Below are 144,179 nucleotides of genomic sequence, written 5' to 3'. Positions count from 1 at the left end.
TAATGTTGGGATCACTGTTAATCCAGGATATTACTTACTTTTGTGCCATTAGGATTAAGTCAGACTGGAGTTCCTTTTATTTTTTTAATGTGTGCTAAATGTTGTTGCTCTCAGACAAATCCTAATGGACAAGCCATAAGGGGTGAGTGCCAGTGCCCTCACCAGTGCAATTACTAATGGAAAAGATTGGAGAGCTGAATGGGATCAAGAAGCAATGTGTGAAAGTGGAAGAGAGGATTTTGAAAACAACACATTATTTCAGCATTAGTCATCAATATGCATAATTTAGAGCTAATCAATAGTGGTAATTACAACTCCTTACTGATCTAACCATTATCAGATGGTAATATTATATAAATATCCATGTTATTGAAATGGATTGCCATTATTATTCACAGCTGTATTAATTTTTATAGTGACATAATGGTCAAAAACCTTTTCATCCATGCGTGGCATATTCAAATTTTAGTTTTGGTACAAAGAGATCTGCTCCATCCATCTTAACATAATTCATCTGCTGATGAATTTTCTGATTACTTAACCCTAAAGAATTATTCCCCCAAAACTGCCATTTCCTCTCCTCTAGTCACAATCTGCATTCCAGAATAGCAGGACAAGCACTGGGAAGTGTCAAGCATTTATAATTTGACTTCAGTGAAAGTTACAGATGCTCGATACTTTTCAGGTCATGAACCACCGTCTGCTTCTCCAGCTCCTGGAACACTAATGCTGTCCATTGTAATTTCAGCTCACTTTCAAATCATGGTCTTGATTGTCAATTGCTGGAGTTAATGGCTGTCTTGCCATTCATCCCACATGGGCAAGAGAGAGCTGCATGCAAAGTATATCAGAGATTTATTTTGCATTATTTCATTGAGTATTCTGTAAGAGAATTAAGGAATAGCAGAACAGATTTTATACACAAGTCATAAAATTAATTTGCCAATAGCATGGGGCTGCACTTCATGTTCAGCTCAGAGTGACTCAGAAAAACTCGTGGTAAGATTTGGTTAGGCTTTGCCCCAAGGTCAAGGATCCAGGCAAAAAACAAAGTGTTAATTTACCAACAAAACAAAAGGAAATACTTCTGAAAATAAATACTTAGTTGGATTATTCAGTAAAACTATCCATTAAAAAAAATGACATAAAAATCAGATTAAAATCTGAAAAGAGATAAATACATAAAGAAAATTTTCCATGGCTCACATATGGCCATGTGTTTCTGTGCCTAGAGATTAGATGGTGTTTTGAAGAGGGTCACATGAATTTCAAATATTTATCTCTAGGGTGCACAGTATTTCTAATAAGTGTTTTTTAGGCAAAAATACAAAGCTGCACTGATGTTTCAGCAAGGGTAAGATCTGATGCACCACTGTTTCCCAGCTGATCTATGCAAACATAGATCACACAGCAGCTCTGAAACTTCCCAAGTGGGCTGACCATACAAGGAGTGGAGCCTGTGAGTCCCCCTGTGAATGAAGAGCCACTGAACACATTGTGGCTGCACAGAATTGCACAAAATCTTCTAACTCCACTGAAACTGAAGTTTCATGCAAAAAAAAAAGATGTGACACAGAAAATGCTGACATCTGGTAGCCATAAACCACTGTGCTCTGCAAAGCAGAGATATGAAGCAGAAGGAGAAAGGTAAATTAAATGTCTTGCATGATGTTACAAATGAAAAATAGTTCCATTAGAAGTTGAGCATTAAAGAAATCTCAGCACTGAGGTGACAGTGTACTACTGTCAAAGCCACTGCAAGTTCACAGCTCTCTATTTATTGTATTTTTGGAAGGATTTTGATCTTGAGAGATCTTCATCACTTATAAATGAACTAGTCATTAGTAGCCTTTTATGTATCTCCAGAGAGCTATCACAGCTCTCATTAACCGCTGTATCTAAACAACTGAAATCTCCTGTTGCAGTGGCACGTGTTCTCAAGTCTGAATCCTTACCCACTACCATGTCCTATCTCACAGAAGCAGAATAAAACCTGAATAAATTAGGGTAAACCACAAAACTTTCAGCTCTGCCTCAGTGAGTGTTTAGGACGTATACAAGATATATTGAATTTAACCGTTCAGACTCAAAGACTCCTTCAAGAAAATAAAGCAAAAAGTAAAGGACCAACACAAATTTTTCTTCTGAACTGACAGAACTGGGTTTTTTTCACCAATTTTGTGGTCTAGTTTATATCAGTCATTTGCTAGCTATGGATGTGATCATTTAGGTCAGAAAAGAGAATACAATAAGAAAAGTTTTATACAAAACCAGTGTGGACAACTATGGAATTCTATCAAAATAATCAGCTGTGTTTCTTGTTTGCTCTTTGCCATGGTTTCCTAGATGAAAAAAAAAAAATCCAGAAATGAGTTTTCAGCTAATTCTCAGTTGCCACATTGCTCTTTGCCCTAAAGAGTGTGAAAACATTACATGTACTTAGTAAATGAAATAATTTTGCTTCTCTCAATCTTACTATTATCCTTGATTTTAGTTAGAAATTTAAACCATATCCATACTGAGTTAGAGAACAGATCCAGCCTGCTGGGTTCTGTCTGCCACAGTGGCCAGTAGCTGCTGTTTATAGAGGGGTATAAAATCAGACTAAGATCCAACAGTGTTTTCCCTCACACACATTCCCAGTTTCCAGAAAAAATATAATGTGTTGCTTCATACTCATCTTTTTGCCCAATTCTTTCCCTTCCTGCTAACTTGAAGGATTTTATGAAGCACTATAACTGCACAATCACTGTCCTCTTTTATGGGCACAGACAACATTTCCCCCCACCCCCCTCTTTTATTACATTTATAGTCTTTGCCTGCCAAGATACTTTTATGGCGGTGGAAATGATTGCCTCCCTCTTGATAAAGCCTGGAGTATCCCTTGGTGCTCCATATAACTTGTCACAGTGCTCTCAACAACAGCTCCTGGTGTGTTCCTGAGCCACTGACACTTGTCCCAGCTCCCCTGATGCGCTGCCTGACATGGCAGAGAATATTCTGCTTTACAGCATCTCCCACACAGGGCTCTGCACTTCTCTTGCTTTCCTCGCTTGTCTCAACTCCTGGGCTTTTGCCTTTGGAGACAATGAAAATTTATAGCTTTGCTTTGCACAGTAACTACACAAACAATTTAAAGGAAAACATTTCCTTTGCTGCCTCACATTTCTGTTGAGAGTGTTGCGAGCAGGGTATATCCCCAACCCTTTTATTTAATGTAGCTGGAAACCAGGCAAGTTCACCTCACAGTATCTTGCACAGAGCAGCCTGCATTGTTGCAAACTCTTGGCTTTCCATTCAGCACAGCCTTGTTGCCTGGTTCATCTGCATTTCCAGCTCACAGAGGATTACAAGTGTACTTTCTGTACTGAAATGTGGGACCTAAAGGCAATAAAAGACGAGGGAATGGTATAAAATTGATTCTTCTTCAGAGATCTAAATGGGAAAGAATTATTGAAGATACTTTTAGGACCCCTTGCTGAATCATCAAACTATTTTGCAGTGGTAATTGAGACAGCATATAAATACTGCATAGATATCTCTTCAGGCCCTCTTCATGGAGCAGTTGTATTCCATTAAAGTGCTTTTCTTGTACAGGTTAATCTCTCAAAATAAAAGTGGAAAATACAGCAACAAAACAAGATGATATTTTCACTACTCAATAAACCCCTCTTCCCTTGTCTGTAAATAAATGATTCCCAGAGGCACCCTCTCCAGGGCTCCTGAAAACTCAAAAGGGCAAGGAAAGGAACTAAAAAATATCACACACTGCTGCTCATAGTGTTTATTAAAACAAACAAACAAACAAACAAACAAACCAACCAGCACATCAAAGGCTGTCTTGCTTTATCCTGCATTTACATGGTATGAAAGTTAAATCAGATTTGGATCCAGTCTGCCTGTGGGAGAGTACTCGTTGTACCCCCCTTGATTGACATAAAGGTGAAAACAACATTCCCACTGATGTGAAGCAGGAAAGCTGAGGGTTTTTTGAAAATGAGAATGACAAATCAGGCTTAATGATCAGGACAAATCCTAAGTGTGAAGAAGGCATAGAATAAGTGCATTATCACCCATTGTAAGTTTTTGCACATCCCTAATTTTCCTTTTTTCTTGTACTGTGATTTTTTTTCCCAGTTCCAGAGCTATATCTACAGCAACTGAACAGCGTCTGATTTATTTTGGACACTAAGACAGTGTAACTACCAGTGACAAAAATACATTCTCATTGCAGCTGCACACATAGGAAAGTATTTCAACCCCCAGAGTTGGATTGATTTTACATTATAAGTAAAATTATAAACATCTCTCCCAAAGGAAGTGAAATCCTGAAGTTTAATGGCTAGATTCCAGTAACTGGGTGCTTAGACAAATTGCTTTTATTCATAATATATCTAACTATATATACTATCTGTCATTCTGTTTTGACATGTTTGTCCCTCTCTTCCTGTCCCAAACTGGTGTACTGCATATTTTTCCAGACAACTGTTTCCTGCTCAAGAAGTTCTTCATGGGCCTTGTATTTCCTCTCAAAAACGGTGTTTGAAGGAGTTCATAAAATGCTTTGGGATATTTGAGGGATGAGAGGAACTATATAAATCTTAGTTCTTATTAAAAGAGCACTGAATGAGTTGTCTAGAGTATGTGGTTTGGATCTTTATTGTAAATCATAGAAACCTGCATTTCTGGTCTGCTTTACTGTAGATGAAACAAGTGTTGGATGACACCTTGTATTTCACCAGCTGCTTTCCTGCAATTTTTCAAAGAAAGTAACACAATATATGGTCCACCTGCTGTGAGAACATCTGAAATACCACAGACAGTAAAAAACCTCTGAGTAAAGCTCTTCCAGAGAGTGTTTTGTTGATATGCTTTATGGTATATACATATACCTTACATATAACATATACATAACATATACCTTACTCAGTTTTCAGACAGTATGTCTAGTTTCCCATGAAAAAGAACTATGCTTATAACACTATTAAATATTTTATGTGAATGAGAATTCAATGAATATTTTTAAATGTTGTTTTCCTTTTGTTTTAAGCTTCTGGATTTTTTTAAATTTTCATTTAAGTTTCCACAAAGGATCAATCAGACCATTATGAACTCATTGCTATCAAATACAAATTTTTGTCCTGAAAGAGTCCTAACAAAGGACTAATTTTTTATCCTTCACCTATGTAAATAAATTGTCAGATGTTGGTGGAACTAATTACAAGAGCATTTCTTTCTGCTTTCATCAGAACTTCAAGGCCTGATTGAAGCATGGTCAATACACACCACTGTCTTCCAATAATATTTTTGTTTCAGATCTTGATTTTAAAAGTTGTGTCCTCTTTGAAGAGTGTGAAGGAACTTTACAGGAATTAATTCCTGTAGTGACCTGGAAGGGGGCTGCAGCCAGTTGCAGCAAGGCTTGGTGACTCATCTGATAGATCCTCCTCAGCCACATTTTCATAACCCACACAATTCTCATCATTAAATTCAGCTCAATTCCCTACAAGCACTCTGTGCCTTTGATTTATACCCACAAAGCAGACACTAATTGTGCTGTATGTACACAGTGGAATGGGACTTTAAGGGATAGGTTTTTAGTAACTCTTATGACACCTTTCTAGTTAGTGCAGTGTAGCAGGATCCTTTTTAAGATTGCTTTGTTTAATTATTTAAGAGCCATTATGGTAACTGGATATACTCTAACTGTAATTTATTAACTCATACACTTGAATTATCCAAGTCTCGACATCCACTTCACAGAATTACAGAGGAACTAGAATAAGATAATGGTATTGAAATGCTACAGAATATTCCCTCTGCTGAGAAGTAGAGAAGCTCTCTTATCTCTCATAGCAAAGGGGTTCATAAGCTTTTTCAAACTATGTACTAACAGTACAAGGATCATTTTATACTAGCAGCAGATGTTCATATAGGCACTATTAAGAAAATGTGTGCATTTTCTATATATGCATGTGTATGTTTAAGTAAATACACACATGAATGTATACATAGATAAGTCTTCAATCTAGTACTGTGATTTGCTTCCCTTTTTTTGTGTAAAGATGATAGTATATAAATCTGTTCATTCTCCTTTCTCTGCTCTTCTGAATATGCTTCTTCATGCTCTGATCCTTGTACCTTTCCACCTTTTGCTTTCTTCTTGTCTACACATTTTATCTATGTCTGGGTGTTGTGATAGAAGTTTTCCTTACTCACTGTAAGGTGAGTGGAGTCACCATCCCTGGATGTGTTTAAAAAAAGCAATTGGTGCCATGGTTTAGTTGAGGTGTTGGGGCATGGGTTGGACTCAATGATCTTTAGGGTCTCTTCCAACCTAGTCATTCTGTGAATTCTGTGAATTCTGTGAGTTCTGTGAATTCTGTGTAAACACTGCCCATCCACCTGCATCCTCCTCACCACTGTCCTCTGTGCACACTGCTTGTCTGCCTTCTGCCTGCCTGTGTGGGACATTTTCCTTTTCCTCTGGAAAATGACAGCTCTGGGAGCAGCACCTTGAGAGTGCTCCCATAGAGTGTCTGCTCTTGCCAGCAGCAGCTGCATTTTCTTCTTGCCATTTGGGCACTTTTTAGCAGAGCAGTCATTTGCAGAAAGAATGGAGCACATGGAGCAGCAGCCCAAGGAAAAAACATTTAGACTAAATCATGTGATCAGCCAGCCCCCAGAAAGCCAAAGCAGCTACTCAGAGACCAGCTCAGTGTCATAAATTAATTGGGAATTGCTTAGAAAGGAAAATTTTCAGCACTCTGGATTCTTATTTACATCAGTCTCTTCAACAGAATATTGCTTTTGTTTCAGCATGAATCTTTCCTAAGCTGAGATGCTTCCCACAATTCTGCTGTGTTCCAGACAACAGGTCATAAACATCAGGAACGTGAAGCAGAGCAATTATTAGCCCTGTATGCTGGGCTGCAGCATCCCTGCTGCTCAAATATACTGGAATAGGACAGAAAACTGATAACAGTAATTCTACAGAGCTTTTGAGCCAGGAGAAGAAGAGGATTGTGAACAATTACTGCCTTGGAGGCTCAGATGTTCAAAAGCAAAAAAGGGGGAAAACTCATAATTTACCTGGACTGACCACTTTTGCAATAAAAAAGGAATTTTCTCTAAATTAAGAGCCTGTCAAAACAGAAAAGTTAAGACAGGCATGCCTGAGAAAGATGATTAACAGGTACAGAATGCTTTCCTGTGTAATCACTAATGCACAGTATCCCTCTTACACTTAACCTTTATGTGCTACCAAAGGACAGCACCAAGATTGTCCTTCCAGCACATGCCTGTTACTGAAAGCTTTTAATATCCTACTTCCATCTCCATCAAAGCCAAGACATCAGGCACACAGAAAGATTTAACCACTTATTAAACAGAGATACCATGTCAGGCAATATGTTCTTTTCTACAGGGCACTACTGAATTGAATGTGCAAGAGAGACAAAGTGTCTAACAAAGAGAAAGCAGCTTCAGGACAAAAATTGTCTCTTCTCTCCCAAGAAACTCAGCTAGCAAGGAAATCTCACAGAGTACAAAGCAGAGCAAGCCGATGACAGCAGACGAGGCAATGGAAAATCACAGAAATAAAGGTGTGGAAAAAGACTTGTGGACATGAAACATTTTGTTTTGGTTTGGGTTTTTTGTTTGTTTGGTGGTTTTTGTTTGTTTGTTTAGTTGCATTTTTTTAGGTTTTTTTAGTTTTCTTTTGTAGTTTTTTAATATTGCATCAATAGCAAATGAAAACTTCAAAGAATCATAGCTTTATAGAACAGTTTGGGTTGGAAGAGACCTTAAAGACCATCCAATTCCAACTCCTCTGCCATGGGTAGGGATGCCACACACTAAATCAGGTTGCTTAGGGCCTCATCCAAACAGGCTTGAACCTCATAGAAAGTTCCTTGTTGGATCCAACTTGGGATTTAATTGCTCTGATTACCTGGCTCAAGATGAAGTTGACTCTCCCTTCCTCTTTTTCTGCAATGTGGACTGGACTTGGAAACCCAGGTCTCACTGTCACGTTTCACACAACCATTGCCCAAACACGGTGCACACCAGACAGAACACAGCTGAAAACCAGGCCTGAGGCAGTTACTGCCATCACAAAACCACAGAATATCCTGGGCTGGAGGAGACCAACAAGGATTATTGAGTCCAACTCCTGGCCTTGCACAGGACACCCCAAGAGTCACACCACATGCCTGAGTGCATTTTCCAAGTACTCATGGAGCTCTGTCAGGTTGGTGCTGAGACCACTTCCCTGGAGAGCCTGTTCAGTGCCCAACCACCCTCTGGGGGCAGAACCTCTTCCTAATATTTAACCTAAACCTCCCCTGGCACAGCTTCAGGCCATTCCCATTCCCTGTCACTGTTCACCTGAGAGAAGAGATCTGTCTCTGCCCTTCTTTTTGCCCTTGTGAGGAAGTTGTGACTGCAATGAGGTTTCCCCTCAGTCTCCTCAAGGCTGAACAAACCAAGTGACTTCAGTCAGTGCTTGTATGGATTCCCCTCAAGGCAAACCATCTTTGCAGCCCTCCTCTGGACACTCTTCAACAGCTTTTTGTCGTTATATGCTTAAGAACATGAAATAAATACCATTATATAACAACAGGTATGTAACACTGTGGGGAAGCTGCCATCAGGGATGGTTCCAGTGAAAGAAAACACAACAAAGAGCTCTCCCCTGGCATTATTCACACATCTTTACTGCACAGCATAGATGCATCACACATACTGACACAGAAAGGTCAGAATGAGCCTGTATCCAGCTTAACTACCCCACAGCCTCAGCATATTGCCACCTGCACAATCTTGGGACACCAAACAGTGCAAACAGCTCAGGACTCCTACATTCCTATGCTGAAAATCTCTGAAACTGCTGCTGGTACAGATTCACACTACCTCACATTTGTTTCCTGTCTTTAAAGCTGTGGCTAAATCCATAATTACCAGTTGATGCATAGTCATGAGTCATACAGACAAAAGGCAATTCCAGGCTCTTCAGGTTCTGAAACCAACCTGACATATGCTTCAACCTACAACATCTCACCTCTGCAAACCTCTGCTAATTGGAGGACACAGGGGTTTGGCCATATTTTTGGACAGAATTCGACCCAGAAAAAATAAAAAAACAGCCAATAATGTATGGGTTCATGGCAACCATGAGTTTTAGACTTCCATGTTCAAAATGATTACCTGAAATATCTCCCTGAACTTTTATAGGGCCTGGAGCATTGAGAGGCACTTTCTCATGGTCATATGAGATCTCAGGTGCAGTACTAAGGTGAAAAAGAAAACATCAAAGAAACCACCAAAGCTACACCCCCAAAGTGAAATACTCTTTCATTTCAATGGAAAACTAAAATATTAATATAAAAAAATCAGAATAAATTATCTTGTTTAGTTCACTTTCAAAAAAAGGGATTTTTTTCAGTCAGCAAAAGAGCCATTTAATTATGCTTTGCAATTCACATACAATTGAATAAAATCATGTAAAAAAAGGCATAACTGCCTCAACTCATTATGCACTATTGTTTGAATGAAAGCAGCTTGCCCTCATAGCCTCTTCACAGTGACTTTCCACGAATCATCTCTCAGAGGGCTGAGGGACTGAGTGGGCTTTGTGCAGACAGGTCAAGTGGACCTTTGTGCTCTTGGAGAGTCATAAACAACACAAAAATCTAGTGCAAGCAATTAAGCTGAAGGATACAGACTCATTAAATCATTTCCACCAAATGATGAGAAGTTTCCAGCAATCAGATTGCTCAGGATGCTGCTAAAGGAATTGCTCTGGATGCAAATTTGACTTGAGGAACAGAATGCTTTGTGCATCTTCTTTCAGAATCTTGCCAAGGCAAGAATGAGAAGAAAAACAGTGCATTGAAGTTTCCAGTCTGAGCCTCAATTACTGCAACTGTAGTAAAATAATCCTGTGAAAAATTCATAAAAAAGCATCCTGCAAACGCAGGTAGGGAGGTGCCTGCAGCTTGCTGAACACAATAAAAGGAGGGCACTTGCGTGCCTTTTGCATTCAAAATACAAAAGAAACAATACGATTTATAGCCGAAAATCGGCTGTAAAATGTGAGGGCGTCGGGGATGAATGAGAGAGGGAGCCACCGGGAGGCACTATTGCCTCTCAGCAAGGGCGCGATCGGAGCGCTCCTGCTGCCTCGGCCGCAGCCAAACAGCCCCGTGTGCAAGTCAAAATACAATTATTTACAGGGGCATTTGTACCTGCCTTCAATGGTGCTGACAATCTTTGCAATGAAAATGATGTGCGACTTCTGCTAGTCACCAGAGTGCGGGTTTTTTAGGTTCGTTTGTTTGTTTTATTTTACAGCATCATCCAACTTAATCCTGAATAAAAAAGAGGGCTGTCATAAACAAACTAAAACCTTCAGGGATTATGAACGAACTTCCTTATAAATTAGAAATCTAGAAATGTCTGTAGAATGAATACTTACCTTTCAAAACTGCAAATTGCTATGCAAAAAAGGAAAATGAAAGCAATGATAATATGACTCTCCTTTCAGTTGGAAAAAAACTCCTTTAATTTTGCGTTTTATTAATTTTATTCTGTATCAGCCACTTCGATTTTAATCTCAGAAAAAAAAAAACAAAGCAGAGTAGTGTACAGATGAAAAATCAGAAACCACAGAAGCCTGAGACATCCTGCTCTTATACTGACATTCATCAGAATAAAAGTCCACAAAATCCAACTTATTTTTCCTTCCAGCTACAACTAAATAAAATCTTATTTTTCATGTAATTAACAATTCTTCGGTAATTTGAAGAATATTGTACATTTTTTAAAACTCTGCATTCAAATATTGCGAAGTAACTTCATAAAAAGATTTGACTTTCACTTATGAAGTATCATAGTCAGAGAATTGTTTACCTAGTATTCTTCTTATGCATTTACTGTCTTTTTAAATTTTTCCATAGAAAAATACAGTTTATTTAGGATTTTTGTAATTTTATCATGAAAATTGCACATGAAAAATTCAATTAAAAAAAATACTTTATGATGTCTATTGACTCATATGTGCAAGAGCTTAATTCCTGAAGCAGATCACACATATAACATTTTCCTTTTCTGCTGTTGTCCACAATATTTCAGATGTAAGATATTTCCCCATTTTCATCTCAAGGAAGAAACACAACTTTAATTATTGATAAATATGACATCAGCTGCCTTGACTGCCCAACAACAATTAACACAGAAAGATTAGCTGATAGCATTAAGTATAGAAATACAATGCAAAGAACCCAAAGTGAACAATTTTAAGGCACATTATACTTTGAATTATTTCATTCACCACACAGAACTCATTCAGAGAAACACAATGCACATCTCAATTGAAACTGCTCCTTAGGGCAGAGGTTTAATGTCAAAGTGAGTCTGGTAGGTTATTCCATGGCAATTTCAGGTCTTGTCTGGCAAATTTGCCTCTGCCAAGAGTGTGTGCTCAGGCAGCTGGAAACAGCTGGCTTAAATTCACTTCTACTCAAAGCTAGAAGATTAAAAATCAGCTCCAGGTTTGATAGCCGTGCTCCTGCAAGAGTTTCACCTGTGATGATGGTTATAAGCAGAAACTGGAGTCAATGACTCAAAATAGTTTTGCTTTTATGGCACAGCCACACACCTGGCTTGTGCTCTGCTGAGTGACAACACAGCAGAGTTAGCCCAGGTCAGATAATGATGGGCACCAGAAAAACGTGGTTTGCTCCATGGGTGCCAACTGAAAGCTCATTGCTGCTTTGGACAATTTTCTGTGCCTTGGGTCTTCATCTCCAAAAGATTAATTCTCTCATTATCACAGTATTGTACAGATAATTCAATTTATGACTGCCATGCTCTTCAATAATGTTGTAATGAGGCTCATATAAAAAACTTCAGAGAGGTCCTCAGAGCTATCCTCTATATAAGCTGGACAAGCAGAAATTGCTTGCCTCAGGCACAAGATAACCAACAGCTTCAAGAAGAGCTAAAATATCTGCTTATTTCAGGTACTTACTTAGTTCTTAATGCTGGACAAAGGAAACAAAGAGTAATCATTTAGTTCTACTCCAGAGAGAGAGAGAAATTGCTGAGTTCAACAATATATTCACTGAAGAATGGTGAATAGGAACAGGCATTGGAACAGGCTGCCCAGAGAAATGGTGGAATCATCATCCCTGGAAGTGCTAAGAAAACATTTAGATGTGGCACTTGGGGACATGGTTTAGTGCTGGACCTGGCAGTGCTGGGTTAATTGTTGAACTTGATGCTCTCAGAGGACTTTTCCAACCTTCAGAATTCTGTAAATCTAGGGTAATATTCTGCCTGTTTTCTTCTACCTTTATCAAAAAACTTGTCAAATTACAGTGAAATTAAATGTGGGATTCAGATCCACTTATCCTTATGGGAGATTTCAACTTCCTAGACAAAAATTGGGAATATCATCCTGCTGTGACAAACTGACAGATCTTGAAAATTCTTGAAGTTTGTAGGAGATAACTTCTTGTCTCATCTACTCAGTGAGCCAGCCAGGAATGATGCCCTCCTAGATCTGCTGTTTGTGAAAAAAGAAGGATTCATGTGGGATGTGATGGTAAGTGGCTGCCTTGGCCACAGAGGCAACATGGCTGTGTTTAAAATTTTCAATGCAATAAGAAAAAGGAACAGGAGGGTCGCTACCCTGGACTTCAGGAGAGCAAACTTAAAGCTCTTCATGAGCTATTTATCCTGGGAATCTGCTTTTAAGGACTTGGAAACCCTCAAGAACTGATCAGTCTTTAAGAAAACCTTTTGGAAGCAGAGGATCCAGCAATTTAACTGTGTCTTAAGTGGGAAAGAAATCCAGCTTGGCTGAACAGGGGACTCCTAGTGGGGCTCAGGAGAGAAAACAAACTGCATGATCTGGTAAGTGAGCTCAGGCTTTTCAGGAAGAATACAGAGTTTTGGATACCGTCCATCACAGCATCTTCTGGAGAAGTTGTCCAGCTATGGAAAGATCAGATACAAGGAACACTGGGTGAAGAATTGGCTGAAGGACAGAGCTCCAAAGGCTCTCACCAATGGTGTTCCTCTGGGGTTGTTTCTAGGGCCAGTCCTGTTCAATATATTTATCAACAATCTGGATGCAGGAGTAGGATGCACCATTAGCAAGTTTGCTGAGGATACCAAACTGGGAGGTATGGTTTGCTTTTTTGAGACACAAAAGGTCTTACAGAGGGAACTAGGCAGATAGGGTAATTGGGTAATGATTAACTGGATGAAATTTAAAAGCTGAAACTCTGGATTCTGCACCTAGGGTGGAGTAATGCCCAGAAAAAATCTAAATAGGGAGAGCAGTGGCTGTAGATCAGCCCTGCAGACAAGGATCAGCTCTCCAGGAGCCAAGAGTGGCCCTGGCAGCCCAGAGGATAAATCCCATCCCAATGGTTTAATGATTAAACCATTAAACACAGAATGAGCAGCAGGGAAAAGAGAGGATTATCCTGCTGTGCTCAGGGCTGGGATCACCAGGTGAGGATGTGAAGGTTCATGACTGTGTCCAGAGGGTAACAAAGATGGTGATGGGGCTGGAAGTGATGTCCTGTGAGGAGCACCTGAGGGCACTGGGCTTGTCTGGTTTGGAGGAGGCTCAGGGGTGACCTCATTGATCTCTGACAGCTTCCTGAGGGGGGAAAGGGGAGAGGGAGGTGCTGAGCTCTTCTCCTTGGGATCCAGTGATGGAACATGTTGGAATGGTTCAAAACTGTGCCTGGGAGGCTTAGACTGGACATTAGGAAGAATTTCTTTACTGAGAGGGTGGTCAAACAGTGGAAAAGTCTTCTTAGATGTAGTCGTTGCTCCAGGCTTGTCAGTGTTTAAGGGGTATTTGGGCAATGCCCTTAAAACACTTTAACTTTTGGTCATCTCTGAACTGGTCAGGCAGTTGGATTAGAGGGTCTTGTAAGTCCCCTCCAACAGAAATAGTCCATTTTGGTTAGTTCTATTCTTGTGATTCACAGACAGTGATTAAAAATCAGCTCTGTCCCCTCACTGTGCTGAGAGTCCCCACGAGTTTGCTCAGGAACCTGTGATGACCTCTGTGGGTGTTTTCATTCCTGTGCTAATGAGAGTTAACAATATTGCAGAATCCATTTTAAAAGCTGCCATTTCCAACGCTGATGTCAGAGGTAACCTGCAGGTAGGAAATAGTTTAATTTGTTTTATTAAACAATTTATTTGTTCACTTAGCCTAAGTCTTCTGGGGTTACAGGTAGCCAGAACAGCAGCAGTTTCTTGAACCAGTTGCACCCAGAACATCATCAGAGAGCATTTAGAAGGTTATATTTCCAAAGTTGTTACTACAAATTAAGCCATTCTGGGCAGATAGTTCCAGAAAAATCTAAAATTTGACCTAATGTCACTCACAATACTTCATTATTTGGAAGATTAATTTGTACAGGACTGAGGATTCTTTGTCCTTTTTCTTTTTTTCTTTTTTTCCTAAAGGATGATATTGTTTCTACAAGCTAGTGGGAGTAGAAAGCTATAAACAACTGCTGATGGGTTGTGAACTGAATAGAATAGTCATCATAATTAATAACTTAGTAATATTCACTACAATGTCATGACCTGGCAGAAACTTTCATCTATAATTAATTATAGTCCTCATTTTGGATAGGCTTTTTTTTTCTCTTTTTTTTTTTTTTTTTTGTAGAAAAAGGAATGACAGTATTTGTGCTTATCTAGCTAACTGCTAACATGAGTCTAATTTCATTGAGAGCGAAATTTTGGGTTTGATTTTTAATATAAACACATTTGCATAAGCCCTGAAAATTCCCTTAAAACTAACTAAAGATTTTCTTGCTTTTACAAAGGTAGAAAATTAGCATTTTTTCATATAAAAGTAAGTGAAGAAAATATGCACTTGCATACACTTCTTGTCTGGAAATTCCTGCCCATTTTTTCCAAGTAGATAATGTACTTGTTAGAGCTAAAAGACAGGCTTGGAGGACATTTGTTTTCAAATTTACTCCATGGAGACTTCCAGGATTTATATGCTTTTACAAGGGAAAGGGCAAAACAAAAACAATGTTGAAAACTAGGTTATATAAATAGAACATGCACCTAGTTATGTACTATAAATCATGCACATGAGTATTTTTAACAGGGGAAGGAGACACAAGAACAATGAAGAAATATAGATATTCCTAAACTCTGAGGTGATGATATTCTGTTCTGAACACACCAGAAATGCTCATAGACATTTAGCTTTCTTCTCAAAGAGAGCTGATAAATGAGGGAAGGCCTCCCAAGGTGTTCCCTTAGGTTCCCTAAGTTTAACAAAATCAAAAGTACTCTTCAGTAAATGCTTTTTTCCTCATCTTTCCTCAAATAAAATGAATTATGCACAAAGATTGTTTATTTCAATTTGGATGCTCTGGAATTTCTGTTGTAATAAACAGGACTCGGAGGACTTCCCTGTAAATACTTTTACTTTTTATTTATGTCATTTTTATAAACAAAACCACTTATCTCAACCCGAACATCTTATGTCTCCCCCCAAAAAAACCCACAAACCCAAATATTATTAGGTTAGAGACACTGAGATATGCTTAAGTTGCTGCCTCTCTGCATCTTTCCATCCACAGAACAAATGGAACAGGAAAGTTTACCTTCCTGCAGGATTGATAGTGAGATTTTTTTACATTCATTATATACTTAGAAAATGGATTCTCTGGCTGTTTAAGTTAATTTTATAACTAAATTGGCTGTAGGATTTAGGAATAGTCATGCACAATTAAAGAGAAAAGTGCAAATAAAAAAAACAACCTGAGGGTATTTTTTTATGGTAACTCCATTCTTTACACAAATATGATGCTTTTTTTTTGCCTGGTTTTTTTTTTTTTTTTTTAAACAGATGTAATCCTGTCTTCTTTCCCTCACAGCCCAAAGCATCAGCTCTGTCAGGATCCAGAAAATATGTAGAGCAGTGCCTAAGATTCAGACACCCAGTCTGGAAGATGTCTTCTGAGAACAGTCAGGAGACATACTCAGAAGGACAAAAGCTGCCAAAATAAATTTGTAACTTTTTTCTTTATAAAATCTGAGCTGCAGCAGTATCTGTCATTATATTAGCCCAGTAGCTGCAATATTTACCCAGAAACTGTTGAGAACTAACTTGTATGCTTTGGGAAGATTTTCCTCTCTTGGAAAGCTACCCTAGTCAGCAATTCACTCTTTCACATCCATTCTCCCCTTGCCATATGAATCTTTCCTCCTTTTCAACACAGGCAAACACTTTGAATGTACCCACAGGCTCCTGTGTTTTGCATTCAGTAGACATTGGATTTAAACAAGAAATAATCTTGAGGGCAAGTTAAGACTCCAGGACTCCACACTCTAAATTCAAGGCATTAAGCACTGGTGTCAAAGGATTTCTGATTGAGTGTTAAACCCAGCAGGATATTTTGCACAAGAGCATCACAATGATTTTAGTACAATTTTTTTCCCATTTTTTAGATTAGACATCATCCTTCACAACTGGCTTTGTCTCTGGAGTCTCAGAAGGTTATCTAGGATGCCCTTAACAGAACTCTGTATGGTGCCTAAATTGCAAAAAGGACAGAAAAAATGACTCAGAGTTTTCCACTGGAGACTGCTGAGGTACCAGCAGTGCCCCAGTGAATTTGATTGTCTCCTCAAGGGAGCTAGTTCTTCCTGGAGCATTGCAGAGAAGGCATATGGTAGGTTCTGGCTTCCATTTCTTGGGACCAGGCACCTAAAAAAAAACATTGCAAAAAATCACTGCAGTCCTTTATCCATCTGTCTTTGGTGTGCTGGTGTGAGACAATTTCACTCCAAGTTGTTCATTCTGATGGAGTCCTACTTAACTGAAGTACTGCCATAGAAAATAGCTGAGCAGATCAGCTCTTCCTGGATAACTTTGCTCACTGAAGCAGATGATAGTCATCCACAGACTTCCCCAGTCTTGAGAAAAGCAGGAAGACACAGAAGCTTCATTTCAGCTAAAATTTTGGTGGCTCTCTGTTCCCATTATAACTGTACTCATTAGAGTCTATCATAAGAGTCCATCACATATGTTTGAAGTTAAACAACTACACAATCTTTTGCACAACAAGGTCACAGCTATTACCAGTTTTGCTGGTATTTATTTTTTATCTGCTGTCATCCTAGTTTGTTTCTAAGAGGCTACCAAAGAACTGTAATGTCCTTAAACACCATTCAGACATGAAAAGCTTGGTGGAGAACTTCAATTCCTACAGGAAAAAAAATATGGCTAAGCCACAGAGGAACAAGTAAACAAGTATTTACATTTTTTAGACATTTTTGAAATCACTAGCCTTACAGAGTAGACTTAATCTGTGAGAACAAATCATCTTATGATAGATGTCTGTGGGGTTAACATCAAGGAAACATCGTGTTGCCATTGGATACAACTCAGCCATTTAGAGGAGAATAATTATTGTCTGAAATCAATATATTTGTGTCCTTCACTAAGATGAGAAATCCCAATCATTCCAACCATTTTTGTCTGTAAAAGGAGATGGTGTTTTTCAGGGACTTTCCATAAGCTACAAAGAAATTCTCCATGGATGGGAAAGGGTTCAATTCAGCTGTGTAAGCAGAAGCATCTAGTGCTGCTAAATGTTAAAGTGTAGACAGATAGACAGACACACAGATACATAGATAGACAGATGATAGATAGATAGATAGATAGATAGATAGATAGATAGATAGATAGATGTGTGTGTGTGTATATATATATACATTTATATATTTGCACCTTAGGGAGCACATATAAATCATATGAATATATTCCATAAAGCTGGAGGTCAGGTGTGCTATTCCAGATTTGTCATGTCACATCAGACACGTGTTTGGTCCCTGCCTCCCTGCCAAGTGAATACTGTTTCACCTTTATGCTAAAAGAGAGCTCAGTCCTTGCTGTGCACTCAGTGCTGAAGCACAGGTGGTGACCTCACTGCCCACCTTTACTGATGGTCAGTAATTCAAACAAAGAAGCCAGAACTACACCCATGATTGTCAGCAATTCTCACTTGCCCTCTATTCTCCCTCCTTCACCTTTATGTGCTAAGATGTTAGCTAGAGGTAATCATTTTTCATATACAAAATTTAAACTATACATTTTTATTTCTCAGACACAGCTCATGCAAAACCTCATTTAGAAATTAATGTCTTGATTTAAACATCCATTACTAGGCTCAGATTGACAGCAAAAAGAATTCACTGAGAATTTCTAAAAAAAAAAAAATGTCACACAGTTCTGGAGACCTTGTTAGAAAATGTAAGAGATTGTTGTTTCACAAAGTAAATAGCAAGTCTCATTTTCCTAGAAATTCTACTCTGTTAAGATTCAACACACTAAAATTGTTCTCCAGTGGTAGAGCAACACCTGCCTGCAGGGGAGCATTGCAGGAAACTGACTTACACATTGTACTAAAACCACACCCTGCAGACAACAGAGGGGTGTAAACAAAAGCTGCATCACCTCACTGAATATTGAAATAATGGAATAAAACCGAGGATTCCAACTACTACTACCAAAAAAAAAGGAAAAACCAAAACCCATCAAAACCCCCAGAAACACCACCTATTTTAAACAAGAGCTCAACAGATGATTTATTGCATGTTGCTCTCAGACCCTATTATGACGGAAAGAATGAAACCCAAACCAAATGGTCCTACATGATGTTAATAAAAAAATCTTCTTTGCAGAAAGAAATCAAAACACAGGCTCTAAACCCACCAGATAACCCTGACCAAATGGACCACAAACAAGGCTATGGATCCTTGTTGCACTGTAAGGCTCCCTTGCTTGTCACACTCTTTAACTGTAAGACACAGTTTTACAACACACTACCAACTCTTCATCTCCTTTTTCCCAGGGTGTTAATAAGACTTAATTAGCAAAATAACCATCAACAGTAGAACTACATTTCCCAGAGTGGTCTTCTTTTTGCAAAGCAGTTATTTTTCAATACCTGTCCAGATCCATAAAACAGAGAACTTTCTTCTTGAACCTGTGTCAGGGAATGGATTCTAAGACCCAATTGAATCAGTCAATACAATTGGTATTGTAGAGCTGTTCTCAATTCAGGGTTTTCAGGTATTTGTAAATGAAGACAAAAGATTAGGTTCCTACAGGGACCCTATCTTGTCCCAGCTTACTCCACTGTTGCATCTGTACACTGCTTTATATTATAACTACTTCATAACAAAATTTACAAGAGGAATAAAATTTTCTAAGAATTTCCTCAGCTCGGGAAGTGTTAAATGCCATGTGGCACGGGAAACATCTAGGGCTACATTGTGAGCTTTTTGGGGGTGCCTTAAATTTTTTTAAACACACAAAAAGGGTTTTTTAATATGAGATAGTATTATTTTTCACATTTTTAATGCATATTAACATTTATTTCTTCCAAAATTTCTGATATTGGTGCTGATGCCCTTTTTTGGTGGGTTGGTTCTGAGACACTGCAGAAGCAGAAATTAATTCAAAACTTCAGGGCTTCTTTTTTCTCAATTTGGATAAAGAAATACAATATAAAAAGCAATAGATGTGTGTGAGGCCTTAGGGTTTTGTGGGTTTTAAGGGTGGACGTTGATAGCTTTTTTTAAATCAGGTTAGAAATAATTCCAGTAAAGACTCCTGCAGTGTCAGCAGATCTGGATAAAAGTAATCAGTACAAAATGATGTATAGGTTTCTTTTCTTTAATTAAAAAACCCATACCAAACCAAACAAAGCCCCAAAAGAAAACAGAAGTTGAGAGTTCAATGTAAATAAGGAAAAGCTAGCTGCTGCTGCCACAAATGAGTGGTTTAGGTTGCTTAAAGAATCACCAGCAAGGGATCAGCAAAAACAGGTTTGATATCAATTTACAAAAGCATGGCAAAGTTTGGTGGCAAGATTCACTCTACTACTTACTATATAAATAAAGCTCACAAATAAAAAATGGCTGAGGAGTAACCTGTGAAGAGTTTTGCTGAACAGATGAGTAAGGAGGGAAAAAAGTAAGGGATGGAATGGATAACAGAGATCCTCCTGTTGATTCTCAAAGTTCAGAGTGGATGCCCTTGCCAAACTTAGCCTCAGACTGGATCAGCAGTTTAGGTCTAAAGGATTTAGCATAATGAGACTACAGAAAATATTTTCCACATATAGTGAGGGGTACTATAGTGGCAGGTAAATTTAGGCTTTTATCTTTAGTTTGACATAAAAAAGGGTAACCGGGCACTTCTAGGTTTGAAAAATATCACATAATTGTTCACAATCTTTAGGTTGGGTGAACATTACCAAGCAAGATACAGGATGCATAAAATCACACCTGAACAAGTGGGATAAACTTTATCGTCTTATGGCTTCAGGGCAGAAGCTCAGGTCCTGCAGTGAGCTCTGTCCTGGTGCACTTGCAGCCCCCCATGCTTTACATCGAAGGAGGTCTGAAAGTGAAGGACAGGCTGTTGCTGGGGGCATTGTATCCAAGTTTTGTCATGGCAGTTCAGCAGGCATTAGTGTTCCCTGGACTCTTTCATTGGGCAAACTGTTGGATCAGATGACCTTGTGGGGTCTTTTTCACTCCCCTTTTCTTTGGTTCTGTATCATGCAGCTCCCTGTAAGATTGTGCTGTTTGTGCTGTCAAGAAAAAAATATTCATGTTGATATTTTTCCTGCACATGAAAGACAAAAGCATCTGGCAAAGCAATGTTTTATAAAGCTGCACTTGACCACTAACCTGTTGTGTTAAGGACATTTGAATAGTCTTCCATATTGAAAAACCAGCAAGACTTTTAACACTGCTGTAGATAAATACCATAATCTTGAAATGAAAGCATATGTTTCTTTCACACATTCCCACTTCTATGCTTTTATTTGTCCCAGCCTACCTGAAGTGTTTTTACTGAAATTAGATCTGTTACTAGTGTAAAATTATAGCTGTTCTATTTCTGTGATATAAAAAAAAAAGAAATAGAAATGTATCTGGTTATACTTAGCATTGGATATTTTTAGTATTGTTTCCTAATCTTGCTGTGGAAATCTAATGCAATGCAGAACATAAGAGATCACATTATTATACTTATAGCTACAATATAAGCAATCAGAAATAAAAAAAACCCCTCACAAACCCAAACAATAATGGATATTAAAAATCTAATTATTTGTGTCGTTTAGAGAATAGTATTTGTTTTATCATACAACCATGAATATGGCACATTTGTGTAACACATTCTGTTTATTGGAAAACAAATCCAAGATGAGATAATTTTAACTGCATATGGTATCATGGGAACAGGAGATTTGTGGCAAAATACCATGAAAAAAAATCACGGTAATGAATGAAAAAATCAGTAACTGATAAACTTACAGCAAGGGACCCATTTGTCCTTTAGGATTGTTATACTAATTTTTGGGACTTGCTGGAGCAGCAAAGTAGAGATTTTAGGATGAAGGCATCAATTACCAAATACTAATGCTATAAAGATATCATTCCCTTCTCAAGGTAATTTCAAACACCCATTCATACCCTACTTTTCAAGCACTGCACTTTTACTTGAACTCTGTAAGAGGTAAAACTCTTCAAAAGTCAATAAAACTTAACAGTTTCCTTATGAAAACAAAAGTGGTTTCCTTGGGAAATATTATGTTCTAATCCTCCACTAATTTGAAAAAAGATAATAAAATATCTAGAGGCTCCTAAATAAGACCCAGGATTGAGATATTAGACTACTGAGGTATTATTTTTAAGGAAGTGTGTGCTTGGATACATTTTAAGCCTTAATAAGAACTTCTTACCTGAGTTTACATTTGTGGCTGTTCACTGCCAAAATAAGGCAGTGCATGAATAAAATTCAAACTATGGATTTTTAGTAACTTATTTTGACAAACATTTATTTCTCAATATGTCACATAACTGCATTAAGTCAGAATCCCAAATTAATAGGGGAAATGATGGGGAGGGAAATGAGGGAAGGACACTGCATCTAATGAAAATATGCCAGCAGGAAAGCAAAGATATATTTTTGCCTTAACATTTCACTTTATACATTGATCTATAATGAAATAGTCCTGCTATAATTAAATTGTCCTGCTTCTTACTTTCCCTCATTTTGCAAAAACTTAATAAATAGATGGAAGTGCTGCGATACTTGGGAATGTATGGTCAGGACTATTTTCTTTCCATTTGAGTTCTAAATTAAAAATCTGAAATCAGGCCATTATCACCCATTGAATTCTCAGGCACAGTTTATAGAAAGAGGTGTTTGGGGGTTTTGTTGGGTTTTTGTTCATTTTGTTTTGTTTTCCTAGTGACTACTATTTCTCTTCTCACAGCCACGTTTCCTTTAACATCTCCCAAAACAACAGCTCTCCCAGCTCCTCTTGCTGTTATCTTGCAGTGCCAGCTCTTGTTGGAGTGTCCTGTGTAGGGCCAGGAGTTGGGCTCAATGATCCCTTTGGGTCCCTTCCAACTCTGAATATTCTGTGATTCTATCATTCTATCTACTGTCTAAAGCTAAAGAAGTACTAACTTAAATACATAGTTTGCTTACTGCAAAAATTTAAAATAAATTTAAGTAAGTAAACATTTGATTTCAAAATATAGGACCAAAACACAATGATTAGAAGTTTCAATAGAAATTAATCTAAACTTATGTGACAGATTTAAGGAACAGATTTCTTGTGAGATAAAATTCATAAATATAGCAGGTGACAAAACTCTGCCTTGCTATCCAAGATATTTTTTAAAATTATTAGCATTTACCAATGTATACGCAGCTGAAATATTTTTAAAAACAATTGTTTTGCATATATCTTCTACCTGGCTTTGTGATATTAAAAAATTAAGCAATGAGATACATATGCAACAGTCATAACAACATTGTGGAGATGGTATTGATGGGTAGTTTGAAAAAGCTGAATTTAGAAAACATTAGACCTATTTAGAAACATTTAGACCTATTTTGTGTTATAAGTGCAAATGGCACTATTTGGAGCCAGACATAAAAACACAACATCCTTCTCAGGAGCTGCTGGTGAGCTGAGCAAACCTCTGATGGCAAAGACTGACGATTGTCTCTGTTCTTTAACTCTTTGCATCACAGAAGATAGCAAGGACAGGATGCTGAGAACATTTTGCATTGTTTGATCCTTCCACTGTGTCCTGGCAGAATGGGTGCATGTGTAAAATCCACGTTTCACAGACTGATCTGCATGTGTGTTTTGAGTGGGAGCTGAGTCTTGCTGTCTTACATGGTGAGTTCCTCTGTCACATGTTGCCTTGTAGAACGTACAGAAGGAGAATGGTTCCATTTCCAAACAGAAAATGCTTTATGTCTTTTTTTGTTTGTTTTCTCCCCCCCCCCCCCCCCCCATTTTGCTTCTTTTGGGGGTCTCCTACAGCTGCTGCTTTGCTTCACAATCTCACTTCAAGTATGCAAGGTCATTTAAAAGCAGCATTACTTTTGTACCCACTTTGGTCTCAACATAGTCTGCAGAGTTACTGGCTCACCCTCTGACTTTTTAAAAAAGATTTTTTTTATTCCAGAAGAAGAGTGGACATTTTACTGCTAACCCTCCTCCCTCTTAAGAGAAGCTTAAGAAATGCTTTTTCTAAGACTGCTTTACTATTACTGTGTAGAGTTAAAGTTTAAAAGTAAATACAATAAACCACCATCACCAAATGGCCTCTATTATATAATAACTTTAGTTTACTCTGACTCTCTGAGGATCTGAGCAGTCTGAACAGTGTTATTTTCTGATATATTATCAGAAGAAAAGAAACTGTGGTTTTCATGCACAATAATGAAAGAAATAGGCCATGGGTAAATCAGAAATGAAATATTGCAGAAAATAGTGGTATATAGAAGATATTAAGGCAGCAGATTTATTTCAGAGTTGGAGTAGCTAATATTCTTCACCTTGGTTCCAGTCAGTAACAAGGAAAAAGGCACTTTGATATTTTCAAAGCTCAAGTTTCCAGTAAACTCATGCAAGCAGACAGGAAAACACATATTACAATTTTGAATTGAGTTCTGTTTCTTTTTCAAGAAAACATCACCATACAAAGATAAATGTTGGGAGCCACATCACAGTCTTACCAAGACAACAGATAACTTATGGCTGATGAAGCCTTGGCAGTTAGGAAAGACAGTCTGTGAGAGACAAGCTTTTAATGGATTGAATATAAGAAGAAAAAATTAGCCACAAACAATTTCACTCTGTAAAAAGCTGTCCTAAGAACAAAAGAGAACATTCATTAGCACACAACACAATGTGCTAAAAGATGTGAAAGCAGGAAGAGGACAGGTATAACAGAGATAAGGGTGTACTGGATTTGGCATCACCCACGTTCAGAGCAATAAAAGAGCTATGTGGGAGGACCAGATGCATCAAGGTTTGTAATACACATTGATTGTCCCAGCACCAGAGAAGGCAGACACAAAGTGCTCAAAGCAAACCACTTTTGTAAGTGCACTAGGCAGGAATATAGGAAATTAAAGAGTGCAAAATTTTGCAAAAGCTCCTAGCAGAGGAATTTAGCAACAGTACAACATTCCTTTATAGTTACAGTGCAAGATCAAGAAAGGATTACTAAAAAAGCATTTATATTCAAATATGACACAAGAGAAAAAGACTATCTAGAAAAAGTTTTCTTGCCATGTTAATGTTAATATCTGTTGCATCATTAGAACTATAGGAAATGTGTATTAGCAAGTACATAATAGAAAATGCCAAAAATCTAGATTTTTAACAAATACCTGTACAAAACAAATAATGTGCTGTAAAATCATTGCACCTTATTCAAAGCAAGATTAGAAAAGACCCTTTTAATATTACAAAATGCTTCAGAGCAGAGTATACAAAGTTCCTCAAGATGCCTACAGGCACATCATATGACCAAGACACAGGTGTGTGCAACTCCAGGACTACACTGCTCCACAGGACTACACTGCAGCTCCACTGCTACAGCTGCCATTAGCAAAATATCCAGAGGAAAGAAAAAATCCTTCAGATCATGGCACACTCGAATATAATGACAAAGGTGGTGAACTCACTGCAATGTATTGACTCAATTACTGCACTAGAAATCAGAGAGACTGCTCTGATACAGTGTGTTAGACCTAGAGAGAAAGTAGAATGATAAAAATTATCTGCTCTAGATGATGTAATTGTTTTTCTCTACAGGTCTCATCCATTCTGTGTACTGTGTTCTACCTTAACTTGGCTGATTACTTGATCAGGTCCAAAAAAAAAAAAAACAACCTAAACTTTGAATTATGAGGCAAAACGTATAAAAAGAGAAAGATGTAAATTTTTAGAGAAAAGCTTTTGAAAACAATTTGTATGGGGTGTTTTGATATGACAGCACTCTTATCGGTTTTTTCATATTTTGAAACACATGCAAGTTAAAAAAAAAAAAGGAAAAAGCCACAGTAATATTGGAGAAAGGAGTGCCATGGTGCTTTCATCACGCCTAATAGAAATTGGCAAGTAACAGACTGCAATATTAAGGAAGCCAGAACCCACTTAGCAACATGCTAGTCAGAACTGTGGTGAGTCACATCAATCACTAAATGTGGTATTTGTGACAAACCATTTATCCAAACAGACCCTGCTTCTACAGGTCTTCAGCTGTGTGCTCTTTAGTGAGTTGAAGTCTCAAATAAACAATGATTCTGTAACAATCTGTTGTGGTTTGAGATTTAAATCAGGAACTCAGGAGTTAATCAGAGGCAAAGACTACATTAGTGGCATGTAAAGTCTGCCACAGAATTGGAAATTCTGTCACCCCAGCAGGGTGAGAGCCTGTGGGTGCAGTGCCTTCTGTATCTGAGTGAGGGTGCTGCAACACACCCCCCTTGATCAGGTGCCTAGTAGTAGATCTCAACCACAAGGTTGATTTTGCCTAAATTACTGCCCACTCTGTTTGGTTCCTCTCTGCCCACTCTGTTTGGTTCCTCTCCTGTGACAAGTGTTCCATCCATTCAATGGTCACACCAAGCTGCCACTGACTGCTGGGTTCAAATCCCACAAAGCCGACCCTGTCCTGGGCTGCATCCACACCATGTGGGCAGCACAGAGAGAGGTGATTCTGCCCCTCTGCTCTGCTCTGGTGAGACCCCTCCTGCAGTGCTGCACTCAGATCTGGGGTCCTCAGGACAGGGAAGACTGGATCTATTGCAGCAGGTCCTGAGGAGGCCACCAAGATGGTCAGAGGTCTGGAACACCTTCCCTGCGAAGACAAGGCTGAGTGAGTTGGGACAGTTCGGCCTGCAGAGGAGATGGCCCTGGGGAAACCTTAGAGCTGCATTTTGGCACTTCAAGGGGGCTTATAAGAAAGATCAGAACAAACATTTTAGCAGGAGCTGCTGTGATAGGACAAGGGGTAATGGTTTTTAAGCAAAAGTTAGTAGACTCAGACTAGATTTAAAGAAATTCTTTACAATGAGCATGGTGAAACACTAGACCAGGCTGCCCAGAGAGGTGAGAGATGCACCATCCCTGACAACATTCAAGGTCAGTTTTGATGGGGCTCTGAGCAACCTGATGTAGTTGAAGATGTCTCTACTCATTGTAGGAGCAGAGTTGGACTAGATGACCTTTCCAACCCAGAGCATTCAATGATTCCATGGAAATGACAAATATTTAGTTGTACTTGCAATAGTTGGAACAAAGACTTTGGTGAAATTACTGGTTGTAATCACTGCTTGTTATGTTGATCCAACAAATAAAGAAAACATACATGGATTAATTTGTATGGAATCCATATTTCAGAGAGAGGACACTGCTCAGTTTCTGCCTCTTTACACATGGTCCCCTCACAGCCTGCTGGTACAAGAAAGTGAATCTCACTCCTGAGAGTGAAGATACCAACACATCCTAATGCTTCTAGCACATATGAGTATTAATTTTGGCACCTACAATTTTAGCTTATAGATAGACACACTGTCAGGTCAGATAACTGGTGCTGAAAAGGCAGCAATGAATATTAGTCTGACATGGTTCCTGACTGATGTCCACCTACCAAACTAACTTCCTGAGACTACCACATGCATTAAACAGCAAAGTAGATGTGTACTGTTAGAGAGAAAACACGTTTCAGTCATGAGTTTTAGAAGTTTGGACTCATGGATTTTCAATATTCATGAATCCTACAGCTAATGCTTACTGGGCAGCTCCTTGAGCAAGGCTGCTTTGCAGGCTCTGCATAGATTTCAGCAGTAAAAAAGCAATCAATCCTTAAGAAGATGGTGTTTCCTGCCTTTCCTGGACAGTAAAAGTGATGCTCAGCAGGCTTTTCCCAGCTAACCACATCCTGGGCTGCTTTCTAGGGCCCAAGGCTTGTAATTTCCCATCCTGTCTGGCCTTGTCTTACTTTATTGCATCCTAGTGAACTTCATTGGAGAAAACAATATCCTGCATTTGTTATGTGTAGGTTTGAGTTTAAACAATAGGGTACAATATGGATAATTTTATAATTCCTATATTATTACAGACCTGGAGAGAACCAAGTCTTCAGACTTCCAGTAAGTCTTTCTTTGTTGGAAGCCAGAGGGAATTGGTATAATATGGGAAGAAATACTGTGGTTTCTTGAAACAACAAATGTTTAATCAGTTACCAGGGAGAATAAGACTCTTTCCAAGAAAGGTGCATTGTTTTTTACACAATTTGTAACAGCTACCTTTCTGTCTGAGGCCCTGCATGCTTTAGTACAACTTTAAGTACATTTAGGCTTAACTGGAAAAATAAGGATTGTTTTGCTCCAGGTCACTCAATAAAGATTACACTCCTACATATTGTTCTGTGTCAAGAGTTGTATGTGCCTGCCTGCTTCACAACAGATGGCTGCATTTCAGTACTTTTATATAGAAGACGTATATGGAAGGTTGAAAAAAACATTCATTTTAATTCAAATTCTTCCAGCTGCTTGTATGCTTTAGTTCTATCCATTGAGCTTGATGTCATGCAAAAGAAGTTTTTAAATAGAACTTTGCAAATTTGCTCCTGTTCATTTTGTATCAAGATTTATTTGGAATGGTTGTACAGAGAGTATAAATCAAGTATATTTCATGTTGTAACATACCAGACATTGTTTCATGGGACATTGAAATCTGTGAAATGCAACATGGAATAAGACACCTTAAAATATAGTCTTTTGGTTATCAAAGTGAAAGAGCACTTACAGTTCTGAGAAGGGAGCCTTAACCTCTGCTTCCAAGCTTTGAATGAGCATTTCTCATGCTGGTTTACTTTTCAGAGCTTTTTTCTCTCCCTGTATTGCAGGGACATGAGTAAGATATATCGCAGAATTTTTTTTTTTCCCCCATAAAATACAGAAGTAAACATTTGGTTATTCAATTCACAGACATATGAGTATTTTTTCATGGCCTTTTAAGTCTAGATCATCAAAGTCCCTTATTGGCTTACCCCGTAAACACTGATTAAAAATGCTACTTTATGGCTTTGGCTTCAGTGATTTAGTAATTTTCCTCTGCTCTGCCCTTGTGCTCTGTAACAGAGCAGAGCTGCTCTGGCTTCCTCCGGGCTTTTGTCACCCAAGATTCATTGATGAGACACCTAAGGACTAATAAGGGAGCGATGTAAAGCCTCAAAGCTAAAGAACAGAGCGAATCACCGCCAAGAACAAATGCATCCTCTGAAAAAGGTCTTTTTAAGGTCCTAAAAGTCTTGCAAGCGTCTTTTAAACTTTGCTTCTCTTTCCTGGTTTAGAACAGGGTGAACCCCAAACCCACTTAGAGCCGCACATCTGAGCATCAGAAATACAGTTTTTTGACTGGTATTTATGAAGTGATTTGTATTACTAGAGGCAAAATCACAGAACGCTGGATAGAGAATACGCTGTTTGTGAGGGGGGAAAAAGAAAAGAAAATAAAATCGCGTTTGCACTACTTTCAACACAAGGTCTGCCTTTCTCCGTAAATGTGACAGGGACGGAAAGGACGCCGTCCTGGATCCCCGACCCCTTTCACAGATCCTACGGCCCTGGAGAGGGTCTCGAAGAGGACTCGTGTGTGGGAAGGGTCGCTGTGGGGGTCTGAGGGGCTCAGTGAGTCCCGCAAGTGCAGACATTGCCCTAAGCTCAGCCCGCTCCCGCCCAGCTCGCGGTGCGGAGCGACTCTGGGAGCGCCCCTCAGCACCGTCCCCTCACCGACCGCGGGGAGGCGGGGCCAGAAGCAGCGACCAATGAGAAGCGGCGGCTAGTCTCTGACTGACAGGCCACGCCATCCAATAGCAGCCTTCACTTGAGCAAGGCGGGGACACTGGGGGAGCTCTGCTATCCCCGCCCATTGGAAGGGGCTAGGGCGGGGCATGGCCCCTGGGCGGGGCTAAAGGCCTCAGGGGGGCGTGGTCTAAGGCGGTATATAAAGCTGGTGCGGCGCGTTTTCGGCGTTCAGTGGGCGCAGTGTGGCTGACGGTGCTGTTTGTGGTGCTCGTCTGTGCGCAGCGCCTGCCGCCGCCTGTCTCTTTTATTGTGTGCGCGGCTCTCGTCTTGCCTGGGTCAGCGGCTCCCGGGGCGCGCCTCTTTCCCTTCTTTTCCCTTGTGCGCTTCTGCAGAGCGATTTGTCCGCGCCCCTTGTTCGCTGAGGGGGGGCGTCCCCCCAGCCCGCGCCCCTTTTCTCCCCCCTCCTGGCCGGGGGCTTGCGGCGCTTCCTTCTGGATGCGTCCCCGCAGCCCCGGGCGGGAGGCGGCCAGGGGGAAGCGCTGCCTCCGAGGATTTACTGCTGCCTGGGACTCGGACCCGCTCCTTCCCCGCGGGCGCACCCGGCGCCCCGGCTCCGCTGCCGCTCCGGGCCGCCGCCGCTGCTGCCATGGACGAGAAGTACCTGCCCGAGCTGATGGCGGAGAAGGACTCGCTGGACCCGTCCTTCACCCACGCCTTGCGGCTGGTCAACCAAGGTGAGGGGCGGCGGGGCGGAGCGGGGCTCCTTGTCCCGCCGTGGGGACGGGCCGGAGTGAGCGGCGGATGCTCAGCCCGAGGTTCTCCTTCCCTTATCGGACGGCCTGGAGGGGTTTGTTGTGTTGAGGTTCTCGGTGCGGGGCTCACCCTTGCTTGGCACCGCTTGGGGGGTGTGTTGTGTTCAGGCTGTCGGTGTTTGCCGGCTCCGGGCGCCTTTCCCTTCCCCGGCCGGGCAGCATCGCCCCGGCAGCCGCGCTCGCTGGGTGCCCGCCCGCATTGTGCCCCTCGTCCCTCCGTGTGTTCTCTGCCGTCGCTCGCTGCTCGAGTTGGAGATTACTCCGAGTTGAATGGCTGTGTCTGCTGTGCTCTGCTCGGGCTGCATGTCAATTAAAACCCCAGAAGGTTTTCCTATTTTACCCCGTCTGTGAACAATGAGCAGCCGATTGTTTACATGTGTGTGAGCCTTCGGAAGAACGAGCCTGCTGCCGATGGCCTTTCCTAGAAACTTTGGGCTCTGCTACATTTTAATAACCCTTTATAAAAACACAAAGCATATTTTGTTTTGCAATTATATAACTCCAGATAATACATTACTCCCACCCCTTCTGCATCTGTCAAGTCAGATGTGCTTTAAAGTGCTAGCTTTTTGTTTCAGTGATGCAGTACTGACTGGAAAAGTCATTCTGTGTGAATTAAAGTATGATTTAATGTACATTTGGACATACTGTATAATTGGCAGGCGACTTTCAAGTACAGCTCTGGAGAGACAAATGCTTGCTCTAGTGCTTAGGATGCTCAAGTGAAATAAACTATGAACTGATCCTCTAACACACCAAACATAGTGATAGCCAGAATGATTTTGGCTTTAATTGCAATGTTTACAAAGCTGTGCTTGGTGTGCTTTGCATTCTGTAGTAGGAACAAGTTTAAGTTGATGTGGGTTCTTCTAATATGTTGTAGGTTTTGCTGTGTAGTAGATGTAAATGCCTGTCTCAGAATCAGAAGGAGAATTGCTGTTGTCTGAAACACTCTGGAATTAGGGGTAGCTGTCACAGTTTAAGCTGTAGAATGCATATGCTAAGTGAATTGAAGGTCCATGTCCATGGGTGGATGGAATATTGCATATTTTTCCAAACTCTGAATCTGTAAAAATGTCCCTGTTGATTGTGGGAAAAGGAGAATTATGTTAAAAAAGCAGTTATTTGCTGTAAATGAAAAAACTTGTAAAAATTAAACTTGATGGCTATAAATTATTGTAGTCCCTTTCCAGGTAGTGAAGAATCTTTTTCCATGTGCAAATTAATCCAGAGAGTTACAGAGCCATGTGATTTACTATTTTGTAAACAGTGTTAAAGAAGGTAAATCTGTCTTTTTGACTGAGTTTGTGATATTTCTTGAGGTTCTCATTGAAATGATAAATTGCATGATGGAAACTTTTGCTTTTCATTATGGTATCTGCATGCATATATTCAGGTCCAGAAAAAGAACCTATATTTTCAGTGTAAAAATGTAGATGTATGTGCACCCAACCTCTGTAATCTAGTAGGTGTCTTGATTTTTTTGTTTACTTTGAAAGTCAAGTCTTGGATTGGATTATATCTGAAGTGTTTCACACATTAGAGGTGGAGAAAAGAAAGATTGAAGGTGACTAATCAACTGGTTAGCTCCAGTTTAAAATGGAAATTTGTATAATATCTATGAATAATAGTTTAATTGTAGAATCCCCAAAGAGCCAGATCAGATGAAGTCCCTGTATAATACAGGTGGGAAATATGATTTCAGGAGGGGATGTTTTACTAACCCATCCTGCCATGACACTAACTTTATCAGGGGTTGGTTTTTTCTCAATAATTCTATGCACTTAAATGAATGACAATTATTAGTGCAAATGTATAAGTAATGGTTGTGGCTTGGGTTTTGTATGCCAGATCTACTGAGTATTTTCTATATTAGTTCATGTGGAAGCAAATGAAATAGCTTGCCTAGTTTTTTTTAACTGGGTTTGTTTATCTTTTAAGTTTAGAATGAAATAGGTTTCTAAGCTTGGCTTCTTTTGGGTATCTGTGAGAGAATGTCTTAGCAAAGGTTTTAAGTGCTTTAAATAACCAGCTTAATTATGTAATAGCATTTTGGTGTCTTAGTGGCATTAAATTTGCTGTCTGTATTTACTTAAACTGAAATACTGTACATCAGCTGGCTTTCTTCGGAAACTCAAGAGTAATTTGTAAGAGTTGTGTGGATGAAGTAGAATCCTTTTGAGATGCTGAAGTAATTGAGGTGTGTTTGCTGCTTACACAAAAGAGTCACATGGCTAACAAATTTCCAGTCATGTTGAAATTTGGTTTCTAGGGAAAATCCTGGGTCTAGACTTCTGAAATGTGGTAATTATAGTTTTCAAATGGAAGTGGATGAATTTGCATATTATGCTTATAATTACGCATTATAAGTTTTGTACACACAAATTACATAATTTTAAATTTAAAAAGTGAAGCTTGACCTGCTTCAAGTTCCTGAGTAACATTTCAGTTAAAAAAGAACAATGTGGAAATAACTAAGATGCTGTAAGAATATTTTCGTGGGCAGTATTATTAATCTGTCGTTCTGAATTAAGATATGAGAGGAGTTTCTCTGCCTTGAAATACTGTTTGGAAAGAACTAAAATCAAATATTAGTATCCTTCAATGTTCCTGCATAGTAAGTCCTGATTTTTCTTGTTGAGATCTCTGTTCAAGGATTTGATGCTCTGTTTCTTTGAGACAGAAAAACAATACTTACTGCTTAAATTTTGTTTTAAACAGTCACTGAAACATTTAACTGCTGCTTAAATTGTAGAACAGTGGGAATCTTTTCCAGGAGACTAGACTTTATCCCTTGTTCTAATTAAGAAGATGCATTTGTATACTTGAACATTAAGCCATCCTAAAAAGAGGAATTTTTTTTGCCCATAAATCCTTAAGTATGTTATAGATTAGAAATGGACTTATTTGCACATGTGGTAAGATGACCATGCTAATAGGATTAATTTGCAGCTGGTATCGGACACTGGGAACTGGAATTTTGTCCAGTTATTAGTTTATAGTAAATGAGGAACCTGGGGAAAGATGAGCTTCTATGAAGAAACAAGAGCTTAGTACATTTGTGTTTTCCTATTTCCAACTCTCATGGGCTCATCTTTATGCGAAATCTGAAAAATATTTGTCTGTGAGAGTGATGGTAGTTCTGAAATCCAGTCTTATTTCAAAGGCTGTCTTTGCAGCTGTGGTTGTTTGTAAATGTTGGTAAATGTGCAAGTGTAGTGTTGATTCTCAAAACTTGGTTCATGAGTGATGCTCTAAAAATACTCAAAGATCTGAGACAGAAAAGTTACTTTACCTTCTTTCACGTTTATTTATAGTAGTGATTCAAGACGAGCAGTTAGTGAATGTTGAATGAAGTATGTGAAACTGCAGATGGAAGAGGCAAACTGTAAATAAAACATGGTGATACCAGACACATTTCCAACAGGGGAGACGTGAAAATGGGTGCTTGGCAGTTGTTTGGTTTGTGTGGATAATTGAATGTGTACATAATGAAAGTTAGAGTTGCTTCCATTGCTGAAAGACAACTCTCTTGTGCAGACTGGACCTCTGCAATATTTCCTTATGAGCTCATTTTAGCTGTTTTGACACTTGTAGTACCTGAATTTGGCAAGGCTTCCTTTAGAATGTCGATGAGCTGATGTTCAGGAATACCAAGCCTTGCTATCAGTAGATGGCTGTATGTGCTAACTGTGTTGAATGGCTTCCCTGAGCCACGTGGCTAGTGGTGATCAGCAGGGAATTGCTGTCTCTTGTCAGATTTTGCTTGGAATTCAGTAATCAGAGCTGTACCTCCCTGAATATCAGGGAGAATGGAGTGTGAGGGAGTGTACTTGCTTTCTGCTTTGTGATGGATATTAGTGGTCGAACTTTTTTTTTTTTCAGCAGAGATAGTTTTGTAAAAATGGTTGAAGTAGGAGCTTAACAATAAAGGTTCCATATATATTACTGATTTTTGTTGTGGTTTAAGCTCAGCTTGGTTAGTAGGTACTGTGCAGCCACTCATTGCTTTTCTCCCAGTGGAATCAGGGAATTGAAAAAAGGTACAACTTGTGGGTTTAATGACTGAAATAAAGTAAAATATAATCATTATACTGGAAATTCAAAAGAGGACTAAAACCCAAGAGAAACAAGTAAAGCCTAATACAGTTGTTCCCCATCTGCTGACTGATACCCAGGCTGTCCCTGAGCAGCAATCAGTGGCTCTGAGTCAACTCCCCCCAGTTTATGTACTGGACATCCATCCTGTGCTGTTGAATGTTCCTTTGTCCAGTTCAGGTCACCTCTCCTGGCCGTGCTCCCTCTGGGCTTCTTGTGCACCTGCTGCCCAGCAGAGCGTGAGACACTGCAAAGTCCTTGATTTAGAGTAAGCACTAGTTAGCAACAACCAAAACATCCCTGTGTTGTCAGCTCCTACTGAGTCTGAATCACAGCACTGTACCAGGCTCTAGGAAGAAAATGAACTCTATCCCAGCCAAAACCAGGGCAACTTTCCATAAATCTAAGTATGCAAGGGGATTTGTGCTTTTCTTTAGTTTATCAAAAATAAATGTGATTGTGGAGTGACATAGCTGTGTTGTAACATAAGTAATGACACTGAAGCATCCACTTTCCTGTGTGGACAAGTTTTGTGGCATGGCACAGACACATGGTGCTGCTCATTCAGTCACTAATGGTGTTGAATCACCATCAGTGTAACCCCAAACTCTCCTTTTTGTTGCTATAGTATCAATCACAGAAACAATGCTTGTTTCAAGTGTCCTATTCTCTGAGGATTTCAGAGCACTTCATGAAGGTTATAGGTATTTTGAAAATGAGATATGGCTGGAGAAAGTTGACTGTGTTTTAAAATTACTTGGAGCATCGTATGAAATGTAGTAAGTTTTGTGCTCCCCAGATTTTTTCTCAGACTGCTGGTCACTTTTAGTTGCTATTCTTAGACGTTAACCAGAAATAAACTCTTGTGGTTTTAGTCTGATTACTAGAAGACAAGAGTCTAAGCAAAACATTTGGGTGGAATTGGATATTTCCCAGGCCAAGTGTGATGAGAAATTAAAGTGTCAATAATAGGAATGGATATGATGTAATGGTTGCACCATCAAACTAGGGAAGGCTGACTTGGCTTTTATTTCTGTTTTCTTAAAGCAGCATGAGAAGTAGGAACTCTTGGAGGGCAGAAGGGATATTTCAGGGTCTGTCTCTCGTCTCAGCCATCTGTATCTGGTAAAATTTCAGAAGTTCACATTTTTTTTGTGTTTGCTCTTTGCTTTTACTACAGTGAAACTGTATTGGAGCAGTCAGAGGGCTTCCTAAAAGTTAGATTTCAATCTTGCTCTCTTAAAAGTCTGCGGAAGTGGTTTCAGATTTTCCAGTCATGTTAACAGGGCTTCTGCAAAATGCAGCTGAAGACAATCATACTTTCTTCACCCCTGGGCCTGTCTGTTCTGAAGCCTGACTGAGCCTAGAGCCGCTCACTGCAGTCGCAGTTAGTGTAATGCTGACTCCTAATTCACTTGCACACTCACTTTGGCAGTCAATGAGAGAGATTGAATTTAAAGGTTTCAAATGCAGCCTGACATGGTTTGTCACTTTCAATCCTTTTTGACACCAGCCATGCAAATTAAAGCTGTAACCTTCTGAGTACTTATTTACTGGGGAAATCAGGAAGAAGGTCACAGCACTGTTCCTCTGGCCTGAGGCTTCTTTGACTTATCTTGCATATACTTAAATTTTATATATGTAACTTTTCTGCCCTCTGACTTCAAGTATAATTAAGAAACAAAAGAATTTATGATGCACTTTTGTTTGAAAGAATCAAGTATCAAAGTTCAGAGTTGAGAAGAGTCTGTAAAGTATTCAGTGTGGTGCTGCATGACTTTTTAATTAGCAAGGTTCAGTAAAAAGCATGTTTAAATAGATTAACTGGTAACTGACACGCCTAATATTTTATGGTGAATTAACGGACTGTTCTTAGCTGAACTCTGCAGGAATCTTGCAGGCTTAATGTTTACATTATTAATACTGTTTTTCAAACAGAAGATAACAAAGGACAGGGCTTCTCTACTGGGCATGTGGAATATCTTGATAAAGTGGAGTTGTCTACCTCTGAGTCCTGGGAAGGCAAGTCTCACCCATGCCATGGGAGCTGTTTGGTAGGGGTGGTGATAGTTCTGGGAATTATTTTAGAGCCATATATTTCTAGCCAAGTATGATTTTTTTTCCCCAAGTGTAATAGTAGCTAGAAAATTAATATCTTTATGGCCTTAAGCTAAGGCCATAAGGGCATATGGACTCAGGAATTTAATTTTCTTGTGACATTCTACTTACAGAAGTCCATATGTCTTAATCTTTGAGGAAATCATGGAAAAGTACAATGCTTTGCAAGTTTGAGAAGGTCTGTAGGCCTCTTGCTAGTCTGATGGGTGTGTGAAAGGGATCTTTGACTTGTGCTTTGAGAGCCTGGCTGCCTTCAGGAGTGAATAAAGGTGCAAAGAGGCTCTGAAAACCAATGGTGAAATGTCTGGCCAAGAAGTACAAATGAAAAAATGCACAGTGCTTTAGCAATAGATGATTAACTCTTAAAGCAGATATAAGGACCAGTAGATTTTGTGTGCCTTGACATCTTTGCCTCAGAATGAGTTGCATTTATGGATATTTGATCCCTGCTAAATTGTTAAGCTCTTTGAACTGTCAATGACTTGGGCTGTACAGTAGCTGTAGGTTGGCTGTTTATGCCAAGGAGCAAATTAAAGAGCAGTAACTGGAGAGGTGCCTTGAAGAGGCATTGTTAGACTGACTGATGTATTTTTGTACCTCCACAGCTGAGCAGTGCATGTTTTATGCTTTGTGTGTTTATCCTATCTTAAAATTTTCCTTTGCTTAAACTTGCCTTTGTCATATTTATCACTTATGGTTCTTTTATGTTGTGTTGTTGTTTTTCAGCATTTTTCCTTATTGTCAAGGCAAACTTATTAAGAAACTAGGCAGTTAAATGGATTTCCTCTCTATTCTCCATCTCTGGCTGCTATTTGCTGGATGCCTTTCATGTCTTATTTTGATGTGTTTATCAGACTTTTGGCTGCAGGTAGCAACTCAACTTCAACAAAGTTGCAAGGCAGCAAAAAATGTCAGATTAATTCTTGTAGATGGTAAATCTTTCACTTTTTTGGCTTGTATAGGTGTTCTTTTATAGATCTTTATTTTCTAGGAAGAATTTGTTGACAAAGTAATTGGAAACCTAAAAGATTAGAAATCATTTCAGTAAACCCATTGTACTTGATCCAACAAAATTTGTTATAGCAACTGCTGCTGTGCTGATATTGGTATAATATAGTGACAGTGAAAACCTGAAGTTGCAAATCCTTTGAGGATTTACTGATTTTATTTGGCTTTAATAATCCATCAGGATTGTTCAAAAGGAACAGTCTGAGTTAGATGCCTTTATGTGGACAAGACAAAGAAATAGGAAAATGTCTTAAGTACTGTGTGCAGTTTCAGACCCCACCATATAAATCACAATATAGGAAAGATATAAAGCTATTAAAGGGTGTTCAGAGGAGATGAAGATGAATGGTCTGGAGGAGAAGCCATCTGAGATGTGGCTGAGGTCGCTTGGTCTGTTCAGCCTGGAGAAGAAGGGGCTGAGGGGAGACCTCATTGCAGTCTGCAACATCCACATGAGGGGAAAAGGAGGGGCTGGCACTGATCTCTGGGGGTGGCAGTGGCAGGACCTGAGGGAAGGGCCTGAAACTGTGTCAGGGGAGGTTTAGGTTGGATATTGAGAAAATGTTCTTCACCCAGAGGAAAGCTGGGCACTGAAAGAGTTTCCCCAGGGAAGTGGTCACAGCACCAAGCCTGACAGAGCTCAAGAAATATTTGAACTTTCAGCCACGTGGTGGGATTCTTGAGCTGCTCTTGTGCAGGGCCAGGAGTTGGACTTCAGGCCTTGTGGGTCCCTTCCAAGTCAGGATATTCTATGATTCTGTAAATTGCTTCTCCTCTCACTGCTGCTGCATTTGTTGAAGGCTTAGAGAAGAAATGTGTCTGTAGCCTTTTATTGCCTCAAACCATTCAGTAACACTACTCTGGGAAGCAGATGTGTTTGAAAGCAAAATGTTTTAGAGGTTGTCAGCCAATTTTTCCTACTGCTTTGGGATAAAAATGATTATTTTCAGATGTAGATATGGAAGGACTGCTTCTAATGTGGTCATTCTTCCTTTCATGTGTCCTTTTCTGTGTGCTGGTAGTGGACAAAGGTTTTATTACTGGTTCATTTTGATCCATGTCCTAATTAACTAGAGGTGGTCAATACCAATCCTGATGTTTCCATGGGAAGAGTTTCTGCTCCCTGCAGTATTTGAGGGTTAAGGAGATTTTTGTTGCTTTTGTTCTGCTGTTAAGCAGAAATGTTGTGGTGCCCTCTATGCTGACTTCAGTGATACAGCTCCATGGGGTAAAGCAGTGAAGTAAAAAAATCACCCTTTCCTTCTCTGTCCACCTCCAGGCTGCTGCTAAATGATAAATTTCACTTCTGTTAAAGGGAAAGGCACTATGGTTTTCATGTCTCTTTGGTTATTTGACTTTTATGGTGTTTAACTCTACCCCATCTCCCCTCCTGAGCTTGAAGGAAAGCAGATTTTTCTCAGCTATAGAAGCACAGTTTGAATATGATGTTCTTGATCCATTTGTAGAGCCATGAAAGTTCAGTGAGCATTTTGTCACTTTATTAAGTATCCAACTGCTTCATGACTACTTCCAGCCTATTATTTTAGGCTCAAGAAGTCCCAATTTTGAAGAAACTTGCTCACAGATCAGTTTTCTGCCTTCCTTTAAAGGATTCCCCAAAGTCTTTGTGGTAGTTGGAGATGTTTCTCAGAGGAAAAGTGTTTGTTCTTAATGATTAGTTCAGTTTCTCCATTAAAAGCCTGGTGTGCCTGGAGGAGCTAAGCTGTTTCACAGCAGATGGGCTGCGGTGATACCTTTAGCCCTTGTTAACACTTGCTCCCTATGTAGAGTTATCCCAGTAATATCCCAGGCTGGATAGTCTGCAAGGTGAAATGCAGCACCTTGGTATAGATCTTAAACACTGCAAAAGGCTCTTGTGGTCCAATTTGTCTTGTGTTAAGCAGATTAGTCTTAAAGATTCTTTTTGCTTATCATATACCCTTGACCTTTTTATTACACCATGCATCCATGGTCTGGAAAAATGATTAGGTTTTTATTGGCCTACTGTATAAAAGCATACAAGGAAAGATTTATCATGTTTTTAAGGCTTGCTGTATCTGTTCTTTAGACCTTTTTGTTTCTGCAGGCCCCTGAGTCTTCACACAATCCTGTTAATACCATGTGAAGCAAATGCTGGGAATGATGTAAGTGTAGTCATAAAGTGCTTGTGAGGGATGTGGTGGTTTTGGCTAGCGAAATTTTTTTTTTTCTAGATGCCAGTGTGGGGTTGTTTTGGATTTGTGATGAAAACAGTGTTGATAACACAGGGATGTTTTCATTACTGCTTAGCAGAGCTTGCACAGAGGCCCTTTCTGCTCATTCAAGGCCTTTTCTGCTCGTCACCCCACCAGCGAGGAGGCTGGGGGGGAATGAAGAATGCGGTAAGACACAGCTGGGACAGCTGACCCCACTGACCCAAGGGATGTTCCAGACCATATGGCATCGTGCCCAGCTTATAAAGCTGGGGGGAAGAAGGAAGAGAGGAAGTTTGGAGTGATGCTGTTTGTTTTCCCCAGTCACCGTTACATGTGATGGAGCCCTCCTTTCCTGGGAATGCCTGAGCACATGCCTGGCCATGGAGAGGGGTGGATGAGTTGTTTTGCTTTGCTCATCTGCATGGATTTTACTTTACCTACTATTAAACTGTCTTTATCTCGACCCACAAAGTCTATTAATTTTACCCTTGCAATTTTCTCCCACATCCTCTTGGGGGGAAGGGAGCACCTATGTGGGGCTTAGCTGCCAACTGGGGCTAAACCATGAGAGAGGATTAATGACCTCTGAAGAATTTTTCCAGCTTTATATGATCTGTTAATTTTAGGGTCTTGGGCGATTATGAACTATTAATATGACCACACTTTGGAAAGAGCGGAAGCATTCCACACTGGGTTTTCCTACAGCATTCTAATGCAACACCTTAGATGTAGTGATGCAGAGCTATTGATGGTGCAGCTTTTGCAGAACGATTTTTGAATGCATCTTTGCCATGCAACTGTTATGATTAGGGCACTAGTTACTAGAGACGGTATTGTGTGTGTTTCATTTTCGGGGGAGCCGTTTCGCGAGGGTTTTAGAGCGTTTCGGGAATTATTTCTGGAGCGGTGCCAGGAGGGGGCGACAGCGGCCCGGCCCTGCGGGGCTGTGGGATCGGGTGTGATACTCGGGAGAGCCGGGATCGGGGCTGTGGGATCGGGTGGGATCCTCGGGAGAGCCGGGATTGGGTGTGATTCGCCGGGAGAGGTGTGATCGGGTGTGATCCCTCGGGAGAGCCGGGATCGCGGCTGTGGGATCGGGTGTGATCCCTCGGGAGAGGCGGGATTGGGATCAGGTGTGAGGCCCCCGGGAGGGTCGAGGGGAGCCGGGCTCGGGTGCCAGCCCCTCCAGAGAGCCGGGATCGGGGCTGTGGGATCGGCTGTGATCCCCAGGAGAGCCGGGATCAGGGCTGTGGGATCGGCTGTGATCCCCGAGAGAGCCGGGATCTGGGCTGTAGGAACGGGTGTGATCCCTGGAAGAGCCGGGATTGGGGCTGTACAAATGGGTCTGATCCCCCGGGAAAGTCGGGATCGGGTCTGATTCCCAGGAGAGCAGGGATCTGGGCTGTACAAACGGGTCTGATTCTCGGGAGAGCCGTGGTCGGGGCTGTGGAATCGGATGTGATCCCCCGTGAGAGGCAGGATCAGAACTCCCGGAGCGGGAGAGGCGGGACTGGGGCTCCCGGGATCGGGTGTCATCCCCCTGGGGGAGCTGGGCTCGGGTGTCCGCCCCTCCGGAGAGCGGGGATCGAGGCTGTACGAACGGGTCTGATCCCCCGTGAGAGCCGGCATCGGGGCTGTTGGGATCAGGCGTGATCCCCGGGAGAGCCGGGGTCGGGGCTGTGGGATCGGACGTGATCCCCCGGGAGAGGCAGGATCGGAATTCCCGGGGTCGGGCATCAGCCTACCAGGAGAGGCGGGACTGGGGCTCCCGGGATCGGGTGTGAGCCCCTCAGGAGGGCCGGGCTTGGGTATCATTCCCCCGGGGGAGTCGGGCTCGGGTATCAACCCTTCGGGAGAGCGGGGATCGGGGCTGTAGGAGCGGGTGTGATCCCTGGGAGAGGCGGGATTGGGATCGGGTGCCAGCCCCTCGGGAGAACGGGGTCGGGGCCAGGCGGTGCCGGTGCCATCGGCGTTGGCCTGTGGCAGCAGCTCCCACAGCCAGATGTGTCCTGTCTGTCCCCAAGGCGCAGGTGTGTCCCTGTCCTGCTGTAACCCCAGCCCCCGCGAGGGAATGGGGGCGGGAATCGGAAGAGTAAAAGCTACAAAACTCTGGGTGAAGAGAGGATACTTGGATAGGCAAGGTACAGGCTGCACACGCAAGCAGATGAAAACAAGGAATCCATTCTCCACTTCCCATGAGCTGGCAGGTGTTCAGCCATCTCCAGGAACACAGGATTCCATCACACCTAACTGTGGCTCCAGGAGACCAACGCTTCCACCTGGAAAATCCTCCCCCTTCCTTATTCCTCCCACTCCAGATGTTCACCACTTCCTTCTGCCCCTCATCTTTTCTGCCCCCCATCTCAACCCATGCATTCTTTAAAGCCATGCTCTTCCTATGCTCAGGCTCCATCATTCACAGCCTAAGTGGCGAACAAGATATCTGAAAAATAGGAGGGCCCCAAAAAATACTACCCACAACCACTGCATGCCTTACCATTGGCAACCTCACCCTAATAGGAGCACCACTTCTAGCGGGGTTCTACTCAAAAGACCAAATCGTCAAAAGCCCAAACACATCCTAACTAAACACCTGAGCCCTTCTCCTAACCCTACTAGCCACATCTTTGAGGATGACACCATATCATACATGGGGATGGTTTTAAACTGAAGAAGGAGAAATTTGGATTATATATTAGGAGGAAATTCTTCTCTGTGTGCTGAGGCACTGGCACAGGTTGCCCAGAGAAGCTGTGGAAGCCCCATCCCTTGCAGTGTTCCAGGTCAGGTTGGATGGGGCTCTGAGCGGCCTGGTCTAGGGGAAGGCATTCCTGCCCATGGCAGGGGGTATGGAACTAGATGATATTTAAGGTCACTTCCACCCTAAACCCTTCTATGACCTGGTAGCTTTGACCTGTGTTGTTTTCTTCATGTATGCTTAACTGTGAAGACTGCTGTCATTCAATTTGAAAAATCTTGAATAAAATTTTAGAAGGAACTTTCCCAGACTTCTGAATTTGAAGTTCTTAGAATATTCCTTTTTTATCAGCTGATTAAATGGAGAGTACGGGGAAATTACCATAATGGTATTTATAAATTATTTATTTATAGATGCACTTATATAGTTTGGAGCTCTGAAATAATAGGCCTTGTTTGAAACCCTAAGTAATAGTTCACATAGTTCAGTATAACATTAATTAAAAACGCTGGTGTGTATTTCATTGCCACATAAGTGGCAAGTAGCTGGCTGTGGGATCAGGTCTATTAAGAACTGGAAGTGAATTATCCTTTAGATTAATGCCCTGATAGTGGAAAATGGATGCGATTTGCTTTCTGAACTTTTTGGTTATAGTTTAGACTTCACTGGTGAGCATTGTGCTAACTTAATGTATTTTCTGCCTCTGAGTAGGTTGTAGGTCCTGAAGGTACCAATCCCTTATTTCTGTTCCTGTGTTCAAAGCAATGACCAAAGCTTCCAACGACTGCCTGGGCTAGGAGGCTGCTTGCTGTGATGCCTTGCATGAGGCTGATGCTGAGTATTTATTTAGTTACTCTAGGCAATAGCTAAAGTACTCAACTTGCTGGATAGCCTCCTGCTTGGTCATTTTTTCTGGGGAAAGCAGTAAAATGGATAGGAAATAACTAAATCAAAAGTACTTTTTCTCCCATTTGGATGAAGTACAAGGTAAAACTGTAGGTTTAATTCTTTACCGTTCTTTCAGACTATTTTGCTGAACTTTGTATTATTGCACTGGAGTAGTAGTAACTGGCTGGAGCTCAATGCTGTAGCTTGTATTTCAGTAAGTGTTTTGGCTGTGACTTCATTATTTCTAAGTCTGTGCAAATGATGCTAATCCCATAGGTATGTCTTGTCAGCATCTGTATGAGGTATTTTTTGGCTTCTCATTTGGAAAGGTTTCATTGCTGCTATCAAAGCTGAGATTTGAAGCTTTTCTGCAGAGTCATTGGAAAAGGGCTGAGTGGAGGGAATGCAGAAAGCAAATGTAGTTCCTTTATTCAGGTTTGGTACCTTAAACATGGCTGTGCATACTGTTAGTAATGGATGTCAAGCTGTGCTGTAATAAAACAAATGTTAGCATTATTTTTCTTTCATTTTATTGATGACTAATCAGCTGTTTAAGCTGTATCAATAATAGTCAATCAACTTTTTGTAATAACACCTTTTCCCCTTACAGTACTTCATCCTCAAAACAGCCATCCTGACATGGGAGAAATTTTACATGTACCTAATTGAAATCCTAACAGAATAGTGAATGTAATTTCAATTTAAGCCACAAAATGAAGAAATAAGAGCAGATGGCCCCTTCAGAAAAATAGATTAAACAGAATAGATATTCCTGGCCAGCTACATAGTTAATCTCATGCTTCTTGTTAAGGTGTATTGCCAATACATGGTTATTATGCAAGGATAAAGTAAAAGCTGTATGAATTTAGTGATAAAAGCTTTCCTTCATTTCCAGCTCTTTCTGATAATTTAGTGTAATGTTCGTATTTTTAAAGTTACAGTTAGAGCAAGTATGAGTAGTAATCTATTAAATTAGTTGTGTCTTGCTTTAGAAAGGGATCCTGCAAAAAGAGCAGCTCTGGGAATTTAGTTCCATTTATGATCTATGAAAATTCATGGTAGCATTTCCGGTATTTTCTGACTCTGTGACACACTGATGATTGAGTCTTTAAACCAACATGTCAGATTTGGTAGAGGGATTTGTGAGTTTTTCTCTCCTGTTGGCACAAGGAAGAGTTTCTATTCCCTGTGGTTAAATGTTCTTTTCAGAGTGGACAGTCAGATTTTTGAGTTCAGTGAAGCACCTTTATTTCTTGGGTGTATGCAAAATAACACATTCCAGCCTCTTTAGGTGCTTATTCTGTATTTGACTGGACATGGCATTCCTGCACTTGCTCTAAGGTCAAGGGGGAAGTGAGATTTGAGACTTAGTAACACATGACCTTTTCTCTAGGAAAACCAGGTGTGAACAAGTACCCATTGCAACTGTTTGAATTTCTTCCCAAATGCTCTTTTTTCTTTGTTTCTCTCAAGTAGCAAGGAGCAATAGAAGTCTACCCATGAATTGGTTATTGCTGTCTCAGCTGTTCTTCGTCTTTTAGGTACTCCAAATTTCTTAAACAGTTGTATTTTCTTAAAATTCGTTCTCTTTGTCCTCTGCCACATCTAGAAAATAACTTCATTCTGTACTTTCGGAAAATGGAGCATCAACATTTTCTTTCCCATATAAAAGCAATTTAAGCATCACTGAATCAAGAAGTAATGGCACCTCAGGTAGTTTGCGTTGGCACTTTTCTTATTGTTTCTTGGCAGACAGAAGTGATGAAGGAGCAGAAACTTGAATATATGGGGCTGTGAAGGCAGGTGGGGGACAGGCAGGGCAGGTGTCTGGTTAGAAGGAGCTTCTGCAGGTTCCCAGCATGACTGTTAAAAATATGACTGGTTTTGTTTCTGCTGTCTCACCTTGATTGTAGGTGAACTTCCCTGGCTGTGAATTGTTCTACTGCACTTAAAGGTGTCAGCTGTTTTGTGCCTGTGACATTTTGTAGTAGTTGATTTTCAGTGTATAATCTGTAGAAATGTACTGAAATATGGTATTTAAACTATTGAATATAGGAATTGCTCCCCTAAGAACCCACGTGCTCATCACTGGGAAAAAGTGTTCAGTGAAAGTTTGCATTTTGAAATTAGCTGGATGAAAACCAAAACAGTAACGTGTCTGAAGTTGATTTATCAAATAATTGTGTGACATAATTTGGCTGCAGTAAAACTCAGGCATCACATTTTAGATTTCTATATAAACATTTGATTTTAAACTGTCTTCAAAACAAACCATTAAGACAAATGAATTTGCAATGCCTTCACTGCTGAGTAGTTGCACAGAGCATGCAGTTTTCCTGATTCTTACAGTTATACCATAACCACGTCTGTTGGAAAGAAGCTTAGACCTTTAAAAATACTTTTTACTGAAGAAAGATGCTTTTTGTAAACAAATTTACTAGGTCAAAATATAACTTAACCAGAACTAATTGCTTAGTTACATTTAAGGTAAACATGAAGATAATTTCTTTAGAGAAAGATTTTGAGTCAGAGCTGTTTCTTACCACAAGTAAACCCACACCATAAGTGCTACTAAAACTGTAGTGTGTTTTAGCTTTGTAAGGTGTGTTTCAGCAAAAGCTTACTGGCATAAGTTGGTAGTTAATTCAGATATTTTAGGTATAAAACATGGTTTGTTTCAGTTTTTCTTAAATTTGGAAAGATGCATAATGTACTGTTAGGTCAATGCTAGAAATACTAGTTTAAGAAAAAAAACCCCTTTTCTTCATAGATGCCGTGAAAGTTGGAAGATTGCCTTCCTCAGGGAAGGTGCTGCATGGACAGGCACACGGTCCTACAGAGGCAGAGATTTATCTGAAGCTGTAGATGTGGCTGCTTTCCTGCAAAGACTGGTCCATTGAAAGATCTTTGGTCCTTTCCTTAAGATTTGCAGCTGGATTGAGTCTCTAAGATGGGCTTTCAAGTTTTATAACACTTCTAGGGAAGTCTGATCTTGTTCTACAATTCTGCAAAGTGGTTCTACTAATTTCATGAAAATAAGTTTAGTAGCATAATATTTGGGAAAAAATTGAATGTGGTAGCAATATGCATTATTCTGTGTAATATGTCTTCATACACAGAAAATAATTTGGATTTGCCTGCTATTGAGCACGTGGAAGGGATTGTAATTAATGTTATCCCTCTGCTAGTTAATTTTTAACTTAGATGTTTGAAGTTTTTAACATCCAATCTATGTTGAAGCTCATACAAAAAATTACCACGCAAATTTCTTTAAGCTGCACTTTCCCATAGGACAGTAGATGTGCAAGCTGCTTTTTCCTGCCAAGTTACATTACTGCAGCCCAGGACTGTAATGGGTGACAAAAAATAAAAGTACTGTCTACAATAATTTTGTCAAAAGTGGTTCTTTACCTCTTTTATCTGCTGGCAGTGGAAGTCACGGCCTTCTGAAGGAATCATGAAATGGTTTGGGTTAGAAGGACCTTAAAGGTCATCTGGTTCCAATCCCCCCTGCCATGGGCAAGGACACCTTCCACAAACAAGGACCAGCTTGTTTAAAGCCCATCTAACCTGGCTTTGAGGTTGGAGGATTAGGGTTGTGTTAACCTAATCCAGGATGGTGTGTTGGAATTAGCCCCTTCTCTTTCACATGTGTCAACTACAGTCCATAGGTTTGTTTCTTACATCTGTGGGTAAAAATGCACAAATTCTTTAGGATGCTTTTTGGCTGTTAACCTTTTTCATAAATATTATGAAAGCATTTTTAAAAATTGTGATTTTTTTGTTGTTGTTTTGCAGAGTAAAATACACAGCTCATCTATTTTATGAACCATGGCATACACCTGTTTTTGTGGTTTTGTGATCTTTCTATACAAGATTACTTTTTCACAGTTTACTTGCACATGAATAGTTTGTGCTTTAGTAAACAAAGTTTCAGATGTGGAATTTCTCAGGATTCTGAGAAATTTACATCAAAGGAGCAGAAAGCTTGTGTGAAAATCAGCAAAATAAAAAAATTATGAACAGTAGGTTGAAACAAGAGATTATACAGGAAGATTACTCCAGCCTATACTGCTTTCAATGGTTCATCTTTTAGAGGCTCTAAGCAGTGATTGCCTTCACTTTCTGAGTTCACTCAATCACTGCAATGCCACAGAATATATAGATGTTTTTTATCAATTCTGTAGTAAGATTGAGGTTATACTTGTTGGTAGAGCTTATGAGGATCAGTGGGTGTGAATTTAAGTCATAGCAGTGTCTGGTACTAACTCTGAATTTCACTGAATTAAGTATAAGAATTTAAAAACACAATAGATATACTTGCAATAGCTTTATCTCTGTTCCTTTCCCTAACTCTGTGTGAAATATGGACAGTGACAAGTTTTTATTGGACAAAAAATGCATTTTGGACAATATTGCATTCTGGGAAGCAGTGGGAGGAGCTGCATGCTGTGTGCACTTTCAGCCATGGACACTGGAGAGGGAAAACAATGGACTGCTGTACCCTGGGTCTGTCCATATCTGTTTCTCTGGACTGTTTTAGCATTTCTATGATGAATGAATAACATTGATTTCTACCATGCTCTCAGGTAAAAAATCATGGCTTTCTATGTTCCAGTATGTCATGAGAAATAAATCTTGGGCTAGGGTGAGGATTTATTCAAACTAGTATTTTCTTTTTAATTACTAAAGATGGAACAAATCTTTCCGCCAAAAGATTATTTCAGAACTCTTCAGCAAAACAGCAGAAATCTTGCTAAAACATGCATGAGAGGAAGGATCACCACTTCCACAGCGCTGGCAGTGCTGTTCTGGTGCAGCCCAGGTGCTGGTGGCCTTTGCAAGTGCATTTTCCTGGCTGGTGCTCATCTTGTTTGAACTTCAGGTCCTCTTCTGCAAAGCTGCTTCTGGTGTTTGGTTTCCAGGCTTGGGGTTCTCTTGCATGAGGTTATTCCTCCACAGACACAGGAGTTTGCACTTTTCTTTGAGCTGCACACGACTGCTGCCCATTCCTCCAGCTTTTCCAGGCACTCTTGAGTGTCATCACAACCCTCTGGTGTTTGGATCATTCCTGGTTTTCTGTTGTGTAAAGCTGCTGAAACTGCACTCTGTGGCATCATCCAGGTCACTGATGTTGATGTTAAATTTCATTGACCCTCAGAGCTCACCACTGATGTCTGGCCTGGTAGTGGTGCCCCTGACAGAGTCCTTTGAGCCAGGCAGGTCAGTTTGCACTTTTCAGTCTGCCTCATGTCTCTGTCCTGTGCCTCATCAGTCCACATGAGGATGGGGTGTGGGAAGCTTATCAACAGCCCTACTACAGATGGGGTGGACACATCAGCTCTTGTCTCATCTCACGTTGTTCGTAGTGCTGTTTAGTGCGTGTGACTTCCTTGCTCTAAGTTTGTGCAAACTGCTCTCATCTTGACCTTCTGTGTTTGGAAATGGTTTTCAAGAACTGTTTGCTACATCACCTTCCAAGAGATCAATGTGAGACGTACCTTGCTGTGGTGTCCCAGATCCTCCTCCCTGCTCCTGAAGACAGGACTGCTTTGCCTCAGTTATCGGTGACATTCCCTGATGACCATCACCTTACCAAACAGTGGCCTGTTGATGGCATCAGCCAGATCCCTCAGTATTTGGGCATGTTTCCTGAAACTTCTGCTGTAGTGATGGTTTCAAGTGAATTGTGACTTACAGAAGCTGTAAGTTGGGTTTTATTGATATTTATCAGTGGGATATAAAACATTCCTGAATTAAGGATTGCCAGAGTGTGAGGCTCTATCCTGGCCTTCTGCCATTGGGATGGAGGCTCTGGTAAAGCTCTAGTTGCCTAAAAATGATTTTTAGAGAAGTAGAAGATAACACTTCTTGGTCTTGCTGATGGCTATGGCTACATAAATCTTGCATAATGCTAAGTAAACAGCTGTACACTTATTTATGCAAGTATCAGTTATACAAAACACAGGGATGTGTTTTGTTAGCATAGCTACCTTCTAGTATTAAATATGGTTTGTTTCAATCTGCTGGCAGATTCTTAGACTGTAGACTTTGCCAGTGCCTTAAAGTGTGGTTTTAATAGTGCTCAAGTCTATTTATTTTAAGGGTCAACAACTGGATGTGCTATGGCTACTGCCTCACCTTGGCAATAGTTTAAAATGTGATATTTGCATATGGAGAGCTGCAGGTTGTGTCCATTCTTCAGCTGAGATCTGATTTACACCTTTTCTTGTGAAAGTTGTCAGAGGAGTCACAGAAAGTTTGTAGTGCTCTGCAGTGCTATCTACATGATGAGGAAGGAAGATTATAGGCCCTTCTTGATGTCTCACCAAAATGTCAAGTGAAATCTTGTGTAAGAGCTACCTGGCTGTGTTCATATACTGGAATGAAAAAGGTGAAACAGCTGCTTGTAAGGACTCTTGATACAGAATATAATTTCATTTTGCCTGAGTCCTATGCACCAAGTAGTGCTAAGATGCTCTGTACATTGGATTTTATTTTTAAGTTTCAGAACAAATGAGTTGACTTTTTCTAGTTAGTGATTGCCTGACTTTGCTAATTTAGAAATATTCATGCTTAAAGAAAGATCTGCAGTAGGCAAATGTACAGTAGGTACAGTGGGTAAATCATAGATTTTAACATTTTGTTACAAGTTATCTTCACAATGAGATAAATAATTTTCAGTGGAGTAGGTTGAGGATATGAGACTGATGTCTACATCTGCATCTTATTTTCTTCCTGAGCAAGATTGATTAAACATCTGTTAATACCTTATACATGATTTTGACAGTTCCTACTGTGGTACTTCCTCCCTTACTGCTAATATTAATCAGCTCAAACAGATTTTAGTGGAGTCATTTTTGATGTGAAGGTAATAGATGTTCATTTAGATTTGAATTGCTTAAATAAAAAAGCACATTCAAAATATTTGTCATATTGGTGACTGAAATGTATTTTCAGATCAGTGCAGATAGTAGTACCTAGACTGTAAAATAGAACTTATAATGCCTGTGAATGCAATTTAAATAAAGATTGGTTTGAATCCTTCAACAGGGATATGATTATTAATTTGAGGATTCTGAATGCTGTAGACATCATTCTGGCATGAACTGCTTATTTTATTGTAAATTGAAATTAGATTAATTGTCAGTTGCTTTTACAAAATTAAGATGGCATATGAAAGACAGTTATTTGGAATTCAACTATTGTAATAATGAGCATTAGTTGAAACAAATTAGTGTGGTTTTTTTTTATGCACAATTCACACTCATAATGCATTACTTTCTCTGCCAGTTCAGAATTAGGACCTATTATGGATGCAAAACTTGCAGTTTTTGAAAGGACTTTTTAAAGGATTAAAATGTTGGCTGAGGAGAATATGAATTTTCTGAGGCTCTTAAAGGAATGGGGGTGGGTACATTAATAGAAAAACAGCATTAAAAATTGAAAACCCTGTTGCATTTTTTATTTGTGTTTTAGACCCATTCAGGATGAGTTTAAATGTTGCCATTCCACATATATTAGTTTCCTTATTTTAAATATTTTGAAGCTATTTTTGTTCGGTTTTCCCTCTTTCCCTAGTTTTCCCTTTTTTAATTTTTTTTATGAAGACACACTAATTAGTATTTACTTTGGAAACAGAGAGTAGAAAAAGGGATATTTGTCTAAGCATTTACTCATATCAGCAACTAGACATTGTTTTTCTGGGGTATTGGGATGCCATATACAGTTGAAATTGGGAAATTCTGCATTTTTTGTGTGTCTACACAGAGAAACTGCTTTGAAGCAAACTGAACTATACTAGACATGTTTTGAGATACTCAAAAGTAGGAGGCTAAAGTTGCATCTTCTGTTTAGTGCAGAAATTGGGAAGGTTGTGCAGCTTCATGCTGGTCAAGAGGACAGGGAATGAGCAGTGGGTCTCTTAGAGGCTGTTGTAAGGAAGTCTGTGAGGTTTATTTCAGCAAGCTTTTTGGAATGTATTAAAGCCTTGGTGTGGTGATTCTGGTTCAAGTTGGTGCTGTGCAGTGCTGTTTTCAGCTCAAAAGATGAGAAATATTGGTTGGAGAGGTGCTGATTCAAAGAACTTTGAATCATCCTCTACTAGGACAGGGAATAAAGAAGTCCAGGGTAAAAGATATGTAATCTAAAGCACAATCAAGACCATTTTACTACAACAATAATGAGATTAAGATATCATCAATTTAATCAAACTTAGAATTGTAATTGGGTTCACCATCTTGTGTACTTTGGATTTACAGAACTCCTGGAAGGCAATTAGTCTCTGTGGGCAATTAGTCAGCATCCAGCACAGCAGATTTCTATGACTTGGCTTCATTGGGAAAGTTTTCATTTTATTCTTTTGTATGAATAAGTATTCTTAAAATATGTCTTCTTGGATAAATGATGGGGTTTGCCACAGTGAAAATTTCCAAATAAACCGTATGGAATGCTGATATTGTCAGTTTTTTGTCCATTAAGGATTTTTTTTTTCTCTGAAATTCCCCTACAACTGACTTGTAGTCCCCTTTTCCTCTGGGAGCTTGTCTCTTACCAAAGCTTGACTGTGTTTTTTAAAGGGGTCTTCATAAAATGCAAACTACTAAGTTAAGGTCTGTTTTTTGTGGTGCCATCACTTTGATTTGTTTCTGATGTGAAAGCAAAAGGAATCATGCTGCCAGGGGAAATGGCCCTCGAGCTCAGTGTTCTGTCTCCATCAATGGGCAAAAGCAGTGAGCTTTCAAGAGCTAAAAGGACAGGGGAAATATGTAAAGATACTTAGCCTTCAGTTTGACTTAAGAGCTTTCTGAATTGAGGAGGGTGTGACTTTTCTAAGTCAACTGTGAAGCTGTGAGAATTCACTGAGAAATATATTGCTGTTGGGCTATGCTTCAGTAGTTGTACAACATGCTTGATTGAGTCAGTCTAAATTTTGATGTTTCCTTTTCTTAGATACAAGGCAATAAAATTGCCCAAATAAAGCAAAATCTATTGCTTCTATTGTATGATGTTAGTAATTTGCAAACCCACTTGATTTAGGAGTATTTTTAAAGGATAATGTAATTCTTAGAATATTTTCACTTTCAAAATGAACGTGGAAACTATTTCTAGTGCAATTGCAGTGCAGTTCCATCAATGCCCTGTTCTCTTAAGCTGTGATCATGTGGATAACCTTGAATGAGCCTTGCATTTTTCACATTTTCTTCCATCCAAAGCAGATATATTTGGATATAATGGTGTGCTTGATAAGACATCTGAATGTCAGGAATTAAAGTAGAAAGTTTCTTAAGGATTTGCAGGCAAATTGACCTGGTTCCTGTTTCTCCTGATCTTGTGTAAAGGAAATATTGCCTTAAGGACAAATGCAGTAAACATTTCTGTTTACTTTGAGGTTGACATTAGTTCTTACATCTATTATATTGATTTACTACAGACAAATAGGGCATCACTTTGCTCAGCATTAAATACAAGTATTTATATTGGCTTAGCTGAGGGAGCTGGAATCCTGGATTGTACTTCTGCCCCAGGAAGATTAATTCTAATTGAAGAATAATATGAAACAATTCTACTTCATCATTATCTGATGTATTTACCACTGTTGTTTGGTGAATTAAATGAGGACTAATCATTGCTTAGATCTCTGCTATGATTGAATCTAAAGAAAAAAATCCATCCATGCAGTTGTTACTGCATGCAGTTAAATTCCTGTTGCATTAGCTGCATCCTTGGTCTGAGAACATGAGATTTTAATCTCTGGCATTATGGGAAGCTTTAATCACATGTTTATTTACTTCTTGTGATCTAGGAAATGGCATTGCTTCATATAGCAAAGCAATGCAGAACGTAATCTAAGGATTAAGAAAAGGCAAATCTTCCTATCCATTTGACCTTGACAATCTGATTGGATTTCCTGTGTGATCTGGCATGATTTTCCCCTAATTATCTAAAGCTTGATGTATGTGAATGATATTTCAAGAGCTGTGCAGATATGGGTAAAATTCCAATGTTTAGCTGTATTTCCTGTTCATCTTAGATTTGAAGTGCAAAGAAATAAAAAACAGTAAAATCTGAGATAAAATGTGATCAGTGGACTGGACTTTGTTCATATAAAACAAAGTCTTTTACAACAGCAATGAAGAGGAAGAAAGTCTTAAATCAGTTTGATTAACATTAGACCATAGCAGGAAAAAATTACTTAATCTTACTTTGTACTGCTTTGGCAATGGGCTATAGCTGTTTGTTAGTAAAGTAATTTGTCTTTAAAACAAACAGGGAAAATTGTGATCCCTTTTGCTGAGAGCTGATTTGCAGCCTCTTAATGGGTTTCAGTCACTTCTTCAAGCAAAAAAGAAGTTGTTTAAACAGTACAAGTAAAAGAATAAAGGGTTTTTGCTTAAAATGGTCAATAAAGTGTGTAGATACTTGGCTTAGGAAAACTGATTTTTGGAGTAAGTAATGTGTTTCTTTTAATAATTACTTTAGTGACTTGAAGTTCAGTATCTACCAGAGCAAGAAGAGAATGGTCTTTTTATGTTTTTTATCAGCTCAAAGTAGTCCCATATTATGAACATATTTAGCATTAATCACATTGTTGCAACCAAGTCCTTCAAAAACCAATTCAAATAACTTTTCTGAGCTCAAGTATTTAGGAAATACAATTAGCACTGTATTGATCTCTTAAGCGATTTATGCAGCTGGCTCAGCTGAAGAATGTTACTGAGGTAGAACTCTGTGCTTAACTCTTCAACTGCATTTTAAGTGCATCTGAGGTGTCTGAAACAGCTCATTTCCAGGTGTAATATTTTTTGGCAATTTCTAGGAAGTTCCTTAAGCCACTGCTGATTCATAAAGTTGTGATTCTCACTTTCAGGTGGGCAGGGGGATTGCAGTGTATGCCATGCTGTGCATTTGGGGATAACAGCATATGACTCAACATGAGAAAACAAATTTTTAGCATTACCAGTTAATAAAAATTTGGTGGGCTTTGATGCTGAAGGTACTTTTATTTTGTAAGTTTAGATTCTTCAGGAAAAAGTCCTTTACTGTAACAGTGATTACAGTGACTGAAAACTCGTAAGTGTCTTACATCAGGCTGGGATCAGTTGAACTGCCTGGGAGGTCTTGGTGCATTTCTCTGTCACAAAAAAAAAAAAAAAAAAAAAAAAAAGCAGCAAAATGCATTTATTTAATTTAATATTTGGTGGAGTTTACCTGTGCTTTTCTGACTTAGAAAAACTTTAATCCTAACATTTAAAATCAATATTAAATCAAATCATATCAAGTTTTGTTGCAACTGCATTTGCCTCAATCATTACAAATGGATGTATTTTTATTGCAGTTTTAATAATCAGCATTTCATGGTGTAAAATATTTCTAAAGATTAACAAATTTCTGGTCAGTTTTAAGCTTTGAATGTTTATACTAACAGAGTAATACCAACAGCAGCCTTAAAATTTAGTGTTGTGTTTCTACTTGTGTAACATAAAAGCCTCTAAGTACCTAATCTTGTTTTTCAAGAGAAATCAAAGAGCTTTGTCACTGCTGCCCTTGTTATATGAGGAAAGAGCAGTGTTACAGGTATATCTGCATTTGAATGCTGTGACAGTATTATGGTTTTACATCTGAATCTGATCTTTTGAAACTTTGACTTCTAAATGGTACCAGTCACCTGATTCCTGAAACACTAATCAATCACACTATAAAATTTTTAGTCTTAATTTCACCTGGAAATGAGTTCCAAATGAAATTGATGTAACTTTATATTTGTTTAATTGCCCATAATTCCCTATTCGGTAATGTGGCATTTCCAAATTTCCATTTTTACCTAAATTTGGAATATTGAAATATTCTTGAATATTGAATATTCTTCAGTAGTTGTTAGCTGGTGGGATAATGGTGCTGGAGACTTTTTTTTTATTGAGCATGATGTAACAAAGGACATGCTGGAGTAAGGTTGCTTTGATAGGGCTTCTCCAGAATTTTTACATTGTTACAATCCATAGGAATCAAAACTTCATAGAGACTTGACAAGAAGTTTTAAAAGTACAGCTGGGGAATTCTTTTCCTTCAAGAAGCCTTCAGATAGTCTGAGGCTGGCTTGACTTCCTTAGTTTTCAGGACTGAACAGTAACTTGGATAAATTGTTTATTTCCTGTTTTGTGTTAGTGAAGTTAGAGCTTGCATGGAAGATAAGTCTCAGTTATTAGAAAAGACGTTGGCATCTTAATTCTGTAGTGGTAAATTGAAATGGACTGGTATTATAAAACAAATCTGCTAATAATGCATGGATTTTTTCCACAGTTAGAAATTTGTTGGTTTGTTCTGCTTTTCATTGGACCTAATTTCAAACCAGACTGTCTTTGAAGGTGTACTAAAGGCTGGTTTCTCCTATATTTTTGATTGGATTCTTTGTGTTCAGGTTTTCATTAGTCTCCTCTCAGCCTAATATCACATTCCCATTAGAGAAACTGCAGGGTCTTGATGAATGTCCTTAATTTCTAGTGGTCCAGTAGAGTAGAAGGGTGTTTCTTGTTGTAACAGATGAACTGTGGAGATGCTTGTGGAGGACAAGTGCTAGATTCCCACAGCAGAGCTTCTCTGGCACTTGTGAAATGGGTTGGGTTTTGGTGTGTGCTAACATCTTTAATGCTGCAGCATGATGGACCCAACCCAGCAGAACTGCTTCACTTCATCTCCCTGTGTGCTCCTCATGAATCCTCTCTAATGAAATGAAATCTGCAGCTTTTCATTAGCACACTGGAGAGTCAATATTTGGAGAAAAGTATAATCAAGAGTCAGTTTTGTGTGTGCCTCTGGAATGAATTGAGTCATGCAAGCCAGGGTTTGAACTTGTAAATCCCATTCCTAATAATGTCATTGTTGGTATAACACTAATCTCGGATTTTTGGGTATGATCTATGTGCCTCAATTACATTTCTGAAATTCTAAAAGATTAATTTGACATTTGTTCCTCAGTCCACTGTAGAAAGCCGCCATTAAAACTGATTCTTTATAGAAGAGGAACAAAATTGTTGAATATTAAACTATGCTATGTTTTTTAATTTATACATGCTCAAAGGTATCTAGGAATAGTTTTCACTAATTGAGCCATATAAAAAATGTATCCTAAGTGTTAAATGACTACAGTATTTGCAATGCTAATTCAAGGTGCTGGTATAAACATGAATATACAAAAAAGGGAAACATGCTTTATCCTGTTGGCCTTGTATAACCAATTACATGTATTGATTGCACAATATGTCATAAGTATGCCCTACAGTATTAGCTTTGAAATGTATTTATACTGAATATGAAGATTCTTGGCTTTGTTGCATTAAACTAAATTGTTGCATTAAACTAAAAAAATAACTTTTTTCTTTAACAGAAATTGAAAAATTCCAAAAAGGGGAAGGAAAGGAAGAAGAAAAGTATATTGATGTAGTCATCAATAAGAATATGAAGTTGGGACAAAAAGTTCTGATTCCAGTAAAACAATTCCCTAAGGTAAGCCCAGTTTTCATATTTGATAAATATTAGTTCTTATAAAAGATATTTCACTAGTATCTTAACTATTCTTTAATGTAACATTTGAAACTATTACCTTACTTCTACTAAGGTAGAAGTGATTCTACCTTAGAGCTCCTACATTCTTCATTTGTTGGAATAAATGTGCAGGAAAGGGGTGGTGGTCACATAAAATAGTATGTTGAGAGCAATAATTGAGCCATGTTTTTGGGATAGCAGGATCCTCTTCTTCTGAATATCAAGAGGAAAAACAAGTTTTGAAGTTGAATCTGATGCCAGACTTTGAAACTTTCTTATTGTAGCTGGAAGTGCAGCTTAAAATGCACCATTAAGGAACTAATTGTGAAAATTTTCTTCTCATCCTCTTAAGTTTCAGCCATTGTTATTCTTGAATGAATTATAGCTTGACTGCTAAATTATGCAGTCTGTTCTGGAGGGGTAGAGACTGCTGCATTAATATCTTTGCCCTCCATGAATTCTTAACACTTCTTTACTGCCAAGTATTATCCTGCACTAAAATATTGCTGCCTGGAAGCATTTGTGCAACATTCAGTAGGCTGTGGAACTTTATTATTTTGGTGCTGCTTAGAATTTTAAGGTTAATGTTATGACAATCAGATTAGCATTTTTTAAAATTTGTTTGAAATGGCTTTTTCTTCCTACTAGAAATTTCAAGACTATCTGTTCATGGAGGGGAAAAAAGTCACCATTCCTCCCTTCTGTTTAGGAAAACCTTTTAATTGTTTGGGTTTTTTTCTGCACAGTATCAGTGTTTTTCTCACAGGCCTGTGCAGGATAACTTGCAGGGATTTCTTTCCTGCTGTTCAAAATTTCATTAAATATTTTTTGAGTGAGTGCAAGGCTGCACATCATGTGGGCACCTCTTTGGAACTCTGACTAAAGTCATATTTATGGCTAAGTAGAGCTATATACAAGCATGCAAAAACATGAGGATGGGAAGGTGAAATACATGAACCCCTTATTCCATGGTCAGTGTTTGCAAACAGGATGTTTTTCTTCTAAATGTTGAATGTAGATACTTGAGCTCAGGGGCAAGAGAGGCAAACTGGCCATTAAAAAGGGAAACACTGCCTGCTGAAAGATACTTCTGCTTCTTTATCTAGTGTCAACTTTCCTTATAGGACTAAACACAGACATTATTTAGGATAGCTAGTAGGAAAACCTTTGCCATATTTTGAATGGCTAGAGATGCTCTGCTGTTTGATTCTGACCCATAAAGACACTGAGCTGGAATAAAGCCTGCTGTGTGCTATGGAAAGAACCCTGAACTTATATCCAGGCAGGTCCAGAGGTGCAAAATAAAGCAGCTGTGCAGAACAGACATGTCATGTGAGTTCCTGCATCTCTACTAGGACTGCTCCACAGAAAGGAAAATATCTCTATTCACATAAATCTGTCTTCTGCCTGAGTGAATAAAATCCTAGATACTTAATATTTAAGAATAATTTTACCCCAATATTTGGGAGTTCAACTTCTCTCAGAAATTTCCATTTTATTGCATGTAAATGGATATTTGATGAAGGTTACTCATTAAAGATTCTGTAGAGTCAAAATGAACTAAAATTTCTCGCTGTATAGGGAGTATCAGTTCAGAATTATGATAGGTACTCCTGATACCTCTGAAAAGCACCTGCCCTAAACCACAGCAAGTCACTGCAATTTGCTGTCACTTGGTATTAGAACCAGACTTGTGGTTTTATTTTTGAGATTGAATAAATTATGATACATTGTATGAAATGACATAACATGGCAAACTAAGAATCTTATTCTGGTATACTGTAGTCTGCAGTAAGTGACATGAGTTTTAGATGCCTGAACATGGGAGAACAAAATCTTTTTGCATCCATAAACTTTTGAAGTGCTAATCCTATTTCTATTTTATGTGTTCAGAGGAGGGATCAGAAGTTAGAGATGCTTTGTCAAGATTTGTGTGATGGATATGGGGTTCCAATCATCCTGGTTGCCCTGAACTCTATGTAGAGTGCATGTGTTGGATATTTATCCATGTTGGCTGATTGGTGACAGCCAAGGTGGCTTCACTAAGGACAAGCTGTGCGTGACAAAACTGGTAAACTCCTTTGGCAGGGTTGGTAGATAATTATTCCTTGGTTTACATTTGCCAGGGATAACTCTGGGAAAGAAAGATGCCTCTGCTGTTTGTTTATATTGATATTTAATTAATCGTATCATAATTTTTTGTTATAAAAGACGTCTGTGAATCAAAACAACCCATCAGTGCCCTGCCCCCAAGCAAGACAACTTGCTAGACCTGAAATGTATATTACATTGCCTTTTCCTTCTTTAAAACTTTTCTGTAACTCTGATTCCTTGAATAAATCATAATAGCCTCAGCACAGGTCAGGCAGTGCAGGCTCTGATCAGATCAGCCTGGCATGGTAATGCCTGCTCACATTTCCTGTCCTGTCACATCCATTCTCATGAGCCCATGGCTGGGTCCTGTGCAATTACCTCTGACAGCCCTGCAAGGTGACAGGTTAAGTGCAGCCGAAGCTCTTCAACTAAAGTGCAGAGCAGCTGGGTTTCTGTTGGAAAAGAAACTGGTAGACCTCACATTCAAAAGTGTATATTGCACTTTTTTGGGCATCTTTGCTCCCCCTGAAAAATTATGAGTTTTTGGTCTTTTGCTTAGTGCACAAATAGTTGAGTGTTCCCGGTGATGTGGTTGATTGGCCTCCTGCCTAAGAGCTCTTGGTTCTTTCTGTGATGCTCTGTAATTAAATACTTTAGCTGGGAACCTTTGTCTTACTCAACCCTTGGCAGTGTTAGTTAACATGCTTAATCTTATGCTACAGATAGTTGGTCTAAATGGGTTTTTTTCATACCTGGGCCTTAATAGAAGGAGATGGAATAACCAAGACAACCTGAATTGTCTGTGCTATGAAATAACTCAAGATGATTAGTCCCAGGAGTTATGTTCAGTTTCTCCTTGATGCTGAATTACTATTTGAATAAATTTCCTTGTGTTATTTACAGACTCCTGTAAAATTAGTCCCTGATTTACTGTGTCTTGATATGGTGACAGATAGCTGGTCTTACCTGGTAAGACAAAACCTTGTGGAAACTCCTCTATTGATTGCAGGCCTAGTCACATCTTTTCAAAATATGGTTGTGCAGGGTCTTAGAGTTTTTGGTTTGGTTCAACTCTGCAGGTGCCTCCAAGAGGCCTGAAGAGCTGTGATACAGAAATTAATCTGAGGTATTTAGGGGAAGCTTGAATAAGCTTTGGTAATGCTGTCTGCAGTCCTGTTATAACTGGCACATCTACTATAAGGAAGGATTAGCCAGGTTGGGCTTTTGTGCAGCCTTATAGGAAAAGAACCAACTTTTTGAGGTAGAACTGATTTCAAAATCAAATTACCTGTAGAAAGGAGTCCATGTGCATGCTGGGTGTTGAAACTGCAGGTAGTGGAATGAGATCTTGTTAGCTCAGGGCTCTGAGGTTAGAGTGACTTGCTCTTTGAGCTGGTGAATTCCTCAACTGACTCTGGGTTGTGCGTGAGAATGTGATGCTTAAACCTGTATTTCTGTTGTGTTTCATGCTTGAAAATCTTCAAACTTGCACAGACTTAAAGGCACACAAAATGAGCTAGCCACTCAAGGAAGGTCCTGATGCTGTTGTGGAGGGACTCTGGATCTGTCCCAGCTCTGCTATGAAGAGCCATCACATGTGGAAGGTGTTTTAGAGCTTTGTTGTGTACTTGTGAGGCAGGAACGTGTTACCCCTCCCATACATTTAATGAATACGCATTGTGAAGTAGTTTTGTCTCAGAATCTGATTTTGCTTTGACAGTTTGCTGAACTTGGGTGTTCTGAATTAATGGAAAAAATAGCTTCCATGGGTGGTAAATGGAATCATGATGGCTTTCCATGAGATGGATCAAAACTGTAGGGAATAATTATTTCCATTTTGACATGCTACCATTTTAAAAATTGCCCATAGATCTACACTTAAATACTGGGTAAATCTCAGAAGTTAGGAAGAAATGGTCTGTTTTTCCCCAAAGTGATACTTTAAATGTATTTTCTCAAAAGTTACTGACTTGTGGAACTGGTATCCATTTAAGCCTTTTAGCTCAACTTTTAAAGTGAAAATACCTGTTCTAAAATATCACTGTCATATACAATATATCTGTCATTGTTATGTAAAGTCATTGAGAGATTAATATTTTAATCACATGACTAGTTAGAAAGCAATTTTTCATAATAGCTCATTTCTTGAAGCAGAAATGAGAAAATGTCATTGCATAACCAGAAGTAATGTGGAGAAATAAGCATCAATAGTAATCACAGAGAAAACTTTTGAGCAGCTTTATAGCAAAATTGACCAAGCTTTCTGCTATGAATAAATGTTTAAAGACCTATTATTATGTTGCATGAAGCAGAGTAGTTTGTGATGTAACATTGATGCTTGAAGCACTTACCTTTCTATAAAAACTTTATCTTTCTGAGATGAATAGGAAAAACCTTGAAGCTTGCCTTGTTTCAGGTCATTCCAGGGGAAAGTGCTCTGAATCTTAACTTTTTTTTTTTTCTAGTGACCCTGTCACAGAGAAACCATTGCAGAAAACTAATATATGAAGAAAGCTTTCCATGGTTTTAATAACAATGGAGTGCTTAAAGCTTTACAGGAAAGCATTTGGTCAAGCATTTATACTTTCACTAAGTGTTTTAAGCTGGATGAACCATTCTTAGCAGACTTGCCTTGGTTGGGGATAAACAAGGATTACTTTTTCTATTATATCCCCTTTTCTGTAATATATACATTTAAAAATGTGGTAACACTGGCATTAGATTTTTTTTTGTTGTTGTTATAATTCATATAGTAGATCAAATGGTTCTGAAGAGAATTGTTTCCTCCCAGGTCTGTTTATCAGAGTCTTGGTATTGGTTTTGCAAAGATATCTGTAATTTTGCTTGAGATACCATATTTGCCAAATCCTTCAGAGCTGGTCTAGAAGCAAATTTGCGTTGAGGACTTCATCTCCTCTTTTATATGCCATTGTCCATAGTTTACTGGAACTTACCTTCTACATTAGAAGCTGTCTTAGGGCAGAGACAATTCCTAATTTGACAAAGGTGATCCAGAGTAGAGTGACATTTATGGTGGTCTCTTAAGAATTCATCTGTCCTGTAGAACTGAAAACTTCACCAGCTTGCACTGGAGTACAGTGTGACTGCTTTTATACAATGTTAAGCTGATGTTGGTGAAGGTGAGGACAATTTTTGGTATTTACAGCAGTTTGGAGGTGATTGTGCTGTTTGAGAGGGTGAGTAAAGAGGGGAGTCTGGAATGTCTGATTCTGATCCAGCACTAGTGAATGTGGCTGGTTTGACTCGGGCAGAGCAGCTCAGATGCCTGTTTGTTACTATCCACTGTACCTAATTCAGAGATAGTTTATAAGCTTGAGTTCAGTAATAAACCTGAATTTGTTCTTTGTTCTTGTGCTCTTGGGGCAAATAAACCCTAAATGTGAAAGGAACATGGATAGCAACTTGTATGTGAGAACTCTTGTGTAAGAGCTTACCTGGATCTGCCAGGCTGACTTGCTTCTGTAACACCAGCATATAAATGGGATTTGTTAATTTTGTAAGTGGCATTTCTTTTCCTGTGTGCTGGATTTGTACCTTTAGGTTTGAGATATTCTATTATATGATTGAAAGCAGTGTATAAGTAATAGTAGTAACTTAGTGACTGATACTTTGAGTGTTTCTGTATCTATAAAATATCTCAAAATAAACCTTTGATCACATATTCCAATTTGATGTAAAAGGGAGATAAACCAATGGTTTGAACAAAATGTTCAGAGTAAATAATCTGTTTTCTACTGTAAAGATTCCTTCAATATCATAAATGGGTTTTATTTATGGAATAAGCAACTGAAGTGTTCCAAAGCCTCTCAGTTTTGTTATGTGGGAGCAAAAATGCTTTGTGAGTGTGTTTCAAGCCATATTTTACTAACCTTTGTTTGTGCTTTTAAGCTACACCTAGAAGCATTGTGCTTTTAAATTAGCAGAATTTCAGACTTGCAACACAAGTTTCTTATGCTTCAGACTTGTCAAATCAGATATTTGGAGCCTTGGTGCTCAGGAAAGAATAGTTCGGTGGATCTCAGGATGCAGACAATACATTTTCATGTTCATTAAATGTGTCTAGAACATGTCATCTGTGCAGTCCTTGGATAGCTTCTGTAGTCTCTGACTTTGGCACTAGAGATTTCATGGTTTTTAAAAGATGACAACTTTTGGAGGTATTAAAGTTTGGTATGTCAAGTTTTAGATTTACACAACATTAAACTACTTGGTTTTAGCTGAAAGAATATAGCTGCAGTAAAGAGTAAGTGTTTATTTTTGTTCCCAGTAGCTTAAAAGGCTGTTATAAGTAGACATAAGTAATCTTAAGTGATGCTTGAAAAACTGAGGTGGTGTTCCTCTACATGAAAGCTTTACTTTCAGCTGAACTGTGAGCTTCCTTTAAGGAAACTCTTGCTAAGGAGTAATTGACATCTTAAGGTTCAAATTTGTTACAAATTGTTTCAATTGGTTTGCTTTCCTTAGTTATAGCTTCAGAAACAGTAAAATCAGAAGTCCAGGTTAAGGGAATCTCTAGAGAACATCTGTGCCATCAGATGTTCAACCTTCTATTGAAATAATGATTGTAAATTAAATTGCACAGGACCCCATCAGTGGCCTCCTGAATATTCTCAGCAAGGGAAATTTTTGCCTGTATCTGTTCAGTCTTTCTGATTAATATTTTTATTTACTATATCTTAGGACCTATATGAAAAAAATGGACAACTCTAAAAAAAAAATTTAAAGAAATTTCCTGAGAATTTTTTGATGTGACCTGATAATTTCAGAAAAGGCTGGTTCATGCAAGCTTAAATTTAATAAGCGCTTTAAACTTCAGTGATCTGTAAGCCATTTTCTCAATAGTATTGTGTCAGGTCTACATTGGGAATTGCATTTTCAACTAATAGGGGGAATAAACTTATATTTCCATATTTAGTTGACCTTTAATGCTTGTTTTCCTTTTTGTCTAAAGCTGAAAGAAATGAACTGGAGCTGTAGACTTTGTGCATTGTAGGGTGAGTGGAGCTGGACCTTTGTTCCATCATTTCAGTGTAGCAGCAAGAGATTTGTGACTGCCATTGCCCCATTGTTAGGTCCTTTCAAGTAACTCCAGGTGAACAGGGAGATCAGTGCGGCCCATCTGGGCTCTTCAGTGATGTGGTAGTAGAGGAACAAGCAAAGAACTTACAAACTGTTTCATAAATTTGAGGCCATAAGGCTTAAGCTCGTTTGCTGTTCAGCATCAGTATATTTTATTTCTGCCTAAAACTATCTTTTTAACATGATTGCATCACTTCAGGTGTTGAGTGCTTCAACCTTCTTATCTGTTGCAACCACTTTTCTAGCATTGGTTATCAGGGCAAAGGGGGAACAATACCTTCTTTAACCTTCCTTTTCTGGTTGGACATCTGGAGAAGCCCTTCTGTTGCTTTGTGTCTTTTGCCAGATTCAGTTTCAGCTGTGCTTGGGCCTTCCTCACCTCAACTCTACACAACCAGACTTCATCTCTATACTCTGCCCAGGTCACCTGTCTTAACTTCCCACTGTCTGTGTATTTATTTCTTGCCCTTTAGTTTGACCAGCCTGTCCCTGCTCAGCCATGCAGGTCTCTTGCCTGAATTCTTGCTGCTGGGAATCACTAACTCTTGTGTTCAATAGAAGACTTCCCTAAAGATCTGCCAGCTCTGTTCCACTCCCTCATCCCTGAGGGCACTCTCTCAGGGCATCCCACTGACTAGCTCCCCAAAGAGCTGGAAGTTTGCTTCCCTAAAATTCATGATCCCAACTTTACTCCTAACCCAATCCACATCCAATGCACTCCAATCCTGGTGTGCCCATTGAGCTCATTTGCCTTGGTGACCAGCAGATCCCATTATGCCTCCCCTCTGGTAGCTCTGTCTGTAACCTGGGTCAGGAAATTGTCCCATGTGCATTCCAGGAGTCTCCAGGGTTGCCTGGGGCTCACCTTGCCTCTTTTCCAGAAGGTGTTGGGGTGTGGGAGTTGGGTCAGGAAATTGTCCCACATGCATTCCAGGAGTCTCCAGAGTTGCCTGCAGCTTTTCCAGCAGCTGTTGGGGTGGTTGGAGTCCCTCAGCAGGACAGAAGCCTTGGGCACGATGCCTCCAATGTTAGCTGGAGCAAGGGGGCTTTATCAAGGCTCCTCTTGACCTGGCAGCCTGTATTGGACACCAAGTTGTCCTTGAGTTCAGATACTTCTGTGTTGCTGGAGCCACTGACATTCTATTAATTGTACTATGTGATTGTACTTAATATTTTTTAATTTTTGATCTAATCATTTGCACCTATGATCAAAAGCTGTTTCAGCAAAATATCCCTTTTATTTACTCATTGCTCATTAATTTACAATTAAAAATCCAATGAAGTTAATGTATTGGTTTTTTGTTTGTTTGCTTTCTTACAGTTCAACTTTGTGGGAAAACTTTTGGGTCCACGTGGTAATTCTCTAAAGCGTTTACAGGAAGAAACACTGACAAAAATGTCTATTTTGGGAAAAGGTTCCATGAGGGACAAGACAAAGGTAAGGCCTGACTATATCAGTGGAGTTTTGATACTTAACCTTAAACTTCTGAGGAGGGGAACAAACCTTGTAACGAAAATTGGAACAAATAAAAAGCATAGGAGATCCTAATCTTGATTATTGGTTAATGTCTCTTTTTGGCCCGTCAAGCCAAGATTCCACGTGCAGTGGAATCAAGCCAATAGATGTCACATAGAGGAAGGCGGAGAATTTTATGGGAGCTAAATTGCTGTCAAAGAGGGATACTGGAATGGGAACAAGTTGTGGCTTTTGTGTTGATCTTCATGGGAAATGAAAAAAAAACAACCAACCACCTGAAATGCATAATGTGTTCCCAAGGTTGTGAGATGTAGCCAGTGAGTAAATGAGCTTATTTTCATTTGTGTGCTGTTATAAGAGGTTTAGTGTGTAGTATTTTCATAGAACCACAGAATGTCCCGAGCTAGAAGGTGCCCACATTGATCATCGAAGTCCAACTTCTGTCTTTGCAAGTAATGGAGAAAGAAATGGAATCATTGCCAAGTCTTGTTACAGAACTAAAATAAAATACAATAATAAAGTGAACTTAGCAAAAAAAGCAGAGTGATCTTACAAGTTTGGTGATGGGAATGATCTTAAAAAAACCTGCATTGAAATTCTGTGTGTTTTGTTGAAGGTGCTGATTGAAATGCTTTTTTACCAGATCCTATGCAGCAAATGGTGACTCTTCCATTGCTTATTGCTTTTATCAACTTGATTGATAAACACAGAAAGGAAGTTTCTTAGCACTCTGTTTTCTGCACAAACTAACTGCACAGTGATTTTTTTTCCTCTTTAGGAGAAAAGGACAGGTAACATGTGGTTCAAGTATATACTAAAAACCAGTATATGGGGAACTCAACTGGCTTCCAGGGCTGGTGACTTATATGTTTTGAGTAACTGTGCCTAAAGTATTTAACTGAGAAGCAGTTCCTATTAAAACTAAATATTTGATCTGTGATGTTTATATTATGTTACTTGCTATTTTTATGATCTCTCTTTTTTATTGACAAAATAATGATTTTGCTGACAGAGTCTAATCCTGCTGAGTGACCTCTTAATATTCTTGGTCTGAGTGCTCTGACAGTGATCTAGACTGGTTTTTTTGGTTATTTTTCCTGTTTTAAACATCTTCATAGTTAAACACAAATCATGTTGATAGGAATGTTATTCATGAGGAGCAGAAATGGATTGTCACATATAAACTTCAACCCATAATTAGGGGTGTGCAGGGGAGATTTCAACTATGATTGCAATTTACAATTTTAGTAATCTTAAGGGTGAAGTGCTTACCTGGTGCTTGCCAAATACAGGAAGCTGCAGGGGAGTGTTAGCTTTTTAGACAACAGGACTGCTAATTATTTGATATAATGTTATCATTGTATCTTAGGACCTATATGAAAAAAATGGACAACTGTAATAAATACTTTTTTTTTAAATGAGAAAGTAGTTTTAGGGCTGGTTTCATCCCTTTGGACTAGTCAAGTACACACAGGCAAGGGGCAGCCTGAAAAATGCAATTGCTGCCCTTTTGGTGTGTGAATCTTTTGCATGTGAATGTCAGTATTTGAGAACTGAGCTCTGCTTTACTCCGTTGAACTCAGCTTTGCAGTCATTGAAGTGGGTTGGGTGAAGGAAGATGAAAGAAATAAGCTTGCTACTGAAATAGCAAGTGAACTCTTTTTGCTAATGTTCTCTTCCCTCATTTCATATGCTGTTAACTTTATGTCCAAATAGCACAGTTCTGTGAAGGATGCACTCATTGGATAGAAACTGCAGTGTGAACAGCACAGTAATGCTGAGATTGAAATAATATTGGTAAAAGAAGCTTGCTCTTGTGGAATATTAGATCAAACCCGTTTCTGTAGACTTTACTTTCAAGAAAAAAGTGTCTTCTTAATAAAACTGGTGCACCTGGGAAAACTCTTGGAAGCATTCCTCCTTGTGCTGCAGTTTCTGTCTGTGAGCAGAAGCTGTTGGCTCTTACTTTGTGTTACTTTTTTATTTGCAGACATCTGAACATGAGTGAACAGTATTTGCAAATTCCTCTGGAGAAACTTCAACACTTGCATTACAATGTTTCAAATGAGAAAGTGTAAAAACAATCTTTTTCTTATCTCCTAGGAGGAAGAGTTGAGAAAAAGTGGAGAGGCAAAGTATTTTCACCTAAATGATGACCTACATGTTTTAATTGAAGTATTTGCTCCACCTGCAGAAGCATATGCCAGAATGGGACATGCATTGGAAGAAATCAAGAAGTTCCTCATCCCTGTTAGTATTTTTTTTTAATGAGAATTCTGGTAGTCTTGAGTGAGAACTGTTATCTCTAAAATTGAGCAAGCTGGTCGAGCAAAGGTGTCTCTGTCCATTGCAGGGGGTTGGAAATAGATGATGTTTAAGGTCCCTTCCAACCCAAACTGTTCTGTGGTTCTAAACAGTGCACAACATTGGTCAGGTCATGTTGCTTGATTTCCTTTGTGAAAGAAATGATGATTGTCAAATACTTTGCATTTTGATACAGGCAGTTCACTGGGTGAATCTGTAACTGTCCACACAAATCTCATTACTTGACCTACAGTAAAAGAGAAACTTATTCTTGCCTAATTAGTCATATGCAAAGTATCACAGACTACAAATAATTGTAAAAGTCTGTAAAATGTGTGCCTTTAATGTTTTCTTTGTAAATATGAAGCATCAGTTTAAGAATTAATACATTTGAAGTTTTAGTATTTCTCTCACCTGTAATCCTGGTTTAGTATTGAGTGCTGAGAATCAATACAGGTTTATCTTGTATCTTCATTTTTATCACCATACTAGTGATACATGAGCTATACTTGTTCTCTGATGTATACTTCAGCTTCCATTGTATGGGTGTATAAAATGACATCTGGTTTCCAGTACAATTTTGTACTCCAGGTTTAGGATATATCCAGTTAATGGGTTTCTAATGTCTTCTATTAGAAGATAACTTCATCTTCTCCTCATGTAAGAAGCAACCTTACTTCTTTTCAATCTTAAACTGCTTGAAAAAATCCAGCCTCTCTGAGGAAGTTCTGGGGCACTTGAGGTGATGTTTCTCTGTGTGAAGTTCCCACCTGTTTTAGCTCTTAAAGGAACATTTCTTCAGTCTCTATTGGTGATCAAAGGAATAGTATAGAAAGCAAAGCGTTCTCAAGGTGCATTGACTTCTGTTTATTTTTACTGCTGAAAATGTTACCCAAGTGTTAGTGTTTATTTGTGTTAGATCTGGGAATTGTGGGGACCTGGCCAAGGAAAGCTTCCTGAGGCATGTGCGTGAGTGACAACAGCTTGGAAATGTCTGAGTGGAGCCAGAGTGGCTGTATTGGGGACCAGCTGGGGTTGTCTCTTGTACAGTTGGTGCTGGTGACTTAACAGCTCCCGTGTGTATTTTGGGAATTATAGTTTGTGCCAAACCTAGTCCACATCTGTGTAACCACCCAGAGAGTGGCTGGGCATCAGAACAGGCTCCCCAGGGAAATGGCCACAGCACCAAGCCTGACAGAGTTCAAGAAATGGACAGTGCTCTCAGGCAATGGTGGGATTCTAGAGGTGTCCTGTGCAGGGCCAGGATTTGGACTTAAATGATTCCTCTTGGTCCTTTCCAACTTAAGCTCTTTTATGAAACTAAGTCTCCAGGTGACTGGAGCTGTGTGCTCCTGGAGTGTTTCTTCTGACTTGTTTTTGTCTGAATGAAGCGAGTTCATGTGCCCCAGTACTGCACTGTGATATGAACCAAAGGATGATAAATGACAATTGTCAGTAAGTTCAGTAGGAATATGTCCTGATGTGAAATAACCTTATGTAGATGCACTTTAGGACAGTTAAAAAGCAAAGATGTCCTGGGTGTTATGTTCTCATCTTATAAAAAATCAAGCTTCACATTGTACATTTGTCTGCAGGTTCCAAATTACTTTTTGCTGGATGCATATGAAAAGAGGTGAATGAGCATACTGCTGTTCAGATATCCTAACACATCAGACAGGGGATACTCTACAGAATATTTGTAGGAATGCTGGGCTGTCATAATGTCAAAGGTTTCTCTATTTACATGGTTTCATTATTTAATGGTGTGGAGAGATAAGGAGAATTAAATTATTGTTTATTCTAGACAGCAAACAGCTGCCTTTTTTAGATAGAAATATGTTTGATTTGATTAATGCTTCTTGCACGTGCTGGAAGAACGGATATGCCTGATCCTCATGTCCCCTTCATCAGAGGTCTTATTTTTCTTCATTGAGCTTGATTTCCCTAATGTTGCCATAAATGAAGTAAGCTTATCAAAACCTGGTCATTAGTGTGTTAAGCCAGTAGAATTACAGACTGATAATGACCAATCCATTGACTGGTGCTTATACACTTTTCCATCTTTATTTTTTGATCATTGCATCTTTATTATACTGAGCTGAACTGATGCTACATAATCTTTCCTGAACTGTGGGATCAAGCCAACACTGTCTTAATTTCCCTTTGGCTTTTCAAATGTAAGCTTATCAGAATTGCTCTAAATGCCTTATTCTCTTTCACCTGCCCCCCCTTGCAGCAGCCACTGAAGGAATAAGGAGCAGCTTTTGCTTCTCTAGAACAGCTGTTTGGTTCACTGCTGCCAAATGCAATTTGGGTTGCGGGGTTTTTTTTTTTGGGCTTTTTTTTTGGGTTTTTTTGTTTGTTTTTTTTTCCTTCAAGATCTGTTGAAGCTTTCTTAAGAAATTACCTGTTTTATTTCAGGGAAGATGTCCTGCTATGAGTATATATGATTATGATCATAATTTGCACTCTCCTTACAATGTAGGCTCACTCTGACTTCTTACAGTTTTAGATGCTAGACCCAATTTATGAATATGGTTACTGTTCATTTTTCAGATCAGTGCTGAACATAACATTGTGTTTGGTGCTAGAATGCAGAATACAGAATATCCTTGTGGTAGCTGACTATAGCAAAAATGCCTCAGTCTCTCTTATTGGATCTTTGGATCCATGGGCAAGCATCCTTGCATTGAAATTTAACCTCAAGCAGCTGCAGTGGTGTAATTTCATTTACACTATTGACATTACTCAACCCAAAACATAAAAGTTGGTTTTGAGGGTATTTTTGGCTGTGGTTATGTTGCCTTGAGTCTTGCCTTTCTTCTGCAGTTGGAATTGGGACTTCTTTTAGTATATGGTTTTACCTTCCTTTAAATTAGCCAGACCCTTTAGTTCTTCCCTTTATTCTGGCCAGACTCTTTGATCAGCACTCTTGTTTGAGTATTAGGTTGGTGGGTGTTGTCCTTGATACTGGATATCTCAGAATTACTTCTGTCAGGTCAAAAAGCCAGATCCTTTCAACGTCACCTGCCCCTGTATTATACCAGGGTTTCAGTGCCAGCCTGGATGGAGCCCTGAGCATCCTGGTCTAGTGAAAGGTGTCTCTGCCTATGGCTGGAGAGTTGGAATGAAATGATCTTTAAGGCCCTTTCCATCCCAAACTATTCTGTGTTTCTATGGCTATGGCAGTTTTGGCCATTAGAACTTAGCCTGTTTTGCTTAATTTTTGAGAAGTGGCAGTCATTTGTTTTCTGACAGATACAGCCCTAATTACCCTTTGCCTTTGGTTACCAGAGATTGTTTTCCTTGTCTTTAATGCCAAGTATAGAAATGTCTTTGAGAGAACAATCTATGCCAGTTATATGACAATGTGAACAGCATTCACAACCTTTTCCTGTAGCCTGTCCTACCTTCTGCATATTTGATTTGTAAGATGTGGTGATGAAATAGCTTTTAATGGCATTTTGAAGAGTCTGGTGGCCTTTGGAAGCTCTCACAGACTTTTCCTTAAGTAAGCTGGCAAGTAACTGTGAGGTGTAAAAAGGTGGCTGGAAACCAGATAATTATTGATTGCTCACTGTCAGGATAAAGATCTACTTGAATGCTTTGCAAAGCTACAAAGGGTTTTGTAGGCACCTGTCCTAACATGATATAAATAAATATCTTTGCTAATGGTTTAAATGATAAATTGAAATAAGGTCTTAAGCTAGAGTGATCCTAAAGAACTGCTGCCAATGTGTTGATCTGGCTGGGTGAAAATCATGGATAAAATTTTAAAGAAGGTTTAGTTAGATCATATACGTGTGGGGACTGGTGGGATGAAAATCTCTTGCATGGATCTTGGTGTAAATGCACCCTCCATGGTTGGATAAGACTGTAGTTAATCAGGGTAGGCAGTTTATTCATAAAGTGAGAGTACATCTGTTCAGTTGAAATTCAGCAGCAACATTTGACTGAAATTCAAGTACTGCCACTGCCTAAGCTGTTCAGAGGAGGAATGCAGTCGAAAGGGTTTCCATGTCTATCTTCTAGGTGAGGAAAAGATTGTCTACTTAATTTGACTTGAAGTGCACTGTTTCCAGCAGTGAGTATTCATAAATTGACCGTCTGCTACTTTTAATTGAGGAATCCATTTCAGAGTCTAATGGATTAACACTGCAGCTTATCGTGGCTGCCTTGTACTGCCCCTTCACTCTGCACCCTCCTGCTGCCTCTGGCATCTGTGATAAGGGCTGTGTTTTCTGTTCTGTGCTGTGCACAGTGGAGCCCTTCTCTGTGACCTAAGGCTGCTGCTGTGTCTGGTAATGTGCTGCAGGAAAGTGAGAAAGCATCAGGGAGAAAAGAAAAAGGGACCCAACACACACAGTGGCAACCTGAGCACATCTTTGCTAGGAGATTAAATTAATTGAGTAAAAAATGATCAAAGGTATTTTTCCAGGGGCACAGTTCTGAAAAAGATGTTTTGTGAAGAAATTATAAAGGGCATCTGATACAGGCTGCCAGAACTTTGATACTGCATGTTGGTGGTACAGTATTGTGGTGTTTTGTTCTATACAGGACATAGAATTTTGCATTTGTAGCCAGCTTGGATCCAGCAACAAATTAAAAATACAAAGTGGGTTTCTGTACAGTAACTGGCCAGAAGAGTGTTCAGTTTCCTGTTTTTAGTCTTCTCCTTGTGATGGATTAGTTATGTATTGGGTCCTGGCCATTTAATAATGGACTCTGTTTCTCAAAAGCTTCAATTATGCCATTTGAAACAGTTATTTCAGTCTTTTAGACCTTTTTCATATTTTCTGTTTTGTTTCTGCTGCTAAATTGAGGATGATCTCAGGTGGGCAGTTGGGAGTTAAATTTCAGAACCCATTTAAGGCAATTTGGACAAAATGCTGTTATGGTGCTTCTTTTTTTAACACCAGTAAGTTCCTTCAGCAATGGCATATAAAGGACAGCTTTTTTATTTCTATTTATAGAAGTCTAGGAGAAGCAGAATGCTTCAAGGATAATTGAGAGATTTGAATTCATAGAAGTTTTAATCTCCTTTCAATGCAGGGTTATATTTCAGAGTCTTTAAGACTGCCTGACAATCTTTTGGTCCTTGTCTAATGTAATAAACTCAGATTTGCAGTGAGATGCAGATTCTTTGTTTTGTCATTGAGTTGCAAAACGGGTGGTGTTAAAACAAACCCTCCTTCATGAAATGGGAGGATTTGCAGAAGAGCTGTTGTACCACAAGTATCCCTTTGTTCCTATGGGAACACCTATTAATATTTTGATTCTCAGCTAGTACAGATGCACCTTGGGTAAAATAGTTATCTTTAATTCACCTTTATGGCTGCATTCTGCTTGCCTCACTTTAAGTGGAGGAGAAATGATAGAAAAACACTTGTATCTCCAGAGTTCAGAGCTGGGTCTGTTTTATTCCTGTGTGCTCTGCTTGTTTCGGAGGTTGACTCAAGGTCCCTGAAAACTGTGCTTGAGAAGTACCATATTAATTCTGTCTGTAAAAACATGAGCTTTCCTTTTGCTAGACCTTGAGAGTAGGGGATTTGTGCAGACAGAAATAAGCCATATGTCCTTGGCATTTTTACCATTGCATATTATAGAATTTAATTTTTTGAGCTCTTCTTATTAGATAACAGTGTGTGTGTATTGAATGAATTCCTGTGTTCATTCTCTAACACCTGACTTTAAAAGTGTAGATTCCTAATCTATTCCTTCATTTTTATGTGTTGTTCTCAACAGTGTATTTATTCTCTACTCTTTTGCTCTCTCTCTATTCTCTTTTTCCTGCTTTTAGCACACAGTCATTCTACAGCTGGAGCTACAAACTAGATCTCAATTCAGAATATGGGATCTTGATTTTTTTTTCTGCTTTCCTCCTATCTCTGCATCCTTTTAACTTCGCAATTTTAATTGGTAAAGCCACATAAAATATATGCAAATGGAAGAAAAACATGCCCGAGCAAAAAATGGAAGAATTATGTAGAATTATTGTGTACAATTCTCTAATAATGTTTGGACTGAATATTATTCCTATCTTATTATCTAAATTAAACTTTTTCTGTGGAATGTTCAGCTTTTTAAGAGGAGACTTTCAGGAGCAGTATTTCCTGAGAGTGTTGGGTAAACAATTAGATTTTTTTTCTCACTCTGTCTCTCCCTTCTTTTAGGACTACAATGATGAAATCAGACAGGCACAGCTTCAAGAATTAACATATTTAAATGGTGGCTCAGAAACTGCAGAAGTTCCAGTTGTCCGTGGAAAAGCATCGATTCGAGCGAGAGGAGTGCCTGTTCCTGCTTTGTCCAGGTATTTGGAATTTCATTGGAATCTATGCATTTAAAGCTTCTCCCTTCAAACACAATTTCTCCCCCAAGTACAACATGAAGGATTCCCAAAAGAAGAGCAAAAGATTGGCGAAACAACCTTCATTTATTGAATGGAAGTTTAATTCATTTGGACCGAATTAACAGTGCTCTTGTGGAACTTGAATACTGCCTTTGTAAAGAAGCAGTGCACAGCATAGGAGATGTTCAGTCCTACTGTGAGCACCTTGATTTCTAAGTTGATTTCAACCTAAGTTGCTCCTTTGGTGCAGTCTGTGTTTGGGCCCCATGGAGCTGACAGCAGTAAATCTCTTACCTTGACTGATGTGAATTTCAGGCAGTATCTCCAATTTACAGAATGTTTTTCTTTTTTTATGGTACTACCAAGTTTTCATAGTCATGATGAAACGATCCAGAAGTGGTCTGTAGTTAGAATTTGGATTTTCTTGTTTGAGTGGCACTTTGTGAAAAGTGGCTTTTGTTTGATTTAGGAGTAGGAAAAGTCCACTGCTTTTGCTTTTTTTCTTTGTCACAGGAGATGTATTGCTTTTACTCCAGCATTCCCCATCTTCACTGCAGTACTGGTATGGCAGTTGAAACTCCTTCAAAGTCTCAAGTGTGAAAACAAAACCTAAATAAAGTTCATAACTGTTTATGTTACAGAATACAGGGATTGTGGTTGCAGCACCTAAATGTGACTGTTAATTGTGGTGATCTTTTCTTCTGTTTTGTGTACAGTTCTTGTCAATGCACCTTGAAACTTGCATTTCTGAATGCAAACTGATTTCTTGTTTCAATGCATTTCTCCTTAACTAATTTCTTAATAATACCCTGAAGCATTTTACCTCAGAGGATGAAGCATGTTAGAAGAAGCAGCACTAAGGAAATATTCTATTTATATAGATCATTTTAGTTACATGTATCCTGAAATGATTCAAATGCAATGCAGAATGAGTCTTAATTTAAAGAAATTATTTTTATTGTGGGTTGTGTGCTGGGAGAAAAAATTCTCTCAATTATCAAATTGTTGTTCTTGTATTTTATAATATCGTGTAAATATATATATACTGCTTTTCTTGATTTTAATGTTCTGAGTAATGTTAATTATATACCAAGACTCACCCCTTGATATTGTAATCAGTCATACAAGAGTTCTTTCAAATTGGAGACCTCATTTGGTCTTGGAGGGAGTTTTATTGGGTGTTTTTTATTGTTGTTGTTGTTTTGTTGTTGTTGTTGTTGTTGTTTTGTTTGTTTTTTGGGGTTTTTTAGGGGGGATTTGTTGTTGGTTTTTTTTCATTTTTTTTTTTAAATAGCTGTTTGTAACTTTGCCACAGATGCCTATAATGGTTTTGCTACAGACTCTCAGTATGGACATATTTGCAGCACTATTTAAAGTTTATTTAATTTTCCATGTCCTTCAGGTAATATTTCTGGGATACAGAAGCTATTCTTTGGTTGTTTCCTATCACCAAAGCTTGATGACTAATTTACATTGTTAGTACCTAGTATGTGCATATGTCAGTCGTTTTTTAGAGTACTACATTTCTAACATCACAAGTTCTGTCCTCTGGATTTTCATAAATGTTTTTTTCAAATCTGCATTTTATGCAAGAGATGCACTGTTACAGAGCTTACTTTGAATCCTTCAAAGTTGATCTGCAACTATTGAAGGTTCTTCAGGGTAAATTTAAATGCCATTAGTGTTTGATTTGGAGATGACAGTAAAAGATTGTGGTTTTGTCATCACCATTTTCCACATAAAGGAAAGTTAAAGTGTGTCTGTTTGGCTTGTCCTTACTTCAAGGCTTGTCTTAAACTCCACGACACTTTTCTCTCAAATTGAAGTGCTCTGTTAACATATTCCTTAAGTGAAGTTCAATTCTGTTGCTACTGAGATTCTGCAGCCATTGAGCTAAGGATCTCAAACTCAGTTATAAAGCTCTGATTCTTTTTTAGCAGAAATGGATTTCAATGAATAATACTTTTGTTGAAGCAAAGCTTTAAAGGCTTTGTATCAGAGTTGGATAAAACAGTTTCAATAGGCAGCATCTCTGAGATATCCAGGAGAAGTTGAAGCAAAGCCTCAGAAGACTTGCAAAATGAAGTTTAAAACCTTGATTCTAACCTTTCTTTGTAATCTGCAGAATGGTGTTATGATACCAGCCTTTATACATGAAACATCCTGTTGAGTGTGTTTAAGTTCCTGCTTTTGAAACCTTTATTACTCCTGAATAGTTTCAGTTTTTTAAAAAAAAATACAAATTTATGCCTTTTTTGCTCCTTATCAGACATGTGAGAATTGGATATAATGCATCTTATTAAATCTATTTTTGGCTCCATAACAAAATTTTATTTTGTCGAAAACAGTACATTTGTATTTACGTACAAAAATTCTAGTTCATATACAGACATTCCTGTATGTGGTAAGTAATTTCCTAATGCTTGTGGATTGGAAACTCTGTTCTTTTTTCTAGATTGTTCCAGATTTTCTTGACTACAATTTTATGACTCTAGAGCCAAGTAAGGTTTTGTGGGTGGCTGGACGGAATTTGTTCTGGAAGAGCTGTGTGTGTATTGCAGGCTTTACATTCAGGAATGTTCTTTTCTCATCACTGATCTCAGAGGATACAGCTGATTCCTATAGATATTTCCTTTCTCCCCACCTTGCCCCAAGTTTGTGTCCCTAATACTGTAAAAGATGACCTTCAGATGTAATCACAGCACTTCTATTTTCTGTAGTGTTCATGCTGAGCACTTTAACTATGTTGACATAACCCCTCTTCTGTTCAGCAAGAAGGGAAAGTGGTGAAAGTCTGGTTTTTATTCCTTTGTTTTTATTATGATCTTAAATACTTTTCTGGAGGCAACTGTATAAAATGATCATACCAGTTGCTTTTTAATTTATTGTGATAGCAATCTTAGAAGGATTCATGGTGTTTAATGTGATGCTGTTAAGGTGTGAAACCAGAAAATGTAACTCTTTAGGACTCAATGTTTCTTTAGTGTGTGCATTCCCATCCTGAATCAGGGCTTTATAAATGATAGCAACCAAAATGTGAATTTTGATTTCTGATTAACCAAAGACTTAAAATACATATTAAAATACATATTAACATTCTAGTGGAAGGTGTCCCTGCCCATGGAAACTGTGTTGGAGTTTGATGATCATTAAGGTTTCTTCCAACCCAAACCTTCCTATGACTCTACACATGTTAATGTACACCTCCAAGGAGGTTTTGCAACTAAAGCAACATTTCTCTGTAGAACTTCACACTATTTTAAGAAAAAAAATAAGATTCAAGAATCACTCATTTGTGACTCCAACTGAGATGTTTTAGAAAAGCAAAATTCTAGAGGATGATAGTAATAAGTCTAAGAATTTGGCTTAAAGTTCCTTGATACCTTGGGGTGGCATGGGGGGAACCATTTCATGTCACTTATGGCTAGAAAAGAGTGCTAGAATCACAGAATGGTTTGGCTTGGGTGGGACCCCTAAAGACCATGCCATTTCAGCCCCTGCCATGGGCAGGACAACTTCCCCTAGACCAGGCTGCTCTAAATCCCACCCTGGCCTTGAACACTTCCAGAATTGGGGCATCTGCAACTTCTCTGAGCAACCTGTGCCAGTGTTGTCTCACCACCCTCATCATAAATTTCTTCCTTATGTCCAATCTCAACCTGCCCTCTTCCATTGAAAGCAGTTGTTCCTCATGCTGTCGGTAGGGACCCTGATAAAATTACTCTCTTTTTCTTGTAAGCAGCTCCACTTAGTTATTGAAAGCCCACAGTAAAGTGGAGCAGGCTGACTCCACACCTCAGATTAAGAGAGATTGTATTTGAAAACAATAGTCTTATTAAAGAAATGGCAGATTTCTGATTTATACTTTCAAGAGGGTGTGGAGGGTTTTTTTACTTTTCCATTTATTATTCATATTTCAGTCTGTGCATGGCTGGGATCCTAATAGTTGAATGACTGTCACTGTCTGGAGGAAAATAAAACTTCTGCAGACGTTTTGAGTTAGAACTTGCTGTCTCATATATTAGAAGTAAGATGAGCTGTGAATTGCTGCTGCAGTGTGTTCACAACTTCCAGCTGCTTTCCTGCCACGTCTGGAATGAATTGGTTTCTTTTTTTGAAGAATCACTTCTTTTCTTGAGAACATGTAGGTAGTGAAGGGCAAAAGATTCTGTAGCACAAAATAAAAACTGTTTTGAAATATAAATGTGAAATAAATCTTGTGTAAGAGTGTTAACTCAATGATGGCTCTATTTTTTGTTGTTGTTGTTTTTTTCTTCAAGAAGGATGAAAAGTCAGGAATCTGAGTTCTGAGTTGTGTCTGGTTATCAGTGTTTTAGTATTTTAAAATGTCAGCACCAAAATAACAGGTCTGTTATTTTTCAGATGTCTAATATAAAACAAATATATTTACTGTTTGAGGAACACTGAATGTAGCTGTCTGTGCTCAAATGAAGATAATATATCAACATCTGGTAACCAAATTTGTTACATCTATTTATTGAACAGTGTAAATCCCTGCAGATATATAGAACTATGAATGATAAAATTAAGGAATTTCAAGTGTTTCCTCATTGAATAATGTAGTTTTTGAGAACTGTCCTAAATTTTGCGAGTATTTTTATTTTAAACTTATTTTTCCATTTAATGTTTCTGGGGGGACAAAGCAGAAAGGATCTTCATACCATTAACTATTCCAATTTTTTGTTTCACTAAAAGTGAAGGAAAGCTATCAACTGACTCTAGTTGAGGTTTCATGATCAGAATAATTTTACTAACTCAGCCATCCAGTGATGGGCTAAACTGGAAATAAAAATCAGTGTGATTCTAGAGCAGAGAGAGTGCTAAATGAAATGATGGAAGTGGCTGTTGCTGGGGGCAGCTGGAGATGAGTGTAAGTGAGATGCTGTGCCTGCTGCTGTGGGCAAGGGCAGTAAGTTAGTTTGCTGGAAATAAATCCTAGAAACACTGTGGGACTACTAGAAAGTAGAAATGTCAAATATTATTGCTAACAAAGGCCAAAGAGGAAGTGTATAAGTTGGTAAAATACTATTTCAGTGGGAATCAATGATTAGATTAGTACTTTTAAATTCCTTCTGAGCATTCACAAATGTTTTGACTCTAACATTGTGTAGCATAGTTCTAAGTGGCATTAGATTTTGGTGTTAGATTTTCTTGAAAATGCTTTTACTTACACAATAAGTTCAGGATTCATGCAATGAGATCTTAATCACAAAATTCAATACTTTAGTAATGTTCTAAGTGGACACAGTAAGGTAGACTTTGCATTTGCACATTTTTAGACATTAACCATCATCTATCATTACTCCACAGTGTTTACAAATCACATTAACACCTTCTGACACTTTTATTTAGAGGCTTTTTCTTCCCTTCTTTAGTGTGTTTATAGTTTTATAGAAATTGTGCTTCACTTTGTATTTTATTTTTCCTCATACACTGAATTGCAAGTGTAAGTAATGAAATAATGTAATGAGAGGAGAGTTAGATTCCAGCAAAAACAGCTCTCATGATGGTATCTTCAAGGGATGATGTGGTATGTGAGTTACATTAGATTATTCCTCTCATTTTTTCATGAAATAAAAGCTATTAAATGATTTACTGGGATTTGCTTTAGTTAGTCTAGTCCATGATACCCAGATATAGAAGCCTTTTTTTGATGCGGAGCCTACAAGATAATTACCCAGCTTTAGGAGTAAAATTATTCAGAATTTAACAATCTAAATTACTTGTGTGTTTAATGGAGAAGGGTTAACCTCTTCACTGGATCCACCAGTGCCAGATTAATAAATTCAGGAAAGTCAAACCCAAAGTGATTATTAAGATGAAACAAATATTTCCAATTGTCTTGAAGCAGTAATAATCTGGCAATACAATGTTTCTTTGAGAGCAGGGCACAATGGACTCAAGTGTATAGGTGAGCATTTTGTTGCTGAAGCCTTTTTGGAAGTGACAATAACAGCACCTGGCTAGGCAACAGGAATTGCTAAACTGCCAAAAATTAAATTGTTTTTACTGCCAATAATTAAATACTAGTGTGTGTTTGATAGGAATTGCAGTTAATAGATACTTAAAGTTTTTCTCAAAAACAAAGCAAAAAAAAATTAAAATGCTAGAGTCCCCTGTGATGCTCCAGTACTTGTTTACTGCAGTATCAGACTCTGAGGGGTTATTGGCAAGGATCTTTTTATTTCACCTTTCCTGAAAATAAGACACTTTAACCTTGTTCCAAAGTATTTGCACAATCAGAGTTCTCAAAATGTTTGGGGACAGATCTGTGGAGTTTCAGTGCTTATTTGTGCATGCAACAAATCATGGACTCAGCACTGTAAGAAATTTTTATTGGTTCTTACTCAAAAGGGGTTCTTATTGAGGACACTCAAGAGATTTCTTACAGGGACAGAGGTGACACCATGGTAGAGAGGAGAGAAAATAAGGACAAAAAATACCTTTCTTATATTTTAGAAAGTGAGCTGGTAGTCAAGGCTGACAATGGGCTGACAAACCATCTTTGATAATGTGTAACTTGTTACAAAGGTTTTATAAAGGAAATAAAACTAATCAGCAGTCTGGTAGCAAGGACGAGGGGAATTAGTGGCAGCTGAAATTTGGCTTGCAGAAGGATGTCCTTGGGCAAAGAAGCAAACAGTGGAAGTGGTCTAGGAGCCATGAGAAGTTTGATTTGATGGTAAGGTATCTCTGGATGTGATAAAACAGAGCTAGGATAAAATATGTAACATAATTGTTCTAATTATTAGCAGTTGCACAAAGATTCTTTTATTTGTAGATAGTGTAGAGGGGAAAGAGTGGAGAACAGACCCTGTGTGCAGTTTCTTCAGAGACTTTGGAAGCAGATGGATACCCCTCGAAAGTAGTTGATTAGGAGTTGAAAAGTCCAGGACAGAAGGAAATTTCAAAATCAGCTTCATTCAGTTTTATTCAGTCCTAGGTGTCTGGAGGAGCTCAGCACCTCCTGTTCCACTGCTCCCCTTGAGGAAGGTGTAGATTGTGCTGGGGGCACCCCTCAGCCTTCTCCATTCCTCTGATGCTTCTGTTGGACCCATCAGATAAGTCTCAGTTGTCATTGGTGATATGGAGTGCCTTAATCTACTTAATTGTTCTTGGTATGTGAGGAGTTCTAGACTGCTCGTCATCTTTGATACAGTTCCTGATGCACTTCCAGTTATTTTATGTTTGGGTTTTTTTAATTAGGAAATAAGCTGATTTAGGAAACAAATCTGTGAATACACACAGTTGAGTAGTGAAGTTTTGTGTGTACTCTTATGTTTTCTAAAATTGTTTTTTTTTAGTGTCCTGACCTCTGGACCAATCTTAGTTCTTGATGTTCTGTAGGCAGTTATAGTGCAGAACCTATTGATTTGTGTAATGGTAGGATATATAAATTTATATGTGTGTAGGTCTTATCCCCTCCTGTAAGTTGGATTTTTTTAGCAATTTTCTTTTCTAAAACATTCAGGTTGAGATTCAGCTACAAACTGGAGCAGGCATCTGAACCTCTGCTGCAGTTTATTGAAAAACAGTGCATGTATTTTTATTTGTTCTGTAATTTGTCTCTAAAACATTGGCAGCACTATCCAGTGGATTACTGTAAGAACAGCTCTACCATGAGGAACTTGTTCAGTTATTCTTGATTGTGTAGCAAAACCTTAATGTGCATGTGCATGTAGACATTCATATAAATTAATTGATCTGCTCTGGTGATTGAGGCTTGCTCTGAGAGGTTTTCTGATTCTGGGACAATTGAAGGACTTCAGTTATCTTGGACCTGCTTTTCTGAGTATTTTGTTTTGTTAGTATTCTTCCTTTGAGGTTAGAGTTGGGTTCAGCCTTCCAAGTGATACCTTTTTTAAAACCTGTTCTAGCTTTACTGAGCTCCTATTGCCCTTTCTCAAGTGCTCTCTTTTTTGATAATTGTTGTGTATTTGCTCTGACTTCCCACAGAATTGCTGTCTCCCAATATGATATATGCACATTTTACTCTTTTAAGCTTTTTAAACATAATTTGTGTAGCTGCCCTTTTCAAACTAAACAATACCTGAACAGATCTCTGTTTTTTTGCAAAGGTGTGCAAAGGTTCCTGTTCAAGTGGTTCCTCTATATTTTGAGTCAGTTCATTGTAAATATCTGTCAAGCTTCTTTAGTTCTCCTAAAACGTTTTTTTAAAAAAACAATTCTTAAATTAAAAGGATTTACAAAATTTTATACAAGTTAAAAGAAATAGTTTACAGTTTCCAAAAATTTCTTCTTAGCGTCATAACCTGATACAACTCAAATCCGTGTGGTGCTGATTGAACTCTCCTGTCACTGAGTTTTCTGTCTTGGTGCTTTTCCAGTCTCCTCCAGCCTGGTGCAGTAACATGAGAGCCATACAGCTCAGGTTAAGAGGTCCTGTAGGAGGAATGAACAAAGTTCTGAAAAGTTAAGATCATAAATGATCTCATAATACAAGAGAAATATTATTTCCCACTCATCACCATTTCAATCCTAGTAACTGGGTTTTTTTGAAATGCAGAAAAGACCTCATCACATGGATCTGGTTTTCTAATTACTTCTCAAGAATAAATCTATGATTGCTTGAAAAACTGGACCTTTTTTCTTCCCTTAAATGTTTTTCCATGTTTTTCAGCCTATTTCTTTTCCTGCTTTCACTTGCACCCTGCCTGAAGGATGCTGTCATGATTATGCCTAATGATTCTTCAATCTTTTTACTGACCTTTTTTTTTTTTTTTTGACTTGATATTGACTATATTCTATGCCACTAGGTTCATTTCCTTTTCTCTGGCTTCTCCTGGAAAGTATCACATTTGTTATTGCTTTATATTACTTTAGCAGGCTGTGTCTGGAAACTTCACTGCTCACCCTTGCCCCTACTACAATGAAGTCAAATAAGCAGCTGGTACCCTGTTCTGAGGGGGCATTCTACAGATTAGCTGAAACCAAGCAATAAGGACAGTTTTAAATCATTTACTCTCCAAGCTTATTTAAAATACTTTGTGACTGTGTTTTGATCAGTAATAAAATTAATAAAATCTATGCTGATTGTATCTTTACATTTTTTACATTCCTCATTCAGTGATGCAGTTTTTGAAATACTACTTATTTGTGGGAAAATGATTGTATTGTTTTCTGATTCATTTATTGATGTGAGATTGTATGATTTGTATAAAATGGGATAGAAAATCATAAGGCCAAATCTGGATCTTTGTCATACTGTTCAAGTTAGAAATTTCTACTGAAATAAGGACATTTTTACTCAATTACTGGGCTTGAGATTGATTAGATAATGGCTTGGTAGGTAGAAAGATAGGGTAGAGCTTGTGCCTTGTTTCCTTCTATGTATCTGTTAGTGTATGATAAGGGTCTGACTTCTTTGGAACAATTCTATTTCCAACAGCAGTCATTCAGACTCAATTATAGCTCATGGGTTGAAATTATCTCCTTAAAAAGGAGATGACTATTAGCAATGTTTTAGATTTCTTGTTTAAAAGGGTAATTGATGAAAATTTCTCACAGATTGTATCTCTAAGTCTCTGCCTTTACTACAGGGAGGTAGGAGGAAAAGCCACTTCTAAATGGATGAAATGTTTTTTGAAAACTGGTTCAACTGAGATCTCTTATTTTTCATCCATATGTTAAGTGTCCAAAGTAATGGAATGCAAGTTAGTGCCTATCATGCTTTCAGAATTTTTAGACTATACATACTGTTATTTAGTGTTCTTAAATACATATAGGACATCAGATTATATCCTATAATCACTCTGCACATTTTATTACATTTGGATGTTTCCTGAAACATGGAAATCTGTTCAGAAGCAGAAGAAAATGTATTTTTTGTGATGCATTCAGTGTCTCACAACCAGTGTGATTTTTGGGTTGTGTTTCAGAAGCTTTCATGGGATCAGAAGGGAGTGGCACAGATTCCTCTGTGCAGGGTTTGAGTGTGATATTGCCTGACACCTTCAAACAAAGCTGTTACTCTGTGCTTGTGATTTCACATACTAGAAATCAAATTCCAGTGAAGTTGACTGATTCCAGCATATTTTTTGGGTATGTCTGAGTGTGTGAGAATGACTCAAGTCAGTGCAAGGTTCATCACTGAGTCCCATGTCTAGTTTGAATCTTCCAGCATTTTTTGCGTAACGCACGTAATCGGATTTAAGCCTACAGAGAAAGGACAAACTCTAAATCTCTTGTTGACTTTTTCTGGTTGTAGCAAAGCAGAACTGCCATGATGTTGGGGGGGAGGTGTTGGAAGGGAGGCCCTGGGTATGGTGTCTAATGGTCAGCGATCCGTGTGTTTGCAGGGGCCGTGGGGGAGTGCCTCCGCCACCAGCAGGAGTGCCCAGAGGGGCACCAGCTCCCCGGGGAGTCCCTCCCAGCAGAGGACCCGTCAGTCGGAGCCGGGGACTTCTGGCACCCAGAGCACGAGGAGTTCCTCCCCCGGCAGGGTACCGGCCCCTGCCGCCGCCCCCGGCGCAGGAGACCTACGGGGAATACGTAAGTGGAGCTGTGGGTGTGCTGAGCGTGGAGCCTGGGTCGTTCTGGAGAGGGCAGATCCCTTCAGAACTCTGTACAGTTAGCACCTAAGTGCTGACCCAACATCTCTGACAAATGTGGTCATCTCTCTTTATCATTTCAGGCTTGAACTGCTTAATTAAAAAAAAAAAAAAATTGGGTTATATGTATGCACCATCATAAAGACATTTACAGTACATTTGGCAAAATAGTTATGTGCCTCTTAAATGTTTAATGTTAGGTTTCTGCTTTCCAAAAAATTTGGAAAATCGCGATTATTGTAGACTTCTAATTCTCAACTAAAACAGAATAATATTCTAATCTTCCTTCCTAAGCCTATCTTTGTGGTCATATAGTAGTTTAATGGTCAGACATGTAAAATATTTTTATGAAAGCTTCAGAACTAATCCTAAAATTTTAACAATGCATCTCAATAAGCCATACATATTCATCCTGATTTTATTGTATTAAACATTAGAATCATATCAAAATAATTTTTATGTTGTATATGACAAAATTATGCAGTTTTGAATTGTTAAGGAAAACTTAAATTGAACTTACAGAGCAGTAAGATAGAGAAAAAATATCATTAAGGCAAAACTATAGTGATAAAAATGAATTTAGTCTTATAGGAAAATAATACCTTCAAGGACAATGCTTTTAATACTAAAGGTTTTAGTGTGCCCTCTTTACAGCCGAGTGTTTCTGGACTTCATTGTTTAGACTAGCAAAAAAGGAGATTCTGTGTACCTGAAAATTTGCTATTTAGATATTTTTTGCTTTCCTCTAATCCTTTCTTTCACCTACCTTCACCTCTCTTCTTCCAAAGATCCCCACCAAAACCGTCCAAATAAATACCAGGTTTTTTTCCTTTTGGCAGAAAACCAGTTTTCTGTATAACACTTGTAGATCTATAAGGGAAGAAGTTCAATGTTGTTAATGTAAGCATTTATGCATATAACTGAAAAAAATCAGAAGAAGTTAATGTAGTTCATTAATTTTGAGGAAATATACTTTAACAACATGCCTAAATTTTCCCTGGCTATACTTGACTAGTCAAAGTGGGTACTGCTAATAAGTGGTTTTCTAACAATGCCTTCCAAGGAATCAATCCTCATTGTACACCTGTTTCCAGGACATACATTCTAGAACACGTAGAGAGATGGTAGAATAGAAACCTCTTTGAGTAACTTCATATTTCTTTATGATTTGCTGTTTATAGAATGTGTCTATAGAAGGGGTGTGGAAGTAACAGCTGCTTGCCTCAGTATCCTGAAGTATGCTTCACTTCTGGGAGAATAATTAGAAAATAGCACTGTACAGAAAAATAGTGCTGCGCTAAATAACTTCTAAAAAGAATTTTCTTTAGAACTGGATCCCTTATCTACCAAAAAAGATACCTTAGCAGGGATAGATATAGTTAGATAGATATAGTACTTAAAGCTGTAGTTGAAAAAGCAGTCCTAGATGGTCTATATTTTCTTTAGAAGAACGTTTAGCAGGGACATAAGCCATTGGTGTGTTGCATGTTCAGTATTAAATTTGATGCTTGGTATTTTTACCTGTCCATTTGCAGGACATTATCTAAGTGCCTTATCTCTGTCTTTTACAGGTTAAGGGAGCATGGTATGAGTCTTTAGTAGTGTTTCTGTGCCTTCTTTACTGATTCCTGCTTAGTTATATCTAATACTGAAGCATTAGTTTGCCAACCTGAGCAGAATAAGGTCTTGTTGATTGGGAAGTGTATGTAGAATGAGAACATCAGAAACATTGGGGGATACCATAAACTATTTTAAGCACCATCAAAGCTTTGGAGACTGAGATATCCAGAGAGGTTAGAGAGAAACCTTTAGAAGTGTATTGGGTTTTTGTGGCCAGGTTTTGGTAGCAGAGGGCTGCAGGGGTGGTTTCTGTGAGATGCTTTTGGAAGCTGCTGCTGTGCCCAGCCAGCTCCAAGGTGGTCCTGCTGATGGCCAAGCCAAAGCCCAATGGTGGTACTACCTCTGGGATAATGTATTAAAGGGAAGGAAAAAAATCCTAGTCTGGAGCAGTCTGTTCCCGAAGGACTTCACCCCATGCAAGGTTCCTACTCTGCAGCAGTTCATGACGAGCTGCAGCCCAGGGGAAGGGCTCACATTGGAGAAGTTTGTGTTGGACTGTCCCTGTGGGAGGGATCTGATGTTGGAGCTGGTGAAGAGTGGGAGATGTCCTGTCCCTGAGGAGGAGCAAGCAGGTGTGGTGAGTTCACCACAGCCCCCGCTCCCATCCCCTGCAGTGCTGTGAGGGAACGAGTAGAGAATTTTGGAGTGAAGTTGACATGGGGAAAGAAGGGAAGGGTGCAGGGGAAGATGTTGCTCAATTGAGTTTTAATTTCTCATCATCCTACTCTGATTTCATTGGTAATGAGCTAATTTACCCCAACTGGATCTGTTTTGCCTGTGACAGTAACTGGTGAGTGATCTTGAGCCATGAGGCTTTTATGTCCACCTGAGGAGGGGAGTGACAGAGTGGCTTTGGTGGGCACCTGGTGTCCAGTCAGGGTCAACCCACCACAAGAAGACTTTCTATTGAAGATTGGAAAGTCCTGAGGATTCATGAAGCTCTTGATTCCCTTAGGCTTACAAGCCTTTGCTTTGTACTCCTTGAACAAATGTGAAACTGTGCAAGTCCAGGAAGAAGCAAACTGCGTGTGGAAGGAAGCTTTGAACCATTCACTCCTGTAACTGAATATTTAAAGGTGATTTAGGGTTTCAGTATGTAAAGTCCTTGTCCATTTCCTCTGTTGAGTGCTATTAAATCTACCTTGTTACAGACAATGAATTACAGCTCCCTTTTTCCTTCAATCCTTTGCTAAATCTGTGTAGTCCTTGAAACCAGTGAATTTTTAACATCTGTGATGAACTCAGTTTTGCCTCTTGCTTATCCTGATATCTCTTCTTCCTCTACTTGATTAAGTACCTGGTTTTTTATAAATAGTTATCTTCAAAATGGGAAAGAGAATGCCTGTTTCATTCTGAAAAACTGGAAGGGTTACTTCTGGAGGCAGTATTTCGCATGGGAAAGATATCACAGGCAAAAAGTCATTAATTTGAGATGCATTTTAATGTAAGATCAAGAAAACTGTGAACATTGCTGACCTTTGTTTAGAGCACACAGGGAAGTGTTCCAGAATCTTGCCCATTACAGAAGGCTCTGCTCAGAGTGAGTTGCCCCTGCCTTCTGTCAGCTTTCTGGGGTCTGTGCATTGGTGGCCTTTAAATGCTTTGGCTTTCTCTGCAGAAGTCACACAACGTACAGCAATAGTAGCACGTCTTTCCAGTTCAGTATAAGCAGTTTTCCCACTCCACTGTTGCCAGTCTCACTTATGTATGAGCCTCAGCTGCAGGACTCATTCCTCCTGAGACCCCACCACACTGTTAGTACCATGATGAAGCTCTTGAAGCCACTAAATGACAGTTTCTTATCATTTCCTCTGAAGACTGACTCCTTAATAGCTGTAGCATCAGCCTGTATAGGAAAAATTCCATCCTCTACAGCCAGCCAGCTTTATAACTCACTGCTCTGGTTGCTGTGATAAACTTTCTCTGACGACTAGCAGGACTCTCATTTTTCTTTCCTCAGCTGCTTAGGTCAGGAGAAAACATTTTGTGACGTGTGAAGCGTGGCCAGGATTATTTTTGTAACAGTTGGATGAGGGAAACCATACTAGGTGGATGCAACATTTGTTGAAGAACTTACAGATGGTTTCATGAACATTTTTCTCTTAATTAAATGAGATTTTTTTTTTCTACTCATTGAACTATACTGTGCAATAGAGAAAAAAATATTTTTATGGATTTTTAAGCTGACGACTTATTCCATTACGATAAGAAATAGAAACTGTATTTAAGTACTAGCTGGAAATTTTAAGCTTTTCTACAATTTTCCAAGAAGCAGGAAATTAGTAGCAGTGTAAGGTCAATTCCTTAGCAAATGTTGAGTCAAGCATGGGTTAGAGCAGAACTGCTCAGTCTCAGTTACTGCCTCATCACATTTGTTGCTCTTGGCCTCGTCCTGCTGTTGTCTTCTTCTCAGCTTCCAACCTCTGAGGCTTTTTTCCAAATTAGCAACACAGCAGTGGGACTGAAGCTTTTTAAGACTAGATTTTTTATTTGATTCTGTTTTCATTTTACAAAGGCAAATATTTTGCAAATATTCTACCAGTCTTTCAATTCTGTACTTTGCATGAATATATTTGTGATGATGCTGTGTCAAGGCCTGTTTTGGCTGCTTAATTGTGGTAAATGCGAAGTGAGTTTTATCTGAGTTCATAATCACATTTTTAGGCGTTAAGAACTTAAACCATGGATTTAAAACCTGTTGCCCTGGCAGTTAAAAAATAACTCATCAGTCCAGCATGTTTTGGCCAAGACTTGCTTCAACACTACTTTGGAAGACTGTCAGATCTGAATATTCATCCCTGTTCTGGAGAAAATTTGTGGCAGAGCTTTATTTCTGGTTTTGGCCAATTTATATATGTTTCCTTGTGTTCAGAAAAGGGTTAACTCAGGGACAGAGTTTTCGTATGCCCTGACCAAATGTGTAATTTCTAGCAGCTAAAGCTCCAATGACATTGCTTTCTGTATTAAGAAATGGAGCCAAGATAGAATGTCTACCAGTAAGAGACCAAGGGAGCCTTTCTAATGTTAAGTAAATTGTAACTTAAAAAAGAACTCTGTGAATTATTTCTAATCAGATTTCAAAAGTATTTTAACATGGATACAGATACAGGCCACTCAAAAGGATGTACAGAACAGTTGGATACAAAATAGTTACTGATAGCAACAAACTTCAAAACCTACTCTTTAAAATCTACATTTAGTTATTTCTTCTTTCTGCAAAACCGTAAAGGTTAGGGATTTTTTTATAAGATTTATAGTTCCTGAAGTATTCATTTGTGGATATTTCCAGAAATACATTGCTTTACTGATGAACAAAGCACATCTCAGACTCAAGATTGTAGTTCTCACACTAGGTCTGTGTTGTGAGACTGTAATTAGCACTGAATGTGTACTGTGAAGTACGTCTGTATTACAGATATTACAATACTATGAGTGCTTTTCCTGTTTCCCATGAGAAATGGGGAAGACCCAAAACATTACCATAGCCTGCTGTCTAACAAAATCTCACCCAAAATAATGAGCAGATGGTGTGTTGTTCTGTCTCTCTTTATAAGTAAAATCTCAGTATTTTTTTTGGTACTGGGAGGCCTGTGGATCAAATTCGTGTTACAGGTATTCTTATTCCCTTGGGTCTCTCTGGAGATGATGTGCTGCCCACCAGGATACTGTCCCAGCATACACAGCACTTTCTGTCCTTTTGGTTTGGCAGGAAATTCTAAAAATTTGGTAAGCCTTAGGGAATGTTGATTCACAAATAATATTTGTCTGCATGGCTAAGAAATTAATTTCATGATCCAGTCAGTATTACAAAATATGAATGTAGGTGTCGATTAGATAAAAGAATAATTGCAGTCTTACTGTTTACAGGGGAAAGCCCATTACATTGAAAAACCTATATCCTGTTATTTAGTTCACTTCCTTAGAAAACCACTGCAAATTCTGTTTTAATCTCCATCCTTAAGCTTGAATTCTCTGTCTCCCTATTGAGATCATAATTAATTTAGATTCTGAAAAACTGAAAATTAGGATTAATGTGGAAGCAATTTCTTGGAGTTATTAATTCACTGCTGATTTTGAGTGGTGAACTGTTTTTAAAGTAGAGTTTTCTCATTAACATTCACTTCCTATTTGGGGTTAAAGAAGGTAAGATCTGTAGGGAAAAAAAAAGATAAAAATCTCTGTATGCCATATAAAAAAACCCCTTTTTTTTAAATTTACAAATGAAGGCTTCTTGAAGTTGAGGTAGTAAAATATTAGTGAAAGTAAGGGCTAGTCCAGATGGCATAAGACTTTGAAAAGAATTTAAATTCTATAATGGAGTTCAAGTATAATTTCAGTGTCACTTTGTAAGATTTGCACCATGTTTTAATTTACCTTGTTCTTGTGAATGTTGATAGCTTCCTGATGATGTGCAGCATTTTAAATCAGTGAGTTTATCTGCTTAGTTGTTTGAATGTGAAGCTTTTTGTTTGGGTTCCTGGAAAGAGCTTGAATTAGATTCAATCTCTAAGAAGCAGAGAAATTATCTTTTGTTCATGCTGTCCCTCTTCCCCTTTGTGGATAATGTTGTGGTTTCCATTTAGGTATTGTGCCATTTTCTAAGCAGTGTGTTTGCTGAGTTCTGGCTTTTTAGAAGTGCTAACACTATTCTTAAATTCAGGGAGAATTTGTGTGAGACTTTTGAAAAGCAAGTTCATAACATGAAAACATTATTTCTTGGCTTTTTCTTTCCAATACAATGTTCTTTTTCATAGTAAATAGGACAAACAAGAAGCAATAAAGGGGGGAGGGAGGGGAAGGTTTTGTATTTTAAGCCCTTCAAATAACTGCTTTATTTAATTTCAAATCTTGTATCTTCTCTGAGGTTTTCAGGATGAGATCGAGAATGCAAAATGTTTCCATTTTCCCAGGAACTGGGGTGACATGGCTGTGGAAAAAGTGGAATGCTTTGGAGAAAAGGCTGAACAGCTTTTCCTCTTGCCAAACTCAGTATTCACCTATAAAGTTCCCATAAAATTCCTTTCTAAGTATTTTAGTTTAAGCTGCTTATCTGAAACTTGGTATTATTGAATGAGTCCTCCTGATTCTGGCACTGCTCCCTGCTGTTGTGTATAGAGAACCAGACTTGTTTTGGTCTGATAGTAATTTGGTTTAAATGTTGCTGTCTATATTCATTAGCAACTCCTCAGGGTTTTTTTTCAGGTGCATGAAAAACAATCCACTCCTGCATCTCTCGTTCTATGAAAACCTTATTTGTTCTGGTTGGATATGCACTAGGCTCCTTCTGGATGAAAACAGATGAAAATCTCCAAAACAAGAGCTTACAGTCTGTGCATGTTTGCTGCTAATGTCCTTGATGTTGGTTCTCAGACTTAAGATGGTTGTAGCTACCCATATTTGCTCTGATTTCCTCATATTTTCTGTTGATTAAATGTGGGGGGAGATGTTATTCCCGTGTAACAAAATGCCTGTTCCTTCCCTTTACAGTTCTAATTTGCCAAAAGGAGTTCATTGCACTGATGTTGTGTTTTCTTCTTCAAGTTAATCTCTGCATGAACTTTTTTTTTCCTTTAATTTGATAGTTTTTATCTAAAATAAATATGTGGATGTGCTCCTCTAGTGTTATGGGATGGTATAGTAGTGTAAGTATTAATTTCAGAGAATGATGAGGAAAAGAAACAGTGTAAAAAGAAAACATTTTAGCTATAGTGGTAGTGTCCTTATTTTTTTCCCTTGGATGGATTTCCTTAGATGGGAACAGCTAGAAAATTGATTTCTTATTGATTTCATGATCTTTTTTCCCAGCTCTGCAAATGGCCTTTGTTAAAAGCCACTTTTACCCTCTTCCTTCTTTCTGTTTCTCGGTCTTGTTCTTTGAAACATTGTTCATTTTTCTTAAAGAGGTTCCAAACAGTAGTCAGTCATTGTCACTGCCAACAGATTCCAATTTAAAACCAGCATTTCCTATTCTCCACTTGCAAGAGTTTGTTCAGAGTACTATTTTAATTAAAAAGCACTGATGAGCAAGGCTTAGCATGATTTATAATGTTTTGTGGAGTGCAGGGGTTGTGGCAAAGATTGCTTTTATCATTTTTTGACCCATGATAGTAACTTAATATATTCAAATGGTGCATATTTACACATTGCCTTTGATTCTATTAATGAATAATGTCTGTTCTTTACACGGAGCAATTACAGCTACCAGTGCTGCTCTTTGGATTTATTGCACCTGTGGGCACCATCACTGAGACCACTGCAGGCAGAAGCTCTCTTTAAATGGAAACACTTATAGGTTGGCTTAATAAAGGACTTTATTATTAAGCTCTGAGATTTTAAAGAGTAACTCCATATTCTTTTCAGATGATCTTTGTTGTAACTCCAGCTTTTTTGTTACTTTGGGGGAAGATTCTTAAGCCTGAAGTCGAGGCAGTTGCTCTTGATACCTTCCTGGTGGATACTTCAAATGTTCGGTGATAAATACCTGCAGTTTAAAAGGACTTCAGTATTTTCAGCTCTTTTTTCCCCACATTTCTGTTCAGCATACTTGCTGCCTTTTGATCAGACTAATCTGATAAGAGTTAAGTTTTCTGGGTTATCCTGAAAAGCAGAATAATGAATAACAATGGAAAGGCTTCTGTTCATGGCATGAAGACATGATCTGGTGTGGGCTTTTGGGTTTTGAAGTGGGAGATGGAATATGGGTTCACCAGTAAACTTTCTGATATCTGAGTACATTTAGGAAAAGCTATTCATAGACAGATGCAGTGTGAATAGAGAGGGAAGTCCATTGTGTTACATTTCATAGATTGAAGGAATACAGACACTGTCATCCATGTGAAGAATAATGGCTTTAAATATGAAAGTGAATGCTTTTATAAGTACCTGAAAGATGCCCAAAAATCAGCAGAAAAAATGTAATGAGAAGGTTCTTATGAAAGTATAATTCTTTTGTTATTACATAGAAAGAAATCTGTATAGCAATGCTTGGGCTTAGTAGAATGTACTTAGTACAAAGGTGTACTTCAGTACAGGCTTTCTGTGTGTAAATTCAGTTCTGTCCATTTTTATTATATATGTGTAAAAATGATAGTTATTCTCATTTAAGTTAGCATGGTATTTTATAGCACTGAAATATGCCAGATGGCCAGGGATATTTCATCTAAATACTAAATAAAGTTAAAGAAAACATTCACTGAAGCGACTAGGGGTCTGATTCAGAAAGAAAATACTAAAGTAGCATGAATTTAATTTAAAATTCAAAAAATTCTGTCGCTGTTGACCTTGTTTGTAACCTCCTGAAAGAGGAAGTTTTCAAATACTGCATGACTAAGAGCAAATACTGTCAGACCTAGTTCAGGGAAAGCTCTGAAACATATTTCAGCTGCTCCTGCCTAATTGCTACTTCAAAGGAATTATGCAGAGCAAACATATTTTGGAATTTGAATATCTTATTTCTTAACAGACCAAGCTATTGAGAGCAAACCCATTTTATTTTTGGATCATGTTGCACATATTTATCTTGTTTTTAGTGTAAACTTTGGGGTTTATAGCTGTAAATATTAGGGAAAAATTCTTTCCTGTGAGGGTGGTGAGGCTCTGGCACAGACTGCCCAGCAAAGCTGTGGCTGCCCCATCCCTGTAAGTGTTCAAGGCCAGGTTGGATGGGGCTCTCAGCAACCTGGTCTAGTCTGGACACATGGAAGGTGTCCCCGTCCACAACAGAGGATGGGACAAAATGATAATTAATGTCCCTTCCAATCCAAACCATTCAGTGATTCTATGAAATACATCAATAAAAGATAATAGATCTATTTAAGTAGATTACTATAATCTCAAAAGCCCAGGCTGACAATTTTAATTCTGACAGGAGTCCCACATATAAACCACAAACCAGATATCTTTCCATACAAGGCTTCTAAGAACCACCATCAGCAATATCATAGTGCAGGGCTTAATTTCAGCAGTTGTCAGGTTATTAACACATGGAGTGGTGAACAGTGATGAATCCTGGGCAAAACTTCTCTTGAAGACAAGTGCTAATTAAAGAAATAGTGCAGTCTGATACAGAATGGACTTCCCCCAAATTTTCCTTCTGTTCTGCTGAACATCTTATGAAGGATCTTCTCTATCCAAATTTATTTTGTTCTTCTGTTTTCAAGAAGTCATAGAAACACCATAACTTCAAAACAGTCTCTTGCCATCTTTCTTTCATGATCCATTTTTTCAGTGAAATACCTAATATAAATATGAATGAGAGGACTGATTGCTCAACAGGTCTCTAATGATTCCTTAGGCGCAAAGCTTTCCTTACACATTAAAAGGTTAATTTCAGTCCTCCACTGTTATTTGTTGACATTGCTGGATGTGCCCAGTTTGAACTTTGGAAGGGATGTGGAAGGGATTTGGAAGTTTTAAGGATGGCTAGTTCACATTTGGGAGAGTCTATGAGAGGAGACCAAATGTCATGTAAATGTTCTGGAACAGAGCAAAGAAATTGGCTCAGGCAGCTTCTGCTGTTGGTCAGGATCTGTATTGTTAACAGATGTCTGTGTATTGCATCAATAAGTAATAAAATGCCTGTTTGGAATAACTGCCAGGAGGCAGTGGGGTTGAGGTTTAGTCTGTGGCTTATCAAGAAGAGCCTTATCTGATGGGCAAAAAAATCCTAAGAGTCTATTTTAATTTTTAGTTTCAGGGCAGTGAATTACTGAAAGACAAAATACATTTCCTTTTTTGAGTGACTATTTATTCATGGATCCCCATGCAACTGACAGTTGAAAGAATCCTAGTTTCTTCTTCCAAACCACTAAATAAACTCACTCAACTGTGCTGGCAAATGTTCACAGACACCGTTCTCCTAATCACTGCTGGGAAACAATCATGTGCACTGATCTAGCAGTGCTGAAGCCCTATTGATAGGCAGGTTGCCTGTTTTCCAAAGAAGCAATTTCAAATGGCTGGAAAACTTGCTAAACACTCATAGGAAATTAGGTTTTCTGTCAGTTGTTTTGAGGATGTCACTGCCTTCTGCTGTAGCAAGCTGTCAGATTCCCATCATTGGAAATGTTTTCTACCAGAGTTAGACAATCCATCATTTGTCGTTCCTACCTAAATTGATTGATACTGATTGTTGGTTTTGTTCTCTGTCACTGCTGAAAGATCCTTAAACATTCCATTTGTTAAAATGTTGGTTCTTTCATGAGGCTTTATCCTTTAATTGCCAGGGCTGGATGCACACTTATTCAGAAAACACCATTTATATATATATGTATGTGTATATATATGTATATGTAGGTATAGATATACATATATATAAAAATATATATGTGTATACATATAAAATATATGTATATATATTTCTGTATATATGTATATGAAGAATGATCCCCCAGTCTTCAACGTGTCTTCTCATTAGTTCATTCTTATCTGGCAACATACTCCTAAATATCCACTGAGGTTTTTGGCATATTTAGACAGGATTTAGATATTAGGATATCCTAGGAATCCGTGCAGTTGATGTGCCATTTCTGCTTTTCCTGTGTTTAACTCACTTAGGTGTATTAATTGGACAAAACAGTAAATTGATGACAGTTCTTCAGATTTGTATAGCTCATTCTTTGTGAAAACACATAATCACTGTCACTTGTTTTTATCTTAAACTTCTGTATGGCTGGGGTCAGTAGTTTCTTCAAATTGGGGTTGAAATACAATACTGTTTTGAGAAGAGTGTTACATTGTGTACTTAAATAGTGTGACTAATATGGAGAGAAGTAAGAAATCCTTACTTATAGTTTCTTGTTCAGTGCTAAACTCCCACAAGTTGAAGTGTTTTCAGAGGGCATTCAGAGTAGTAAAATTATCATTCTTGCTAGTCTTATCTCTAGGGAAGTTCTTTCCTATCCAAAGTTACACAGAACTGAATTTATTGTCCAGAAATAAGTCAGCTACCTAAATCAATTGTAAAATATTTATTTAGATGTTTTGACTCCTGAGATGCTTCCCGGAGCTTTCTTGAAGATCAGTAGCTCACTCAAACTCAAGAACATGGAGACATGAAATGCTTGTACTGTCATCTGCACAAGCCAGTGTTAACTAAAAAGCAAATCTTCCCAAGGCACATTGCCAATAGCTTAAAATACCTTTAAAGAAATGATGATCTAAGATGTATAGGTAGGAGGGATCTCAGTATTCAGATTTTCCATTTCATGTTGTTCAAATGTTATACATATATTTCAGGAGAGTGTTGTCTTTGACATATAGAACTGGGTTACTGCTGTGTTTCTGGAGAGTGCTTGAAGTTAATATTGCATCTTTTGTGTCATTTCAGGAGTATGATGATGGCTATGGAGCTGCTTATGATGAACAAAGCTATGATTCCTATGATAACAGCTATAGCACTCAAGCACAAAGGTAAGTCCCAAATCAACTGTAACTGCATTTGAAAAATTCTGTGGTTGGCCAGTTAATTTTACTTAGAGTTTTCCAATTTCATCATAAACAGCAAAAATTTTATTAAAAGATTTTAAAAATAACCTCCAGGTTACTTGTCTTTAATATTACATAAGTACAAAAGTTAAATTTGTGAGAGGCTGAAAAGAAACAGAATTGAGAACTTGTACCAGTTTTAGTGATGCCAAATCCTAAATCAAAGTTTTCAAAAGTTCCAAAAATTCAGGGAAATTTAGTTCAGATTTGTAGTGGGAGGAAGGAGTGGATAAGGAAGGGGAGAGGAAAAAAAAAATACAACTTTATAGAAGGTATTAACTTTTCTGAAACACAACTGGATAAATTTTCTTACTACTTTTGCAAAGTTATATTCAAGTATTTTACCTGTATTTGACTGTAAAAAAATACACCTGTCAGTTTGCTTTACTCCTCTGGAACTCCTTGTGACAAATTTGAATCTCTTGCCATTTGTTTTCCTTCTCCCACTTCATTGTCAGTACTATTTTTAACCATTTTGATTTTTTTTTTTTAATTTTGCTTTCTTAAAGGAGTCATTATTTTGCAACTCCATGAATAACAATATGACTCAACAATGGGAAACATGCTGTGAAGTAAAACTACTTCTTTTATGTGGTTTGAACTTCATGGCAAAAATCTCATTACAAATATAGCAGCTTGGATGATCATCTCCACTTCTGGAAACAGAACTTCTGTCCACATTTTACTGAGCTGTAATTTATTTTCATTCCTTTTCTCTCAGACCAAGCATTCATAATTTGCTCAGTAGTAGATGTTTTAATGTTTTTGACAATGTCCTGAAATTCTATGGCAAAGTTATGACTTGCCTCTGAGGTAGGGTTACTGAGGTTCCTGTTGATGAATCCCTTGCAGTGAATTAAACTGAAAAATGTATTTGATGCAGAGTTCTTTTACCTTCTGCTAAATATGTAAAATTTACAATGCAGCTTTATCTGAAATAGTACAGAATTGTTCATAGCAAAGTTGAGAACAAAGCTGTTTACACAAGGCATCTGCTCTGCTGTAGTGTTGTCACACCCAGTTTCAGTTTTGTTGTGTAAATGAATATTTTTCTGTGCTTAACAGCTTGGTCAATGTGAAAAAGCATAGTGGAAAGTTCAAGTGCCATTATTGTTGAAAGCTACAATAATGAAATTACCTTTGTGTCTGATACTTGGCTCCTACAGACTCTAAGCTTGATAAAAATATGACTTAAGAAACGTGCAGCGTAGAAACTTCAAAATACGAGACTCTGTAGAGTGTTACATTTTGAGAACAGTTGCTGGTAATGGATTTTTTTTTCCCCAAAAGACAATTGCCAAAGTAGTCCTCAGTTTTCATGTTGGCAATTCTGTTCTGCCTTCTTGCTTGTGCTGTAGGTAAATGGGTTTATTGCACACAAACATTTGGACTTCATTACAAAGTCATTTGCCTGATTCAAAATTAAACATTACTTGGGTTTGATTTCTTTTTTTCCCCACATTAAGAAGGTTTTCACTGAGATTTTCTTCCTTTGAACTAAAATTAGGAAAAAAGCAAATCTCCCAAGGAATGAAATTGCTCTTGTAAACGAGTAATAGATAAGAAGAGTATATATAATATTCTTAGATACGTTTGCATGTGCTTGGCTGTCTAGAAGGAGATACTTCATAAAATGGTTGCTTTACTTTGTATTTTGCCTGTAGTTTCACAAAATACATATTGTTAGATTATAACAAATTTGTTACCTTCTTAATGATTATTTGACATTTATTCCCTTATTTTATTTAGTGCTCTGTGGAAAAAGAAAACAAGAAATTTTTCACTTGCACTTTTCTCACAGGATATCCACACTCATTTTCTGGCATATTTTCTGGCTTGGCAGAAAGATTTTTAGGATAGTATTGGCAGGCAAAAAATAACAACTATAAACAGCTATCTGAGCCACCTAGACCAGCATTCCTATCTTTATTCTGAAAATCAAATAGTAGCCCATATTGCAAAATATCCTTCTGTAAACAAAATGAGATACTTATCATATTTAAGAGCATTACAATGCCCTTACTATGAAGGAAATTAGGCAAAGTGTATTGTTTTCATAGTTTAGCCTTATTTATTCTTGATTTTTTGCCCTCATAAAAAATTGAAAGAGACTGCATTTGCACATGGAGAGCAGTGATGTGTTTAAAATGCATAATTTGGTGACCAGCATGTGGAAATAACTTACCCTTTCTTTTTCTAAGTTGAAAATAGTTTGAATAGTATTTCTAGTATTTCTTCTGATACTGATTCCTCTAGAAATACTGTGATATTATTGATGCTGTGTATTAAAGAGGAAATCTGAGAAATAGGTAGTAAACTGAAAATGAGTTGTCTCATTAAATTACTTGCAGTGGTTTTTAGTACATGACTAAGTTTGAGTGCAGGAACAGGGCTTAATGCTCACAAGTGTATAGTGATGATATTTGATATGGCAGTAACAGCTAAAATTTTCATTTTTGTTTTAAATATTTGGCTTATTTAGTGATTCCTCTGTTAAAGATAGAAACTTGCAATAGAATCTAAAATATATTTAGGAATTTTGGAGGTCTCTAAGAGGTTGCTCAACAGCAAATCTTTTGCTCTAAGTGCACAGGAGTGCATTCTCCCAATTCAGTCTTCAGCACCACACAGTGTGACTCTCCTTTATTGCTCTTTTAATCTGGACATTTCAAGTGTATTTCCCATAAATGGCCAAATCTGAGCTGGATTAGGTTGAATGACATGTTTAGATATGAAGAATAGGAAACTGTGTATTTCTGTGGGCATTAAGGTAGTTGAGACTTTGTTCTGTAAATAACGTATTCCATTCTATGTACTACTTTCTTGCTGACACCAAATCATGAGTGGTTAGAAGTTTAATGGTATTTTATTTGACATTGTGTGAATCCTTCCTTGTGCCTGGCAAGCTGAAGTTTAAGTTAAAATCTGCCACAGCACTAACAAGAGAGAGAAACATGAGGATTTTGAGTTATCTATCTTAATGCCCTGTAATCCTATAAAAAAAATGTTGTTTTCCTTTAGAACATTTTATTATCCACTGTTGCTTGTTCATGGAACAAAGCCCCAAATAGTGCTTCAGGATGTCCTTTAACAGAATTATTTTTTATGGTGGAAAAGACTTAAAACATCCCTTGAAGCTGTACTGTGTTTTACTAGATATCTAATTGATTTTTAGAAGATTAAATTACATGTATAGTTTTTTGCAGAGGGATTGTTAGATAATTTTATCACTATAAACTGGGATGTTTAATAAACTGGATTGTTTAGTCTTGTTATAAAAACCTAGAACAATCTAAATTTTTTTTTAAAAAATTTCACTTTCTGAAAATCAGAGTAGCAAATTCTTCATAGAATCATAGAATAGTTTGAGTTGGAAAGGACCTCAAAGATCTTTTAGTTCCAACTCTCTGCCATGGGCAGGAATAACATCCAGTAGACCAGGGTGCTCCAAGCTCCATCCAGCCTGGTCTTGAACACTTCTAGGGGTGGAGCATTCCCAAATTCTCCAGACAGCCTCTGCCAGTGCCTCACCCACCCTCACAGTAAAGAATTTCATTCTAGTAGCTAATCTAGATCTCTCCTGTTTTAGTTTAAAGCCATATCCTCTTCTCCTATCACTTCATGCCCCAATATGCAGTGAGTCTTAAAGGTTACATGATGTGCAGTCAAGGGCATGTTATGTAATCAGGAATTCCTTCATAAAATTTATCCTTCATACATATTTATTAATTTCATATGTGCAGTTGTGTGCCAAAAGCCTTGCCAGGATCTTGTGGTAAAATATGAATTAGAGTTGTGAAAGCCAAACTTGTGACTCCTGGTGCTGATATTCGCCTATGTCAGACACATGTAGATTTGTCACTAGCATGTATGCATGCTTACACAACTTAGCTCACTCTTAAAGGACTTCCCAAGCCTGTCTAGAACTGTAATTATTTACTTGGATTTATTGCAAAAAGTTGGGGGTGCTTTAATGGCCTGGTGTTCATGCTAGACCAATTTTATTATGAAATTTCAGCTTATAGTATTGTGGAGAGATCAAGAGGATTTAGTTGAATCTTCATTTAAAACTGTAGTTTAGACATTTTCAGCATGAAAAAAACCTAGTTATTTTAAATCTCTGAAATAGGCTTCAAATTGAGCCAAAGTGCTTTTGGTCCCTCGGTGACTCTGTACACGATCTGCACAAGTGTTTGCCAGGACAATAAGGAAATGCGAGGCAAAGGGAAATGGATGCTAATAAATCAATTGTCTCTGTCAGCTCCCTGTTTAATGTTCTCTAGAATACATAAGATTTATCACTGAGGAATTGTAGAATAATGGTGGTGTATGGAAACAAAGTCCACCAGGGAGATGTACTACATCATTTGGATTTAGGGCTGCCATCTGCTTAATGGCATTGAGATGACTACAGAGGTACTTATGATCAACCATTCATAGCAGTGACAGATGCTGCAGAGAGTTAACATGCCAGGCAATGAGGTTTGGTGCTGAAATCCAGATTATGTGGCAAGGTTGCTGAGAAAGGGGGGGCTGGGTTTCTTACCTCTCCAGTAGCATTAGAGGGTTTACTGTGTGATTTTAGGTTTACTGTCAAGAGATGATGGCTAATACAGTTACTGTAGTCCAAAAAAGAATTTGGACAAACCCCATCTGTCTGCTTCATGCACTCAGAAGTTTCAAAGAACTTCTTTAGGCTTGTTTGCTAGCATTTAAAATGGGATAGTTTTCCTAGAAAAAAAGGAGAAGGTTTTTCTAGATTTATTTTCAGCCTACAACAGAGATCAGAAGCCTAAACTATAAGAGGAACACTCTGTGTACCTGTGTCCCACTGTCTGGTGAGGGACAAGAATGAATCATTTATGTATCAATGTCATTTTGTGTTTAATTATAATTCATAATTTTAAAAGTATTTTAGATCTTCATTCGAGGTGATCTCACCTTCACTCTGTTGCAGAATTTAATCTATGCACACACATAAAAATGGGACTTGGAGAAATTGCTGGATTTGTTTACAGTTTTCTGCAGTTGTTGTGTGGTTTCCACATTTACCTAATACTGCTGTAGATTTCTCTTGGCAGCAACCATTTTGCCATTGACTTAAACACTGTTTCTCAACTGCTCTTTGTGCATATCTAGAAATAATTACTATCACTTCCAATCATTCCAAAATGTGATAAATTCAAATCCCTGCAAGTTGCCTGTGAGCCTGGAGCCAGACAGTTAACCTAATCTGAGCTGAGGGAACTGGCAAATTCTTTTTAGTATACCTGAGTTTATTCAGTGCCACTAAATCATTCTGTGGTTATTGCTGATGTGTTGGGAAGTAAGAATTACACACTGCAGCTTTGTTAGATCATTTACTTAAATGCCTTTATGGTAAGCCCTAGGCATGATAAAGTCTATCATAAGGTGTGATGAATTATATAATTGTTCAGGTTGGAAAAGACCTCCAAGATCAAATAAAATTGTCAACCCAGCACCACCATGTTTACCACCAAACTATGTCCCAGGTGCCACATCCACACTTCTTTTAAGATTTTCACTCTTTCTTGGGCAGCATGTTTCAGTGCCTGACCACCCTTTCAGTGAAGGAATTCTTCCCAATATCCAGTGTTTCTTACATGGCAGAAGACCTTTCCACTTCAGGGAGTTGTAGGGAGTGATAAGATTCCCCCTGAGCCTCCTTTATCATCCATTACCTTATTTACCATTTATTTCAAGAGTGACTGATTCAAGACAGAAAATTTCTCTGTAATAGGGAAGACTTTGCACAAAAACCCTGTGGTGTGAGAGGTTTGAGGAATTTTGTGTTTGGTGGCCTATGGTAGTTACCTAACAATGGAGAAACTGGATGTTGGGTTGGGTGAAAAGGACTTAGAAAAACACCTTGAAATCCAGCAGTGGCCATTGTTCACCTGATGCTTGAAGAATACAGCTAAATTGGTTTGCTAAAATCCTTCAAATCTCTAAGTAGTGCTTTTTATATTATTCCAGAGGCACTTTAGTTGCAAGAGAAGCTGATTCCTGGTATGTAGCTCTTGGAAATACCCTCCTCATTTCCCACTAGGAGCTCAAATTTTCAGGTGTTTTTTGAAACTATGCTTAGTAGTCATACAAAAGATGATGGCATTCCTGTTTAATAGGAGGATTTCTTGAAGAGCTGAGCATATGGATTTGAAATTGGCTTATGGAGATGTTGCTATTGGTATTTGAAAGTTAATTGCTAACAGTTTGTTTGTGATGCTCAGTGTTTTAAATTTACATTGTTGAGTTTGTCAGCAATCATGCATTTCCAGGATGTATAAATATGCATTATATGCAAATGAGTGTCTGTTACTGTAGTTTTCCAAGATGTAATTCTCTCCATTTTAATGCTTGTAGCTGTTTGTATTTCATGCTTTGACTTATAAATCAAATTAGTCTGCAGGAGTTTGATTTCTGGGGATTGTGCAAAGGGTTGGCATTCTGTGTTGCTGTTGTTTATGAACACCTGGTATGTACCAGAGTGTACTAGAGGTTATAATTCTGTAAAATAAAGCCTTAAAGCATTAGCATAAATAAGCTAATGTAGCTTTTGAATGAAAATCCTGGCATGTAGTTTCCTGCTTAATTTTTGCTCTTACATTATTGAAAGAGATTATTTACTGCAGTTTTTCAGATCTAATTTTTCAGGTTTAGATAGATGTTTTCCTTTCCTTCACATGTTAAGATGTGACACGGTAAACTATTCAGAAGTGCCTTAGTAGCATAGATAGTTTTAATTATGAATCTAGTGTATTTTAATTTTTCTTAAATTGATTTACAGAAATCTGGTCTGAAATGTCAGTAAAAAGGAATATGACTAAGATGATTCAGCTGTCGTGATGGGAAAAACACAAGCGTGTCTCATGGTGCACTCATAAAACTGGAAAAGATTTTTTGAATCCTCATAGTGATATTGGTAGATGGCTTCACTGTTTAATAAATGCTAGGATTACTCTTCATTTGTACTAATTATAAAAAATAAAATTCATTTGGTTTTTTCCTGATTTTGCCATTAAATTTAAATGTGTCTGTGCCTCCTTATTTAGGAAACAAGTAAAAATGCATTTGGAAATAAATTTAGAAAACTTCTAGAAAATCTAATATGCAGGTGATAAAGTAGTAAAAAAACCCCAGTAACATCAAATTACAAGTATTGAGGAATCAAGAAAAGGCATTATTTAATAAAACTGTATTAATTTTGCATGATTGGTTTAATTTTACTTGGGTGATTTTACAGCATCTTAAACTTGATGGTTGAATTCCACAATTAAATAGGATTAGTAGTTGGTAGGATTTTGAATTTTTTCCTTGACTGATTACAGAAGTGAAAACATGAGGAAGGGAAAGGTCAAAGTGCATCTTCCAAATCAAAAATAGGAAAAAAAAAAAACATTTACAGGGAATATTTTGGAACCTGAAGTGCTGCATTGTACCCATTAGTGTAACTAGTGGAACCAGTCATAGCTAAAAAAAATCTTAATTAAAGAAAGGCTTCAAATTAACTACAGTTTGTTTTAAAAATAAGGTTCTTTAAGCTTGGAGGATGGAGGTAACAAAGACAAAGGGAGAATACCCAGTTGCCAGGCATCAGCAGGATGCTGTAGAAATGTGCTGGATATATGGGCTTTGGAGACAGAACACGGATAATCAATCTTACAAATTAAAGTTATTCATTTAGAAAGGACTTCTCAAACACCTCACATTCTAATTAACTTCCCAGCAGTTTGATTAAGAGATACAAACATGAGGAAAAGAGACTACATATTCTCTCCAGACTAGAGAAAGGACATCTTAAATTTACATTTGCAGACTAGAGAATGACATATAGATGCATAGATATAGATATAGATATAGATATAGATATATATATATAGGGAAGACTTTCTTTTTTCCCTGGTGTGGAGTGGAGAAGGAGCTTCCCTGCCCTGGAAACTCACACTTGGAAGCCAGTGCCTATTAGCTGAATGAGAATTCAGGCTGCATCAGCTCAGAACATATTTTTGTCACAGACGTGTTTTTGTAGATGAAAATTTGACACTGTTTTGCTGGTTGACAGTCAACACACTTTGGCTGCTTGCTAGCAGTAATTGAAAGTTGCAGTTTTCTCTCTGAGTACCCTGTTGTATTCAATTTGCTTTTCAAGGGAAGAAAAATTTTCCTTCTTTCTGTTGGTAAGGAAATACCTACTTAATTGGGCAACTAAAAATTGGAGATGGTTACAGGAAAACTTTATAATGGTCTTAATTGTTTGTCCTTGTATTTTATTTCAGTGGAAGTACTGAGGGCTATGAATTGTGCTTTTAAGCATGATTTTGATATAGTTCAGGTATAGATGATGAAAACTAATGTATTACTAAACATCATAACCACATTTATCTTTGTGTAATTGTATCATGAGTGCTGTATGTAAAGCACCCGAAACATGAGTATGGATAGAAGTAGTGAGGCCAGGAAATGAGTCCTTGCACTTAAATGGATTGAATTGTCCTTGGGAGGATGAGTCCTGCCTTGCTGTACTTGGAGAGGCAAGGTTTGGATCCTGCTGGTGCAAAGGATATTGGGGAAGTACTAGAAAGATCATGAACATGGTAAAGCTTATGATTATGCAGGCCTGAAAACAATTAAACCTAAACTTTCTTTTACCAAATGTATTCCTTGTTGGCACTTTCATTATTTTTGAATTATATAAAACCATGATGGAATGATACCTTTTCTCTCAAATGTTCTTCAATTTCAACTTTGTAAAGCCCCAAATTTTTAGAAAGGCGTTGAAAGTTGTACTGTTCTTCAGTAAATTAAAAGTATAAGAAGGTAAGATGTGTATCTTCTGGGGCAGTATTTGTGCTGATGGAATGGTGACAAACCACCTGTGCCCTTTTTGAAGGCAATGTTGTCTTGTACTCCTGTCTTTGACAAGTGACATCATTTTGGATCTCTGACAACATATGCAGAACTTGGGGAATAACCAAGAATTACCTGGAATAATACCCCAGATCTTTCCAGTATTGCAGTCAATAGTCTAAGGAATTTTTGGCTGATATCTCTCAGTTCTTCAGTGGGCTGCTTCCACTGCCCAGAATAATTTGTCTTTTTGGAAAGAGAGGGCAGAAAACATCTTTTTCTGATGTTAGTGTTGTGTCATGTCGTTTTCTCCATTTAGCAACTGAAATATGATTGGTACACCCTCAGATAGTTAAAAACATCAAGTTTAGCTTCCTATGGTAGCAGTTCACACCCTGCTTTGCAAAGCAGACAGATGAGGTGTGCAGGGTGTCTGGGACTTGGTTCTAATTCATCAGCCAAACCATAATGTTGGATTTATGCAACCTGAGTTTTTAGTTTTTCTGCTGGTACTTTCTTATTTAATGTAGTGAATTTTTGACATTAATTTGATTAAATTTTCTCATGTTCAGGGATGTTTTGTTGCTTTGTTCTATTCATAGTTTCAAGGTAAAACTGTAGCTCCTGCTGCTGCTGTTCCTGAGAAACCTGATTTGTACCATGTGCTTCAGTTGCCTCTTTTAATTGCCATTTTCCTTTCCTCTCTTGAAAGGTGGCATGAGAAGGCAGCAGGGAAAGACTAATTGAGTTGAGACAGAAATAAGTGGACATTTCACATGGTAAAACTGCTCTAGGAAACTGTGTAGAGTTCTGCTAGAAATACCTAATAAATCTGTGCTTGGTAGGTAGCACCAGAATGCCGATGCCTCTGAGGATGTTTCACTATTCAGAAGTGAAATTTCTCATTTCTGCTATAAAAAGTAATTCCTAAATAGTGATTGCTAAGGGGATCATTGAGAGAGCACTCTGGTCACCTTTTAGGATTACAGGTAACAGATCTGGTGTTCGTATCATCCATTTGAGAGTTGAATAGGCTATAATTCAAGGAAGATTGTGTCATTTTTCTGTATTTTATAAAGCATTCATGTAGGGGTCTCAGTTGTTTTCTGAGATCATTATCTGTTTGAAAGATATAAACTGACCTGCAGGGATAAAAATATGTACTAAAGAAATGTCTACTAAGTAGCAGCAGAACTGAGGATTAGCTAAAAATTTATCTACAAGATGCAAGAAAAGATGTGGGTCTCCTCTTGATACTCTGGATTTCTGCTGTCTTGCTGTAAGTTGGGTTCCAAAATAAGGTGTTCTAGTGATCCACAGAAGCACTGAGAACAGCTCCCCACTGTGCAAGACATTACAGAGTGGTGAGAAGCTTCACTGCAGTGATTGTTGTCATGGATGCTCTTCCTGTTTGCTGTTGACAGATGCTTTTTGCTATCAGAAGTAGCTGGGCCTGAAGATCTGACAGGAATGATGGAAAGAGGCTTATCTTTACGGAAGGGTTCTCTTCAGATGTGATCGTTTCAGTCAGGGTCTATCATATAAGAGCTATTGCTAGAGAGATCCTCATTTGCTTTTTCTGTTTTGTTGTTCTGTGCAACTCTGGGTGGAAGCACAAAGGATGGGTGCTTGCTGGAGCTTCCCTTGGCACAAAAGAAAACATTGGTATTTGCAAGGGTTTTATTGTCACTTTCTGCAACTGCCCTGGTTTCTGCCTAAAGGAATCAAAATTACTTTTGATACTCATGTGAAAAACCCAACATTTTGGTCAGTTTTCCCTAATAAGCGTTACTGGAAGCTGAACTGTTGGCAAAGGCTGTTTTTCATCAGAAGCCAAAGAAATTTTCAGATCACTTGGTGCTCAAACTGGGCTTGTCATTGCTTAAGTCTGGGATTTTCCAGTAAACTAGAAGCTTTCAGTCAGAGACCTTTTAATCTTCCCTTAGCAAGCAGAAACCTGCCACACTGCTTCTGTTTCAAACACAGAAATGTCACAATGCCCATTCTAAAAGATGCCTGTATCAAATGTAAAGAGCTGTGGCAATCTCATTGATTAAGTGCAATATTTTTTTACTACCTTTGTGCATTTTTGGAAGTACACTTGGACTGTGTGGTTGATGTGCCTGTTTTAGGCTTGTCCCAAAAATAGCCTGGTGACCTCTTCTGATATGGAATCTGGTATGGAATCACAGAATCATTAAGGTTGGAAAAGACCTCCCAAGACAAGTCCAATTTTTGACCAAACACCGTCATGTCAACTAAACCACAGCACTCAGTGCCACATCCAGACATTTCTTGAACACTTCCAGGGATGGTGGCTCCACCACCTCCCTCAGCAGTTCATTCCAATGCCTGACCACCCTTTCAATGACGAAATTCTAACTGATGTCCAATCTGAGTCTCCCTGGTACATCCTGAGGCCATTTCCTCTCATCCTGTCTCTAGTTGCCTGGGAGAAGAGACCGACCTCTCCAGGAAACAATTTCTTTTCAGGAGCAATAAGGTGTCCCCTGAGCCTCCTTTTCTCTAGGCTGATGGCCAAACTCACCCATCTTCCTAAGCTTCCCCTCAGAGGACTGAATTTCCAGACCCTTCCCAGCTCTGCTGTCCTTCTCTGGACACACTCTGGTGTCTCAATGTCTGTCTTGTACTGTGGGACCCATGAGAGGTGGGTTGAAACTACTGCTGATATCTGTCCTAGGAGAATATTCTAATGTCCCTAGGCAGAATAACCTAATAGTTAATAAAGTATAATAGGTAAAGTTCCTTGAGACTTCACCATCATGTCGAGAGCAGTTATTCTTATTTGGTTTTTGTAAACATTTGTTCTATTATGGTTCATCAAGATATTTTCGGAAACAAATCAGCTTAGTAGAAAAGCCTGAGAAATTGAGGTTATTTTTCATAGGGCCTTTGAAGGCTTATGTTGAATACCTCTAAATTAAAGTATTTTAAGATACTTCTCACAGTGATTCTAGAGAAATGGCAGGAAGCTTCTCAGTCCTCTTTACTAAATAAAGCCATGGAGAAGCACTTCTGTTTCATCCGCGCTGCTGTGCTAGGATCTGAGCTTGCTCCTTTCTGTCTGAAGCTTTTTCTCTTAACACAGAAAACAGGCTCTTCCCCTGGCCTTACTTACACTCTTTAAGCCTCATTTCACACTTCCTCTGAACATTGTAGGATTACTGCCCAACCCTCAGCAATTAGAAACAACATACTTAAATTTATTGTTGTTTTCTAATCCTTCCATAGCATTAAGTGGTTTCAAGTTTTAATGCTGACATGGAAAATCAAAACAATTTTTCTTTGCCATCTCTATCTTCTCTCTTGTCATTATGCTGGAATGGGAATACAAAAGAAGCTAAAAAGAGGGGATATAAGCAAAAGGTCTGTGTGTACAAAAGATCTGAATCACAGCTGATACTCCAGTGTTGTTTGCACTTGTACCATTTACTTGATGATTAGGAAGATGCTTGACGACTGAGCTGGATATAGCATGTAATCCAATTTTTTATCTAAAAAAGTAGATGCATAGGAAATGAGGAAAATAAAGAAAGTGGTTTCATGGAGATAATTCACATATGAAAACAAAAGAACTCCAAGCAGAGTCCATGTCTAGTTGTGTTGAGTTCAGAAGGGAATAATCCATGTCATGTTTTCTCCTTTTTTTTGTGAAAAGAGGGAGTCACATGGGATAAAGAAGAAAATTAACTGAGTTTGTGGACTTTTTTTTTTCTTTCTTTTCTATGAGACAAAATGAAAGGAAGAGGAGCAACTTGACCTACCTGGTAGTGGAAGGTGTCCCTGCCAATGGAATTAGGTGATGTTTGTGGTCCCTTCCAACCCAAGCCTTTCTGGGATTCTGTGAAAAGGCCTTTCCTTGCAGAATAAGCCCATTAAGGGAAATAAAAAGCTTAATATTCTTCAGTCAGAGAATCTGCTAAGATGTCAGAGAATATATATAAAAGAGTCTAAATGTAAAGGATGATTTTAAAGCAAAAATGTATACCATATCTTCTGTCCACAGGAAGAATTATTTAATGTAGTACTGAAGTCTTTGCAGCAGAAATGACCTCAACAATCTCAGTTATCTCAGTTAATGAGTTAAAATGTACAATTTAGAAGTACAGTATTGCTTTAGGGTGCTTTGAATAAGCTTGCTTTTTGCAGGCAGTTCCTTTGAAACAAAATACAATTCTATAAGCTGTGAGTTCATACACAATACTAGAATTTTCTGTAATTCTAAAAAAACTCAAAAAAATTCATTATCATGAGTCTTGGTTGTGAACATCATGGAATATTTATTCAGACTTTTTAACAAATTAGTTTTGTTTTCTTTTTTTTCCTTTCTCCACCCAGACCTTACAACCATCTGTAATGTACCCTTTTCTTTGTGTCTTGAGGTTTTCTTATCTGAAGTTTTGGGCTTGTTTAACACAGAGCTGACTGGAGAATGTTGGCATTATTCATAGAACATGAATGAAGTAGAGCAGGGAGTACTGAATTGCACTGGACAAGTTGCCTTCCCACTGTACCTTGTACTTTTCAAACAGATTATTAATTTTGAAGAGTTTGTCTGTTAATAAAGATGAGTTGTATATATACTTTCAGTATAAGTGAAAGGTTCCTTCCTTTCTGATGTTTATTTGTTTTGCAGTTTGTGTGCTGTAAAGTGAGACATTTTTTTTTGTTTAATAAATTTATTAGATCTATGAAATGAGACTCCACAAAGTCATTCTGACAGGATTGACAGATACAGGGATGGAGCTCAGCTGCTTTAGACTTCTAAACTCGATCACAGTCTTAAAATAAATAAGTTCTGTGTGGAAGGATAGTGAATGTCAGTTTTCAGTTCATTGTCAGAATAAAGACTTTTATTACTGGCTGCTGCAGGGAGAAAATACTTCTTATTCCAACTTTACTCTTATTCTGGGGTCCTCCTCACCTGAGAAACCATAGAGAAAAGGGTTTGTAGGGATAATTCTTTGTGGATCTTCAAAGTTCAGTAGTTCAGTTGGTTAAGTTTTTGTTTAGGAAGCATTATACCAGCAATAAAAAATACTCATCCAGGCTTTTTAGCTATTCATATGCACACACCAAAACTGTATTTTTTTCCTGGCCTGGTTATTTTGAGGGTTTTAAAACGTTTAGTTTAAGGGGGAAAAAAAGAAACCAAAATTATACACAAACAAACTCAAGCACAACAGTCTTTTGTCAGTTCAGAAGTAAGTGTGATGTGTTGTTTGTTTTATATAAATGCTTTACCTGCTAATTCATGTTAAGGCTATAAATTGTTTATTTTCACTCTGGTGTTTATTTTGTTAGCAATCAATCTAATGTTAGGAACATTTTGTCAATATTAGTAATTACTTGCTAGTGATCATATATTAGTGATTTCCTTCTCACTCAGGAGGTGATTCTATGAAAAGGTCTTTCCTTACAGAATAAATCCATTAGGAGAAATAAAAAGTTTAAGAGTCTACTGATCTGGTAGCATCATCTCATAGAGTATTTTCCAAATATTGTCAGCCCTGAGTCTGGCTGTGGTTAGAAAGAAAAGGAAAATAACTATTTAGGCACTTGTTTTTCATATCCTACAAACTGTGTTAAAGACTACACGTGGGTAGGCTTGGATGAAATACAAGAGCATAATGGAGTGATGTGTAATAAGGGCTGTTCTTCAGTTTCCATTCAGGGGTCTTAATACAAGTATAAAAACCATTATGAAAGGGAGGACTTTTTTAGGCCATGAATATGGTATTCATCCACGATTTTGAATCCTAACAACTACAGATTTCATCTTTTAACATAGTTCCTATTGTCATTTCTTCCTGTTAAAATGATAGCCTTTATATTTGTGTTCTGCTGTCTTGTTTTGAAGACACTGGAACTTGTACACACACAGCAGCTGTATAACCTTCCAATCACCAATTATTTGCCTTTTATTGCATTCTTGTCAGATATATATCTTTGAAGATATAAAAGCAAAATACTAGTAAGTGATGACAAAGAATGTATAGATGAATGAGGTGGTTCAGTACCTACATCTCCATTTCTTTTTCATTAACACTTGTAAGATCTTTAACTTTCCCAACTATAATTTTAAAAGGAAAATTTCCACAATGTGGATGAGTGATGAAAGAAAAGTGATGAAAAAAAATCTTGAATGAAATTAAATACAGTTTCTAATCCATAAACAGGCAGGACCTCAGTTGTCACTGCCGCATGGATACTTACCTTTCTTAGGGCATGTGCTATATCCTTCAAGCTCTCTTTTCAGAGGTAGAACGTGTAATTATTTCTTCTCATGTTTTCTTTCCTGCTCTCTCCATGCCCCTCCTGCCCTGCAGTGGAGCAGATTACTATGACTATGGCCACGGACTGAGTGAAGACACCTATGACTCCTATGGTGAGTGGCTTTACAGCTCAATCACTGCAGCAACAGATCTTGGAAAAAAATCATAATGAAAGGATAATTTCTGTGAGGCAGTGCTTAGTCCTGCAGCAGGCAATGGCTGCTCAGGGATTCCTGAGGTGTCACAGAGCTCTGCGTGTGCTTATTGAGAAAAATGCCCTCTGTGGTCTGTTAGCTAACGCAGTCATGGGAAACTAAAACTGAAGATGTAGAGAAAATAAAACTTAAATCATGATGCATGCTGCCTTTTCATGTCTCATTCAGTAAGATTTAAGGAAAAAAATGGGGGTGGAGGACCTTTTTCCAGGAACTTTTGGCTGCCAAAGGCAAATGCTTGTGGTGTGGTCTCAATGCACAGCTTGCATTGAGACTTGGTACAAGGTAGGAATCTGCTGAAGCTCCTAGCTGAATTAGGGCCTAATTGAGTGTGGTTTAGCCTTGTATGGTCCTTTAGTTTTAATTCATTTTCATGCATCAGTCCTGGGAAATCAAGCAGGGAGTCATTATGTAAAGGTTAGGGAAGTATTTTAGGTAGCTAGTAGACATGAGGGCAGGGGTTACTCTGTATAGAGACAAAACAATGCTTAATGAAGCAAAAAAACATATGCCAGTTGTAAAGATTTTTTTTCTTTTTTTTTTTTTTTTAAATATACGGGTGTGATAGTGACAGGTTTCATTAAAGAAATTGTTACGGATTAGAAGCATAAAGCATTTTAAAAGGCACCTTTGATTAAGAGATAAATGTTAAGTCTCTGGCTAGAGATCAGGGCAATGCAATCAAGGTCTCTCAAATCTCAAACATTTGAGGGTTGTTAATAACCTGTGTAAAAGATGTGATTCTGAGTAATGAATGCTTCAATGATTTTGGGGCTCCACTTGAAATTTTCCAAGGTCTATTTCTTTAATTCCATGTGGAAATGCTTCCTGCTTGAAACTAAAATGACCTTAACTAAGTTGTGATAAATGCACCTAATGCAGTAGTTTCCCAATATACCTGCTTAAGCTAATTCTTTTGCTTAAGGAGAAAGTTTATCAAAAGAAGAGGTCACTTGAAATTCCTCTGTCCCCCAGCACTTTCAGGTGGTGTTGATAGATATATAGCTTAAATCTTCATTTCAACATTAAAATAAACTGTTTGCCCTTATAAACCTGATATTTCTACGACTATTTCAGTAATCCAGAATTGATGGGGGAAAAATGTGTGAAACTGCTTAATGTAGATAGACTGATGGGGAGAGATATTGATTGCAATATTTAAGGCTGAAAATATGGATTTTACATTTCTTTTGCATTTAAAATTGGTTTTCTATTTATCAAAGCACAGCCACTCAGAATATTAAGTGATGTATTTATTCAAGTTGAAAGAAAAACTATAAATACCTTGAAGAATGATTATAGGTTGCAGCCACTGTAGTTTTTGCACATATAAATAGTTACACACTTTATTTCTAAAGTATATGCCTTAAAAGCAGAGTTAGATATTAATAACCATCTTCACTATATGTAAAGAACATTAGATGCCTCAAAATAAGTAACACTGCCTAGTGAGCAGGTAGTTGTCTAGTGCTGGCTGGGAAGAAATTCAGAAATTGAAATTCCTGAGATCCAGGTGGAATCTCAGCTTTTCCTTTGAGAAACTGAGGTGACAATCCAGAGGATGTAGGAAGAATATCAGTATTTTTGGGATTTGGAGCCCTGAACAGCACCAAAATGAAAACTGAGAAACAGTAGGATGACTCTTTACCCTGCAGATTTGATCAAGAAAGAGCAAGTATTCCCCTTAAACTGTAACCAAGACTTGTAATTTAATCAGTTCTTGCAGCACTGTTTAAAAGCTAGGGTATTTTTAATTCCTACCTCTCAGTCAGCTGCCAGTACTACTATGCTCAGGGTCTTTTTCTTTTTTAATGTAAATCTTGCTTTCTGTGTGATGAAGAAGCACAAGAGGTTGTTACCAGATGCCCCTGGAAATCGCCTGAGGTGAAAGTTTAATTCTTTCAGCCTTACACCAAATTTGAATGTGTCCTTTTTACCTCCTAGGCAAATGTCCTGACCACCCAGGTAGGATTTATAGCCTGGACTCTGCAGGCAGCCATCTACCACCTACATTATTAAATAGCAGTTAGGATGAGGCTTCTGCGAAGGGACTGTGAAACTGAACCCTTGACATATGGGATCCTTGTCATCTAATTTCAGATATCTCATGTCAGAGCAAGTGACCTCAGCCTTCAGATTGCAGGGGTTCTTTGATTTCTTTTTTTTTTTTTTTTTAAGACCAAGTGATGTCTTTGTTTATTCTGCCATACATTTGGATTCTGCCTTCAGTTTCTGGATTGCATTGGGTTCACTGGAGCACCTGTCTGTTTAGGGCAGGGCAGTTCAGCAAAAATAAATAGGGAAACACATACACTGTTTTAATGTGTGTTTTCTTTTGGGGATTTTCTTTAGTGCTGCTTTTTCATTTTTGTTCTTGTAGATGTGACATAGTACTCTGATTTGTTTACATCATTAAAGTGTAGCTAAGTATTGTTTCCTTATACTCTAATTCTATGTTTTCCCTTTTGCAACTGCCTGGCATAGTAGCTCTGACTCTCATTTAAGATAATAATTTTTGCTACTTTTAAAAAATATTTATTACCATTAAAAGGTGGTAGGATTATGAATCATTAAATACGGCACAAGCTTTATTTTACAAACTTATTTTATAGGCAAAATTCAAGCAACCAGTGTTACTTGTCCTTTTAATATTTTTTTTTAATCTGCCTTCCTGTCTCTTGCATTTCAGAGGAGGTGTGTATTTACTTCCAGAGAAATGGAATATTGGCCCAAGCATGTTAAAAGCCACAAGTGTTTGTAGTGATACCTGGGGCTTGGTTTGCATGTTTGAATTAGGCCTAAATTGGCACTGATGCAGAGAAACTTATTTCTGAGGGCAGCTTATTTCCTTATACATAATTCATACCTTGCATCCATTTCATCTCCTTGCAATTATTGGTGTGTCTGCTACAGGAGCTGACATTTCTGTGCATTTGCAACAAGCAGGTCCAGCTGAATTTCCACAGCTGTAGATATTTTAGCCATTATCCTCTCATGTTCCCTGCTCCTGTGTGATGAGGAATCACTGTGGGATAGCTCAGATAGATGTGCTGTACCCAGATTTCTTGTTTCAAGTGTTAGACTTGTACACCTTGGTTTCTGTCAACAGAATGTGCCTGTTTCATTCACAGATAAGAAAAATTACATTCAGCATCTGAGAATGTTGGAAGGGCTCTGACCATATTTTCTTTTCCTTGTAGGGCAAGAAGAATGGACCAACTCACGACACAAGACACCTTCTGCAAGGACAACAAAAGGAGTCTACAGAGACCAGCCATATGCCAGATACTGATTGTACTGTCTGATGTTGTGAAATATCCAATCTCCACCAGTCCTGTATACTGTTCAAAGTAATTTTTTCTATGAACAATCCCTTTTTATTAACTCAAAGTGCATAAAATTCTGAATGGATGGACTGAACTTTAAACATTTTGTTGAAAGAACAACCTGGACAGAAAGATATGTAAAACAAGGAACTTTGTTATTTCCAAACTGTGTTTGAAAAAATAGGTGATCAAAAAAATAACCTTTGATTAACTAGTGTTAAACAAAAAATAGGTTTACTAAATACGTTAGTCCATTCTTTTTAACATAAGTGTAGCCTTTTATTTTAAAGGTTTTCAACAATTTAGTTTTTAGCTTTTATTTTCAGCCATTTGCTAGATTTTCTCTTTGCAAACATGCGTAAAAAGGGAAGCAAACTACAAATGCGAATAATGTGGTATTTTGTAACTCAAGTCTTGAAATGTTCTGTAGTGTTAAGCAAAGTTTTACCCTTGCTTGATACTAAATAAACTTTTGAAAGAAAATCAGTGTGTGTGAGATTAATTTTATGCTTTATCTTATAATAAAACTTCATAAATAGTAGTAAACAGGGAGAAGTGTTTAACAGTGATCAGCATAAAAGGCTCATATTAAACATTGTGCAACTTCTTCTAAAACAAAATGGTTTAAACCTAAATGTATCTCTCTATATACTCACAGTAGATATAAATGCTGTTTAAAATATCCAAATGGTATGGATCTGCTTGAGTGCCACATTAAATCAAAATACTTTTGTTTAAAAATGGTTTAAAATAGCTAATGAATTTTCTGGGAAAAGATGTGACTAGTTTTCACCTTGTTGAGCATTTTTTCACTAGTGCAACTTTGGAATTTTTATGAGAATTTTGGTACCTTAATGACCACCTCGCTCCGTGCTGGAAGCAATAAACACAAAGCTTTTAAAGACTTTCTGACTTGACTAATTGAGGTCGCTTTCGTCAGAGGCAGAGGATGTGTAACCCTTAAAACGGTCTTCATTTGCAAAGGTAAATAAATCAAATAAGATTTTAATCTCACTTAAGTTATCTTAATATAACCAATAAAAACAGGGAGGCTACAACTTAGAAAGTTTCATTTTAGAATGTAGGAAAGACTTGTGAGGACACCTAAATTCTCATTTTAAAACGTTTAGTTTGTGTTAGTCATCTAAAAAGCCTTAGCTTAGCTAGTTAAATTTGGACAAACTATTCCCTATTAAACAACTGTAAAACCTCATAACCAATAGTTTGTAATATATTCTTTTTCCATAAATTCTAGTAACTTAAACATTGCAAATGTTATCTAAAGCCTTTTTTTAAGCATTGTTTCTATTAATTACAGTTTGATTTACATTGTTTTCTTTAGTTTTTATTTGAAATTCTTTGAAATTTAGTAAAAACATCTTTTTTTGTTTCTCTCTTGTCAGGAAACTCACCTCCTTGGACAGCCAAGAGAACAAAAACCCTAATCTTCTGATGCTTTGGTAGGTATCTTTGCTCATCTCTGAAATTATTAGATGGAAAATGGAGCTTTTCATCAGGTTCTTAATTCTGCACAAAGCTTTAAGTTATGTGTCACTGTCTGAGTTCAGTCGTGGTAGGAAAAGTAATACTTTTAAGCTCTCATTAATCAGGACCTTAAGCTGTAACAGTGTGTGGACACTGCCCTGGCAGTTTATTGAGGGGTGTGCACAGCTTTGGCAGCATCTCAGACAATTAAGTCTTTGATTGGACAGGGGAAGCTGAAGAAACCAAATGTAATTTGATGCTTGTCGTTTTCAAATAGGAATTTAAAACTCTAATCTGGTCAACAAACATGTCTAAAATATGAAAAATACATTTTGTAAACTGATTTTCAAAGCAGGCATTTCTGCACAAATAGCAGACTGGTTTCTGGCATTAATTGAAGGAGAACAAATCCATTAAGAAACATTAGCTGAAGAATAGCTGGCTCTACTGTTTCTGCTCAATTCAATATACAAAGTAAGAAATAATTTAACTGTGTTTGTGCTCAGATGGTGTATATTTTAAATAAAACAGATTTTTTTCTACTTGGACTGGTAGTTCTTCCTGCTAACCTCATGATCTCAGTGATTTTAGTTGACAAGGCTCAGATAAATAGAGCTTTATACTGTGAAATATTGCATAAGTTGCACTGCCTCTGTGTACTGCAGTAAATTTAAGAGGCTGCTGTCACAGGCTAAAGGAACCTTTTGTACATACAAAATGGCTTTAGAACTGTTTTGAGTGTTTTAAGGGCTTAAATCAAAGGACTCTAAGAGTAGCAGGGCTTGAAGAAGATTTCTCCCCTTTGGGGCTCAGAAGGGAAAGATTTAATACCAGCTGCTAGAATTCCTATGGCAAAACTGAATATATAAATATATTTTAAAAATATTTATAAAAATTGGCGCAATCTCTCCTTCTGGTCACATCTTAAATCACATAATTTGATGAATTATATAGGAAGTGTTCATCTGCAAACATCATGTATTATTTTAAATAAACAGAATGAAACTTAAGGGGTTGAAACTAAAATACCTAGTAGCAAGGGTGGCTAGTAGATAAATAAGTGAGTCAGAAGTGGATTCAGTGTTCTGTATTGTTTATCCAACTCTCTTTTATTTAATGCAATATTTTCTTATTGCCTCCAGTATGGAGGATGAATGTGTGATCTGCATGTGTGATTTCTTCCACTTCTCTGCTACTCTGCCCTGAAATCCTAGAGAGCCTTAAATTATTTTAGGTTCCCTTCAGGGTGGAAAAAAGTGTCTCCCTGAAAATAGATGCCCTAAGTGCACCATTGAATGATTACCATGTGAATGAAGTCTTTCTTCTTCCAATGCTCTACATCTTATTTCTCCTAAGAAAATGGGTTTCCATGCCTCTTCAAAAAAAAAAAAAAGTATCAATTCTCATGCTCTATGTGTGCACAATAAAGTACTTCAGTTCAAACACATGGTATTGGATATTCTTCAAAACTGTATTTTTGCAGTGCAAAGCTTATCTTGGCATTTCCTCAAATAACATGCACTAACATTGTTCTGCTATTGCATTTCTCTTGTGGGTATTTTTTTTTCTGTGGAGTAATCTCTTAAATTAAATCAATTTGATTTTGAGCAGAAGGGAAAATAATCTAAAAGGTCTACATGAAAGAAAACCAATGTAGAAGGCAGCCTTTTTTCCATTGTGACAAAGGTGTGTTTTCATTCTAGTAGAGTTTTGCACTCTGACACTGGCCTGTTACTGTATGTTACTGGTCAAAAAAGTTGTGTTAATGGTCATAATATCAATACTTTGCCTTTATTGAATCTTCTTATAAAATTTCCACTGAATTGCAATGATAGCAGTTTCTGCAATGCTTGCCTAGATCCCCATACATTTATTATATGCAGAATGGTCTGATTCCTCTAGTTGCACTCTGTCAGGCTTCAGAGAATATGTGATCTTTAGTCTCAAGATATATACAAATAAAGTGTATTTTGCTCTTTTTCAGGAACTTCTGCCATGTTAATTATGGACTGCTTAGAGCACTGTACCCATATGCTCAGACACTGACAAGACAGAGTATGAAAATCCTGCTCAGCATTTCTTGTATGAAAGCCTTAAAGTGTATAACAGCATACACTTTTTAAAAATAATTGTATAGTGAAACTCTTAACTGTATAGTGATGCAACAATGTTTTATTTGGAGCTCAATAAAGAATTTCCATCTAAGTTCCTGTTACAAAGCAATAACACCACCTCCTTTTCTTTAGTGACTCTTTTTAGCCTTATGCAGCAAGTGTGAGAGAGTGTGTGAAGTCTCATGACTAGAACTTAAATGCTTCTGGAAATAGCTTGTCTAATGTAGGAACAACATGGATAAGTTAAAATGAAGATTGGTGTTTTCTGCTGAAGCTTTTTTAATAGTTAATTGTAAACAAGTCTTCTCCAGACAAGATTCTTGGGTAGAAATAATGCTCCAACTTCCATTTCCTTCAAAAACTTGTATAAAAAGGTGTTTAATCCCTGTAAATTATACTATGCTGCTTATTCTCTTTCACTTGGTGTTTGATGCATAGGAATCTTTTCTCTAATACACAGTCACAGGTTTTCTAGTAGTAGTCTTGGATGAGGCTTTTACACCTTGATAAATCTTGTATCCAACAGTCATGTTTCCTCAGTGCTTTCTGTTTTATATTAATTGTGATTGTGATAATTTGTAACAGAAATAAAGTTCTGATAATTTATTTTCTTCTGTTCTTTTTCATAAATACTGCTTGCAGAGCACATGTGCCCCATTCATCAATTATGGTTCCATCAGATGCATTTTTCTTCACTGAATCTCAATTTATTGCCAACAAAAGTATAATTTGGTTCTTTGTTGTTACTGGCTTGAACATAAACAATACCACTTTACAGTTTCACACCAAAATGCTGCCTCTTCAACGGGTTTTCATAACTTCTATATACTGACTTCTGAAAAATAGCTTTGAAGATGTGGGGTTGTGGATAAAAATAAAATTTCCTATTAACTGTGGCACCAATCAAATTATCTTGAGTAAGGGAGTTTTTAATAGACTTAGTAAACTGACCATTAAAAAGTCTGTATGTTTAACCTCGGAATATTTAAGGTGATTTTGTCAGTTAATCTCACCATCTGGAGAGATTTTCCCTGCCTTCATCTCTCACTGTGCTAAAACTGCATTTCTAAACTGTTTTCCACAGCCAGGAATAGTAATTATTTAAATAAATGAAAGCAAAATCAAGAAAAAAACTTCTTTGAATGAGCACAAGAGATGTATAATAATGATTCCTTCAGACTGACAGGCAGGAGCCTCTGGTGTGGAACAGCACCTGACATTTTAAATGCAGGACAAGTATAAAAACTGTATATAGATAGTGTGTGGGGAATTTAGATAAGCAGAATGCAATTTCACTTTCTGTAATTTGGACACCAGGATTGCCAGCACAAGCTCATTTGATGAGTGCTGTGAACTACTCAAGGAGTGCAGTATCACCTTCCACTCTGGAGTCATGGGCTGTTTAAGGGCAATACTAAAATATTTTTGGCTAGACTTATGTGACTGTCAGGGCTATCTAGCAAATGTGGCTTTCCTGGGGTCTTGTCTGATTGCTGAGTGGCCTGAGAGGAGCCACTGGGGTCTGGTCAAAGTGGGCTGCCTGTGGCCATCCAGCTGTTGGGGTTACAGCTGCTTTGCTTTGTCTCACTGAGAGTTCAAGGACTGGCTGTCCTTAACCATTCTCTGATTCTGTGGGTCTATTTCTGCCGGATTCAATCATCATTAGGTAAAAATACAAGATTTTGTGATTGTGTTTTGAGTGAAATCTGGGTCTCATTGGTCACTCAGTTCAGGAGCAGCCTTGTGCTGCCTCAGTGATGTTGCACTGTGGGACAGTCCTGATGCTCTGTTCCCAGAGGGGACATCAATTTACTGCAAAGGTTTTGAGGCAGGATGTGAGCCTGCTACTTCAAATGAGCCGTCCAGTCTGCATCACAGCCTGTCCCACTGTGTCTCCTCTGTTGGAGATGACCCCACCTATGAGGTACAATAAATCTATGAAAAGATCTTTGTTCCATGACAATGAATTAGAACATACTTTGAGGTCAGACATCTTTCTAAGTGATGTTGAAGAACATAAATTTCATGCTGGAACTTCATACTTCTGAAGGAAGTGAAAACTTAAACAAAGGAACTGAAAATTTAAAGATCAGAATGCAAAGCTCGACTTAAAATGCACATATAATGATGTGGTATAAATAAAATCAAATCTGTTCTTGAGTGATTCTGCTCCAATTTCCCCACACAGAATTTTGCAGTCTTTTTAAAACTATTTTAGCTATTAAAATTGGATTTCTGTAGTAAGATCACAAAAGTGTGTTAAAAGGGCAAATTTTTAGAAGAATTTCCAGGTTGACAATGTCCAAGAACACCAGCATTGTTAGCAGCTGAAGTAAATACACACCAAGAATCCAAATATCTTTGACTTTATAACTTTATGAAAAAGACTAATTGGATGAAGGGGCTGAGAATTACTTTCACAAGCTCAGCAGTTTTCTCTGAGACAGCTGCATTTGTTTAATGGGGAGAAAAACCCCTTTGGTAATGGAAATTATTGAAGGTATTTAGTATTAAAGCAGACATTGTGAAGATAAATGTTTGTGCAGCCTCAGATACTTCATTGTGCATTGACCCTTGTCTTCAGGCAGGCTTTCCACATGACTGCAAGTCAAGAGAACATCTCTGGCAAACCTGGATTTTAAAGATGTTTAAGCTGTAGCCAGGGGCCAAAATAAAGCTGCTTTGCTGCATAGTTCTTTTTTTTTACGTCGTTTTTTCCATCAGTGGGAAGTATTAAAAAAGTGTGAGATGTGAACACTTAAAAATAGGACATTAGGAAATAGGCTTAATGGACACTTTCACTTTTTGGTCAAAGATGTACTTGACAAATATGAAATTAAAATAATTTAGTAAAGGTTTATGGCAAAATTTATCAGGAATCTATATATCCAGTAATCAAAGAAACTTATTTTCTTTCAAGATAGCCACTGAGCCAGAAATCCTGACTAAACAAGATTCTGATCTTATTATGCAGAGAAAAATCAAATATAAATCAGTCCTTGGAGTATAGTTTCTGCTTTTGCAAAGCTAAATACTAAACCCCTTCTTTATGCTTAGAACCATTTGGCATGAAATAGCATAAATAATTTTATCTTTATTTTCCTACTGAAAAGTAGAATAAAATAACAGTTTTCAACCAAAGTGAAATTCCAGCACCTTTGTGAAGTTAATGGGAAGTTGTGGCTTTTTTTCTGACCTCCAGAGAGTGATTTTTTTCTCCCTTAAACAAAACATAGTAAACTTCCAAATGCTTACTCAAGCAGTAACCCAGGAACTCAATTTTTTTGTCTTCAGTGGCAAAAGAGTTGGTGGTAATTTGTGCTCTTGCTGTTGATCTCTCTGTGAAGATCAACCCAAAGATCCTGATGTCCTAAATATCTCAGGAGGATGAAACACGTTTTATTCATTTGAATACCTGCCTTGTTTTTTTTTTGTTTCTCTGTTAAAAGTTGAAATTTCTTAGTGTGGAGATAGCTGTTGTCTTTCTTACTGAAAGAAGATATGTAGACTCCATCTCAGAATTAACTACTATTATTATGATATTTAAAAAAAAAAGAAAAAAAAAAGGAAAATATATTTTTCCTTGAGTTAATTCTTCTGATAGTGCAATTATCAGCTCAGAAATCCATGGATGAAGATGATCTTGCTTCAGATAGTGAGACTGCTAAACCTGCATTCATGGACTGGGCTTTTGCTAAACCATTTTGCAACATTTATGTTACAATATATTCACTATTTAGAAAATTCGATGGACCTTTCAGGACAGTTAATTACAGTTTGATACCAAGTGAGAAGACTGAATAGACTTCTGCCTGTCTGCATACTGAAAATCATCTGACTAATGTTGATTATCTGAATTATCCACATGTGAAAGTTGACCTTAATTTTTTCAGTAGAAGTTTACAGATTCCCAGAAAGAGAGTTGGAAGGGACCCACAAGGATCATCAGGTCCAGGGACAGACCCCACAACCTTGGGGGGTTACCAGCACCAAGGTGCTCTGACCAACTGAGCCAATCTCAATTATAAGCAACGAATAAGACAGAACAAACCTGCATTCAAAATTCAAAATTAGAGCATATACCATGCACAGTTTCATTATTTTACAGCACTTGAGACTCTAACTTCAAATGGTTTGAATAGAAAATTCCCTTAGATATTTAAAATACTCCAGTGATGATTTTCTCATACAGCTTGCTAATAAGAAAAGTGTGTGTGGTTTTTCCATTATTAATTTTAAGACTTTTTTTTTTTTTTTACATCAGAAATAGGATCACTCCAAGACTGACAGAATTAATAAGTCAAGAAAGCAGAGCTGATCCTCAGGCAATTTTCCTGAACAAGCTACAGGATGAATGCATAAGGGATAGTGGCAAAGTTTTGTGGTGTGTTTGATGGTGGTGACCATGAAATGCATTTACCTTATTAGACTCATTACAGGCTTGAGGAAATGAAAATGTAAAAAATAATACAAACATATTACACAAAAGGAAACTGAGAATTTGTTAAAAAGAAGCCTATATACTAAAAGACAATTTGGACTTCAAAATCTGGAAGTGAAGAGGAAAATCACCGTATTCCAGAACATATCTTCCCTAAGCTAGCTTGGGAAGCCATGCGATAGCTGCTAATATTTTTTTTTCTTTTTTTTTTTCTTCTTTTTTTTTTTCTGTTTAGGTTCTTCCATCTATTTTTCCCTGAAGCTCACTCTCAGTTTAAAGGTATTTGATGTTAGGAAGTTGAAGTGATATATCATAGTCCAATTGAGCAAGATAAACGCAGGTCACAGTTGTGGCCTGGGATAACTAACTTTTTTTAATTTTTCTGCCTATATCTAACTGGTCTGGCATTGAAATTTCTCACCTAGTCGGAACAGCAGAACAAATATTTGGTGATACACTTCAAAGATATAAGCATATAACTTTCGTAAATGCCACAATCAATATTCCTTTGAAAGGTCACTTTGTGTACTGAATAATATTTATAGGCATGTGTACATAATTTAACGCTTTTGGTAAGGGCCCTTCAGAAGAATAATTCAGAGGACGGAAGGTGATATCTTACTGTGAGAGACTTAAAAAGCTTGATTATGGTTTATAATTGCTCACACAGGGAGAAAATAACAAGTACTAAATTACTCTAATCTAGTAGTGAAAAAAGTAAGAACTAATGCTGAGTAAAAACCCTGCAGTCTTAAATAGGAAATTAGGCTCAAATGAGAGTGATTAACCACAGCAGCGAGCCGCATGAAAGGAATGGGCTTCTCTTTGTTTTCCTGCGTAGCAGCGAGATTGGATGATCTCATAACTGTGTCTGAGCCTGAGTCATGGATCAATGATTATTGTATAATAATTCTCACTGTTGTTTTCTTTAACTGATTTTCAGACTAATACATGAGAGTTAAGGTGATCAAAATTCCTTTTACTCACAGGGATGAATTCTCCATTTCTGTCTATGTGATCTGTGTACTGCACATCTCACTGTCTTTGCAAACTGAAGGGGAGATCAGTTGGTATTTCCTGATGTGACACACCAACACAGCTCTTGTTCCTCGTGCAGGCTGCACCTAGAAGTTCTGGGTATTCTGTGGTAACCTCACAAATTACACTTTTTAAATTACACTATCTACCTTTTGAATTAACAGAAGGCTCTTAATTTTGTTAAAGAAATAGGCTGGATTTTTTTAGTTCCGACTTATGTATGTACAAATTAGATGACAAACTCTTGACTGTTTGCCCAGGCTCCCGTTATCATTGACCAAGAGAAACAATCTCAAAGGATAAATCAGCTTTTTGAGAGAGAAATGGATTGAGCTTAGGGGGCTGACTCACCCTCTGAAAGCACCTGGCTCTTCCCCCTTGACTCCTGTGGGTGATTAAACTTATCTGGATGTTTAAACCTTAGATATCTGAAGTAAAGAAAGATGAATCTCACTCATATTTCTGTTCCAAAACCACCTTTGCTGCTACCTTTAAAACAACAGCAAGGAGCAAAGAAAGGCAGACTCTTTTGATGGCTTCTGCTCCAAATATTTCTCTATCAACCTTCTTAGTTTATGCATTGATCAGGAGGTTTTCATGCTCAGTATTTGTTTCCAAATAAACAAATTCTGTTAAGCACAGCCACATGCTTTTGGCTGTAAGCATCTAAAATTTCAGGATCAGGTAGAATATTGGCTGAGAGGACTTTTACAAGAGGGAATTTCCCTTCCAATTCAGGATATTCTCTGAGTCTGTATTCTTGGGGCTATCCTGTGCAGGGACAGGAGTTGGACTTTGGTGATCCTTGTGATTCTCTTCCAGCTGTGGATATTCTGTGATTCTATGAATTTATGGTTATGCTGTAGATGTTAGTCACTGTTTAAGAGAAAGCTTTAAAATCTGAAGGAAAGGCTTGAGACCAGAAAAAGCAGATGAATTTCTGTGCATAAATACTTAGAACAATGTGAAGTAAAAGTTTTCCTCTTTCAGTCTAGTGTTTGAAATATTAGTATCCAGTCCACACTAATAACCATTAGATGTTACACAGAAGGAAAATAAAAACCTCCAGTGTACTTATCCAGTTATCCAAAGCAGTTTAAATAACATTATCCATCCTTTGGAATATATGCAAGGTATCTTTTAACTAGGAAATAGAAAATATGCAGCATTTCTGCTAATGAAAATCTAAGACTTTATGCCTCTGTGGCTCATAACACTTAAGGAATTCACTAACTTTCAAACACTGTTCTGTTAAGGGAGTGGTGATGCAGGTAGATAATTTTTGCACTATACAGAAAAGGAGCTGAAGTAAGCCTGAAGTTTAGCATTGGTGAAATATTCCTTGGAAGTTGAAATTTTCCCAGAAAAACATGGGTCTGCAGAAGAAACAGGATCGCTAACAGAGTTATTGTTTAATTAAAAAATAATTTATTTCAAAATTTCTTTTCAAAAAATGTGTCTTTTGAAAGGATGTCTTCCTTTAAGGTCAGTGTTTTAGTCAGCATTTACCCAACACCCAAATGTAGGTACTTGAGAAGAACCCAAACTGACACAAAGGTCCTTCTTCCATTTCTGTAAAAGAAAATACATGAGAAGGAGGTTAAAAATACTCTGCATGCTTTCCTGCTGTTACTTTTTCTTCTCAAATCCAACAAGGTAAAATAGAGATGTTTGCAAATCTTTACTTCTCCCTCACTCAGCAGGCCTTAGGACCATCACAACTTTTCTTCAATAGTTTGGAAGCATCTGCACAGTGTGGATGTCTATTGAGTTTCATGTGTTTCAGGTGTGTCAGACCCAAACAATGTGACCCTAAGGCTGGCCTGTAGCTGTTCTAGGCTCCTTTATAGACAGTTGTGGTATAAAGCCTTTGAAGAGAGGGGAGAGCAGTGCCAGGTGGGATTTGGTTACCCTGGGAAACATCAGGAACTCTGCTCCTAGGCCAAGAGCCTCATTTGGTGCCTCAGGTTATCTCACACCTCCTTACTGACTCAGGGAAATGGCTTTTGAAATAATTGCAGTTGTTAATAGAGTTTTTAAAAAAATTAATAATGAATAAACACACTAAATATGAAGTTGGTGCTCCCTGCTCTGTCTTCTGTACTGTGTAAACACAGACTTTAGCTGAGCTGATTACAAATAGGTTTACAATGATCAGCATATGTCATCAGGAAAGAGTTTATTTCCTTGTGCTACTTCCCCACCAGTCCTGTTATTGTCCTTCACTGCTGAAACCTTGTTCTGCTCATTCCAGTGAAGGACTGTGCAAGTGGAAATGCTGTTAATCAGATGGTGCTTGAGAAACAGTGCTACAGATTAATTATCCCTTCAGATCTTTTGTTCTACTACAGGTACATCTAGAGAGCAAGGCAGAATTTTCATAATATATGCAGGCAATAATTTTTCAGGGAGCTTCTCAGTATTAAAGCATCAGAATATCTAGCAGACTGCAATATATTATTTATTTTCTTCTCAGCACCTAGTGAGTATTTCAGGTCTAGTGAGCAGAACACAACTCTGCATTAGTACATTTATCTGTGAATGTCTTTTTCCTACTAGCTCCATGTAAGACACATTAAAATTTAAAAAGCCCAAAATTAAAAATTAGGATATGCCTCATGACGTATCAGTATATTTCAAAAGAAAAATCAGAATTTTAATTCCCTGGCTGCACTATATTTAGTTAGAATGGAGACAGGCTGGAAAGATTTACAGCTTTGATTTAGACAGCTCATGATCAGAACACAAGTTGCTGACCTTTAGGCAAATTTCAAAATTTTTAATAAGGTACATATTTGCAAATCAGGGCTGAAAGGAATAGAAATATTGAAAAAAATAAAAGACAAGTAGAATAAACACTCTGGAAAAAAGATATGATCAAATCAAATGCAATTGGGGAAAAAAAAAAAGCAAATGGAGTGACTATAACCAAATGGACTGAGGAGCAGTGAAATGAGGAGCAGTGAAAAGGACAGAAGGGCAGAAGCTTGCCAAAATTATTACCATTGAATTCCCAAAGTCAGGCAAGAAAGGTAAACAATAAACAGGTGTAATAATGGAAGAAATTAACTTCTCCAAAATGACAAGAGAAAATTCTGGAGAAAAAGCGAAAACAAGAAAAGTGAATGAGATGACATGAAATGCACAGAAATGTACCAAACCTTGTCCAGTTGATCTTCATCAAAATCACAAGATTTCATTTCCTTCCCTGCCCATTAAACTACTCTTTTAGTCTTCTTAAATGGTCAGGGAAGAAAATACAATTAAAGTCTCATTTGTGTGTGGAGATGTGGGTAGGGAGTGGTCACTCAGCAATCACCATCACAGTGTTAATTGAGGTTGATAAGGACTGCTTACCACGGAAATTTCCAGATTGATGGTTTGAATGCCTCATTTGTTTGGGTTGTTGCACCCTCTGTCCATCTACAGTGAATGGGAAGAGCAGAGCTGACTCACAAATTGCTGGAAATGGCTGAGGGTTTTTTGGGTACAGTTCAGGTCCCCAGTGGGACCTGACAGCATCTGCTCAGCTGTGTCTCCATCCTTCACTTAAACCTTAAGTGCATATTAGGAAAATTTCTTCACTGGTGGTCAAGCATGGAACAGTCTGTGCAGGGAAGTGATGGAATCCCTGTCCTTGGAGGTGCTCAGAAAATGTGCCAGTGTGGGGACATGGTTTGGTTCTGGACCTGGCAGTGCCGGGTGAATGTTTGGCCTCAATTTTCCAACCTTCATGTTTCAATGATACTTGCTCCCCTGCCCAGGCCTGTAGGTGAGTTTCAGTGTGCCACAATCCTCCCACCCAGGCTGCTCCGGCAAAGGTTATTTGTGCCAAACTCTGATGATCTATCAGATCACGTCCTCTCCTCCTGGTTAGAGCACTGATTTGTGAGCCCCACAAGAACTGCCTCAGTGCTCTTTCACTGGGTGCCTTTTACATTTACAAATGCTTTAATTAGGTGTAGCAAAATTCTTTTATGGGTAAATCCATCTCCACCTCCTAAGCCTCTGGTGAAGCTTGTTATTTGTCTCTTAGATATCCAGCAAAAGTGTAATTTTCATCTGCACTTCCCCCTTTAATAAGTGAGTGAAGCACATTGATGCACATCTAATATTCATCCAGAGCCAGGTATTTATTATCTCATTCCAGTTTCCTGTTGACTCAGTAGGTGGTACAGCTTTTGACTCATATTTGGATTGCTGCCTTTCCATTTTTTCAGGGTGTTTTTTTCTGTATTTTTTCTTCCTTTTTTCTTTTCCTTGTTTTCCCCCACCCCTTTTGAAACCAGCCAAAGTTATTTACACCAGCAAACTCTGTCTGTAACCAAGAGATTGCTTGTGAGTGAATTTGTATCTGCTGCTGTGACATGAGAACAGCACTTGCAGCAGCAGCAGCAGCATCAGAGCAAAGGGCCCTGTGAGGTGGTGGTTGCCAGGCTTCAAATAAGATATCAGACTTCAGACTTTGCCACAGAGGAGTGTTTAAGGGCCCTGTGCTACAGGAAGCCTAATTTCCATCTCTGTCCCAAAAATCTGAAAGGGTAATGACTGCACGTTTTGTCTAGCGAAGTTCCTGGTGCTGCTGTGCTTTCACGTGCAATTTTTCCTTTCCTGTCAAGTTCCTGTGTGGCATCACTATGTGTTATTACACAGCTGCTTCTCTTTACCCCAGAGAGAGTGGCATTTCAGCAGAAGACAAAGCAATTGCTGTTCTTCAAGCATGTGAAATTCCCTGGGAGAAAAGAGCTCCTAATCTTCTACCTTATTTGACTTTAAAATCTTTTTCAAACATCTGCAGATTTAAAATCCGATATTGGTAGGGATGCAACCTTAAATTATTATATCCTTGCAAATGATTACTTCTTTTCACCTCCCCCCACACAGAAAAGAAACAAAATAGTTTTTTAGGCTTACCAAATCAGACTAAATAGTTGTAATTAAATATCAGTGTACTAGAGGTCATTTGTGTTTGAAACAAAAAAATAGCCTTAAAATCCTACCAGATGTGCTCCTCCTGCCTCTTTTGGTGATGAGTTATATTTAATTTGAGTTTGTGTTTATTCCTACTGTAGTTTTTCAGCTGACTTCCTCCATTTATACCAGGAGATCTGACATAAGTGTTTTGGTAAAATTTGATAATAAGTAAACAATCTATTATGCAAAAAAGATGTTAAAAACCCAACCAACCAACCATCCAAAGAAACAAACAAACCACAAAACGCATCCATACACCAAATACCTATTTTTCCTTTAAAAAGGAAGATGTATCATCTTGGCAATTTCACCTAACACAGAATGAGGACTGTGAGGTGACCTCAATGCAGCTCGTTCAGATTAGCCACGTGTGGTGTGCAAGCTCCTTCCTGTCACAGAGAAAAGTCTAGTCATGGGCTGCTTCTGGTTTTCAGGACTAGCCAAGCTAAGCTTAGAAATAGCTCCTGCAAAATTCAAGGATGCTAATTTTTCCAAACCCTCAGGATTGGTCTTTGTGTGCAGCTCACCTAAAAATAGTCTTCTCACAAAGATTCTCTGTGCATGTATGAAATTCACTTTCCTGCTGTGCAAGTTCCATAGCTTACCTTCATTTCAGCAATTTTACCTTTTTTTTAAAGTAGAGGGTTGAAAGAATTTCCACAATGTAGAATAAGAATTTGACATGGTAGAAGGGTTGTGTCTCATTTCCACAATGTAGAGTAAGAATTTGACATGGAAGAAGGGTTGTGTCTCACGAACGGGACAAGTCATGGTCACGACTGGGTTGGATGATGAGTTGGAGTTCTGCCCTAAATGATGGATATGAGATAACAAATCCAAATGAAGCAAAGGCATATATTCAAATAGGTTAATTAAATTTCATTCAGTTTTGAATGAGATTCTCTGATTCATAGAATGATAAAATTGTTTGGATTGCAAAGTACCTTAAAGGCCACCTCATTCCACCCCCCTGCCATGTCCAGGGACACCTTCCACTATCCCAGGTTGCTCCAAGCCCCATCCACCCTGGCCTTGGACATTTCCAGGGATGGGGCATCCACAACTTCTCTGGGCAAAAGAGCTGAGCAGGCTGTAAGAAGTGGTGACAGGAGGGAGGAGTTTCCATGTAGGTATCTAACAAAGTTTCTTTTGGTTCTTGTTCACAATGGTGGATTCTACAAACATCAATTTCATATCTGGAAATCAACTGCTAAAACTCGGTGAGGTGGTGCCTGGTTTGGACACTGAGCTTGACTTTGGGTATTTTAGTTGGGATGGTTTAACAGTGACAAACAAAAAAAATGCTTTTTCCCTCAGCATTGCCATCCTATTTCCCACCTCTCACATTACCTATGTTGCTGTGGGACATGCTAATGAATGTGTATTCCTGCAATATGTACAGAGGGACACATCCTACATTTATTTCCTCTGTAACAAAAGTTGAAAAGGTCATTCTTACTCCCATTTGAACCAACAGTAATTGCAGTTTGCTCATCAAGCAAACTGGAGGGAAGGGCCAAATCAAGAGGAGCACAGATTACCTGAATTTGATGCGCTTTTCCTTTGTATTTTATTAATGTAATGAAATACTTCTGGAAATTATAAGTGCTAATCTGATAACATTAACTTGTACTGCAAGAAATTATTAAGCCTTAGCTAAATTACTGTGCTATGACTGTACCGAGTGCAGCACAAGGGATCCCAGTCCTGCTGCTGATGCTTGTATTCATTCAGCAGAATAGGCTCAAATGTCTTTTCCCCCTCAAAAAATGCAAATTCAACAATTCTTTCCGAAACTGGATAAAAGGATCTCAAACCTTGTTTAAAAGACCACAGAAGACATGGAAGGCTTCAGGGGGAAAAAAACCCAAACAAGGTCAAAACCTTCAAACAAAAAACTATCAAAAACCAGAGGGTGATATTCAGATAAAAGATGTCTTGGAGTGTAAAATTCCCTGCCCTGTTCATTAGCCAGCACGTTCACAGAGCTGCCTGGGCAGACAGATGCAAATGCTGTGCTCCATCACAGAGAACAGCCCTGGGAAAGAGGGAGCAGCTCCACTGCTCTGGTGGGACTGGGAGCTCTGCTTAGCAAAGCCAGAGCTTTTGGTCTTTTTAATAAAATGACAGTAATTTGATAGTAATAAACATTAGGCTGTCACCGTAACGTAGCAGTTTGCAAATAATGTTGACATTATCTTATGCTTCATGTCAGAATGTGGGTCTGCTTCATCAGCTGATTAATGGGGAAATTGGATGAAATTCTTTAAATCTGACAAAAGGAGCTCGGTTTGCACTGGGAATAAATTTTATTTTCACCTGTTCCTTTTAAGCCCTGGTAGTGCTTTTTCATCTGCTCTTGTTGTTTGGGTTTTTTCTTTTGTTGTTTTTCTTTTTCCTAATTTTGAGCATTTATGCAAAGCTGTGACAAGTTCTGCATAAATGATAATGTTGGCTTAACTACTAGAAGTGCCATTTAAAGAGGCTCTGGAGCTGGTTTTTTTTCTAGAAATACAGTTATGAAATATGGAAGTTTTGCTTTTTGTAGTGAGGTGTTTTTTAGGGGGTTGGTTGGTTTGTTGGATTTTGTTGGTTGGTTTCTGTGGTTTGGTTTTTTGTTAAAGTGCTTTCATCATTAACTTCTGTCTCCCTGCTGTTACAGATTGCTGTTGTTCCTACATAGTAGTGATCTAATACAAATGATGATCAGCCTTCCAGAATTCATTTTAGAACTGAGAGAATTATGGACACAGAAATTTGCCAATGCCTTGCCAGGGATTCCCTTGACATTGCAGCCCACCATTGTGAGCCAGGAAATCTGTCACACCACGGCCCTCCCAACCACATTTTTCCAAATCTTAAACTTCACTTTCAGGATTTCCTAGAAATGCATCTGACTCTAACTGACGGGCACCAGGAAGATTTGAATTTTTGAATTTTTCATTCATTCATTATAAAATTTTTCATTCATTTTATAACTGTGTATAATGCATTTCATTATACACATTTTATAACCATGTATAATGCATTTCTTGCCACTGAAGATGAGGGTCAGGAGTAGGCAACTGGGCATTCATACAGATGCCAGACAAATTCTTTTCAGAAGGCAAAATACCACCATGTAGTATCCCCCTTCAGAGGTGTTTGAGCTTTGTGCTGGAAGCACACCTGGCCCATACTGGTTGCTGTGTGGGCTGAGTGTGGAGAATGATGAATATTCCCACCTGTCCATTCTCCCAGGTGTCTCACACAAATGGAATATCCAGCACCAACGTGCTCATTTCATGGGCTCAACAGGAGTTCAGGTTTAATGGGACCCCAAAGGACCTCTATTGAAACTTCCTTCTCTAAACAAGGTCAGCTATGGGATCCTGTAACACAGCTCAGTTTGATCCATTTGGGTCTTGAAAAGCTCTGAAGATGAGAAGGCACGATGTAGCTGGGCAATCTGCTCCACTGCCTGGCCATCCTCATAGGGGAAAAACCTCTTTTCTATTCAGTGTGAGACTGATATCCTCCCACCACACACCACAGGGAAAAGCCTGGCTCCATCTCCCTGGGGATCTTGCCATGGCAGCTGCTGTGAGGTCCCCCAAGGCCACCTCCTCTCCATGCTGAGCCCTGCCCATCCCTCAGCCTCTCCTCCATTCCAGCCCTGAGCACCTCAGAGTCCTCCTCAGGACTTGTTCTGGATGGGTGGTATATTTTCAGTATTGATTCTGTATTTAACTCTTACTTAAGTCGGTTGAAATACAAATTAATCGCTTAAGCCCCTGTAGACCTGGTACCAAGTGCTCAGACCTGTTCTGTGAATGGTGATAACCTGCCCTTTCCCTCTCTGAATCCCATGGGCAACAGGACAGGATTATCTTTCTTTCAGGATGAGAGATTCAAACATATTACCCAAGTTGGACAGAGGTGTTTTTGTCATTCAGGGACAGAGTGTCCCGGTTTGAAACCATGACACAGAGTCACTTAGTTCTTTCCCAGCTTTGCTGGACTGGACCTCAAAAATCCATTTGTTTTTGCTGGCATGGGATGACAATGATGATTGAATTTGCAATGAGTGTCAGTAAGTACTCCCAAGAGGCACTTGACACCCTCTACAGGAAAGTCAGCAGCCAGTATTAAAAATCAATTAGCATTTTCACAGCACAACCTTTGCTATACAATGTACAATGACCTTTATAGGCCAGAGAAGAGTCAGTTTAATGTACGTATTATATAATGCCAGGTGGTAATGTCTTCCCTCACTTAGATGGCTCATGATTAAACTCAATTATCTCAGCTACCAATTGACCTTTATCCATCTCCCACTATTTAGTGGATGGAAGTTGGTAAAAGCTAGCAGGATAGATACATCATGTTATGACAATGTCTTCTTACAAGTGGTAGTGAGGCCGTTCTGATATGCAGTGGTATCAAACAAATTTTGTATTTGGCCAGATGAAAGACAACTTATTGAGATGCAACCAGGTTACTTTTGTGTCCTATGTGTACATTTTCTTTTCCTCTTTTCACTGTCATCCTTAGTTGGAGGTGTTCAGTAGATAAATATTTTTCATTTAACAAAAGTAGGAAGAGACATTTATCATACTCAGCTGGTGGTCCAGTAAACAAGAAGGGATTTTACTCTCCTTATTCACCTTTGGAGGCTTTATTCAAAGTACATCCAGTAGTTGACACTATGCAGAGCCACAGTGCAAGAAATGGCCTTGCAGTAGTTGTTCATCTCCTTGCTGATGCAGTAGCTTCCCATGATCCAAATATTTGCTAGCCCTGAGGTCTGACAAAAAATGTTCTGAGGTCAGTACAACTAGATTACTTCATCTCACTTACCCCATTTTTAAATCCATGCCAGGGGAAGACTAGTTGATTTCTAAAACACACATAATTTTTCAACCTCTTCAGTTCAACCCGAGGAGGAAATTATCATTTACAATTGATTTTTCATTGGGAAAGTTTGAATTTTACAAGGCTCCAGCATGTACATGGCACATTTGCTCATCCTAAGACTTCTTGACAAAGTGCTTCTGTTTCTTGTAAATGTTCCTCACATCACTGTGTCCAGGATACCAGAGTTTGAAATCTGGGTTAAATGAAAGCTGATTTGGGCTCTCCCCATGGAACAGGCTGTGGTTAACTCTTCACTACAGCAAAGCAAACACAGCATTTATAGAGTATTTTTTTTTAAATGAAACAGCACAACTTTGTAAATAATTGAGTATTTTGCTTCTTTGGTTCTTCACTGTGTTTCCTTTCTATTGAAATACTTTGGAAGCAAAGGGAGGGCAGTTTTATCATGCCCTATTTCTATGGGCTCATCTGTTCTTTTGTTTATTTTCACTCTGCTCACAATTTGTCGACACCTAATATTTTTTCCCCTATTGCAATTGTCATCTGGAGCTCTCATTTGGCAAAGCTCTCCTTAAGATGTTTTCCTTTCCTCTCCAGGCTCCAAAGATGCCAGCATATGGCCATGGAGCACCGTCACTGAATTACTGTCTCTTTTCATGGTAATTACTTTAGACTTTTGGACCACATCTATCCTGGTTAATCGAATGGCACCAGGGAACGTTCCCAGCAATGGGAACATGATAGAATGTCCTGTTAAAAGGCTCCTGCTATGATTTTGGCCCCATCCAGCTGGCACTCTCCCAAATGCATCCTGGACACAGCCAGGGAGTCAGCACAGACCCAGGACCATTCCCAGAAACCAGTTTGGATGCCCACCCTGCTTCCAAGGCTGGGAGAGTTTAACAGTACAGATAGAGGCAAATCTGTGCCAAGGAATGATCCCAGACACATGTAGCATAATTATCCAGCCATATTGTAACCCAAAAGCAGGTTTGGATTCCCCTTTTTCCTCTTTATCTGGAAAGAATCACGATTAATGACATTAAAAAATCTAACAACTATGTGTTTTTTAAACAGGCATAACATATATCTTGGGAATCACTATAATTTTCTGTGACAGCTGAATTGGTGCTGTTTATTCCAGCTATTGGTTGTACAAATACTTGCACATATTGCACCTGTGTATGGGACCTGCTCCACAGATGGATCAGGACTGAGCACTGGAAGGGCTCCACTGCCCAGGAATGTGGCTGGTGGCAGCAATGAGGTGTTATGTGATGGATAAGAAAGAGAATATGGGGATGGAAATGAGGATTTCTTGCTGATCATGGTTGAGTACCACCTGAAGAATGAGATACTATCCCTCCACCCAGTGCAGAGCTCCCAAGAGAGACTCAGAGCCAGTAGTTTAGCCCAAGGTGGAAACTTTTATTTACGACAACCCAGAAAAGCGGCTGGTTGTAGACAAATTCAGAGTGGGCTACAAAGAGACATCCATGACTCATTGGCTTCCTTAATCAAAAGCTGTGGAGGAAAGGGAGGCAGGAGTTATGTCTTTGTGAAACAATCACGTATGGCTGTATCTAGGTTGATTTTTTTGCACTGTTCAAGTAGTTCCTTGAGGATTTTCTAACTAATCAGATGGCAGATGTTTTCATGCCAAGACCTTTCCTTCTCTCAGAAAACCTGGAGGTAGGTCCTTTCCCATGGTTACAGCTCCACATATCACTTTTTCAGGTGACCAAACACCCCCTTGAATAGGGATTTCTTGCAGTGAAAGCCTTCCTGTGGTGTGCATCAACCACACATTTATACAGATGTTGTGGCCTTGACATCAAAAGTTGGTGTTGGCTCGGAATGATCTTAACCTGATTGTTAACTATTCCAGCTGCAGTGGTTGACAGGAAATTTGCAGCAAAACCTAGAATTTCACATCAGAATTAGAAAGATCCTGCAAATCATTTCCTTTTCATGGAATGTGCAATTCTCTTTTATATCAAATGAGGAGAAATTCTTCTCTCATTAAAATGGAACAAAAACAGTTTTTCAATTCAGCCCGCTATTAATATTAAACATCGTAAAAGCAACCCTGTGCCCCAGAGATGTACAATTCAATGTCCCCAGAATGTAATATCAAGGATAGCAGGTATTATTGATTAATTTCATTATACAGGGTACAGTATTCACTTTGGAGAGCCACTCAATACTAGTTATCAAAATATATGCAGAGGACAGGGAAAGGTTACGAAACTGCCTGGAGAACTCTCAGCTGTGAGAGCTGTGCATGACTTAGTACTGCTAATAGCGTGAGTTTGTGCATATTAGAAGCCCTATTGATCATCAGGAGCCACACTTCAAGTCAGAAATAACAAAGGTAGTAAGACAAACACAGGAAATAATGGCCCATTAATCTGGGTAACAGAAGCAAACTGTGAAGTTTGAAAGTCCTTGGTAGAACAGTTTTGTTCCACTCAGGAATTAGCTAAAGAATAGAGGACATGGAAAAGTGGTGTCTTTCCTCTGTCTGAGATTGGTACTGCCAACAGGTACAACTGCAAAGCCACATACTTACTTTTTAATGCTGTTATTATTGTTTCCACTGTCCTTAACATCTCTACATATATGGGTTTGTTTTCACCAATTGGCAGTAGCTTCCACTAAAAGCAATTTACTGTTTAGAGGGCAAATATAAGGGTCCTTTCCCTGAAACAAAAATGCTCTGAAACCACAGGCCATTTGATTAATCCTTCTCTGCTTTTACCACCTTTCCTTTGCATTAGAAACATTTATCTGTAATGGCTCCTTACCTCATCTTGTTCCAGCTGATCCTCCCACTACAGCTGCAGGACCTAATGCTTTATGGTAATACAAATGAATAATAGCTCTTACATACCTAATAAAAAATTAAGATTAACTTCCACTTTGGAAGAAACAAAACCCCTCCTTAACAAAGAACAAATAAATAAACAACAAAAAACACCCATTCCCTAAAAAATCTTACTGTCAGTTCTTAATTTTAAAGTTTCATACTTTTGAAACTGCACAGAAAAATCAGACTATCTGGAAACTTTTTTTTATACATGATAATTTTAATCTAAACTATAGCAATTTCACTCACTCTACATGGGCATTTCCAGTTATTTGAGGTGACAGGGACAGTGAGGGAGGTGAACTGTGTCACCTGGCTGAGGAATGTGTTGGACATCATTCAAGTTTCCTCTTGCCAGCTGAAATGAGGATGCTCTCCTCTCCCCATATGGATGTGGTCAGCCAGCCACCTGCAGCCGGGGGCTGTTACACCCACCCCATCACACCAACCTGCACTACCCATGGAGAATTAGAGTTCCATTTTTTTATTGCTAAAGAGGAAAGTTAAGGAAAGATGGCCTAGGAAATGGAAATCAGCACACTGGGCTCTGTGGCCACCTGTGTCTGGCAGGCTTGCAGGTTCATTTAGCTGGTGGTAGCACATGATTCACTGGATTACAGGGAGAAGATGGAAACTTGAACCCACCTGAATCCTGTAAAATTACTTTTCCTCATGATGTGGCAGCTTTGTCATCTTTTACTGTGACTTATGGGAGATAACAAACACCCTCTACAGGGAGGCTACTCTAACTCTCCTATTGATTTTTGCCAGTCCTGTGTGCTTGTTTAATAAGAAAAATGTTGCTCAAAACTGAGTCTGATAATCTTAAATATGTTATTTACTTTTTGAAAGGTGAGCTGGATTATGATTAATATGGTAAATAGCTCAAACCTAATAGAGTCAATGTTTCTTTATATCTCACAGTGATCCAGTCCTGGTGCAGAGAAGAAAGTTACAGTCAAGCCTGAATTAAACACTCCCAGCTTTCACGTTTGTGGTTTTGATTTATTTATTGAGATCTATGTAGAGGCCTCCATTCAATCACAGGAGCTAATGTTATCCTGCTACATGGCTGGGGATGAAAAACTCAGCTGTCTGCCAGGTACAACCTCCTTTCACTGCTTGCCCTGCCCTTTTCTGGGGTCAGTCAGCCCTGGAACTTCTTCCTTTTGATGATCAGCTGAGAAACTTGGCACATGTGTTCCTGTGAGTGTATCAGACACAGCTTTTACAGGGAATATGTGACAGTTCCTGTCTGTTGTTTGCACTGTGTCAGGCACCTTATAGCAAGGAGGAAGGGCACAGGTGACCCACACCAACCTGCACTGATCCCTGCCTCTCTCTCATTTTTATTCCATCCCACTGCACTTTTTAACTGAAATCACATCCCACCCATGTGTCAGGACCCTCAGCAACTCCCTTAGGAGTCACCCAAGGATGGGGCCAGGCCCCCCTCAAATACCTCTTGCATCCCTCCACTGGAAATGAGGATTGTTCACCATGAGACTGCAGAAGATGCAGATTCTCCTTGGCAGGGGAGGCACGATGGATGATCCCAGGACAGCCAGGGCAGTGCTGCCCTTCCTTGCTGGCTCTCAGAAGAGCTCCAAGGCCCCTGTCAGCCACGAACCTGCCACAGGAGGCCCTTGTGGGGTCTTTCCTGTGGAATGCACAGCAACAGGAGTTCTCCTTGCTATTGATTAGCAACAGCTCAATAGAAAAATGTTTTAGGCAGAAGAGATTTACTGGAACCACCATTGTTCCTGGTGCTGCTGACTCCCAAAGACAGAGCACTGCTCATTACACTCTTCCTGAGCTCATCCTCCTTTCTCCTGAGATCACTGGGTATATTTGTACACAATGTCATCTTGTGCAGGACCCTACAGTCACCAGTGCTTCCTTTGATTTTCCTCTTGGCATCCCAGCTGGGCACTGATAATTTGTCTTGTCATGCTGAACCATCACTTTGTTTTGATATTTTTTTGCACAGTGATACAATATTTCCCAACATCTTACATTGAAACTGGAGCTGAGCCTAAATGGATGGAAAAAAAAGCCCCTGCTGGTAAAACTTTCTGGTTAAAATGGAAAACTAAATGAAAATAAGATATTTAATAAATAAAAATAAGATATAAGATTTTATATAAATAAAATAAGATATAAGACTTTCTGTGTTAATTATCATAATGGAATTTATCTACAATGTGGGTGTGGTTTGCAGTTTCAATTTTAAACTAGGTGATAACTTTGTATATTGTCAAAATGTATGAAGTTACCTACCAACTTTAATAAACCATCTGCTCAGAATAGCAAAATTTCTACCATGTTCAAAATAGGATTGGAAAGAAGCTCAGTCAGTCTACAAGACCAACCAGTATTATTTTCTTTATTGATGCTGGGAGGAAATTCTGATGTGTTTTGCGAATTTGTACCAGGAACATTGACTCTTCAGTCAGGATTCATTCTGCATAAGGAAACAAGCACAGTTAAGTTAGTAAGACAGCAGTGACACTGTGTTGAAGTCATGAAGAATAATGAAAACCCTGAATAACTCATGATTACTGGTCAGCCTTCCCAGAAAGCTGTGATTAAAAACATCAGCTGCAGGGTTTTTTTGTGTGCTTCATTTAGCTCACTTCTCTGCTTTAAAAGGAATAAAATGAAATATACAGCAGAAAGGAACCAATACAAAAATGAAATTGAGGAATATTTTAAGTAGTTGAGTATTGGTTTAGTAAGTGCTGCTGTGAGCTGTGAAATGTGTGTGGTGAAATGTCTGCTCTGGCTCTCATGACAGCATAATTGTTCTCATTAAATGTGTTTCTATGGATGGAGAATCCACACCATGCCCCCTCCATATGGATTATTTGGTGCTAAAGTATAGCTGAAGTTCAGGTTCCTTGAGGATGACACTAACTTGGGTCTTCCTCTATATATTCCACCACAGCCTGAAGAAATTTGATAATTTAAATTTAGGTTCCTTCCACCAATAGAAAAGTTTAATCCACTTCCCCATTCTGTCTTTTCTTGCCTCAGTGACTCTCCAATCTTGCAAGTATTTTCCTATTTACCTTGACCTTTCTGCTCCTTTAGCTCCCATATCTTCAAAGAAAAAAAAAGGAAAAGAAAAATAAAATATAAAAAACATTTTAAAAAGTTATTTGCCTTCTCAATTTCTTCTCCTTGTCCATCCCCTGCTCTTATTAATATTGCTGCCTAAAATCATAATCTGAAATTATTTGCTGCAGATAATCCCAAGGTTCTGTTGAACTTTCAGTTCCTTAGCAGTGTTCAAATTTAAGTTTCACTCTTTTGCAAATTAAAGGGTTTTGTAGCCACTCTGACATTCCTGCCCTGCTTTTGATCAGCTCTTGTTTCCATAAGCAAGAATCTTGCCTGTCACCCTGCCCTGTACAAGCTGACCTTCCTCTCCTCTGTGTCAGTCACTGCTGTCAGGAGTGATCTCCCAGGCACTGAGCCCACATCATCCCGCCCTGACGTCCCTCTGTGCTTCCCTCAGGAGTCTCTTTTCTTATTAAAGAAAACCAAAACAAAGCACCTATTTGCCTGATCTGAACCAAATGAACTGAACTGAACCATCTCCCCAGCCTCTTTCAATCAGTATCACAGTGTCAGCTCCTGCCTCTGCTCCACCCACCATCTGCCAGCTTCCACTAGTTGCCCTCTCTCTTAATACCATTTGTTTCCCATAACAAATGGCAAAATTCATGGCCTTATCTCCCTTAAATACCCTCAGAGTTCATCGTCATCATGAGCCCTACAAAGCCACCCCCTCTGCAACCTGGATTTTTGCCTTTGTTTTCTTGGTTTTCCTACTTCTACCCAGGTGTTCAGTTTCAACTTCACTGGAAGCAGTTTTGAGGTAGAGCCTTCATTGGCTCTGGTTGGAAAGCAGTCTTGACTTATCAGTGTGACAATTTTTCCTCCAAGTGTCCCGAGTCTAACTTGATGTGATTTTGCATTTTATATTTTACAATTTATGATTTTAATCTCAGAACACTTAGTTTCAAACTGGATAGACTCTAAAACTTACACTGACCCAAGAGACTGTTGTAGGGGTGTAACAGAAGCAGCCCCACATTCATGTTTCTCTTGGACTCACTGGGGCTTTCCCATAACTCCCACCTTAGTGAGAAACTGCCCTGTCAAAACTCACAAGCCTTTTTCTTTTGACCTTCATTCTTTTTGTTATCAGATCCATTTAGCCAGTGCCTTTTCTTCTCATCCCTCCTTCTCTGCCTGAATGACTCATCTGTTGTATCCCTTCTGGCATTTAACTTCAGAGTTGTCTGGGCAGGGACTCTGTTGCTGTGATTTAACTTTATAGCATCTAATCCTGAGGGACTCAGATCCCCAGTGCTGGTCTCACAGCACTCCTGACTTCCCAGTGATTCTGTCTCCTACATCAGGCTGCTCAAGAAATACCTAAAAATATATTAAAAATATAGCAAAATGACATATCCCAAAAGATTCTGATTTAAGGCTAAATCTTTGTTTTTAGTGTACACTTTCTTGCTGAACAGTCCAAGTTAAGGACAAAGCGTCAGCCTAAATTTACCATCTTTGGTTACCTCCTGTCACAGTCTTCATCTTATTTTAATGCAGCTTACTTAGACATGCAAAAAATAAAGGTCATTTCCTTCTACTAAAAAGAATTTGTATTTTTTTTTTTTTTTAAGAATGACCTTATTGCTACTGAAGAGACAGACAGGCAGTTGGGGAGTCTGGAATAGTTTGTTCCAGAGTTTATCAAGCATGGTGAGAGTGCCAGTGACAGCGCTCAAGCAAATGCAGAAGGGGAAAGGCAGCTGCACCTGGTTTCTCCAGAGGTGTGTCTGAGTTGAGGACATGTGAGCCTCTCTCTAAAGTCCTGCCTTGTGAAATAAACATGGGAAGAGACCTTTATCCTTTTTAATGCCTTTATTAAAAGTGATCAGCTCGGGTGGGGAGAACCAATGGGTCCGTGATCACTCCGTCGCTGCTGCCAAGAGTGACGAGGAGGAGGAGGAAGAGTGCAGCTGTGTCCACTGGTTTGTGGGCAGATCTGCAGTGCTCTGTCCTCACAAGAGCATCTGGACACTCCCTTGGTTTTTGTGTCAACATTTGAGGTCCTCTGTCTAGCCGAGATCTTGTAGATTAGGGTGATGGATAAAAATATCTTGGTGGATATGAGATTCTCTTCTTCATCTCTAGACATTGCTTTGGTTGGTCAATTTTGTGTTGGCTTGTTGTTTTAGGGGTTTTTGGCTAGGTTTGGTGAGGGGTCTCTCCCATTGCATGCTGGTTCTGAGGTCATTTGCATGTTGACTCGATGTCCCTTCCCCTTCACTGTCTGGGTGCCATCCTCCAGGAAGCAGCATGGTGTCACTCAACAAAAGGGGGAATTCTTAACCATCAACAACAGGTAGTTAACAAAAACGTCAGATGATTACAATAATAAAAAGTTAGAACCCCACCCTGGCAGCAAGTAGCCCAACCTGTGAACTCTGCAACATTTAAAAAAAATGGGCAGCTTTTCTACTCATAACACCTTGGTTGATAAGGCACAGATTGGTGGTGCAAGTGCAGATGGAGAAAGCATTGGGTTGGGAGTGATGGCTGCGGGATGTTCATGAAGACACAACTTTGTGTTCTTGATGGTGGGAGGCTTGGACATGGAATTCTGCTTTAAGGAAAGGGAATGAGGGAATAGAAGTGATGGGTTGACTCAACTTACATGTGTAAATTGTCCAGAGCAGAGCTCAGAATGGACCTACAGCTGTGCTGGCATCCTGACCAGCCAATGCTGGGAAATCCTTGTTTAGGTGCAATGTTCTTTCAGACTACACCACAAACTGACTATAGAGTTTGAGATAATTTATCCCCCAGCCTCTGTGTGCTGGCTTCACCAAGGTCCTGCTCTCTACCTTGCACAAGAGGTGATGCTGATACACAAGAATTTAGGAGAAGGCTGCTATTTGCCCCTGTACCATGAAGGTGGCATTACATTAATTCCAGGAAGGTAAACAAGGAGAGTAGGAGCTGTCACTGGGGAATTTTAAGGCAATCTGGAGTGAAAGCTGCCTCTCACTCCTGCAGGAAGTAGTTCTTCCAAAGTGCCAGGAGAATTTAAATAAGAGTGAGACAGTACAGCTAAAATATTTAATACTAGATAACTTTTAAAATTAAAAATAAGGGAAAAGGTATACTGAAAGAAATGCCATGAAGGCACACAAAAAAAGACAGCTATTTTAAAATATCCTTAGGAGTATGAGAGACAGTGAGCTTCATATCATGGTATTTTTCAGTGTCAAAACCAAAATGGAATGAAATAACTATGCAATATCAGGAATTACGCCTTCCATCTTAGGTTTTATTGTCTTTGAAAGCTTTTTTTAAATAGTGTTTTTGAGACTATAGTCTTTTCTACCTCTAAATCAGAGTTACATATAAAAGTTTGTTCTGCAATTGTTCCTTTAAGCCTCAGCACTGTATCTGTATCCTGGGTCATTGTGTAATATCTGAACCATATTGAAATCAAAGTAAAACTAAGGGTGGATTAGAGAAACTTGTATCAAGGTTTTCATGTCCCCTGGGTCACCATCTGTGTGCTTGGTGACAATTTCAATGATTGCACCAGAAATGCGTCACTTGCTGTTTAATACCTTCATTATTGGCAGGGAAATTTCCTCTTTATCTTTAGGGATTAACCAGAATAATGGAATTTCTATAATAGGATGAATCTTCGCAACACAAAGTAAGGAGTTTTTCCCCAAGTTATTAGTTTTATGAGTGGAAAATAGAAGCAGAAATAATAATAATAATAATAATATTTATAAGGTTAACAATAAGACTCCAGTAAATTATACAAGATGTGGCACCTTTATAAAAAGGCTCATACAAACCTTTTTTAAAAAAACAACCCAAAAAACACAAACAAAACCCAAACAACCCAAACCCAAACAGAAGTAAAGAAAAAAACCCCAATGTATTTTAAACTAATTATTCTGCAGTCAAGTGACATGGCTTGTTGAACTGAAGCCTGGAAAAGTTAGTGTAGTATGAAAAGTGACACAGTCTATAAAAACAAGTGTC

At 38.4% G+C, this 144,179-nt stretch overlaps 1 protein-coding gene across 2 annotated transcripts; it reads left to right on the top strand.

Annotated features, from left to right (window-relative positions):
- Nucleotides 1-29,457: 29,457 nt before the first annotated feature.
- On the top strand, nucleotides 29,458-119,511 carry KHDRBS3 (KH RNA binding domain containing, signal transduction associated 3). 2 transcript variants are annotated; one of them, XM_054283132.1, is made up of 11 exons: nucleotides 29,458-29,952; nucleotides 56,420-56,538; nucleotides 65,093-65,209; nucleotides 67,352-67,498; nucleotides 73,726-73,865; nucleotides 84,245-84,437; nucleotides 96,444-96,526; nucleotides 111,820-111,878; nucleotides 115,181-115,330; nucleotides 116,710-116,766; nucleotides 118,776-119,511. In XM_054283132.1, exons 1-9 carry the CDS (start codon nucleotides 29,865-29,867, stop codon nucleotides 115,270-115,272), a joined length of 1,038 nt encoding a protein of 345 aa, XP_054139107.1. In that variant the 5' UTR covers nucleotides 29,458-29,864; the 3' UTR covers nucleotides 115,273-115,330; nucleotides 116,710-116,766; nucleotides 118,776-119,511. The 2 variants fall into 2 exon arrangements, with proteins under 2 accessions (XP_054139107.1, XP_054138342.1); XM_054282367.1 differs by having other exon boundaries at nucleotides 115,181-116,290.
- The last annotated feature ends 24,668 nt before the right edge of the window (nucleotides 119,512-144,179 follow it).

Source organism: Melozone crissalis, unplaced genomic scaffold (genome assembly GCF_028551555.1).
Source record: "Melozone crissalis strain CALT ecotype California unplaced genomic scaffold, PUWL_Pcris_2 ptg000002l_1, whole genome shotgun sequence".
Lineage (NCBI taxonomy): Eukaryota > Metazoa > Chordata > Aves > Passeriformes > Passerellidae > Melozone > Melozone crissalis.
This window is presented reverse-complemented; position numbering and strand designations above follow the sequence as displayed.

What these genes read in the sequence shown, in the direction of transcription:
- KHDRBS3 (XM_054283132.1), top strand. Translation starts at nt 29,865, where the DNA reads ATGGACGAGAAGTACCTGCCCGAGCTGATGGCGGAGAAGGACTCGCTG. An exon ending in TCAAGAAGTTCCTCATCCCT is followed by an intron (nt 67,499 to 73,725) that starts GTTAGTATTTTT and finishes CCCTTCTTTTAG; the next exon opens with GACTACAATGATGAAATCAG. An exon ending in TATAGCACTCAAGCACAAAG is followed by an intron (nt 96,527 to 111,819) that starts GTAAGTCCCAAA and finishes CCTGCCCTGCAG; the next exon opens with TGGAGCAGATTACTATGACT.